Source organism: Phacochoerus africanus, chromosome 9 (assembly GCF_016906955.1).
Source record: "Phacochoerus africanus isolate WHEZ1 chromosome 9, ROS_Pafr_v1, whole genome shotgun sequence".
Taxonomy (NCBI): Eukaryota; Metazoa; Chordata; class Mammalia; order Artiodactyla; family Suidae; genus Phacochoerus; species Phacochoerus africanus.
The window spans coordinates 34,372,238-34,514,367 of NC_062552.1; the positions used below are offsets into that span (position 1 = coordinate 34,372,238).

The 142,130-nt window shown below is 51.5% G+C and overlaps 1 protein-coding gene across 1 annotated transcript; it reads right to left on the reverse strand.

Annotated features, from left to right (window-relative positions):
- Window positions 1–59,099: 59,099 nt before the first annotated feature.
- MDGA1 (MAM domain containing glycosylphosphatidylinositol anchor 1) lies at window positions 59,100–119,458 on the reverse strand. The gene is made up of 17 exons (XM_047796118.1): window positions 118,210–119,458; window positions 85,470–85,609; window positions 80,294–80,468; window positions 78,298–78,494; window positions 77,448–77,580; window positions 76,944–77,213; window positions 74,738–75,067; window positions 71,124–71,420; window positions 70,022–70,306; window positions 68,275–68,426; window positions 67,255–67,432; window positions 67,000–67,023; window positions 65,818–65,970; window positions 65,287–65,421; window positions 60,454–60,584; window positions 60,159–60,267; window positions 59,100–59,453 (listed from the first exon to the last, which is right to left on the reverse strand). The coding sequence occupies exons 1-17, from the start codon at window positions 118,274–118,276 to the stop codon at window positions 59,362–59,364; spliced, it is 2,868 nt and encodes a 955-aa protein (XP_047652074.1). The 5' UTR covers window positions 118,277–119,458; the 3' UTR covers window positions 59,100–59,361.
- Between the last annotated feature and the right edge of the window lie 22,672 nt (window positions 119,459–142,130).

Sequence of the window (142,130 nt, forward strand, 5' to 3'; positions counted from 1 at the left end):
GTAAGGTGTCCATCCCTTGCTGGATGTCTTTTCTCTAGTCCCCTCTGTTCAGGAAGCCTTTCTCTATGTATATCTCTCTGCCTTGTCTCACTAGGTACTGGTCCTGCCTCTTATTTCCCTGGCTTTCTAGGGTCAAGGCATCTACCACAGATCCTGGAAAGGTTCCCTGGCTGCCCCCTTGTCTTTTGTCTCTGAAACTGTCTCTATCAATCTATGTGTATCTACACATCTATTACTCGGGCATCCGCCTATACATCATGCAGACCCCATTATCCATCTGCATACGTATCATTCATGCTTCCAGCCATCTATTATCCATCACCTCTCTTGCCGCCTCTTTGATGTCGTACATTCCACCATCAGGGGTTAACCTTGTCAGACCTGCTTTCTCCAGCCCCAGAGAACAAAGGGATGTGGGGGAAACAGAGAGGCCACTGGGGGCTGGTTAAGAGAGCTGGGGGCTCAGAGTTTAGAGGGGAGCGGAAAGAAGGGGAGATGCAGCAGATGAGGCTGTTCTGTTGGGAATTCCATTCATTGTCTCAATGTCCCTCTCTCCTACCTCCTGAAAGATCAAGGGGACATGGGTCTGATTTGCAGCAGGAGAGCCCTAGGCTAGACACAGGTGCACTTGCTACAGAAAGGGTGGAGCTGCCTGGAGGAAAGAAAGGCTTAGTGGAGATGATCCAGTCTTGGCAAGTCATGGGGTCAGGTGGAGATGGAACTATGGCGCAGGTGCACAGGATCCCCACCAACACACACACGTGCACATGTGTGCACACACACTTCTGGGATCACAAGATTTTTCAGTCAGAGATGCCGGAAAATCCTTTGGCTGGCGAATTCTTACTTAACCACGGCAGCACAAATCCCTGAGGGGCCAACATCTCACATTGGTTTTATAAGCATCACTCCTTATGTCGCTGCTAATACTGCATGTTTTCCCCAAGCCTGGTTTCCTAGAGGAACTGGTATAGACTGTGGCTCCTTTGTGCCTCTGGTTTTCACACATCCTCAGTGTAAACCTCTCTCCTGCGACCCTGGCCTCCCTGTGTCCTCTCACGCACACCCAGAAACTGCAGAAAGGGAAGTGGGAGGGCCCTGTGGACATCCATGCAGGGCTCTGTCACATCCATTTCTATATCTTCAGTTCCTAGCTCAAGTCTGGCAAGGAAGCTCACGCAAGGCCAGTTACAGCACTGAAACATCCCTCAAAGTTTTCCAGCAGCTGGCTTACCCTCAAGGCACTTCTCCAGGCTCTGGACGTCCTGAGATGGTCAGGAACACCCTGTGAGTGAAGAATGGGTGATGCTGTTACTTTTGCCATCTTGTTCAGGGTTCCTGACAGGGAGATACCCTGGGCCGGGTTTCCAGGGGAGGCTGGTGCAAGAGCCAGATTGTCTGGGAACAGCTTCTCAGCCTACCACCTGCACACAGGAGCATCCCTGTTCTTTTTACCCAGCAGGGAACCGAACACCTCAGCTTCCCGAGTTGCTTTAGTTGATGGGGTCATTGGCACGCAAGTTTGTCAGGTGTGGAGCGCCTGGGGCCCAGAGGCATGGGGGAGGCCTCCCTCCTCACAGCTCCAAGGGTTAAAAAGTACTTAGCAGCAGCACATAATAAAAGCAAATGTAAGAGAAAGAATATCCTAAGGATTTAATAAACTGCAAACAAAATTATCACAATTCTTTTCCTAGCCAGTTGAGTTTTCAGTGATTAAGAAAATACAATTTCCTGTAATTAAATCTTAACAAGAAATGTTATTAAAAACACTCTGTCCCAGCTCCTGTAATAATTGCATGCTCCCCTAGAACAGTAAACAGAATTAGACTTTGCAGCGTACATGCTAATCCATGTGTCATTTTGATCAAATTTGTACTAATAACCTGTCTTCTTATTCAGAGACAAGGAAAGGAAGCAAGAGGGAGCCAGGCCCGGAGGGCAAGGTGAACCCCGGGCAGGGAGTGGGAAGCCAGGAGCACCGTGATGAGAAGTGTTAAATTTATCGAGCGCATACTATGTGCCACGCTCTGTGCTAAGCATGTCACGTGTATCATTTCACTCACCCCTCACACGCCCTACGGCCATAGTTGCCCTCATTTGTGGACAAGGAGACTGAGGCTCAGAGAGGTTTAGCCACTCACCCAAGATCGCTCAGAAGTGGTTTAGACCCCTTGGACCCCAGACCCCAAACCCCTCCCTTTTTTGTGCAACATGGCCCTGGAGTGTGGCTCAGGCCCTCCTGCAACCTGAACTGTGCCACCAGGTGACAACATTCTCGGTCCCCAGGAACTGGACTGGCTTGATTCTGCAGACAACTGATGCTCCCTGGGAGGAGGAACTTCCTCGCACTGGGACAGGCAGGACATGGAGGCTGCAAAGCTGCAAGCAAGGGAGACTGTGGCACCTGCTTTAAGTTTCTTTTCCTTTCAGAAAAGCTACAGGGAAGAGCAGCTCATGGAGGGCCTGGGTGTGAGTGCAGAGGGCTGGTGTTTGCAGGGTGCCAGCCCTGGGGCACAGCTGTGGACCTTCCCACAGGGTTAAGAGTTGAGTGTGGAGAAGTTCCCATTGTGGCTCAGTGGAAACAAATCGACTAGGATCCATGAGGATGTGGGTTTGATCCCTGACCTCGCTCAGTGGGTTAAGGATCCTGTGTTGCTGTGAGCTCCAATGTAGGTGGCAGATGCAGCTAAGATCCCGAGCTGCCGTGGCTCAGGCATAGGCTGATAACTGTAGTAGCTCTGATTTCCTGGAAACGTCCATATGCTGCAGGTGTAGTCCTAAAAGCCAAAAAAAAAAAAAAAAAAAGCGTGGTGCCTTGGAGGTCAAAACTGCTCCTCTGTGTGTGTGTAAATGAGCACATGCGAATTTGTGTGGAAAAGTGTGTGATGTGTGAGTATATGAATGGGTAAGTGTGTGAGGTGTATGTGAGTGTGTGTTGGTGTTTGCATGCATGCCCACGCTCCCGGGGGGGCTGTCCCTGGCGGAGGGGGATGGAGCCAGCCCTGCGCAGGACCCTGGCTCTTGTCCGACCACAGCAGCTTTGTTCCCTGTGGGCTTCATTCCCCGCAGAAGACAAGCCTGAAATTATCCTCCGCACGCACGACCATGCACACACGCAGGGGCCAGTGCCTCCCTCTCCCACTCCGGGTCCACTAATTAGTTCTCCTAATTAAATTCCTGCTGGGATGGAAGGGGAGGGCTTTCCCTCATTCTCTGGGGACCAGGTTATGTTGACCTAAAAGGGTCCACCTGCTACTGCCAGCCCCCATTCCCACCCCACAGGTCTTGCAGGAAGCCGGGAGGGAGGGGGGAGGGGGAAGAGGGAGGGGACCCAGTTCAGTGGGCACTTAACAGCCTCCCTGTGCCCAGCAGGTGCTAGGCATTGTAGGGAGGAAATGGGCATGGCAATGACCACGACAAGTAGCCTCCTCTTCCCATCACCCCAGCTCTGAAGTTTGGTCACATTCTCCATCCTGCCCCTCCTGCCCCCCTCCTCACCCCGCCCGGCCAGGCAGCTGCTTGCTTGTTTTCCTGCAGAGATTTCCACTTTGCCAGAGGGCCTATGCCTTGGACCACCTGAACCCACTTATTCCTCCGGTCTCGTTCCTGCTTCTGGATGTTTTCATCAGACCGGCGTCTCCTCCAGGGACCCCTTCCTGAAGGCAACGCACTCTCCCTTCCCTGCACACATGCTGGACTCTTGTCTGCCTGGCCAACCATCGGGCGTGGGCATGTGCTGGTCACTCTGGCTGTTTCCCTTTTTACAGGCATTTCCTGCCTCACTCATTAGAATTTAAACCCTTTGAAACCAGAGGCCCTGTCTTGTGCCTCTTAACTTCTTACAGAGCCCAGCAGCGTGCACAGCGCATTCTGGGTGCTCCAAGCATTTCTGTACAGTGACTGGAGGAGGGGAGGATGGAGGAGACGGGGTTCCTAGGGACCCTGGGCAACCCCTGGCCCCTGAATCTCAGAGTGAGTGGGCCTTAGACCCGTCTTGTTTCGGGTCTCCCTACCAACACAGCCCAGATAGGAATTCTTTGCAGGGACTTACTGTGGGAGTAAGAGAGCAGAGGCAGTTTCGGCCAGGAGAAAAAGCCAGGTCAGGGTGAGCGCTGACCCCCAGGAGACTCTGGAGCATGAACAGCAAGGCAAATCTGGGCCTGGGGCAAAGAGTCAGCTTTTTATTACCTCGTCCCCGCCCCGCCCTGACCCCCAACGTCATTGGCCTCCAGGAAACGGGGCTGGGGGAGGGGAGTCAACACCAGCCGTCCATTGGCTGAGAGTGATTTTCCCGAAGAGAGGGCAGCTGTGTTAGCAACCGCGGCCGGATGCACTTGACCTGATAAAGGGGCTCTGGGTGCACCCACAGCATCCACTCCATCCCCCAGAATGCCCTTCATACGAGGTAGCCACGGTTTGAGTCTGTCCCAGAGGGACGCAGAAGGGAGGACAGAGGACACGGCCCAAGGTGTCAGCCTCTGGAGGCGCCTTCAAGGCACCAGTCAGGAAAGTTTCAATGTCAGTTTTGCACCGAATTACCCTCTTGCAGATGCATGAATGCACTCTAGTTTCATTATGCGTTTGCTCACGTCTAAGTAAAATTCTACCCTGTTACTTTGTCCAAGCTTCATTTGTCCTCACCTGACCTCTGCACCGACGCCTGCAAGGGCCACTGTCCCTGCCCTCAGCCCCTGCTGCCCTTGTGCTGCCTGGACCCACGATCCCACCCCCCAGCTTTAGCTGCAATAGGACTTTGCCCTCAAACAGAAGGAGCTGGAGAAGCTAAATTTTCGGGGAGGGAAGTCATGAACAGGCAGAGGAATCTGGCTAAGAGGAGACCTTGCAGGGAGGAGAGGTTGGCTGGGAGGCGCTGTGGCCCATCCAGAACCTCAGCTGATTCAGACAAACAAAAACCAAGAAAGCCTGTGGCCCACATGCCTGGCACCACCACCCTCTTCCTCCTTAGACTCTAAACCCTGATTTTGTTGCAGGAGGGAAAACATGCTCAAGGAAGTGGTCTCACTTCCCACGGCATGGAACATGGTTGGTCTAATCCATCCAAGCTAATCCTGTACACTTTAAGGGTGAGCGTGTGACCAAGTTCTAGCCAATGAGATGCAGGGGGAAGACTGCTGGGGTCAGGGAGCCTTTTGGGAATGATCCTACTCCTTGATCAGAGGAGATGCCCTTTCTTCCTGTCTTGAATATGGTTGAGTAAAGATGTGATGCCCGGAGCTACGGAAGCCATTTCGTGACCATGAGGCAATAGCCCTAAGGCTTAAAAAATCAACCAACCTGAGGATGTGAGGTGAAGAGATGTAAAAAGCCTGGTCCTCAATGAACTCACTGAACCACTTGATGACACTGGTTGTGTCTGGCCAATAGTGAGCCTGGCAAAAGAAAGAGGGAGAAGGGTATAGTGACCCTGAGGTTGTTTATCCCCTTGGCTCTTTACCTGTAAGGTCAACTTGGGCTGGCTAGAGGTCACTGTTCCTCTGAAGATGGCCTGTTCTTCGTGACTTTCACTTCTCTGAGTTCCAGTAACCCTCATCCCTTTGAGTTTTGGGGTGGTGAAAACTCCATGGCTGCTAACCCTGGGTTTCTTGACCTTCCTAAAAAATTGTTCTCCCTAAATCCCACCCATACCTTTGTAAATAAGCCCTCCTGGAGTTATCCTCACCTGAGTGAGTTACCCACTCCTATTGAGATCTTCACCAACACGCAGTTCTTATAGCCGCAAGAATTCTTAACTGACACAGGTGCTGTAGGGAGAGCACCACTTTGGAGCTAGACAGACTTGGACATGAATCCCATCCTTTTCTGAGTTTGAGTTGCGGGACTCTTGGCAAGTCATGTATTCTCTCTGGACCCCATATTCATCATTGGTATGATAGTTACAAAACACAGACCTTGCAGAATTGCTGTATGGTTTGGAGACACTGTTTATGAAAATCCTATCTAGAAAAAGAGGAATTTTTCAAAATATCAATATATATATATATATCAATATCTATCTATATCTATATATGGTGAGTTCCTTTCGTGGCTCAGTGGTTAATGAACCCAACTAGGATCCACAAGGATGCAGGTTCGATCCCTGGCCTTTCTTGGTGGGTTGGGGATCTGGTGTTACCACAAGCTGTGGTGTAGATCGTAAGCATGGCTCAGATCCCAAGTTGCTGTGGCTGTGGTGTAGGCCAGCAGCTGTAGCTCCGATTCTATGCCTAGCCTGGGAACTTCCATGTGCCACAGGTGTGGCCTTAAAAAGAAAAGAAAAAAAATCTATGTCTATATATACATCAATGGAAAGATCTTCAGGATATACTGTGAAGTTTTAACATCATAACGTCTGGCATTCAGTAAAAATTAGTAGGCATATGCCAAGAGACCTACACACACACACACATACACACACACACACATTTTCTTTATCCATTCATCCTTTGATGGTGTTGTGATAAGAACATGTTTTTATTTGCATAGGTAGCCTTGGAAGTATAAAAATCTATATGCATGATAGGAGTTGGAGAGGATAACTTGAGATAAGAATAAACCTTTTCGCTATACCTTTCCGGCTGGGTTTGCCTTTTGAGCCATGTGAATATATTATTTGTTCAAAATAAGCATAAAAATAAATGCCTTCATTTATTTTTCAATAAAGCATAGCTAGCAGAATTTCTTTTTGAGCCAGTCTATTTTGATACCTAGTTTGGTTCCTTATGTTAAACCCAAACCTACCTTTCTATAAGTTACATGCATGATCCTTCCTCATCACTAAAGAATGGCAGAGTGCAGGAGTTCTCATTGTGGCTCGGCAGATTAAGAACCCGGCATCGTGTTGTTGAGGATGTGGGTTTGATCCCTGGCCTCGCTCAGTGGGTTAAGGATCTGGCATTGCCACAAGATACAGCATAGGTCTCAGATGCGGCTCAGATTCAGGGTTGCTCTGGCTGTGGTCTAGGCTGGCAGCTGCAGCTCCAATTCAACCCGTAGCCTGGGAACTTCCCCATGCTGCAGGTGCAGCCTTAACAAGGGAAAAAAAAAAAAAAAGAATAGCAGAGTGCAAGTCCACTCAACCTTCCATGTGACAGTTACATGGCTCCCAGCTATACCTTCTGTGTGTTCTGGTTAAATACTTTCAGATATTTTTGGTGTTCTCACCTGACATGGTTTTCAGGTGCTTACATTTCTGGCCACTTTCTTCGGAACTGGTTAACCGGTTTGCCCAGAGCTGAACACAGCAGGTGAGCTGGGTTCTCACCACGTTGGGACTATCACCTCCTTTGACCCAGTGGTTTTATTTCTTTTAATATATTCCAAGATAGAGCAAGCTTTTATTAAATGGCTAGCAGCTGTTAAACTTACAGTCAACTAAAACCAGGTCTTTTGCACACAAACTTCATGGGGTTTTGTTTGTTTGTTTGTTTGTTTTTGGTCTTTTTGCCTTTTCTAGGGCCGTTCCCGAGGCATATGGAGGTTCCCAGGCTAGGGGTCTAATCAAAGCTGTAGCTACCAGTCTACGCCAGAGCCACAGCAACGCAGGATCCGAGCCGCGTCTGCAACCTACACCACAGCTCACGGCAAAGCCGGATCGTTAACCCACTGAGCAAGGGCAGGGACCGAACCCGCAACCTCATGGTTCCTAGTAGGATTTGTTAACCACTGCGCCACGATGGGAACTCCACACACTAACTTCTATTAACACCCTAACCCTCTTTTGAATTTATGCAGATATTAAATACCAGATCACTTTCCCCCCAGTCTTTTTCATCTTTTACATTTCAGCCTGTCAGGGTCTTTTCAAAACTGGAATCTGGCAGCTCTCAGTCCTGAGCAGGTTGGACAAGCACCTTAAACAAGAGAGGATGTATTTAAGTATGTAATGAACAAATACTGCAACTTTTAAAAAATGTATCCCAGCGTCTCTTTCTTTCTCTCTCTTCCTTCCTTCCTTCCTTCCTTCCCTTCCTTCCTTCCTTCCTTCCTTCTTTCCTTCCTTCCTTCCTTCCTTCCTTCCTTCCCTCCCTCCTTTCTTTCTCTCTCTCTCTCTCTCTCCCTTCCTTCCTTTCTTCCTATCTTTCTTTCTTAATGGCTGCATCCGTAGCATGTGGAGGTTCCTGGGCCAGGAATTGAATCTGAGCCACAGTAAAGCTACAGCAACACCAGATCCTTTAACCTATTTTGCCAGGCCGGGGATCGAACCCACACCTCTACAGTGACTTGAGCCACTGCAGTCAGATTCTTCTTCTTCTTCTTTTTTTTTATTATTATTATTATTATTTTTTTTAGGGCTACACCTACAGCATATGGAAGTTCCCAGGCTAGGGGGTCAAATTGGAGCTGCAGCTGCCAGCCTACATCACAGACACAGCAATGATGAATCCAAGCAGTGTCTGTGAGCTACACCATAGCTCACGGCAACGCCAGATCCTTAGCCCACTGAGCGAGGCCAGGAATAGAACCCTCATCCTCATGGATACTATTTGAGTTTGTTACCGCTGAGCCATGATGGGAATTCCTGCAGTCGGATTCTTAATCCACTGTGCCACAGCAGGAACTCCCCAGAATCTCTTTCAAATTTATTCAGTAGGGGCTATCTTTCCTTGATACAAATGAAAACACCAGTAGGCCCTTGATTTTTTTTCTACTCTCTTAGATAAGTGATGGTTCTGCAGTCACTTTTTTTGACAGCTTTATTGAAATATAATTCACACATCATAAAATTCATCCTTTTAGAGTGTGCAATTCAACGGTTTTTCGTATATTCAAAGGATTGTGCAACCATCGCCACAATCAATTTTAGAACACTTTCATCACCCTGAAAAGAAACCCTGTGCCCATTAGCAGTCACTTCCCATCCCCCTTGTCCCACCCCATCTCCTGCCCTAGGCGACTTTCTGCCTTTAATTAATCTACTTTCTATCTTTATGGATTTGCCTACTCTGGACATGCCATATAAATGGACTCGTACAGTAGGTTGACTTTCGTGGCTGTCTTCTTTCACTTAGCCTAATATTTCAAGGTTCATCCACGGTGTGGCATGATCAATATTTCATTTTTCTGGCTGGATAATATTCCATTGTAAGAATATACCACATTCTTTGTCCATTCATCAGTGATGGACATCTGGGCTGTTTCCACTTTTTGGGCTATTATAAATAAAAACACTATGAACATTCATGTACAAATATTTGCATGTACATGTTTTCATTTCTCTTGGGAATACCTAGGAATAGAATTGTTGGGTCAAGTGGTAACTACCTTTCTGAGGAAATTCCAGACTGTTTTACAAGGCATTTAAACCATTTTATATAGGCATTAGCAGTGTATGAGGGTTCAATTTCTCTACATCCTCACCAACACTTGTTATTACTTCCTTTTTTGTTTGTTTAAATTAAAGTCATCATGGAGTTCCCATCATTGCTCAGTAGAAGTGAATATGACTAGCATCCACAAGGATGCAGGTTCAATCCCTGGCCTCACTCAGTGGGTTAAGGAGCCGGCATTACGGTAAGCTGTGGCATAGGTCGCAGAGGAGTCTTGGATCTTGTGTTGCTGTGGCTGTGGCATAGGCCGGCAGCTGTAGCCCTGATTTGACTCCTAGCCTGGGAACCTCCATAGGCTGTGAGTGCAGCCCTAAAAAAAAAAAAGGTATCTATAGCATGGCAAGAGCTCACTTCAAAGTAATCCCTTCACCAAATCCTCTCTTTCCTACTCTCTGTCCTCTTTACATGTCCTTAACTTGGCCAAGGGTACTACAAATTATGGAACCAATTCTTAAACATTTCCTTGGTAAATTATGTATATAAGATCTGACTTTGGCATTTCACCTTTAATGTATGTTGGTGACTCCACTGAAAATGGAGTTTTAATATTTTGGTGTGTGTGCAGTGTCCAATGCATGGCAGACACTTTGTAAAGGTCTCTTACTGTGGGAACGTGACACGCCACCAGGCCGAGTGAGCGCTCAACACGAGAGGCGTGCAGGGCGACTTCTTCGCCCGAGATAGTGAGTCCTCGCCCAGTGACTTCTCTGTGTCTCTCAAAGCATCAGAGAACATAAACATTAAGACAAAAAAAAACCACAACAAGGAGTTCCCGTCGTGGCGCAGTGGTTAACGAATCCGACTAGGAACCATGAGGTTGCGGGTTCGGTCCCTGCCCTTGCTCAGTGGGTTAACGATCCGGCTTTGCCGTGAGCTGTGGTGTAGGTTGCAGACGCGGCTCGGATCCCGCGTTGCTGTGGCTCTGGCGTAGGCCAGTGGCTACAGCTCCGATTCAACCCCTAGCCTGGGAACCTCCATATGCCGCGGGAGCGGCCGAAGAAATAGCAACAACAACAACAACAACAACAAAAAAAAACACAACAAAAAAACCCCAACTCTTTCTTCCTGTTTTCCTCCAGCCCAGGGAAAAACTGTAAGCAGATGGAGAGTGGTCCACACTCCCACTCATCTCAGTAGATGGGACCTCATGACAGGCGGTGTTAGAGTCCTTGCCACTGGCAGGATGAGTGTGTCTCTCGCATTGCCCTCATCTATCCTTGTGGTGACAAAATCAGATAGAATGGGGACCTCCCTGGTGGCTCAGTGAGTTAAGGAGCCGGCATTGCCACTGCTGTGGTGCAGGTCAATTCCTGGCCTGGGAACTTTGGCATGCGGCAGGTGTGGCCAAAAAGAAAATAAATAAAATAAAATGGAATGGCATCAGGCACTCAGCTCTAGCTCCATGGCACAGGGTCCTTCTCTTATTCACTCATTTAATCCTCACAGGAGCTCCATGAATAGATATAATTCATGTCATTTATCCAGGGGAGGAAGGAGAGCTCAGGAATTTCCCCAAGGTCTTGTATTTGGTTAGGGGCTGATCTTGGATTTGCAGTAGGGTCTCTAAATCTTGTGGTCTTTCTCCTACATCTGACTGGTTCTCAAGTCTATCCCAGATTAGCACAGAAGGCCTTATCTTAGGTTGGGCTCTTCCGAAAGCTGACCCTGCAGAGAAGATTCCCACCCAGGGGATATATTAGGGGAATGCTCAATGAAAAATCTGGGAAGAGGAGTTCCTATTGTTGCTCAGCAGGTTTAGAACCTGACTAGTATCCGTGAGGTTGTGGGTTCAATCCCTGGCCTTGTTCAGTGGGTTAAAGATCCCAAGCTGTGGTGTAGGTCACAAATGTGACTGTGATCTGGCTGCGGATCCGATTCAACCCCTAGCCCAGGAACTTCCATATGCCGCAGGTACAGCCATAAAAAACAAACAAACAAAAATGATTTGGCAAGAGAAGGGAAAAAGCAAGGTAGGAAAGGAAGAAGACAAGCACAGGGTGATTTCTAGGAAGGTTCTAACCGGTTCTAACCGCAGGCTGCTCCAGTGGGTAACTCTGGACTGTAAACCCCACCCAGGGTGGGTCCTGCTTCAAGGTGATGTTCCTGATCTTTTTATTCGCTCACCAGTCACTGTCTGCAGCTGGCTGTGTGGGGAGGAGAAGGAAAGCAAGCCCCCTACACTTCCAGCTCTCCTTGCAGATGAAGTGGTGCCAACAGTCAGGGGGGTGGTGAGACTTCTTGGGTAGGTCATGGTGCCAGGCATTAGCTGCACACCGAACTGGAAGGTGAACACAGACCAGTTAAAGGCATCCCAGGAGATCACGACGGGGGCCCCCACTTGAGTGTCTGTCACATTCAGCTGTTCCCTGCCTGGAGGGGCCGAAGGCTCCCTGGACTGTGAGTCTGGAGGTGTTTGGTCTGCTCCTGGGTCCTGCCATTGATTTCCTTCGTGTGACTCAGGGACACTGCCTGCCTCTCTGGGCCTTTGTCTCCTCATTTGTGAAATGAGAGCTGGACTAGATTCATTCATTCACCTACTATATCCTGTGTCCCTGCTGTGTGCCAGGTTTCATCCTGGCAGGTGGGATTACTATTTTATTGTTTTTAAATAATTGCCTTATTTGAATGTTTAGCAGTATCTCCTTTCTACTCATATAGTGTGTGATACAATTTTGCTTGCTTATAAGAGTTTAAACAAATTTCCACGTGAAACACTCTGACATAAACCATGTAACTTACATCACTGTTAAGAATAATACCCTGATTTAGTAAGTACTTCATTTTCAAGGTTAAAAAAAAAATTTTTTTTGTCTTTTTTTGCCTTTTCTAGGGCTGCTCCCAAGGCATATGGAGATTCCCAGGCTAGGGGTCTAATCGAAGCCGTAGCCACCGGCCTATGCCAGACCCACAGCAACTTGGGACCCAAGCTGCGTCTGCAACCTACACCACAGCTCACGGCAACGCCAGATCCTTAACCCACTGAGCAAGGCCAGGGATCGAACCCGCAACCTCATGGTTCCTAGTCGGATTCGTTAACCACTGCGCCAAGATGGGAACTCCTAAAAATTTTTTTTCTAATAAACAATTAATTGAAAAAAATCAGTGAACAGAATGGACAACTATCCCTGCCATCATGGAGCTCACACTTTAGTGGAGGAAAGTTGAGAGGGACAAAAGGAATAACTGTGACAGCACACATTAATGGGTGTGAGTGCTATAGAAATAAAGCAGGGTCAGAGGCATAAGAAATTCTGGAATTGGGTGAAGTTACAATTTAATTTAATTTAATTTATTTATTTATTTTCATTGGGATACCTAAAACTCCAGGGTTTATTATTTATTTTATTTTTTAAATTTAAAAAATTATTTTAATTTTTATTTATTTTTTTGCCACACCCTATTATTTTTCTAATTGTAGCTAATTTACACTGTTTCTTCAGTTTCTGTTGTACAGCCAAATGACCCAATCACACACAGTTCCCTGTGCTGTACATTAGGGCCTGGTGACCCATCCATTCCAATGTAAGTCTGCATCCAAAAGAGTTACAGTTTTAAATAGGGTCATAGTGGGTGCCATGGAGCAAAGATGGGAAGGAGGTAAGGGAGCAAAGTCTGTAGATATATGGGGGGGAAAGCTTTCTAGGCACAAGGGAATAGTCGATGCAAAGGCCCTGTGGTAGAAGGGTGTCTGTGTGTTTGAGGAACCATCAGGGGGGCTGGGGAAGCTGGAGTGGCATGAACAAGGGGAAAAGTATTAGAACATAAAATCAGAGAAGTGGTGAGCGCCCAGATTGTATATAGTTTGTAGTCCATTGTGAGGGCTTGTACTTTTTATATTATTATTATGAGTATAGTTGATTAACAGTATTGTGTCAATTGCTGCTGTACAGCATAGTGACCCAGTCATATATATACATATTCTTTTTCTCATGCTATCTTACTTTTACTCAGTGAAATGAGCAGCCCTGCTGAGTCTAGAGGGAGGACATGACCTGATATGTGTTTTGAAGGAATATCTCTGGCTGCTGTATGGAGAGTAGACCTTAGGTGGTCAAGAGCACAGGCTGGGGGACCAGGGAGGAGGCTTCTGGAGTCCTTTAGGGCAGAGGTGGAGGGGCTGGGCCAGGAGCAGGGGCAGCAGGGGAGGCGTGAGAAGTGGGTGGACTGTGGATCGGTGTTGAGGGGAGCGCCTGTAGGATTAGCTGATGGATTGAAGCCGGTGTAAGAGTCAGAGTCAAGGATGATTCCACAGTCTTTGCAATGAGCGACAGAAGGACATGTTGCTAGTTACTGGGTGGGGAAAGGCTCTGTGTGCAAGAGGTTCGCGGAGAAAAGACCAGGGGCTCAGTTTCTGACACACTGAGTTTGAGATGCCTGCTAAGCATCCTTTGGAGATGTTGAGGAGACAGACACACATATGAGTAGAGGTCTGAGTAGTGGCTTCAGACCACTACTGAAATAAGTTTAAGAGCCTGTGGCAAACATTTGTTGCAGGAGATGGCTGGGGCCACCCAGGGAGTGGGTGCAGGCAGAGCAGGGAAGGACTGACCTCAGCCCTGGAATGTTCTGAGGGCCAGGAGGTGGGGCCATGTGCCAAAGGAGGCTCAGAAGGGGCACTCAGGGAGGTGGGAGGAGAAGCCAAGGGATGGGATTGAGACCCGCTGGCCCCTTGCCGTTCTGACCCTGGGTTCCTAATTGGCTATGGGCTTCACCCCCTCTCTGGTCAGATGTCCAGGAGTCCACAGGTCAGAACTGTCTCCCTTCATTTTTATTAAATTAATTTTAAAATTGTAATTAAAGTATAGTTGATTTACAATGTTCTGTCAATTTCTACTATACAGCAAGCATAGTGATGCAGTCATATATAAATATATATATATATATTCTTTTTTTCGTATTATCTTCCATCACAGTCTCTCCCAAGAGACTGAATATAGTTCCCCGTGTTGTACAGTAGGACCTCATTGCTTATCCATTCGAAATGAAATAGATTGAGGAGTTCCCATTGTGGCTCAGTTGAAACGAATCCAACTAGTATCCATGAAGACGCAGGTTTGATCCCTGGCCTCTCTCAGTAGGTCAGGGATCCAGCATCACTGTGAGCTGTGGTGTAGGTTGCAGATGTGGCTCAGATCCCGCATTGCTGTGGCTGTGGTGTAGGCCAGCAGCTACAGCTCCGCTTGGACCCCTAGGCTGGGAACTTCTGCAGGCCCCCAAAAGCATGAATAAACAAATAAATACATGTAATCACCTGCACCTACTAACCCCAAACTCCCAGTCCATCCCACTTCCTCCCTGTCCCCCTTGGCAACCACAGGTCTGCTCTCCATGTCTGTGAGTCTGTTTCTGTTCTGAGGATAGGTTTGTTTGTGTTACATTTTAGATTCCACATATATAATGGTATCATATGGTATTTGTCTTTCTCTTTCAGACTTACTTCACTTAATGTGATAATCTCCATGTTGCTGCAATTGGCATTATTTTGTTTTTGTGATTGAGTAGTATGTCACTGTATATATGAACCACATCTTAATCTTTTAAAAAAAATTTTTCCCTTTTTTGGCCACCCCAAGGCATATGGAGTTCCCGGGCCAGGGATCAGATCCAAGCCCCAGTGCGACCTATGCTGCCGCCGGATCCTTTAACCCACTGTGCCAGGCCAGGGATCGAACCTGTGTCCTGGTGCTTCAGAGACATCAAAGATCCTGGAGCGCCACAGTGGGAACCCCAGAACGGCTGCCCTTTAAATCCCACCTGGTATCTGAGACCCTTTGGGTGGGGATTAGCTCTGCTGAAGCCCCTTCCCTTCCTCTCACTCCCCCCTTAAATGGCACCCATCCCTGACCCTCAGCTGAAGACCTCAAGTCCAGAGTTCCCATTGTGGTTCAGCGGGTTACCAACCTGACTGGACAAGAGGCCTTCAGCTCACCCCCAGCCTCCAGGGACAGGCCTGTCTGTGCCTCCCTTCCTAGCTCAGATTCCACCCCCTCCCCTGCCAACCTCCCTGAACGAGGGAAAGAGCCACAGTGCTGCATCCACACCTGCGAAGAGCCGCAGTGCTGCATCCACACCTGCGAGTCCAAAATCGACTTGTGCATGTTCACCCTCAGCTCATATTCAAGATAAAGAAAACGCAGTGACAGTTCAGTGCTCACAGAGCAGAGATCAGACCCCCTCCAGCCTGCCCCTCTCTAAAGGACCCCCACCTTCCCCTCGCCCCCAGGAGTCAGCGCTCCTCCCTCCCCCACCCCATCCCACCTTCCTAAACTGCCCATGTATTTCTTATTGCATTTTCCATCAGAGCTGGGAGGAGCCTTCGAGGGGGTCTCTTCCACTCTGCCTATGGGGAAACTGGGCCCCATAGAGAGCAAGCCGCTTGCACAAAGTCAGGGGGTCGGTCAGGCCAAACCACATGTAGGGAGGCCCACAATTCCCCCTGTGGTGGTTTCATCCAGCATCTGTTGCATTCCTGCTTTATTATTTAAATGGGTACAAATCCTTATTGTGGCTCAGCAGGGTAAGGCTGGATAGAGTGTCCATGAGGATGCAGGTCAATCCCTGGCCTTGCTCAGTGGGGTAAGGATCTGGTGTTGCCACAAGCTGTGGCACAGCATAGATCCCAGACACAGCTCGGATCAGGTGTTGCTGTGGCTGTGGTGTAGGCCCACAGTGGCAGCTCTGATTTGACCCCTAGCCTGGAAACTTCCATGTGCGAGAGGTATAGTACATAAAAAAAAAAGAAAGAAAGAAATGGGTCCAATTTATAGGAGCACTGGGCTGGGAATCAGAACCAGGGTCCTGTCCTGGCTCTGTCATAACTGGTGTGCAGCTTCAGCCCCAGGGCCTCAGTGTTCTCAGCTCTAAAATGGGCTTTTAGGAGATTCCCCTGTGGTGCAGCAGGTTAAGGATCTGGCTCTGGTGCAGGTTGCAACTGTGATGCAGTTTCGATCCCTGGCCCAGGAACTTCCATACGCTGTGGTTGCAGCCCAAAACAAAAACAAAACAAAACAACACAACAAAAATTAAAGTGGGCTTTTAAGTTTCCCTTGCAGTTGGTAAACAAACAAAAAAACCCACTTGCTATTTAAGAAAATATGGATGGTAAATCAGCCCAGGCCCAAACCTCAGCTGGCTTGCTAATGAATGACATGAAAAGGAAGACGTCCTTAAACAACACACCTATTAAATCAGTAAAAATAAACATGCAGAAGCTGACTATTGCGCTGGGAGGAAACAGGAACGTTGGCTCATAAATTCCCCCACGGCTCTATTGTCTGGGCTGTTGTTCGGGAGCCTAGTCCAGCAAAATGTAACGGCAGCTGCTGCCACAGAGAACAAGTTTCACCCTCCAGCCTGGCAGGTTATCGCACATTTGGAAATAAGTCTCAAGGAAATAACACAAACGGAGAAAAGCAATTTGCACTAATATGGTTATCTGGAATGTGAAAAAATTAGAAAAGGTCCAAAGTGGTCTTTAAACCATGGAATTTATTTGTGACGGAATACCACCCTTTACTGTGGCAGTGACAGCTAGCTGCCTCCCTGAACCATCTCTCTTTCTACTTTAGAAAAAAAAAATTTAGCAAGGTACGTGGGTACTTAGAATAAGCATTTCATTTCCCAACCTCCCTTGCAACCAGAGAGGACCTTATGACCAAGTTCTAGCCAACGGGATATCATCAGAACAATCATATGTGCTATCATTACAAAGAGGGAGCATCTCCCCTCCCTTGACCCCATGCCTTTCTCTCTCCCTCTAGCTGGGATGCAGATGTGACAGTTTGAGTCTCAGCAGCCGTTTTAAGCCATTTGGGAGACAATTTGAGTCTCAGCAGCCGTTTTAGGCCATTTGGGAGACAGTTTGAGTCTCAGCAGCCGTTTTAAGCCATTTGGGAGCCATTCTCATCTGATGAGAATGGTAGAGTATCAAGAAAAGAGCCTGGATTTCTCCTTATCATGGGGATGCTATAACAGCTCTGGTCTGCCTACCTCTAGGGTTTTGACTAGAGTAGAGAGATTGAAGTAACCTTGGGTATTTAAGTCATTCTTAATTTGGATTTTCTGTTATTAGTAGCCAAACTGAATGCCCACCAGTGCGTATATGTAGGGAATATGAATATTCCCATGAATATGAAGTGGAAACGTAGGACGTAAGAGTGAATGCTCTGGAGTTCCTGCTGTGGTGCAATGTGGTCAGCGGAGTCTCTGGAGCACAGCAATGCAGGTTCCATCCCCAGCCTGGCACAGTAGGTTAAGGATCTGGTGTTGCTGTGGCTGCGGCAAAGGTTGCAACGTCGGCTTGGATCTGATCTCTGGCCGGGGAAATCCATACGCTGTGGGGTGGGGGGAAGAAAAAGAAAAAGGGTGGATGCTCTTGGTGGATCCCAACTGTGTAGGCTGTGTGTTAGCACAGAAATCATGATTGAGTCAGGGAGCATCAATGATAGTGCGGTGGTGCTGACTGGATTTTTTTTTTTCTGTACACCAGTTTAGTTACTGAATCGGTCAGGAGAGGCTGGGTTACATTGAGATGACAGTACCTCTTAAATTACAAGGGCTTAAAACAACCAAGTTGAATTTTCACTTGCTCTTCGTGTTCATCAGGAGACTGTTCATTGCAGTCACTGGGGGAGTTAGGCTGACTCTGGAGGGTCTTACACCAGTAATTGCATGCTCAAGCCTAGAAATGACACTTTTTCCTTTTTATTTTTTATTTTTTTGGCTCTGCCCATGGCATGTGGAAGTTCCTGGGCCAGGGATTGAATCCATGCCATAGCAATAGCCTGAGCTGCTGCAGTGACAACATTAGATCCTTAACCCACTGCACCACAGGTAAACTCCCGGAAGTAATGCTTCTATCCCCAGCACATCGGCCAGAACCAGTCCCAGAACCTCGCCCACCCACCCGCCCACAATGAAGCCTCCAAGTGCAATTCAACCACATATCCAGAAGGCAGAGAACTGGAAAAACTTGGCAAACTGCACTAAGGACTATCACAGATGCATCATGAAGAAACTTTAACAGCAGAAACAATTGTGAAATAATTTTTGGAAGCTGTCCTTCCAGAAAAAAAAAAAAAGTTCTATGTTCCTGTAAGCTTTTGTGTTCCTGATTTGATCATAAATTCTTTGAGAACAAGCAGTTTTCCTTCTTCATTAGCTCCCTCCTGCCTATCCCGGGCCGGAGCCCATCGGAGGCACGATGATAGGAATTACACGCATGAGGATGGCAGCTGACATGCTCGCCGTGTGCCTGCTCTGTACGCTCTGATCCTAGCACTTACTAATACACCAGGCAAGCTTCTCTGCACTTTATATGGATTAAGACATCGAATGCTAACACACGCACACACAAACAAGACCTTTTGAGGTTGGTACCGCTACTATTCCCATTTTACAGATGGAGACACTGAGCACAGAGAGGTTAAGTTGTCTTGCCCCAGATCACTGCTAGGAAGAGGCAGAGCCAGGAATGAATCCAGGTGGCTCCAGAGCCCAGGCCCTGTGATCCTCCACAAACTGGAGGGCAGGAACAGAAGTGACAAAACATAGGCTTCCCGCCTCAGCGACCTCATAGTCCAGAGGCTGCAGCAGAACAGCCTCTGTGGAGCCCCTCTGGTCAGTGGAATGAAGGCACCCAAAGGCACCTCATTGTCTCTTCTGAGCCACCAGGGGACGCAGAGGGTGTGCAAGCTGGGGGACAGAGTTGCAGGGAGACCTATAGGAGACCGGCCCAAGAGGTGGGCAGAGGCAAGGAGCCGGGGAGATGGGAACAGGGTGAGGGCAGAGACTGGGAGAGTCAGGATCAGGAGGAGGGGCTGGGGAGGCTGGGGGCACACAGCGAGCTCGGCTATTTCCTTCATCAGAACAGACACGGCAGCTTCTGCAGGCAGAGAGAAAGTGCACAGCTGGTTTCCTAATTCCTGGACACTCTGCTGTGACAAGTGTGCCACATCACAGCGTAAAACCCATGCTTTTTTTTTTTTTTTTGCCTTTTCTAGAGCTGCTCCTGCGGCATATGGAGGTTCCCAGGCTAGGGGTCTAATCAGAGCTACAGCTGCCAGCCTACGCCAGAGCCACAGCAACGCGGGATCTGAGCCTCGTCTGTGACTTACACCACAGCTCACGGCAACGCCAGATCCTTAACCCACTGAGCAAGGCCAGGGATCGAACCTGCGACCTCATGGTTCATAGTCGGATTCATTAACCACTGAGCCACGACAGGAACTCCAAACCCATGCTTCTTTATGTCACCTGCAAAGCCTGACTTGCTTGGGACCCTAGCTTTGTTTTCCGTCCCCACATCATCACCCCCCACGGTGCTCCAGCCACTCTGGTCTCAGAGAGAAGGCCCCAGTGCATTGCCTTCCAGCCCTCTGCTATCAGACCCTTCCCCTGGGACACATGGCGGTCCGCCCCCCGCCCCCCGCAGCCCCTTTCACTCAGGTCTCTGCACAGGTCACCTCCTTAGAGGGGCCTTCTCAGACCACATTTCTAGAACAGTGGCCCACTCCATCACCCTGCAATTTGATTTTTCTCTAGAACGTCAATCAGAACCTAGACCGCACAGGTATTCTTTTAACACTGGTCTCTCCAACTGAAACACAAAGTCACAGGTATTTCCCAGTGTCTCCATACTGCACTATCCAGTCCAGTAGCCAGGGGGGCCAGGTGCCTATTCACATTTACATTTAAATTACATTAAAACGAAATGGAGGGAGTTCCCATTGTGGCGCAGTGGAAACAAATCTGACTAGGAACCATGAGGTTGCGGGTTCGAGCCCTGGCCTCGCTCAGTGGGTTAAGGATCTGGCGTTGCCCTAAGCTGTGAGGTAGGTGGCAGATGTGGCTCGGACTTGGTGTTGCTGTGGCTGTGGTGTAGGCTGGCAGCTGTAGTTCCGATTGGACCCCCAGCCTGGATACCTCCATATGCCACAGGCGCAGCCCTAAAAAGTGAAGAAAAAGAAAAAGAAAATGAAATGGAGGATCAAGATCAGCGCAGGAGGAGGTGGAGCCTTTGACTCTAGGAGCTGACCCAGCTCTGGTGTACCTAGGCCAAAAGCCTTCAGGTGAGGGGACTTCACAGTAAATACGGCTTACACTCTCCGGGTGTGGCTGTAAGTCGGGTTGCTCTGGTCTGCTCCATCTCCTTCTCCTAAAGATGCATCCAGACTCATTTGAACACTTGAATACTAAAAAACTGCAGCATCTTGATTAACTTAAGGAATGGCACAAAAACCACGGCATTCAGAAGTTTTTGGTCATTGCAATGATTGTGATCAGGAGATGAAAAAATGATTGAAGAATGAGTATATGGAGGAGAGGAACAAGAGCAGGGAGCACAGCAATTCCCAATCCTCCAGAGGAATCTGAAAAGTAGATTGTATTTCCACTGGATGCCTTGACTGAGAGAATTTGTAAGGACTCGGTTGGCAGCTGAAGGAATCCTATCTCACTGGGTCTCCAGAATCCTTTGACCAGAAAGTGGCCTATGAGAAGCCCAGAAACCCTGGATCTGGAACGTTCATTGGGTGGAAATGTTAGCCATCCCGCCCCTTTACCCACACACCTGACTTCTGACATGTTTCTTCTCTTTGCCTGCAGACCCTTAATATTCGAGTAATTCATCTTCCTCAATAAAACAACTGACAGAAAGAAAGAAAAAAGGGAAGGATGGAAGGAAGGAAGGAAGGAAGGAAGGAAGGAAGGAAGGAAGGATGGATGGAAGGAAGGAAGAAGGAAGGAAGAATGGAAAAGAGAGAGAGAGAGAGAAAGAAGAAAAGAAAGAAAGATAAGAAAGAAAGAAAGAAAAGGAAAGAAAGAAAGAAAAGAAAAAGAAAGAAAGAAAGAAAGAGAGAAAGAAGAAAGAAAGAAAGAAAGAAAGAAAGAAGAAAGAAAGAAAGAAAGAAAGAAAGAAAAAGAAAGGAATGGAATTCAACACGCAGCTCTTCAGCCACACCAGTCACATCACCACGGCTCCAGAGCCGCATGTGGTTAGTGGCTACCAGACCAAGAGGGGCAGATCTAGGACGTTCTATCATTCTTTGTGTCAAGATGCAGCTAATGCAAAGCAGGTGGAAGCACTGCAGAGATGCACGTGCAAGGCTGGCACAAGCCTAATTCTGAGGACTTCCCGTGCCCAGCCTCCCAGGGGCCTGCCTCCCTGACTTCCCTAGTTTGGCTCCTGCCCTCCTGGATGCTCCCCTCCTGGATGCTCCCATATCCCGAGCTCATCCTCCGAACGGCATTTACTGGATTTGAATTGCTTCTTTGGGTGCCTTCCCACAAGCCAGGAACATCCCAAGGAACTGGGGTGTACTTTTTATCTCCATCACTGAGAGGCCGCAAGGAGCTCAGTAAATGCTGATTCCCAGTGGCGTTTTAACCCTTGTCCCCTCTCCGTTCCCCTGGCATCCACAGATTCAAACTCCTCAGCTTCACTGCCCTGCCAGAGGACACCCACCACTTCCTCAAGCTGGTGGAGCTAGGAGGCTGTGCCCTGTGGCAGCTGGGGAGCAGGCCAGAAAAAGGTGCTGCCTTTGACAGCTTTGTGTCTCTTGGTCTTACTGTCTGTCACGGGGCTTTCCAGGCAGTCTTAACAGTACAAGTTAACAGGTGGCCTTTAAAATAGTGGAAAAGCAAATAACAGATGCTGAGAGGGTGTGGAGAAAAGGGAACCCTCCTGCACTGTTTGTGGGAATGTAAATTGGTACAACCACTATGGAAAACAGTATGGAGGTGCCTTAGAAAACTATACATAGAACTACCATATGATCCAGCAATCCCACTCTTGGGCATATATCCAGACAAAACGTTCCTTGAAAAAGACACATGCACCTGTATGTTCACTGTAGCACTATTCACAATAGCCAGGACATGGAAACAACCCAAATGTCCATCAACAGATGAATGGATTAAGAAGATGTGGTACATATACATGATGGAATACTACTCAGCCATAAAAAAGAACAAAATAAGGTCATTTGCAGCAACATGGATGGAACTAGAGACTCTCATACTAAGTGAAGTAAGTCAGAAAGAGAAAGACAAATACTGTATGATATCACATCTCTCTGGAATCTGATATACGGCACAAAGGAAACTTTCCACAGAAAAGAAAATCATGGACATGGAGAACAGACTTGTGATTGTCAAGGTGGGGGAGGGAGTGGAATGGGCTGGGAATTTGGGGTTAATATACGCAAATCATTGCCTTTGGAATGCACAAGCAATGAGATCCTGCTGTGTAGCACTGGGAGCTATATCTAGTCCCACTTATGATGGAGCATGATAATGTGAGAAAAAAGAATGTATACATGTATGTGTAACTGGTCACCTTGCTAAATAGTAGAAAATTGACAGAATGCTGTAAACCAGCTATAAAGGAAAAAATATAAATCACTACAAAGGAAAATAAAATAAAATTGTGGAAAAGACTGTGTTTGTGCACATGCTCCTGGGAAGCCCTGCGCTGCTCCGTGGCACCTCCCCTCACCTCCACCCCTCCTGCCCTAGAGGACAGGGTGCCTTGGAGAGCCCTGCTGCCTTCACTGCCCACCTCCCTCTCTGGGGTCCTGGCTCAGGTAGCAGGACTCCAGGTGGGGGCACAGGGGCAGGGAGAGAGCAGGACCCTATGAAGGATGGATGGAGGGCACTACACGGACTATGTGCCTCCCACCCCTCCATCCCCTCATCCCATCCCCACCCCCACCCAAACCTGCTCCATCAGGTTTCTGGGCCATCTGGTCCAGTGTCTCGGACTCTCTACTTTGTAGCTGTTGCCCTGGATTTCAACTTCCCCAGACACTTCCACCTACAGCCCTTGGTTGTTGGGGGAAGCGGGGAGAGGGCTCCATGTGATGTCAGGAGGGGGAGCAAGTCCCATGGACAGCTGAGGGCTGAGCAGATGGGGGACCCCCCCTCTCTGTGCTGCTACATGTGTGAACTTAAAAAGAGTCAGGAATTACATTTTTCCAGGGATGGCACAGTCTGCAAGCCCTCAGGAAGCTCCGGATTAGAAAGCAGAATATGCTCCCGCCCCAGACACAGGTAGAACTGGTGGAGGTTACTGTGGGCCAGGGGAGCACTACTGGGGGAGGATTGGAGTGGGGAGGCTTCCCTCCCTGAGTCTCTGAGATACTGAGAGTTGGAGTGTGTGAGACCCACTGTTGGGCTGTCCTGAGTTCCCTCTTTTTTTTTTTTTTTTTTTGGCCATCCCTGGGCAAATGGAGCTCAGGGCCACGGATCAGATTCGAGCCGCAGTTGTGACCTACGCAGCAGCTGATGCAACACTGGATCCTTAACCCACTGTGCTGGGCCAGGGATCAGATCTGCCTCCCAGCGCTCCAGAGACGCCATCGATCCCATTGTGCCACAGTGGGAACTCCTGTTCTAAGCTCCGCTACCCTTGAGGACTGGGTCTCAGGGGACACAGCCTCCCTTGAGCCCAGCCTGGGGAAAGCACTGTGCCTGCCCCTCCCACCCAGGTGCCTAGAGAGGCTGCAGTGCACCGGATCCTGGGACAGGATTCCTATTAGCTACAGCAGAAGGGTCCTCCCTCTCACCAGAGCCTCCTCCTTTGACCCCAGAGTGCTCCTTCTCAGGGGGTCTCTCTGTGACATGAGGTCATTCTCCCCATCCCCCTGTAGTCCAGGACAATAGCAGAACAGACACCCCAGAAGCCCGGGCTTCCTTGGTGCAGCTCCATTCGTCCTCTGGCCTCCTGGCTGAACACATCAGAGCTGGCTGGCAGCTTGCAGAAGCCCCCGTTCCACAGAAGAGTTGGCTTAGCCCACAGGGGAGAGTGACTTATCCAAGATGATGCAGTAAGTTAGGGCCCGAGACTTCTGCTGATCAAGCTAGTAATAGGGGCTTTAAAGCATGTCTTGGAGCCTGAGTGTGTGAACTTTCTCTGGCATTTGCACTCAGGGTGGGCGGATTCCTTGTTCAAATGGGTGACGGGGTTGTCTTGTGTCCACTGAGTCAGAAACCTGCTCTCCATTCCTTCGGGAGCTGCTGGTCTGACTGCAGTGGGGCTTTGAGGAAGCCCCCAGGTGCCCATTGCTTCTCCAGGGAAGTGGAGGGCTCCCATCTGCTGACTGCCCGGAACCCAAACTCCCTCCCACTTCATGGAACCTCCCAGTGTGCGAGTCCGGCTGGGAGGCAGAGCCCCCACCCATTTTGGAAGCCAGAGGGGTGCAGCCTGGCCTCCTCCCTGTCCCAGAAAGCTGGGTGGTGGGCACACAAGCCATCTTGGCCAGAGGGCTTCTCTGCCCAGGATTTTCTTTTTGACATTAACATGCAGGAAAGTTGATTTAACTCTTTTGGGGTATGATTCTAGGAATTTTAACACAGGTATAGAGTCCGTACTCCAGTCAGGAGAAGTGGGGACCATTACAAATGGTTCACATCATGCGGGTGTCCAGAGGAGCTGGGGTCCACAGGAGGCCACATTCCCTGCCTGAGCTGGGCTGCATCTGGCAGGGACTCTGGCTGCCTCTCCTTCACCAGCCTCTCCAGCCTTCTCATCAATTCGAGGAGCTATGATGTATCTTCCCAATAAATTCCTTCCTTACTTGAGGTGGGCAGTTTTTGGTTGGTTGGCTGGGGGTTTTGTTTGTTCGTTCATTTTTTACAGTTTGCAGTGTGATCCCTGATGGGTTTAGTATGATGGGTCTGGGGTGGGAAACTCCCAGGAGATGTAGGGGCCAGAGAGAAGGGGACCTTTGGGGATTTTCTGGGAGGAGAGATCCTATTCCCGGCTGCGTTTCAGGGAGCGGGGAGGCTGGGAGGTTGAACTTGCCTTAGAAGCTCGTACCCCCCCCCATTCCTCTCTTGCTTAGGTCTTAGTATCCCCCACCTAGTCCCCAACCTAGAGACAAAACCACCTGCCTTCCCCTCAGCCAAGAAGCGGAGCCCCTGCTGGGAGAATCTGGGGGAGAGGGATTATTTTCAGCTTGGGGCCCCCCTGCGGGCTGGAGCAGGGGAGGTGTGGGGGCGGTGGCGGCAGGGGCGGCTGCCCAGCTCCACCTTCTCTAGGTTGGCGGGGAAAGGTTTCCATGGAAACAGCAGCTCCGGCATCTCCAGAGATTTGGGGGGAAACTGGCTTTAAAAAAAAAAATCACCATTTTCGTTTCAGGCGGGGAGGGCAGCATAGCTCCGCGGAAAGGAGAGGAGCTTCAGGACAACAGGGTCCTGGAAGAAGAGCTGGTGCCCCCTCGGGTCCGCCGCTACTCCCGTGGGTTTCCCAAGCCGGGTGGCAGGTGCTGGCTTGCTTTTTGCGTCTCCTTCTGCCCCAAAGGGAGGCCTGCCTCCTTTCTTAGCTACTGGGCTGCCTCCTTATACAGCCTCAAATTATCTCTGCACCCACTCCCCCCGCATCTCTTCCCGGTGGGGCAGAGCCCTATCCCCCGCCCCACTTTGCTCCTCAGGGATCCCCTTCCATGAGGGCCCCAGCTCCTCCTTCTCACACACTGTGAAGATGCGCCCCCCGCTCCCCCGCAGCTCCCAGCCTCAGCGCACTGCCCCCCATGACAGCCTTGGGGACTCTTGCTGGGGAGTTAATCAAAGTGTCCGAAGCTTCTCATGTTCCTGTCCCCTCCCTGGGGAGAATTGGGAGGGGGAGTTGGGGACCAATCTGTGTGTGACTGATGGAGGGGCAGCATCAAACATGCCAGCCCTGAGGCGTGCGCAGACATGAAATCAACTGGAACACTTGCTTTTAAAATGACTTTTCCAGCAGGGTTCCCCCTCTCTGCCAAGAACCTCCCTAAATTCCTGGTATGGCAGTGGACCTTGATAGCCTATACACAGAAAAGGAAGTGACCCCCATTCTTCCCACATCCAGACTCCATCCCACACAAATACTCATTCATTCATTCATTCATTCAACAGTGACTAACCTGGCTTATTTTTGTGCCAGGCAGTGTTCCAGTGCTGCAGACCCAGGCAGGATATTGGCGGGTGGGGTGGGGACCGGGAGGAGGCAGGCAAAAATCCCAGCCCTTGCGGTACTTATACTTGGGAGAGACAGAGAATAAACAAATAAATAAGTAAAACACATCATGAGTCAAATGTGATGAAACATTCTGGAAAAAAAAAATAAAGCAGAGAGAGAGACAAAGAATGTGTCAGGGTGGCTGGTTGGTGGGTGGGTGGGTTGCATTTTCAAATAAGGTGCTCGGGGGAGTCTTACTGAAGAGTGATGCTTGCTAACATCTGCAGAAGGTGAGTGAGCCGTACAGATTTCCGAGTAAAGAGGACTCTGACTGACCAGAAGGCATAGTCCCCGGGGTGGGGGTGTGCCTGGCATTTGCAAGGAGACCAGTGTGGCTGGAGTGGAGTGATCAAAGGAGGGAGGAGTCAGAAATGAGGTGAGAGGTAACAAGGTGGGATGGGTGAGACAGATGCTCTGGGGCCTTGCAATCCATTGTAAGGGCTTTTTGCTAGACTATCAAAACCCCTCTACCACGCAACCATATTTTGTGCATGCTCTGAGGCTCCTCGGCAGAGATGGGAAGGGCCATAAGGATCATCCCAGATGAAGAAGCTTGGACCTGCATCTTTGGTTACAACTCTGCTTCGTTTCCTGTATCCTCTGCCCCATTTGGAATGGGACTCTGAAAACTCAACATGGCTATGTCTGTTGAGCACCATCCCGAGAGGCCCAGTGTCTGTCCCAAGGCCACCCAGCCAGGCCTCCTGCCGACCCATGGGCCTCTGGCCCTTTATTCTCTCCCTGCCTCCACTGGCACCTGTGGCGTGGTGATACTGGGCGCTGCAGCAGCGTCTGTATAATTACGGTGATGAGTTCACAACATGTGGCTCTCCCTTCTCTTATCACCTCCCAGTGCGAAATAAACCGTTCAATAATTAATTGACAAAGATGAACTTGTTGTCCTCAGCCGGGCTGGGAAGTTGGGGGGGGGGGGCCACAGTCTCCACAGACAAATGATGTGAGAAGTAATTGTCCTGGGAGAGGAGGCGAGAGGTATTAAGATCAGATTTGCAAGGTCCCTTCCAAGAGCTTGTGGGCACCAGGCGACAGCAACTGCTGGGATTTACGTTGCTAATTCATCACTAATTAATGTTCCAAATTGGGCCTGACAGGAGGAGAAATAAACGTGGAGGCATCTGCAGAGATAGGGAGACAGAGGCTGGAAACCGAAAGAGACCAGGAAGGAAGGAGACACACACACTCAAGAGGTGGAGAGAGATGTTAGGGCAAGAGCATGGGCGCAGGGCTGTTTTTCCCAACAGTGTGTGCGTGCGTGTCCCAGGTGAATCCCTTCCCTCTCTGGGCCTCAGCTCTACAGTCTATAAAATGGGGGCTGAGAAATGATCTCTGAAGTTCCTTCTAGATCTGATGATGCTGTCAGCCCGAATTTCAAAACAGATCTAGAATGACGTGTGTGTGTGTGTGTGTGTGTGTGTGTGTGTGTGTGTCTATACATGCTCCTTTGCTATCACCCTGGTCCAGGCTTCTGCTCCTCTTGTCTGGATCACTGCATCTGCTTCCACCGCATCCCCTCTATAATCTACTCTCCACACAGCACCTAGAAGGAGGGGATCTTTTGGAACGAGCCAGTTCAAGCCTGGGTCTGCGCAAACCCTTTCATCTCGCCCAGCGTAAGAGCCGAAGCTGTGAGGGAGGGCTGGAAGCCCTACCCCAGGTGGCTGCTCTTGCTCACCTACTCGAGCCATACCAGCCCCCTTTTGCTGTTTCTGGAATATGCCAGCCTCTCCCACCATGCTGTTCTCTCGACTGCTCTTCCTTCAAGTGTCCACATGATCACTCCTTCTCTTTGTTCAAGTCTTGCTCCTCTCAGAGAGGCCTTCCATTAAAATACTCAGCCTCTCTCCCCTTGCTACCACCACCTGACTGTCATTTCTCCCTCTGGTTGGTGTCCATCTCTCTACTCTGGAATGTCAGCTTTGTGAGCAGGGATGTCGTCTCTTTTGTTCCCAGCGACATTCCTGGCACCTGGATCAGCACTGGGCACCAAGTAGGTGCTCAGTGAAAATTACTGAAAGGGAGTTCCCGTGTGGCTCAGCAGGTTAAGAACCTGACTAGTCTCCATGAGGATGTGGGTTGGATCCCTGGCCTCACTCAGTGGGCTAAGGATCTGGCATTACCACAAGCTGTGGTGTAGGTCTCAGATGTGGCTCAGACCTGGCATTGCTGTGGCTGTGGTGTAGGCTGGCAGCTGCAGCTCCAATTCAACCTCTAGCCCGGGAACCTCCATATGCTGTGGGTGTGGCCTTAAGAAGAAAAGTTACTGAAAGAATTCCAGGATTCTGTTTCAGAGAAGGATTGAAAGATATAAGACACAGAGAAGACAAGAAAGTGGGGGTCAGAGTAGGTCACGTGGGAGTTCTGTCCTTCGTTCCCTTGAAGGGGTCAGCAAAAGTGAGCTGGGATGGAGGACAGAACTCGACCTGTCCCCAAGCCTCTCCAGCTGGCTGCTGCTGCCAGGGGCACAGAAACGTTCTTCCTAGGCCAGCTCCTTCAGAAGCCACAGCCAGCCCAGCGCGGGCATCCCTGACGCCTCCCCCTAGTTTAGGAGAGGATGAGAAACCATCCAATTGCTACACAATAGGGGCCAGTTAAGTAAAATGGAGCCTGTCAATAGAGTGGAAAATTAGGCAGGCATTTAGCAGGCTAAGATGAGAATTCTGTCAATACTTGGAGCAGCGTATGAAATGTTATGAGACCCAAAGAGGCTGCCGAGTTGGAGACACATGTAGGTCACTCTTCCCACCGCATTTATGGAGCGCCTGCTGTGTGCTCAGCACCCTGCCAGGTGCCCGCAACCGGGCCAGTAGGCTGATGTGCACGTGGGCCTGGAGCTGTGGTGCGTCTCCAGGAGACAGAAGGCCCTACATCAAATCCTGGGCCCTCTCACCGACAAGGGGTCTGGCGAGCCCCTGAGGCCACTGGCAGATCTCTTCCCCCTCATCATGTGCTGTGGGAGGCATCAGCCCTGAGTCCAGAGCCGTGAGTAATACCGTCCCTCTCCCTTCGATACTACTGCTAATAATGACAACGACAAGACGCGCAGGCTAGTGGTTAAAGATCCAGGCTCTGGAGGTCCTGTTGTGGCTCAGCGGGTTAAGGACCTGACATAGTGTCCATGAGGATGGCGGGTTTGGTCCTTGGCCTCGCTCAGTGGGTTAAGGATCTGGTGTTACCACAAGCTGTGGTGTAGCCTGGCAGCTGCAGGTCTGATGTGAGCTCAAGCCTGGGAACTTCCACATGCTGCAGGCACGCTGTAAAAAAGAAGAAGAAAAAAAAAATACAGGATCCGAGTCCACATCTTGGCTCTGCCACTTCCCCAGCTTTAAGCCTCAGTTTCCCAAAGTGTCAGTGAGGCTGCCAGCACCCCAGGAATGCGCTCACTCATGCTCTCGAGGGGCTCAGTGAGGGCATCCGTGACCTGGGGCTGCCTGACGAGGTGGCTTAAACAGCAGAAATTTATCCTCTCTCCCTTCTGGAGGCTGAATGTCTGAAATCAGTGTCACCAGGGTGGGCGCCTTCTGGGGCCTGCGAAGGAGGAGCTGTCTGTCACCAGGATGACCTGCCTCTGCCGTGCCAGCTGCCCCATCTTGGACAAGCAGCCCCTTCTCCCCAGCCTCCCAGCTGCAAAGTGTCAGATTGCCTGTCCTGTGTGCCACAGAGGGATGCTGGAAAACCCTCCGTGACCGTCTGCACAGGAGCACCTGCTAACCTGGGTCAGGTGGAAGGGCTCCATTCAGGACAGTTACGGATTCCAGTTGCATTCACAGTTGTTTGTTTGGTCCTTTGAAATGATGTTGAAATCTACCCAAATTACCAGCACATTGGTCTTCTCATTTCTTAACTAGGAATTTACCCTACCAACAGATTTTCTGTCTTTAGTTGGGTTCCCTGGAAACAGTTTCTGAGGCAGAGATTTTCACGCAGGAGGTTTTCTGGGGGAACATTCTTGGAGGCAACACCAGTAGGAGGGTGGGGGAGGGAGGCTGGATGGGCAGAGGGTGGAGCTGAACTGCCATGCAGATCCCATGGGAGCTCCTGGCTGCGGTGGCCCTACAGGGATAAGACTGAGGCAAAGGGGCCCTTATGAGCCAGTGAGTGGATGTTCATGTCGCAGGCAGGGGCATCGCTCTGGGTGAGGGTCAGAAGAGGGCAGTACCTGAGGAGGTTTGCAGCTGTGAGCTGTTAGCAATCCACGCTCCCAGGGTTGGGGGAATGAGGGCCTAGTCCTGATCCTAAAGGAGTCTGAGCAGTGTATTGTGATGTCTACGCCACCTGCCTGCATAAGAAGCAACACCTGCTTGGCAATGTTTATTGCAGCAATCAATTTAGCCAAAGATTAAACAATGTCCCTCAATAAGGACTTAGCCAGAAAGATGATGGTACATCCCCACAATGGAATACTATGCAGCCAGAAAGAAAGCAGCAGCTATTAGAATACTGATGTGGAACCACCCCCAAGATACAGGCTGAAGTGACAAAAGTAATGTAGAACAGTGCAAAGAGCATGCTAACATGTGCATGAAATAGAGGTATGGGAACACCATGTAAACCTCTTTCTGCATCAGGCTAAAATACCTCTGCTAAGACTAATAAATCATGCTAAGAGTGGGTGTTTCCAGCTTGTGGAACTCGGAGACTGGGGTCAGCAGAGAGCAAAACTTCATTCTGTACCATTTTATATCTTTTGAATATTGAAACATGTGCTTTTATCACCGATTTAAATAAATTAAGTTTTATTACCTAATTAAGTAAGTTCAATTAAATACTGTAAAAGAAAGTCCCTGAAGAGGTTTAGAAGGGATGGGCCTTCCAGAACCCAGGCACCAGGGTAAGTGGGGAATTTTGGAGGCTAGTGGAGGTCCGGCCAAGGACTTTCTCCTTGCAGGGAACAGAGAGGTCAGTGGACCCTGTGAGAGGAGCCAACGAGCATCTCTCTCTGAATCTGCGAACCGAGGCCATGTGTGACCATGGGCAAGGCTGCCTAGGCTCTCTGAGCCTTGATGACCTCCCCTGGGAGGTGTGGACCCCATGGGATTCTAGGATGGGATGAAAAACAACATGCTGGATGTATAGACAGGCACAGGGATAGATGGTAAACATCAAATGTTGAGTAGGGGGAAAAGACACAGAATTTAAAGTCCATAGCACAATATCATTCATGGAAATTGGAAACACGTTCTCAGGCAAAGCACCACTACGTATATAACAAGGATAGATCCATCCATATTCAAGGACACATACCAAGAGCATCAGAATGCATGCTGGTTTCAGGGAGGGATGGAGAGTTGGGGTTGGGGACAAAGGAGAAGAAAGCGAAGATGGGGGCCCTTTGCTTGCACAGACCGAAGTACACCCGGAGCTGAGGGGGTGATTGTCTTGTGCCTTGGCCCTGGAGGTCCCATCCCTGGGGGACAACCACCTTATAGGGTTGTGGCAAAGGCTCGCCACAAGAATGTTCAAGGAATGTCTGAGCACAGAGTAGGTACTTAAGTAAAATTTTCAAAAAATAGGGATCCTTACATGGGCATTGTGTTCTCTCCCTCTTCATTCTTTTCAACTTCAGCAGCAACACACAAGCCAATGACTTATATGTGAGCATCAGCCTCAGGAAATTAAAGTCTCTTTCTGATAATCCAACACCTGTGTTGTCTTGGGGTTGGCATTTGTTGCTTTTCTTTTCCCTTGTGAGCTGAGATGTGCCTCATGCTTCACATGCCAAGCCATTTTCAATTTTATCCTAGATATTTTGGGTCTTGTTTAAATCCTGAGAAGTGGGTGGGGTTTTGTTGTTGTTGTTGTTGTTGGCAGATAATCAACCCAGTTAGGTTTAGGCTGCAAGTTCTGCCCTGCTTTCTATGAGCCAGGATTCCCGTTTAGCTCTCAAAGTGTTTGCAGTGCTTTGAGGGACCGTGACATGCGTGTGCCACGCAGTACCTAGCGTTGTCTCTGTCACACATGCCCTTCTCTTCTTAGCTCTGATCCTTTGCAGATTGTCTTCCTCCTAACTTGGAATGCTTCACTCTAGTTCCTGCCAAATCCTCCCCATTCCTGGAGGCCATACTTCATCTCTTCCTGGAAGCTCTCCCTGATTGCTCTCTCCCCTGAATGAGTAAACCATGGAATTGCCTGAAACATTTGGCACATTTGGCATAAGCCTTGGCCTCTGTTTATTTTATGTGTGAAGGTCTGGACCGCAGCTAAGGGACACTGAGACGTCAAAGACCATGATTTATATACCTACGTTCCAAAGATATTTCTTAGACGTGAACATCATGAGAAATGGTAAATATTGAAATCTGATAGGATGCAAGAAGAACCTAGAATCATTTCTTTGATTTTTTTTTTTTTTTTTGCCAAAGATGCATAACTTGAAAACTATTATAAGGAGGACTTCCTGTTGTGGCTCAGCAGGTTAAGAAACGGACGTAGTGTCTGAGGATCAGGGTTCCATCACTGGCCTCACTCATGGGTTAAGGATCTGGTGCTGCCACAAGCTGTAGTGTACACTGCAGATGTGGCTCAGATCTGGTGTTGCTGTGGGTGTGGTGTAAGCTGGCAGCTGCAGCTCCGATTTGACCCCTAGCCCGGGAATTTTCCTATACCACGGGTATAGCCTTAAAAAGGAGAAAGAAAAGAAAAGAAAGAAAGAAAATTATTATGAGGAAATGAACTGAAATTGAGGGACATTGTACAAAATAACTGGCCTGTAAACTTTAAACATGTTGAAGTTATAAAAGTCAAGAAAAAAAAATCAAAGAATTGTTTCAAAATGAAGGAAGCCTCGCATGAGAGAGACGTCAATTAAATGCAATGCGTGATTCTGGACTGCATCTTTTTGCTAGAAAAGATACTATAGGGAGGAGTTCCCGTCGTGGCGCAGTGGTTAACGAATCCGACTAGGAACCATGAGGTTGCAGGTTCGATCCCTGGCCTTGCTCAGTGGGTTAAGGATCCAGTGTTGCTGTGAGCTGTGGTGTAGGTTGCAGATGCGGCTCAGATCCCGCGTTGCTGTGGCTCTGGAGTAGGCCGGTGGCCACAGCTCCGATTCGACCCCTAGCCTGGGAACCTCCATATGCTGTGGGTGCAGCCCTAGAAAAGGCAGAAAGACAAAATAATAATAATAAGATATTATAGGGAGAGTAGTCAAAACTTGCGTGGAGTCTGAGGCTCAGCTGGTAGTAAATGTATCAGTTTTAATTTCTTGGTTTTGATGGTTGTGTTGCAACGATGCAGGAGGATGCCCTGGTGGGTAGGAAATACTAAAGTATTTGGAAGTGATTGCACATCAGGTCTGCAACTTATTCTCTAATGGTTCCGAAAATAAATAGTTCTTTGTGCCATACTTCTAACTCTTTTGTGATTCTGTCACTGTCTCAAAATAAAAAACAAAATACGTTTGGAGGAAAATATCAATAAATCTCAAAGTATGGGCCAAAAGGCACATTTCACAGTAATGCCTCCTCAGTTTTCCCCTGAGCCCTGCCCCTGGGATTTCAGCAATAATTATCACTGCTGTGGAAGCTCAAATTGCAGCAACTCTCCCTTTTCCTTCTCTAAGAGAACCCCAGTTTTGTCGAGGCTCAGCAGTGGGCCCAGCCTCGGGGGATGAGTCACTGGTTTAAGCCAAGCGTGACAGCCCACTCCTCTTTGTCAGACACTGCCGTTCCCGTTCCCGGGGCCAAGTAATGACTCACTAGGTCTTTGAGATCAACCCTCCTTCTGAAAACAAACAAGCAAACAAACAAACCACTGGGGAAAAACATATTTTAAGAAGCAAACTTAAAGTCTTCAAAAAAAGATAAAAAGACAACTATCAAGATAGTTTGGGGATAAAATCTTATAGCAGAGAGCAGTACCAACACTGCTTATCCTGAGCTTCTTTGCAGACACCGCTCACTTAGGCTTTAGTTTAGAGGATGCTCCAGATGAGGGGCACAGAAGTCAAGGTCCGAAAAGGCCTAGGTCAGGGTGTTCTTCCAGCAGACACTCCCCACATCAAGCTGGGGCCCTGCCCCGAAGGATGTGCCCTTGAGGTAAGCCAGAGACTGGTTTTCCATATTCCCTTGGGGCAACTGTATGTACGACTCAGTTCTAGCTGATGAGACATAGGGGAAATCTGTGGGACAATTTCTGGGAATGACTTTTCTCCTCAATGACAGGAGAGAGGGTGTGAGGGGAGCCCCCTTCTCTCTCCTTCCTTCCTGCAGCTCTGGATGCTGTCTTGGGAAGCTGTGGCAGAGTGCTCTAGCAACCATCTTGTGACCATGAGGTGGATACTAAGAACGTGCTGAAGGTGAGAGCAGAGGAATCTGCGAAGAGTTGGGTCCTTGCCCACCTATTTCCAGACATTTTGCTCTTTGAGAAAAACCGTTTGAAGCCATTTTGTGTCTAATATTCTATTTCTTCTAGTGGAAGGCATCTTTCTTAACTGAGAAATCCAATTATACACCACAATTGCATGGCTGGGGGCTTGCTTCCTCTCCCCTCCATCACTCACCCACCCTCAAAGTCTCAGGGGCAGCCCCTCTGTGGGCTCTCGGGAAGAACAAGGAAGGTGGGGGAAGAGTGAAAATCCAAACCCTTCACCCTCATAGGCTCAGAAGGTTCACAGCTGTTTCTACTGGACTCTCATCTCCTCTGCCACAGGGTTGATGAATTCAAGGTTAAGAGGGGGATCTTAGTCCCAGTCACTGCTCCGCCTTCCGGCAGGATTTGAATACATCTCTGTGGCTCATCTATTTGCTCTGTCAAGTGGGGAGACTGATCCCTGCTATCTATACCTGTGTCTCAGGATTGACATTAGGATTGGCTGAGAAAATACCTCATCCTGCCTCTTTTTTTTTTTTTTGTCTTTTTGTTGTTGTTGTTGCTATTTCTTGGGCCGCTCCCGCGGCATATGGAGGTTCCCAGGCTAGGGGTTGAATCGGAGCTGTAGCCACTGGCCTACACCAGAGCCACAGCAACGCGGGATCCGAGCCTCGTCTGCAACCTGCACCACAGCTCACGGCAACGCCGGATCGTTAACCCACTGAGCAAGGGCAGGGACCGAACCCGCAACCTCATGGCTCCTAGTCGGATTCGTTAACCACTGCGCCACGACGGGAACTCCTCATCCTGCCTCTTAATCCTTGCTGGTACTTTTGTCTCCTTTACTTTAATCCATCCACATCCTGGGGAGGTGGGTGTTAATATTCTGTTTACAGTCAAGGAATCAGCTTCACTGAGCTTAAGCGACTTGCCCAAATCACACAGCTCTTAAGTGACTTAATTCACTTGATTCACATCTGTCCAGATCATTGCTTTTCCCACCCCACCCCCACATACATACTTGATGGGTGGCTCAGGGCTGGGGGCAGTATAGGAGGGCAGGGGCAATCAGGGAAGACTTCCTGGAAGAGATAGGAAAGAGCAGGCTTTAAAGGCTGGGGAGAAACAAGAGACAGGTGGAAAGTCAAACAAACACCCTTGAGGGAATGGAGTCAGAGCCTCAGAGCTTGGGTGGGAGGGAGTGTCAGGGAGGTGGGGCTGGGAGGGCTCAGTGGGTTTAACTGTGGGAGAGGAAGTATAGCCTGAAGCTTAGAACCTAAACTCCAAGGCGCGGGGGGGGGGGTGGGGGGGGGGGTGTAGCAGGATTGCCTTCCAGCTCTGCTACTTCTCAGGTGAAAAACTCTTGGCAAGTTTTTTTTTTTTTTTTTTTTTCTTTTTAGGGCCACTCCTGTAACATATGGAACTTCCCAGGCTAGGGATTGAACGTGAGCTGCAGCTGCAACTTCCCAGGCTAGGGATTGAACGTGAGCTGCAGCTGCTGGCCTATACCACAGTCCCAGCAGCTCAGGATCTGAGCTGTGACTGCGACCTACACCACAGGTCATGGCAATACTGCATCCTTAACTCACTGAGTGAGGCCAAGGATCAAACCTGCATCCTCATGGATACTAGTTGGCTTCTTAACCCACTGAGCCACCATAGGAACTCCTCCTGGCAAGTCTTTTTTAATGTCTCTGCGCCTTCATTTCCCATCTATAAAGTGAATATGATAATAATAACTTCTTGGTTTTAGCCATAGCAACGTCCAGTTGGTACGTGTTACTGTTGTAGCTTCCCTTCCTTGGAGCTCTCCTGTTCCCCCTTGCAAATTTGTTTGGCTGCTCCGGGGAGCCCCACCCCTCAAGGCCCTGGTCCTGTGGTCGAAGATGCCCAGGACTCACAGAACCCCACCAACCTGGGCTTCCTCTAACCCCAGCCATCCTCCTCCCTCCCTCTTCCATGTGGGGGAATGACAGAGATAAGAACCAGCAGCTTCAATTAAAACTGAGTCGCTTGAACAATAATGGAAAAGTAATTGAGCTAAATTGAAATGTAATTGAAAAAAAAAAAAAAAACAATCATAGCTTAACATGGATTTAGAAACCAGGCTGGGGGCAGGAGCCTCTCCACTCTCTAGCCTCCAAATCCTCTAATCTCTTCCCCATCCCTCGATGGACCCCATCACCTCTCAGGCCAAAAGTCCCCAAGCCCCGCCCTAGCTTCACCCAGCTCCTCTGCACCCCCCGCCCCCCCCAGTATCCTAGACAGTGCTATTCCATCAGGGGCAACTTTGCACACATATGCACGCTGAGGGACATTTGCCAAGGTCTGGAGACAGTTTGGGTTGTCACAGTGGGTTGGGGGCAGTGCTGCTGGCACCTAGTAGGTAGAGATCAGGGACACTGGGCACAGGACCACCACCACCCCCCCCAGCCACCAGCCAAGAATGATCCCACCCCAAAAGTGAACAGTGCTGCGGTTGAGAAAGCCCACCTGCTCCAGCTCTCCACCCTGCCTCTGCCCAGCCCTCAACCAAAGGGCCTTAGGTTTCCCTGACCCTCTCCAGCACCAAGGAGGTGCCCCCTCTTTTATGTGCCCCCCACAAATTCTAAGACCTTCACCCTCAGCAGACAGAAAAGCAGATGTCCTTATATTAGGGGACTGCTCATCTCTCCCTAGGGAAGTCACCCTGACCCCTTCCTCTTTTCCCATCACTTTCCCCCTCTCCCCACTCCCTTCCACGGGCCCATCTGGAGGCCAAAAGTGTCCTTTCAAAGCTCCCCGCCATCCCCATTGCTCAAAAAGCCGTCCAAGGCCAGTCCTTGGAGAGCCCCATCACCGCATGTTAGGATGTGGAAGCCAGAAGGGTCCTTGGAGATCATCGTAGGGGGAAGCAGGTCCAGGAAGGGGAGGGCAGCCTCGTGGCTGGACTCCCGCCTCAGCTGCACACTGGGCTACCCAGGGAATCAGGAGGGAGGTGCCCCACATCCTCAGGCCCCCTTCCCCTCTGTCCACATCTAAATGGGGACCTGCCGCCCACAGAAGCAAGGCCTGCTCCCCCTGCCTCTCCAAGTCCTCCATCTCTCCCCCTTCCCAGCCCTCTTCTGGGCTCGGGGGTGTGACTCAGAGGGGAGGTGGGGGCTGGGAGGTGAGCTGGAGGTGCCTGTTTGGGCTCCCGATAAACTCAGGAGTCAGCCGGCGTGAAATGAAGAAATATGGCTCCCGGTAAATATTTATTTTCTATCAGAAATTAGCAAACCAAATGTAATTAAAAACAACTCTGTGTGTATCTTCTCCACTCCCACCCCCAACCCCACGTCTAGAAAATGACATCTCGGAATAGCGAGTCATAAAGACTGTGTCCTAATTAGCAGGCTGCCTCTGCTGCTAAGGCCACCTCCCCCAGACGCCCCGGGAAGCGGCTAGTGCCCGGCCTGGGCCAGGCCACTGGGGCCTCTGCAGGACCCCTCTCTCCTCTGGCCTCCATCCAGGTCTGAGGAGCCTGAACTCGAGCGGGGTCCAACAATGTGGAGGGACAGCAAAACACACCTGTCATGGGTGAGTCAGGTGGGGGAGGCAGGAGCCCAGCTCCCAGCCTCTGCCTGGTGCCCGCCTGTCTCTGGGGAGGCAGCTGGACTTGCTCATTGAAGAGATGGCTTTGGGAACTCGGCAGAGCCTGATTCTGTCACATTCCAGCCACGTGAACTTAGACAAGAGCCTTTAATTCTCTGAGGCTCCGTTTCTCCATTTACAATACGAGGGTTGTGAGGCTGACCTTGCAGACTCACCAGATGTGTAGTGAGCCCCTACTATGTGCAAGGCACATGCAGAATCCATATAAAACACACAGACACGATCCCTGCTCTAAGGCCCTGCCTTTTGCAGAATGTGGTAAAGTGCTTAGCACAGAGTAGGTGCTCAATAGTCGAGAGTATTCTCTCTCATGGCCCCCAGTGATCATCAGGCTGACAGAGGAGTCCTGGCAATGTCATCACTGCTAGTCTGGGTAAAAGTTATCTCTCTTTATTGAGCACCTACTGTGTGCCCAGCACTGTGCTAGGTGCTGCTGGGCTCACTTCCAAGTCTAAGTCCACAGGATGAGCACCAGAACAACTTCCAATTGCCAGCACCCATACCTCTTTGCCTGCGCACTCTCTCTGGAGCAGCCCAAACCATCTTGCTATATCCACAATGGACACCTCCTCTGGGAAGCCTACCCTGACTGCTGGAGCCTGGTCCCCTCTGCCCCCTGGAATCTGGCGTCCTTCAGCTCTGTGTCAACTCTGCTTGGACACTTGGCACAAACCACCTGGTGTTAGGAGTTCTATCTCACCTACCCCAATTTAGCTCATCATATGGATGGAACCTTCCTCCCTCTCACACTCGTGCCACCCAAAGTTCTGGGTTCAAGTTGTGGCTCTCTCACTTAACAGCTACGTGACCTGGGGCAAAATGTTTAATGTCACTGAGCTTCCGTTTCCTCATTTGTATGTCATGGATGATAACAATAGACACATATTTTATGCTTGTTTTAAGAAATAAAGGAGATGAGATAGATAAACTATTAGACACGTTGCCAGGCACAGAGGAGAGAATGAGACAGCTGTGCCTCTGTAAGATAACTCTGATGTGGTCTTCCTAGCCCCTGCCATTCTCCTGGAATTGGCATGTCCCTGCTTCTGGGGGACAGACCCCACCTGTCCAGCTCTGTGGTCCTAGTAGAAAGCATTTATCACGATCCACTCCCCACCCTTGGCCGGGGATAACCGGGTGAGGAGTGAGCCTGTTCCCAGAGCTGGGCCAATCAGAATTCTTCCCTGGAGTTTTCAACTTGACGCTAGGAGAAGTTCAGTTCCTTCCTGATGGAAATGCTATGAGATATGAGGGGGAGAGCCTCCCGCAGTGCCTGCCATGTGGAGGAAGAGGGTCTGAGAGACTTCAGTCCACAGGCAGAGAGGAAGAGACCCGAGGCCAACGAGAGAAAGTTGGGGCAGAGTTTGAGTCCTGGGCTTCAGTGGTCTCCAAGGCTCTCCTGCCTGTGCGTCCCTCCCTTCCTCTGATTATGAAAGATATTCTCAATCCTTCCCTTCATCCCAGCCCCCTCCCCCTTTTCCCCCTTAGTTCAGTCCTTTAAGCAGGGTTTCTGTCATTTTCTGGCCATCCAGCTCTGGCCACACAGACTCTGAGGAAACCATCTTTCCTGAATCTGCAGGAGAACAAAAGGGCCAGGAATTCATGAATGAAGAAGTGGAAGTGAGAGGGCCTCTGAGCCTCTCGGAAGAGTGTTTCCCGTTCTCCTTCCTTACAAGATATAATGCAGCCCCGAAGAAAGCTGATCAGTGATTGAGAAAAACTTCTAGTGCCACGAGCAAGAAGCTCTCAAAAGCTGAGAGTGTTTTTTATCCATCATACGTTAAATAAGTGGGGGCAGCGTGACGGGGGGCCAGAGATGGAAATGTCTCGGAACCAGACCTCACTGGGATCTTATTGTCCCACCCTAGCCACTGGCCACATTTGAGTGGCTGAGGGGACCCCTAGGAGGTGAGGGGGTGGGCAGGGGCGACCATGGGCCCAGCCTAGGTGAGGAGGCTGCTAGTTCCTGTCTGGGTATCATTTTACTCCGTTCTCCAGACTGCTCAAGGAAAATTGCCTCTCTAATTGGCTCTTCTCTCAAACAAGCCGTAATAAGGCTAAGCCTCATTCCAAGGGAGCTTAACCACCCTCTGCCATCACTGGATGCCATCTGCAGCCGCTGACACAGTCACTGCCCAAATTAGAGGGGGTTGGGAGCAGGGCAGGGGAAGAGCCAATATTCTGCCATGCTCTGGTATCAGAACCCAGGCACACCGCTGGTCCTGAGGAAATGAAGGAAGCAGGAGACTTGCCCTCACATTTATGAAGGTTGGGTGGGAGAACGAGACACAGCCCAGCCTTAATGAAGGCACAGGCTGAGGAGAAGACTCAGTCCTTCTTCAGGGAAGCCCAGGTAGAGGGGGAGATATAGTCCCTCTGGGAGCCCCCGTCTGAGGGGGGAGACAGACCCCTGCCTCAGGAGCCCCAGTCTGAGGGGAGACAGAGCCCTGCCTCAGGGAGCCCCAGTCTCAGGGTGAAACTGACAGCACGTAGGGCCTGCATCCAGCCGAACACAAACTGGGACTTGATTCCACGTGCTGGGACTCGAACCCAGCCAAAACCCAGATTGGAGCTTAAACCCACAGTTTTAAATTTGAATTACTTACCTGTCTGGACTCACTGATGTTCGGGTTCTTCCTGCCTCCGCGCAGAAGGAATTCAGCGAGAGACAACGTGATAGGCAAGAAACAGATTCATTAGGAGAGGACGCTTGTGAGAGGTGCAAGCGGGCAGGCGCGGAAGCTCCGCCCTGAGGAGCCGAGGAGCCGGTGGGCTACAGTTTTATCATCCAAGGGGCGTGGGGGTTGGAAAGGCCTGCCTCTTCCTTTCTGGGACAGTAGCTCCTTCTTAGTATCCAGTAAGGCCTGTGTTCCAATCAGCTGAAGGGCGGTCTTCAAACTCCTGCCCTGGGTCTTAATCTGAACGCAGGCCTCACCCCACCCCCCACCCAATGACGTGAAGCAGTTCTCGCACCTCCACCAGTCAAGCCAGCCTGCCTGGTCCTGCGGGTTTTCTTGAACTTACAGTGGCCTCCCAACATCCCCCAGGTTTCCCGCTTTATCTATGATCCCTTATGGGACGTCTACAACCACCTGTGCCTACTCTACACCTATCGCCTATCGAGGGGAGACACAGCCCACCTCTGGGAGCCCCCGTCTGAGGGGAGACCCGGCCCTGCAAATGGAGCCCTTCTGAAGAGGAATCAAAGTCATGCCCTCAGGGAGTCCTTATCTGAAGAGGAGACATTAGCACTGTCCTTGGATGGGAAAATACTGCTTTTCCTTGGGTCACTTTCCCATTCAACAAATCCTTATTGGGCTTATCCGTTAACAAATACTTAGGGTGCCATGAGCTTATCTGTTACTCGGTGCCATGCTCCGGTGCCATGCTCCGTTTCCAGCCCTGGCCTGGAGACGTAAGTCTGAAGTAAAGGAATGAAGGCCCTGCCCTCATGGAGCTCACTGTCTATCAAGTTCCCATGTTTCCCCAACTTCCAGTTTCAGCCCCAATTTTTCAGGCTTTAGCCACTGTAAGCTGCCTTACCAGTGAGGCTGCTTATATGAAATGTAATAAATAGGGTAAAACTAAACTCCTAGAATACAGAATTCAAAACACAAATGAGAGAATTATAACTCCCTTGACATAGTTTGAGTGCCAGGGTGGTGAGAAGTTCTTCTCCAAAGGGAATGCAGAGATCCTGGCTCCTCCTACCCCCCAGGGGGAAAGGCAGCGCAAACGTCCTATAGGCTCAGACTGCTGCCTTCTACCGCTTCCTCCCGCATCATGGAGGACACTTAGCCTCATGGTACGTGGATGCAAGGGAGGGTAAGAACAAGGCACAGCTGGGTAGCCTCTTGCTGCTGGGTTACCATCCCTGCACCATGAGGGAGGGAGAAGGGTTTGAGTTGTCGGCTAGCAATCTCCTCCGGGGTGAGACTTCATTTTCCCACCATTCAACTAGTCAATCAGCTCCTGGACCTCCTCTCATCCTCTAGACCTGTGCCCACACCTGGTACAGGACTGGACATGCAAAATACTCTCAGCTCATATGTTGATTCAGAACTAGGAAGCCAATATTATCAGTTACCTACTGCTATGTAACAAACTCAATGACTTAAATCAAGAAATATCTGGGTGGGACTTCCTGTTGTGGCACAGCAGAAACGAATCCAACTAGGAACCATGAGGTTGTGGGTTCGATCCCTGGCCCCGCTCAGTGGGTTAAGGATCCGGCATTGCCGTGAGCTGTGGTGTAGGTTACAGATACCTCTCAGATCTGGTGTTGCTGTGGCTGTGGTGTAGGCCGGCAGCTGTAGCTTCAATTCGACCCCTAGCCTGGGAACCTCCATATGCCACAGGTGCGGACCTAAAAGCAAAAAAAAAAAAAAGAAAAAGAAAGAAAAGAAACAAGAAACATCTGGGAGTTCCCATTGTGGCTCAGTGGGCTAAGAACCTGACTGGTATCCATGGGGATATGGGTTCTGTCTCTGGCCTTGCTAAGTGGGTTAAGGATCCAGTGTTGCCACAAGCTGCAGTGTAGGTCAAACATGCAGCCCAGATTTGGTGTTGCTGTGCCTGTGGTGTAGGTCGGCAGCTGCAGCTCTGATTGGACCCGCAGCCTGGGAACCTCCATATGCCTCAGGTGCAGCCCTAAATAGGAAAAAAGGAAAAAGAACAGTCTTATTTACTCTCAATTCTGGGGTTGGCCATTTGGGCTGCGTTCTTGCCAGGGACCCCTCATTGGCTACTGTCAGTGGCTTGACGGGGGTAGGCTTTTTCCAGATGAATTCGCTCGCACCTGTCTGGAGGTTGATGCTGGCTGTCGGCTGGGCCTCGTGTCTCTAGCATCTAACAGGATAGCTCAGCTCCTTTGTGGCAGATTTGGGCAGCAAGAAAGTGAGCAAAGAAGTTTCAAGGCCCTTGAGGCCTAGGCTTCGTCACTGCACGTGACCTCTGTATTCCGTGGGCAAAGCCTGTCCAGATCCAAGGGCTAGAGAAGTAATGTCCACCTCTTGATGGAAGGAGCTGCAAAGAATTTTTGGCCCTTTAAAATCTGGTTACCCATTGCTGCATAACAAACCAGTCCACAACTTAATGCCTTAAAGCAATGACAGTATTTCTTTTGCTCACGAATCTTCACTTTGAACAGGGTTTGTGGGACCACATCATCTCTATTCTACCCAGCACCTCAAGCTGAGGTGGCTTGAAGGACGTGGGTGAAATGACCTGAAAGTCACTCACTCAGGTGACCGGGCGCTGATGTTGGGTCTCATTGGAGACCTCATCTGGGCTGCCATCCCGAACATCGACAGGTGGGCTTTCCCTGCGGCCTGTGCATTCTCCCAGCATGGAGATGGGATTCTAGGGAGAGTATTGAGAAGCAGACTGACCCAGGCACTCTATTGGCCAATTTCAAGAGGAGAGAAAATAGATCCACTCTGTGTGTATATGTGTGTGTCTTTTTAGGGCCACACCCGCGGCATATTGAAGTTCCCGGGCTAGGGGTCTAATCGGAGCTGCAGCTGCCAGCCTATGCCACAGCCACAGCCACACCAGATATGAATCACATCTGCAACCTACACTGCAGCTCATGGCAACGATGGATCCTTAACCCACTGATCAAGGCCAGGGATCGAACCGGCGTCCTCATGGATACTAGTTGGGTTTGTTACCGCTGAGCCGGAGAGGAACTCCCAATAGATCCCCTTTTGATGAGGACCGGTCAGGTCCTGAAGGAAACACTGTTGAGGTCAGTTTTGGAAAATACAATCTAGCACACACTCCTGAGTCTTCATCCACTTCCCAAACTCCTGTGACACCCAGGAGTGTCAAGCCCGGAGAGAGGACCGTGAACACAGATGCTCTGCTTCCCAGAGGAAGTGAGTCACCTTGCTCCTCGGAGGACGGGAGACTGACAGCCTGTCTTCAGAGGCCTCAGAAGGGCCCAGGGGACATGCCAATGCTGATGCTCGTTACACCCAAGAACAAAGGGAGAGTGTACATTTCAGCAGGCAGGATTCTCATTAGAACCCAAGAAGGACTTTTCTGAGTGAAGATTTGTTCTGAGAGACATGCTCTGACTTGCCATTGTCACTTTTGGGCCCTTCCTTCATTCCGTATCCCTGGGCTTGGTACAGGTGAGGGCAGATGGATTAGCACATGGCCCCCAAATGCAATGTCATTGGTGCTCTTTGCTTTTCAGATTTTTGTTCTTCTTTTTTAAGGGCCACACCTGCGGCATATGGAGGTTCCCAGGCTAGGGGTCCAATCGGACTGCAGCTGCCGGCCTACACCACAGCCACAGCAATGCCAGATCCTTAACCCACTGAGCGAGGCCAGGGATTGAACCCTCATCCTCGTGGATACTAGTCGGGTTCTTAACCCAGAGAGCCACAGCAGGAACTCCTGCTTTTCAGTTTGGATGCGTGTCTGGGCAGAGCAGGTGCTCTCAAAAGTTTGCTGGATGTGAATGGCTAGACTTGCGTTATTCACCCCCTAGATCATGAGCTCCTGAAATCTGGGACTTTGGCACATAGCACAGTGCTTTGACAAAGGATGTATTTACATTTGTTTGATGAATGAATGAGTGAATGATTGAATAAGTGAGAAAATCCATAAGACTGCCAAATTGCCACCCCTCCCCCCGCATATCTGTTCTCATTTTCATTTACAGTAAAACAAAAATTATAACTTATTGCTGGACATAAAGCAACCTAGAATAAAGTGTGTGTTTCCCAGATTCCTTTGTAGCTAGGAGTGGCCAGAACTTTTTTTTTGGCTGCACCCATGGCACATGGAAATTCCCAGGCCAGGGATGGAACCTGTACTGCAGCAGAGACCCAATCTGATGCAATGACAATGCTGGATCCCTATCCTGCTGCACCACAAGGGAACTCCTAGGAGTGGCCAGAACTTTGTTCTAGTTCTGGCCAATGAGATGTGAACGAAGTATGGGGTATGTTAACTTTCAGATCACATCTTCAAAAGAGAGAACCAGGCCTTCTACGCTCTCTCCCTTCCTTTGAGCTGAGACGTGATGTGGTGGGGACATCTTAGAGCATGTGAACAAGAGAACACCCAGGGGGTGGTGAAGCAACAAGCTAGAAGGATCCTGGGTCCCTGACATCCCAGAACTGTCATCCCAGCCATTGACTGCTTACACTCAGACTTTTATGTGAGAGAGAAATAAATTCCTACTTAACTTAGCCACTGTCATGTGGAGTCTCTGTCAGAGTATCTGAACCGCTATCCTAACCAATTCAGTAAGAAGATGAATACTGAGCGAATTCATGAGAAAATAAATGGCTGATGGAATGAATGTCTAAATAGTTGCTGTTATGGTGACAGCAAAAAGAACAAAAATAAAAAATGATAATATCTTATTTCTTAAGCTTTAATGATTATGACATTTGTTTATCTAGCAAGCAGTGTGGAGGGGGTAATTTTGGGGAGGTTTCAACAACACAACAATCACTAAGGACCCAGGTTCATTCCACTTTTCTACTCCACCATTTTCAGAGTGTTGGTTTTAGTCTTGTGCTTGGTACCTCATGATCACAAGATGGCTACAACAGTTCCAGGCATCACAGCCTCTCACACAATCATGCCCTTGGGCAGGAAGCAGGGAGAGTGCCAGGGCGATGAGATAGGATTATTCTCCTGAGTTTCCTTCTTTCAACAAGGAGGAAAACCTTGCTCAAAACTCCCAGGAGACTTCGTCTTATATCTTATTGGTCATAACTGGGTCACACAGGCCAGCTCTCGTTGCAAGGGAGGCTGAGAAATGAGTGCCTCAGTTTTGCAAGCTCTATGATTGGAGGTGGGCAAAAAAGGAGAGTCTGTGGCATCGATAACTAAGAATGTCTGCTACAGTGACTACATGGGTGAATGAATGCATAAAAGAGTGAATAAATAAACGAACACTATATCATAGAAAATGCAACGCTGTTCTCCCAAGGTCAGAATCCAAGAAGGAAAAGCAGACAGTGGAGGAAAAGGGATAGAGATTCTCCTGGGTTTAGAGGCAAGAAGGAGGTCAGAGATTCTGGAGTTAGAGCGAGCGGTGAGGAAGGGAGGCTTAGAACCAACTAGATGGATCCAGGGTGGACAGGAAACCTGGAAGCTGGGTGGGGGTGACCCACATGACAACAGAGGAGAAATGCAAATCCACCCTGGCCTGAAGATGATGTAATTCCTGGAAAAGGGAACAGGGCTCAGTCAAGCCTAAGAACCTGGACAAAGCCTATGGGTCCCAGATTCAGAGAGTGGTCCTCAGATTAAATGTGTGCTGCAGGCACCCATCTTCTGCTAGCCGGGGGATACAAACAATGATTTTGGTTATTAGCAATGGGTCCTCATGCCCAGTCCTTTACCCTAATAGCAAAGAAAACACAAAGAGTGACGTCAGAGCTTTAGGACCCTAAGGAAACCATTCAATCCAAACACCTTCATTTTATTTATTTTTACTTTTTTTATTTTTTATTTTTTTGCTTTTTAGGGCCACACCCGAGGCATATGGAAGTTCCCAGGCAAAGGGGGTCTAATCGGAGCTACAGCTGCCAGCGTACATCACAGCCACAGCAATGCAGGATCCGAGCCATGTCTGCGACCTACACCACAGCTCCCGGCAACACCTAATCCTTAACCCACGAGTGAGGCCAGGGATTGAACCCGCATCCTCATGGATCCTAGTAGGGTTCATTAACCGCTGAGCCATGAAGGGAACTCCTAAATGCATTCATTTTATAGGGAAGAAGATTGAGGCCCAGAAACAGGAACAAAAGAAAGTCCAGGACCAAAACCTAGATGCTGGGACCTCAGTGTCTGCCCCTCGCATTGAGCATCACACCATTTCTCAGGGCAGAGCCATGACCTCTGTGGAGTGACTCAAGGGAGAGTGCTCAGGCTTCCCCAGGCCATTCTGGAATGCTGAGTGGAGGCAGAGCCTTCACCCCCATTCTGCCACAGCCTTCCCTCCACCCTCACGCAGGATGCAGAGGGGGTTAGGGGACAACCGCTGGCCAAGGGAGAGTGACCTGCCTTTAAAGAGATGAGCTCCTGGTCACTGGCACATCTGGAGCAAGGGTGGAGGCAACATTGCAGGGAAGACTGGCCAGTCACTGGAGGGAGTGACCAGAGGTTCTCTTAAGTGCTGAAACCCTCGGCCACATCTCCAGACCAACTCAATTCTCAGCAGCCAAGAGGGTCCTGCTCGAGTCTGGAGGCAGCCCTGCCAGCCCTGGAGGCTGTTCCCATGGTGACAGGGGGGCAGGGAAAGGCAAGAGGAGAGATGCATGGAGGCCTCTAAAGGTGTGGCCCTGTGCCAGGCAGGCCCTGACATCACAGACGTGTCAGAGGCAGGGGACCGTTAGGGTCCATGGGGGAGGGGGGGGGGGTCCATTTCCTCAGAGCCAGGCCCACTCCCTTCCCTCAGAGACGGGGGTCTGGATGGAGGGACGGAGACCAGGACTCCTGTCCCCCCACCCAGCCTCTCTGCACCACAGGTCAGAAGTTACAGGATGCCTCCTGCCAAGGTCCCCACAGCAGGCACATCCTGTAGGAGTTGGGGGGAATGGGGACTGACCCATCCAGAATCTTTTTGGCTTCTCACATTTTAGCCAAAGAAAAGGACCTCAAATTCCCATCTTAGGGGAAGGGGAAGTGGGGGATTTCCACCTTCCTTACACCCCATCGTGTCCCCATCTCTGGAACCGGGTAAAGATGTGAACCCACGTCTCTGAGACCCAGGGCCAGCCCTACAATCCAGCCACAACCCAGCCACATCCACCTTCGCTCCAACAGAGGATGTCCAGGGCTGGCCACTGACCTCCTTGGAAATCCCTGGATTTACTCAGCTGCTCCCACCTCCAGGGTAGAAAGGCCTGGCTGAAGAAGTCTTGTCTGATGCCTCTAGGGAGCCATGGAGGGAGGACTTCCTCCCCTCATCGTAGTAACGGTCATCCCCAACCCCTCAGGTCCACCTGCAGCCACCTGCCCCTCGGTAGCCACCTCCCTGAGGACCGCCCCTCTTCCCTCCTCTGTCCTTGGCTCAGCCCTGTAGCGAGCCCTCTGCTCACCCCCACTCCCACCTGATAAGACCCCTCTGCTTCAGGACAGATCCCTGCAGGGCTTGCTCATCTCTTGCCACCGCTGCACCGCAGGCTGCCCACACCTGGGCACTGAGCCTGGAGCCCTGCCACCCACCTCGCCCTGTGCAGCCGTTGCATCCGCTCCACCCACACCCATGAGCACCCCACAGGACTCCTGCCTGCATCTTGGCAGGAGTGGGGCTTGATTCAGGGATTGGGGGTGGGCCTGGGAAATGGGGCTCCCCGGTGTTGGGGAGGGTGACAGAGACAGATGCTAGTGCCACAGAGAGAAACGGGGCTATGTCGCTGGAGTTGCCATAATTTGGGGGAGCCCTCTTTCTCTGCGTGGCTCAAGAGCACCCCACCCCCTCATCTCATTCCATCCCAGCGCTGGAAGACCCTTCAAGTTCAAACCTCCCCACCCCTCCTCCAAACTACAGGGAAACAGAGGCCCATATGGGGCTGGCTTATTTGAGGTGGCAAGTCAGAATTGGGGTCCACCTGGAGGCCTGTCCCTCATCACAGTGCTCTTTCCATCCCGGCTCTCACTCTGCCTCTCCTCAGCCCCTCTCTCTCCGTCTCTCCCGTGGAGCCAGAGCCCCTTGGCTGAGCCTAGTCTTGAGGCAGAGATCAGCAGAGGCCCGGATGCTTCCAGTCAAGGGTCTGAGACTTTCTGAGGGGTCTTCTGCCTTCTGGTTGGGGAAGGGGTCTGGGAAGTTCTTGTCTGTCCCCTCCAGGCCCTGCCCAGGCCACACAGGCCAACGCTCCCACTCCTCTCCCCATGGGGGTCTTTGCCCTCGGGCTCACCTTAGCTGGAGGGAGGCCTCAGTAAATGGCCCTTCCTTCCTGAAGGGGAGGGAGAAGCCAGCACTGCACAGGGCTGCCAATGCCAACGTCCAAAAGAGGGCACGCACGTGCGCTCACCCCGGGCCAGCACCCACACACACACTCACAGGCACGGGGCTTGTTTGTTTCTGGAAGTAGCATCTTCTTTCTCCGTGGGATTTTTCTTAGTCAAGACGTGGCTTAACACCCCACCTCCTCATCCCCCATTAACGCAATCCAATTCTTCTCCCTTTCTTCCCGCTTGTCTGAGTGTTTTTATTTGAATAAATCAGCAGGAAGATTTCAAGGCCTAAGTTCAAAGTCCTTTCCCAATCTCTGTGATATATAGCTATAAAAATAATGCTAAGAACAGAAAGTGACCTTTATTTCTAATCTATAGTCCTTGATGACTTCTGGCTTTTCTTTTCTTGAGAAGATAGATTTTCCTCCCCTGGTTATTAAAAATAATACGTGTTCATGTAAAAGTATTCAGACAATACAGAAAGAAAGTCCAAAGATGGGAGTCAGAAGCATCTGAAATTCCACCACTGAGATAAGGACAGATAACTCAGTGAATATTCTTCTGGACTTAAAAAGAAATGCACACACATGCACAAATACGCACAGATATTTTTATATTAAAAAATGCCAGAGTAATAGGCATGCTCTTTTCTAATCTGTCTTTCTCTCTCAGCAATATATTATAGACACCTCTAAATGGCAGCAGCGACTCCCACTATGTGGATGTTTGGCACTCTCAGCCGCTCTGACTCATGTTTTACTCTACTTCTCACCCCCTCAAAGTTGGGTGTCCTGCGGGGAGGGGGGCACTGAGAGTGGGGCTCTTCTTCTTCTTTTTTTTTGGCTTTTTTTTTTTTTTGGCCATTTCTAGGGCTGCTCTCACGGCATATGGAGGTTCCCAGGCTAGGGGTCAAATAGGAGCTGTAGCCACTGGCCTACATCAGAGCCACAGCCACGCCAGATCCGAGCCGCTGCTGCGACCTACACCACAGTTCACGGCAACGCCAGATCGTTAACCCACTGAGCAAGGCAAGGGACCGAACCCGCAACCTCATGGTTCCTAGTCAGATTCGTTAACCACTGAGCCATGCCTGGATCTCCTGCTTCTTCTTTTTTTTTTAAACACAACTTTTTAAAATTTATTTTCCCTTTTGGAGTTCCCGAGCCAGGGATCAGATCTAAGCCACAGTTGTGACCAACACTGCAGCTGAGGCAACGCCAGATCTTTTAACCCACTGTGCCAGGCTGGGGATCAAACCTGTGGCCGGGTGCTCCAGAGATGCTGCCGATCCCCTTGCGATGCAGTGGGGACTCCCAGCGAGGCTCTTCTTAGGGCAGCACATGTTGATGGAATGAGGCCTTGCAGAGTGCTGGGTCCATTTGGCTGAGCTTTGACTGGCCTCAAGAGGCCTGAGAGAAATGGGGAACTCAAAACATTTGTAAAGGAGTTTCTGTTGTGGTTCAGTGGAAATGAACCTGACTAGTATCCATGAGGACGAAGGTTCGATCCCTGCTCCCACTCAGGGGGTCAAGGATCCTGTGTTGCTGTGAGCTGCGGTGTAGATTGCAGAGGCGGCTCCTAGCTGGCATTGCTGTGGCTGTGGTGTAGGCCGGCAGCAGTAGCTCTAATTCAACCCCTAGCCTGGGAACTTCCATATGCCACAGGTGCGGCCCTAAAAAGCTAACAAAACAAAACATTTTTAAAGACGAAAACTCCTAGAGAGACAGGGTGATGGAGTGAGGAGTAGGATTTGCATTGTTGCGGGGGGAGGTGAGGGGTGCCTGCCATGTTGACCTGGGAGCAGGGAGACAGGCTGGCTGCTGATGGGGCTGCATGCCCAGGAAAGATGAATTGGGGAGCAGGGAGTGCAAGAAGCAGTGTGGAGCTGCAGGTGCAGCCCTAAAAAGCAAAAAAAAAAAAACAGCAGCAGTATTGGGGGAGGCCTCCACCTGGAGTCGGGCTGAATTCAAGGAGAAGAGTTTCGACTTTTTTCTTGGCTTTATTTATACCCAACCTCTTTCCAGAAAGGTGTTCTAGTTGCTTTCCACAAAGGACATATGCAAAAAGGTCAGGCAGCTAGAAATAGGAAATCAGGACCAGGAACAGTTTCCATCTGATGTAGAGGGCCCCACGGGAAGGGTCCTGCTTCTCCCAGCTCCGGGGATGGGCTGGTGAGGAAAGCAGAAGAATCCCAAAGCGGGGAGGAGGAGGAGAGGACCTGGCTGACAGGAGCACACCCTCCCCAAAGTCAAAAATCTAGCTTCATCTGCAAGTTCTTCCCCTTGTATGAGCTTGGGTACCCACGGCACCGTTCCTCATCTGTCAACATGAAAATCTCTAAGTCACGATACGCGCCTAACACAAGACTCTGTTCCTGGAAGTTACCTGACCTACCTGTGTAATTTGAGACCTGCCCTTAGTTGGGGTCACCTTCACAGTGCACACACTGCACGACGGTGCCCCTGGAAATAGATCGTCATTAAAGGAGTGAAAGAGGGAAGAACTAAGGAAGTAGCTGTACAGAGCCTCTCAGCCCCCTGCCCCTCTGAGGTGGGTCCACCCCTAGTCTCTCTAGAAGGGTTGGCCTCCAGGCTGCCATGTTTTCTTTTTTCTTTTCTTTTCTTTTTTTTTTTTTTTGTTGTTGTTGTTGCTATTTCTTGGGCCGCTCCCACGGCATATGGAGGTTCCCAGGCTAGGGGTTGAATCGGAGCTGTAGCCACCGGCCTACGCCAGAACCACAGCAACGCGGGATCCGAGCCGCGTCTGCAACCTACACCACAGCTCACGGCAACGCCGGATCGTTAACCCACTGAGCAAGGGCAGGGACCGAACCCGCAACCTCATGGTTCCTAGTCAGATTCGTTAACCACTGCGCCACAACGGGAACTCCTGCCATGTTTTCTATTCATGACCTCTTCTTCCAACCCAGCTGACTGGATCAGGGGTGGCCCTTAACCCAAGGGGCAACCAATCCACAAGTTGCCCAGGGATGTACGTATGACAGGGCACAAAATGGTGGGCCCGTCCAGTGGGCTCTTCCTTTAAAGAAGCTAAGTCAGTGAATGCTGGGAGTTGTCTCTGGAAGGTGGTGAGGGAGACTTAAAACTAGCCTGGGGAAGTGGAAGTCATGAAGGAGCAGACACTATGAGTCAGGACAGAACTGTGTGGGCACGAAGCAGATGCCAGGAAGTGGCTGAATCATGCCAGAGTGGTTATCGATTGCTGTTGTAATAAACTACCCCTAACCTCAGGGACTTAAAACAGCAATTATTTTATTATACCCCATGACTTCATGGGTTAGGAATTTGGACAAGCTGGGCTGAGCAAAATTTCTGTGTCCTGCGGGATCTGCAGAGGTGTTCAGCTGGTGGATGGGCTGGTCTAGAGAGTCCAAGGCAGCTTCACTCTCATGTCTGGTGCTTTATGGGGGATGCCTGGAAGTCTGGGCTCAGTGGGATGGGCAATGGGAGCCCCTCACATGGCCTCTCCAGCATGTCAGTCTCAGGAGAGTTGAACATCCTACATGGAGGTTCAGGGTTCCTAGAGAGAACATTCCAAGAGAACTGAGCTAAATCTGCAAGGTGTTTTCAACTCAGAAGGTCACATTCTGTTGGCCAGACAAGTCACTAGGACCAATCCAGATTCCACGGGTAGGGAATTAGAGTCCCTCTCTCTATCGGTAGGATAACAAAGGCTTGGCCACCGTCTTTACTCTGCCAGATGAGGAGGCGCAGAGCCATAAACCCCTAAAACTACCATGAATCCAGAAGACCATCTGGTTCAAGAAATCCACCCCCGTTTGGCTTTCTGGTCTCTTCCCCCTTCCCTACGTAGAGCCTCAAATAGTGCTTGTGAGCTTGTGTGAGCTTGAGTGAGTCTCTCTTCCTTGTACCCAATGGGCCAACCTACAGCAGCGGTGGATTCCAAGCACTAGAAGAGAAATTGAAGTGTGCCAGCAAGAAGTTACCCAAGATGTGAACTGATAAAAGTGGGGTATGGAGCCTCCAGTTTCATCACCTTTCGGAGCCTCAGTTCCCCTATCTGAAGCATTGAAAGGAAACTCTATGCTCTACCTACCTATTACTCCAGAGTAACACAAAGAACCCTCCTCCCGTCATTTGCCTGCCCTCCTGTAGTTCATATCATGACACACGTGCCCTTGATTTGGGGTCACTTCACAAGCCTTGATGGGAGAGTGAATTTTCCCCATCACTGCCTGTCCCCATGATCTTGGCAAGCCTATTTCTCCCAAGGAAGCATAGGAGTAGATGATTGCAATAAGTGACTTTCGGGACATCCCAGCTTTGAAATTCTAGGATTCTGAGAGGTCTGGAAAAGGGGAAAGGTTGGCACAAAATGATTTCGGGGTGACTGGGCAGCTAACTGGTGGTGAATAAGAGGTGCAGCCCCAAGCAGGGCTCAGAGTGGGGTTTACAGGCCAAGATAGGAACACGGAGATTAGGGGAGTGGAGTAGGAGTGTGTAGGAGGGATGGTGAGGCTGGGTGCCGGGGGGAAACGGCAGAGCTGGCACAGGCATCGGATCAACTTTATTCCTCCTTTGTCTTCCTTCTTCTTCTTGAGATTTCTAAGTTTTTGTTTGTTTTGTTTCTGTTTTGTTTTTTACTGCTGTTGTTTTGGGCCATGACCATGGCATGAGGAAGTTCCCAGGCCAGGGACTGAATCTGCACCACAGTGGCAACCCAGCTACAGCAATGAAAATGCCAGATCCTTGACCTGCTGAGCCACCAGGGACCTCTCAAACCTAAGTTTTTTCACCCTTCTTAGGCCGTGCATACTCTTTCCTCTGCTTGGAAGGCTCCCTCAGCCCCCAAATGCTAATCCCAATCATACCTTATTTTTTAGAGCTGCACCCATGGCATATGAAGGTTTCCAGGCTAGGGCGTCTAATCAGAGGTGCAGCTGCCAGCCCACACCATAGTTACAGCAACTGTGACTTACACACCACAGCTCATGGCAACGCCGGATACTTAACCCACTGAGTGAGGCCAGGGATCGAACCCACAACCTCATGGTTCCTAGTTGGATTCGTTTCCGCTTCGCCACAACGGGAACTCCTTGTCTTACCTTTTCTACAGCCAGTTTCCTTCCCAGCACTAACTATGTTCATAAGAATACTTTCCAGGGTAATCATGACCTTAGAGTCCGTCTCCCCCACTGAATAGGAGTTTCCACGGAGGCGGTATTCAGCTGGCATTTGTCGAGAAACAAATGAACAAGGGCACCTGGGTGCGCTGGGTCGGAGCCCAGGCTGCAGGTCCTCACTGTCCAGGCCACAGAGCAGGATCCATGATATCAAGTCCAAAGGGAAAAAGGGGCTCCCTCCAGGGACCTCGGGGACCCCCCAGATTCTCACCCACACCCACTCCAGGCCTGGCCTGCCCGCCCTCCGACACACGCAGCCTGACCCAGGGCTCTAGAACACTGCAGCTTTATTGATTGAAACAACCGCGTCCGCAACTAGAGGTTACATCTGGGGGGTGTGGGGATGAAAGGGGAACAGAGTGGAGACAGAGAGCAAGGCAAAGGGGTGAGGATGGGGTCGTGTGACCAAAACAACCCCAATCCATTTCACCCATTAGTGAGGGTCTCCTGTTGTGCTTTTACCTTGGTGGTGGGGTGAGTCTGGGCACGGAGGGGTTGGCTTTCTCCCAAGTCTTTGAGGCCTCAGGGCTAGACCGGTCCCCTCCTTCCCCTGCCCCTTGTCCAGGATGGGGATAAAGGCCTTGGTGAACTGGCTACCCTGGGGCAGGAAGGATGCTTGGGGACATGGGGCAGAGGGGCCAGCAGAGTTGGGCTGAGATGCTGATTATGTAAGTGGCTGGTGGGGAGGGGCACCAGGAGGGAGGGCATTCCCAGTGGGGCCCTGGGAGATGTATGCAGGTGACATGAGGAGAGGGGGCAGTGGTGGGCAAGTGCCAGCTCTCAGGACCTCAGCTTTCTCACCTGTGCAGTGGGGGCGCTGGATTAGATGGTCTCCAAGGTCCCTGCCAGCTCTAAGGGTTAAGGGGTCCCCAGGAAAGAGTGGTCCTTCTGCCCAAACACACACCCTCACATATACACACACCCTCACACAACTCTCTCTCTCACACACACATACACCCTCTCTTTCACACACACACTCTCATATGTACACACACGACAGCCTCTCAAATGCACAGACTCAACAGAGGGGGGTGCTGCTATCCTCCCTTTGGAATTGGGAAGAACCAGTGCCCCTCCAGGGACTCTCCAGAGCACACTCACCCATCTCATTCCTGCCCCCTTCCCCCCCCCCAACCCCCTTGCGCTGTCCAGAGAGAGGAAAACACAAGGATTAGCCCCTGCTCCCCTGGCCCTTAGCGGGAGGTCAACAGGATGAGGACACCAGGACACCCCGACCTGCATTCCCAGGCCAGGTGCCAGTGAGGACAGAGAGGAGGGGACCCAGAGCCCTTTCCTGGGGCACCTGGGGAGGGGCAGCAGCTACAGCCAGTGTGGGTGAAGGGTGGCAGCCTTCAGCTCTGTGACCTGGGGCAGGAGGGGCTGTGCCTGGGATGTGAGGCCAGAAGTGGAGGCAGGGAGATAGTACCTTCGGGGGGGACAGGTGCAGCAACATCTGTAACATCCATACCAGGACCGAGGATGGTGCGGTTTGACCAAGCTCCTCCTTGCTTCCTGGAAGGAGACCCCAGGGCCAGGGGCCAGGGCTGTGATAGCTGGCTGCCAGGGCTTGGCCCCACCTTCACTGGCTACATGACTGACCTGGCCAGTCGCCCCCACCCCCCTCGCCCCTCTGCTTCACTCTCGTTGGCACCATGAGACGTTCTGACCTCTGAGGCCCATCCAAGCACCGGCAGCCTGAGTCAGGGCTTTCGCGGAGCATGGGAAAGGGTAGTGAATGAGAATGAGCAGTCAGCACCCCCCAATCCAGAGGGCAGAGGTGGAAGGGGCTGCCTGTGGTCCCGGGGGCAGGACAGCCAAGCTGAGCCTCCTCATCTATTTACACAGAACCTGGCCCTAGGCATCTCTTTGTCCCCCAGACACCAACCTGGAGGCGACAGGAGTGGAGGACCTGAGGGCTAACCCTGGGCTCCCTGTTTTAAGGCCACAAAATGCCTCAGCCACCCTGACCCAGAGGGCGAGACTGCCCTTGGGGAGAAGCACTGGATCCAGCCAGTATGGTCTCCCCTGGGTTGGGGGTCCTCATGGGCCACCTACCGACACAAAGACACACACGGCACAGGTGACAGTGACTCCCAGGCACACACACACACACAGACACTGACTCACAAATCACCCACGGGCACCCAAAAACTCATTCCTTGCAGGCCTCCACCCCCCTCCACACACACACACACCCACTCACAGAGGATAGCACACCCCTCGGCGCTCACACCACACACTGCTGTCAGCACACAATGACACCCACACCCCTGCAGGCCTGCCGGCACGCACAGACACAACTGAGGACAAGGACCTCAGTGGCTCACTCAGACACCTCGTCAGCCCAGGTCAAGCCACCCTCAAGTCGGTTCACCTCAACCTCTCTCTGGCAATGTTCCCTGTTGCTCCCCTGCCCGGCACTCTCTGTGACCATGTCGCCTCTCTCCAAACAGACCAGGAGCTCAGGGGCTGAGAGTGCTTGGCTCGGTTCAGCTGACATCCAAGTCCCTTTTCTGTATCCAGCTCTGCAGATGTGGAGGTGAACAAGGGAGACAGGGTCCCCATCACGGAGCAGCCAAAGCAGGGGACAGGATGTACTCCAAGGCCATCTCAGGGCAGTAGGCACGGGGCACTCGGAGACCCCGGATCCCCAGCGCCCGCCCCAGCGAGGGCACGGAGGACAAACCTGGCAGGTGATAGGCTGGTGGTTCCTGCTCTCCAGTTCTCCTGAGGAGCTTTAAACACCTCTGACGCCAGACTGCGCTCCAGCGCAATTAAACTGGAACTCCTAGGGAGGGCCCCAAGCCTTGGTGCTCTTGAAAAGACTCTCTAGTAGTTCTATTCTGCAGCCTGGCTGGGAACCGCGGACCCACATCATCCATTCTGCTGGGTGAGGCCTGCTGAGTGATTTCCCTAACAGGCCCACTGGCGCTGGGTGCGAGGTTGGGAAGGGGTGAGGGAGAGGGCTGGAAGGCTCAGAGGAGGAGCTCACAGTCTAGTTGGGGCAAACAGACGCTGCACAGATGGGGCAGTTAAGGAACAGGACCTGCAGATGGAAGCCCATACTGGGAACCTGGAGCCGCTCATTACAGACAGAGGCCTTGGCTGGGCCGGGACAGCAGCGGCACTGGTCGGGTATGAAGCGGCCCCCTCCAGCCCTGGCCTGGTCACCCACCAGCTGTTGGTGATGATGATAACACAGGCCTGGCAGAGCCGAGATGGGCAGCGTTTGCTTTGGTTTCCTGCCGGCCTCCTGGCATTGCAGTGCTGGCTCTTCTCTGCAGCTGTCCCCATCAGATGCTCCAGGAGGAGCCTTGTGACACTCCCACCAAAGGTGCTGGCCTTTCCACAGGGTCCTCTGTAAGCTCACCCATAAGGGTGAAATTCAGGTGGTGGAGGGTGGCTTGAGACTAGAGAACCAGGCTGAAGCGGTAAACTTGCTGGCACTGCACAGTCATTCATGTCACTTGGGAGGACGGGCACACACGCTGACCACAGGCACTCACAGAGTGCCCCACGTATGTATAACTGCACACGCAGAGGCATATTTGCACACACTCCTGCCAGAGATGTACGCAGGCAATAGTTGGGCCACACATATGCTCACACATACACACACGCACAGACACATGGCCACCTGCACACACATGTGACGACTCATCCTGGAAGGGGCTGGGCCCCCTCTCCCCTGTGGACAGCGGGGAAGGAGCTCAGGGGTGATGGCGAGGAGGAGGTCTAGGTCCTGTCATGCCTGTCGCGGGCTCCCAATCCAGGACCCAAGGGCACAGAGCCCCTTCTCTCCCTGCTTGGGCCACATGGCTCAGCTCCCAGGGAGCATGGTGACCAGCCACTGCCCCCCACGCCACCCTCAGCTCTACACACCCATCCTCGTTCCATGAGCCTTGGTGTGGGCGGGAAGAGCCAACTAGTTAGCACTTTGCGGTGGAGGACAGGGCAGCCCCCGAAGCCCCACGCAGAACGCCCTGTCACGGCGAGGCTCTGCTCTACTCCTAAAGTCAAAGACCAACAGGGGGGCAGGAAATCACAAAAGCAGCACTTCTCTGCTCCTCTCCAAGTCAAGCCTCACCCCAGAAAATGGCCTGGCCACCCCCCTTGGCCCCTTGGCTCCTCAGAGATGCAGCTGGGGGCTGAGGTTGGGCCAGCCAGGGTGGGGACTGTGCTCTCAGGAATCCAGCAGCTTGTAGGGTGGGGCACAGTGGGATGGGCAGGGGGGGACGGGGTCAGTCTTCACACTGCCCAGGCGCAAGACCCTGCACCGGGTCCCTTTGAAGGGGGCACAGTGAGGGGGGAATATGACATCCCAGGGATGGTTCAAGGGATCTGAGTGAAGCTGGGCCCTCCAGCTTCTGGCTTCACTCTGGGCACAGAGTTGCGTGCAGCTGGTGCCTCATCTCCCTTGTCCCCTGCGGGGGACAGCCACAGAGTTCACAGAGTCAGGCGCCCTCTGACCCTGGCCTCCCCCATCCCAGGGAGTCCCAGAGTCCAGCCAAGGGCAGGGCTCCCGTGTCTGCTCCCCTTCTGGCTCTTCCTGGTAAAGCCGCTGGGCTGAGCTCAGGCTTGAGTCAGGGACAGAGGAGGGTCAGAAACACACCACCGGTGCAGCCAGGACAAGGCCTACATGGCGCCGAGGTCCCTGGGGTGGCAGATGCCATTCAGGCGAGTCCCCTGTCTCTGCAGTAAAGAAGGTGCTGGCAGGTCGGATAGAAACTTGTGCTTTAATATATCTCTGTGTGTGAGTGTGGGTGTGTGAGTGTGTGCGCATGTGTCGAACGACCGCCTCCGGGGCCTCGGTGCGGGGCCTCTGTCCTTGTGATCTGCACGTCCTCGCAGCCAATTCAGGCCCCCTCCCTGGCAGGCAACCCTGCCCCTTGGCACCCCGGCTGGCGGGGGGTCAGTCTTTGGTACGATGCGGACACTTTGGTGTGCCGGGGGCGGGGCGGGGAGCCAGGAAGCTCTCATCATCTTTGCCACACCAAGAGGAAGATGGCCATGGACCCCCAGAGTTGCGGGCAGGGCTGGCAGGGGGCTCCACTGCCCGGCATCACCACCACTGTGACAGGAGAGAGAAGGGAGTCGGGCCGGGGCTTCCGTCAGCTGGGCGGGGCCAGGGAGGTGCAGGCAGGCAGACATGGGAGGGTCGTTCCCCTGCCCCCTCTCCCTGGGGGGCCTGGAGATGGCCACCACCCTCGGTGGCCACAGTCACACCGGTTTACTCCACCTGCTCGGCCCCAATCCCGGCCCCACGGGTCACTCAGACACAGAACAATTGGCTCAGTGCCTCAGCTTCCTCATTTGTAAGATGAGTCTAATAGTAAAGGCCATCCCAGAGGGCTGTCACGAGGAACAAAGGGGACGGTGCACACACAGCGGCTTGAACCTGGCCTGGTACGTGAGCACACGGGCACCACAAGCTGCTCCTATGAGAATCACCCGGCCCCCAGTGGGGGAGGGGAAGGGTTCACGTTCATACCTTGACCCCCACCCACCACACACACACAGACCTATCCAGACACAGACGCTGCCACTGTGAACAACTTATTGTCCCCCTCACTGTGCTCCATGTGGCCCAGAGCCTGAGCCAGGGTGTGGGTACCAAGCACACCGGCGTCTGTCCCCACAGTCACCGACATAGGACCCCACCAGCACCCAGCCACTCTGAAACCCCATTCGGACACCAGCACCTCCCCTGACACAGGTGCCCACCCACCCAGCTCCTCCCCGACTCAGTGCCCCCAACTCTCTTCCCATCCTGCACCTTTATTGGGATCCATCTGCTTCCTGGGACACTCTCCCTTCTTCAGTGTGACGTCATCTATGGCGATGTCCCCCAAGTAGCCCGAGCCTCGAACCCCCTCAAAAATAATCTGGGGTGGGGTCAGAGAGGAAGGAGCAGGGATGAGGGAGGTTCTGCACTGGAGGCCCCTATCTCCTAGTCCCTGTCTGCCCGGAGGGCCCTCCACCCCTGCATGCTCTCCTCCTCAGCTCCCAGGAGCAAGTACCGGGCCCAGCACTGGCAGAGCTGGGAGGGGCACTGGACTTGGTAGACTCACCTGGAAGGGCCCGCTGGGGTTAATGGGCACATGCGCCTGCTGCCACACGTTGCCCTTATTGCCACTGAGGGACCAAGCATGTGTGTCCAGGGCCCCTTTGTTCCGGGACCGCACCAGGAGGTTGAGGGAGCCTGTGGTGGGTGCAAGGAGAGGGGGCAGTGAGAGGGCGCCCTCACCGTTCCCCCTTCACCAGGCCTGACTCCCTACTGCTGCCCACAGCGCTGTCCCCGGTGGACGGGGCCTTCTCCCCATCGCAGACGGGTTCAGTGTCCTGTTATGCCTGAGGGGACCACAGCATGGGAAAGAGAGGGGACAGCAGCAGGGCTTCTATTCATCAGAACAATTTGCAAATTTTCTTTTATCTCTTCCCATCCTTCTTAATCAGCTAATCTCCCTACCCCAACACACACACACACACACACGCGCGCGCGCGCACGGCAGTGGGGCCCATGTCTGGACACATAATGGGACTCCCAAAGCATGCAATGCACACACTTGGTGATGAGGGATGGCTTTTGGAGGCACAGGAAGGGACGTTACAATTTTAGAACTTGGAGGGTGGCAGATGGGCAAAATGAGTGATGAGAGGCAAAAGGTACAAACATCCAGTTATAAAATAAATAAGTCCTGAGGATGGATGTCATGTGCAGCACGGTGACCATAGTTAGTAATACCACGCTGCATAGTTGAAAGCTGCTAAGAGAATAAACCAAAAAATTCTCATAAACATCCATTCTGGTGATGGATGCTAGCTAGTTTTTTGCTTTTTTTTTTTTTTTTTTTTTTTTTGCTTTTTAGGGCTACACCCACAGCATATGGAGATTCCCAGGCTAGTGGTCCAACTGGAGCTGCAGCTGTTGGCCTATACTGGCATGGTTCCTAGTTGGTTCATTTCTGCTGCACCATGACCGGAATTCCAGCTAGATTTATTATGGTGATCATTTTGCCACATATACAAAGGTCGAATCATTATGTTGAACATATGAAACTAATATAATTTAAATTATATCTCAGTAAAAAGTTAATACTTTATTTTTTTAACAACCACACCTGCTGCATTTGGAAATTCCCAAGATGCATCTGCAACCTATGACGCAGCATGCAGCAACACTGGATCCTTGACCTACCGAGTGAGGCCAGGGATCAAACCTGATTCCTCACAGACACTATGTCAGGTTATTTATTTTTTTTTAGGGCTACACCTGCAGCATATGGAAGCTTCTGGGTCAGGGGTCAAATCAGAGCTGCAGCTGCTGGCCTACACCACAGCCACAGCAATGCAGGATCCTTAATCCACTGACCGAAGACAGGGATCAAACCTGTATCTTCATGGATACTAGTAAGGTTCTTAACTCACTGAGCCACAACAGGAACTCCAATACTTATGTTTTAAGAATAAAGGTATGCACACCCATGATTTCTATAATACTGATGCTTAAGACAAAGCTAAGAAAAAAAGAGAAAGTTGATTTTTTAAAAGATACTAGGGGAGTTCCCATTGTGTGTGGTGCAGCAGAATCAAATCCAACTAGGAACCATGAGATTCCAGGTTTGATCCCTGGCCTTGCTCAGTGGGTTAAGAATTCGGCATTGCCGTGAACTGTAGGTTATAGACACAGCTCAGGATCTGGCATTGCTGTGGTTCTGGCATAGGCCGGCAGCTATAGATCCGATTAGACCCCTAGCTTGGGAACCTCCATATGCCATGGGTGTGGCCCTAGAAAAGGACAAAAGACAAAAAAAAAAAAAAAAAGATACTAGGGAGTTCCTCTTGTGGCTCAGTGGTTAGGGAACCCAACGAGCATCCATGAGGTTGTGGGTTTGACCCCTGGCCTCTCTCAGTGGGTTAGGCATCTGGCGTTGCTGTGAGCTGTGGTGTCGGTTGCAGACGAGGCTCAGATCCCACGTTGCTGTGGCTGTGGTGTAGGCAAGTGCCTATAGCTCCAATTTGACTCCTAGCCTGGGAATCTCCATATGCCAGGGGTGTGGCCCTGAAAAGCAAAAAAAAAAAAAAAAAAAGAAAGATATTAGTATATGGGACCTTCCCATTGTCCTCAGTGGAAATGAACTTGACTAGTATACATGAGGATGCAGGTTCAATCCCTGGCCCTGCTCGGTGGGTTAAGGATTGCCCTGAGCTGTGGTGTAGGCTGGCAGCTGCAGGTCCGATTTGACCCCTGGGCTGGGAACCTCCATATGCTGCACCTGTGGCCCTAAAAAGAAAAAAAAGGTATTAGCGTATGTACTACATAGCTGTGGTAAAATGTGAAATTTTGAAGGTATTAGCCTAGAGATGCTGAGACCCTTTGCCCACAGACCCAGGGGCCTAGAATTGCAGAGGTCCTGAGGGGCAATGGAAGAGAAGGAGGGGAACAAGCCGCAACTAAGGGCACCCAGGCAATCTCATGCCTCCTCGTCTGTTCTTCCAGCCCACCTCGAGCCCCCTGTGACAGGAAAAACCTGGCTCGGACGGAAGGGGAATCAATCTTAGATGGCACCTGGTGGCTGGCATTTCCATGGAGCTGCCCCAGACAAAGCCACACCATCTGTGACACCAGATAGACAGACCCCTGCTTGGGGAGAGCAACCAAATGTTACCTGCCTGAGATAAAAGGAGTTGGCCTGGACCAGGGAGAGCCAGTGAATCACAAGGTCTGGGGACAGCTGGTGCCCAGAGCTGCCAGGGAGGGGAGGGGAGGGGAGAGAAGGGACCAGGGCAACAAGAAACACCCAGCCCCCCCAGCAGCAGACCCAGGCCCAGGGGAGAAGCACACCAAAGACTCAAGGCATGTGGGGGACCCTTCCCAGCAGATGGGGCCCGGAGCAGACTGCAACTGGCACCCAGTGGGCAGGGAGTCGCCACACTGGCTTAGGCAGGGCCCAAGCTCCATTGCCTTTTGGGCTTGCCCCCAGCCCCGAGGTGCCCTCCCTCTCTTCCCCTTCCTGGAGCTCTTACCCCTGTTCCTATCCCCCCACTTTTTGCATCAATCCCTGAAACTTTACCTTTGCCTCCACCGCCCTGCTCCATGGACCCTAACGGGGAAACCCCCACCTTTCCACTGCTCAAACAAAAATTATATCTCTGCCCCTTCCCTGATCACCCCTCCATCTCTAAGGTCTCCCTGCTTCCTGACAGCCTGTCGCAGGGCCAGCCAGGGCCTTAAGGGTGCCTGCTCATGACCTTCTCCCCTATCTTCCTTGTCACCTCCGAAGACACACCGAGCTACATGCTGCAGCCTAGATGTAGTCCAGCTTCCCAGACTCTGGGGGCCCTGGGCCACTTTGACTGCTTGTGATGCTCTCCCGACTATGTTCCCTGGGTCAAATGCTTCTCATGCTTCAAGGCCTCTCTGAAAAGTCACCTCCTCCAGGAAGTCTTCCCAGGCTTGAGTTGGGGCCCCTCCATGCTTCCTGTGAACTCTGAGTCCTTAAGCTACAGTTCCCCACTCCCAGACCACTCCCTGTTCTATGTGGCCGTTACTGGAATTCACATCTTCTCTCCTATTTGACTCCTGAGGGAAAGTCTCCATCAATTCCTATCTATTCTCAACTTTCGAGTGCCCGATGAAGAACCTTCTGTGACAGTCATCAGGACTGAACAAGGGCTTTCCCAGAGTGTTGGGGTTAGAGGTTATCTCAGGGTAAATGCAAAATGCATTGCATGGCGTTCCCGTCGTGGCTCAATGGTTAACGAATCCGACTAGGAACCATGAGGTTGCGGGTTCGATCCCTGCCCTTGCTCAGTGGGTTAAGGATCTGGCGTTGCCATGAGCTGTGGTGTAGGTTGCAGATGAGGCTCGGATCCCGCGGTGCTGTGGCTCTGGCATAGGCCGGTGACCACAGCTTCAATTAGACCCCTAGCCTGGGAACCTCCATATGCCATGGGTGCGGCCCTAGAAAAGAAAAAAAAAAAAAGGCAAAATACATTGCCTTTCCCATAAATATGTAAACAAACTAACAAACAAAGAAATAATAAAATTAAAAATGTCACTTCCTCAGTAGAGTCTTTCATAACCTGGTCCCCAAAGTCAGTCAAGTCTCCCTGTCGGCAGCTGTCTTGGGCACTGTCCTTCTGCTGCAGACACACATCACAGGGGCCACTAAACCCTTTCTGGTGCAATTCGTTATTTAATGTCTGTCTCTCCTACTTGATGGTCGGTGCCAGGAGGATGAGGCATTTGTCCATCCTGTTCACTGCAACACCTGATGCCGGGCACAGAGCAGGAGCTCTAGAAGCAATGGCTGAACTGATGAGTTCACAGACTAATGTGACACTCCTGCCAGTGCCCTCTCTCCCCAGAAGGTACTCCTCAGGTTCAAGGTCATGCTTAGGAAGTTGTACTTCCTCTCACTCTCACAAAGCAGTGCCCTTCCAACCCTGTGTTTAGGGCTTGAGAGAATCAGACAGACTTGGGTTGCTGTGAGGTCTTGAGCAAATGCTTAACCTCTCTGGTCTATAAGGTAATGCCTCCCTCACGTGGTGACTGCGAGGGCTGATGAGACCCCAGATGCAGAGCTCCTAGGACGTCACCTGGCAGGCACCATACATGTAACCTCTTAGCTTATTTTTCCAACCCCACAACGACTTCCACCTCATCCTGTTGGAGCCATTTTCTTTGCAGGCTCAGGAAGACTCCATCATCTCAGAACCTCAGTCAAGCTGGCTCTGGACTGCCCCCTTGACCAGATTCTGCTCACGCTCCCTTCAAGGATCTGTGATTCAGCCAAGCTGGGAAGCCCAGGCCTTATGGGGGCCAGTGCCCGTGTCCTATGGGCCCCTCCCCGCCCAGACCCAGCACACGCTTGGGCAGATTACCTGGTCCCTCAACTCACCAATGTGTTTCCCGTACATGTGGTAAAAGAAGGAGACGCAGTAGAACTTGGCACTGGCGTTGTACAGGGGACTCACCAACCTCGCACGGTCCCCCAACTCCCGAGGCCTTGATGTCTCAATGAACATGTAGTAGCCTGCAACGAAGGTGAAGAGGTGCCAACAGCCTCCTCCTCACCCCTCCCAGGCCTCTTTCCACCTAATTCCTTTTCTGCCTCAGTATCAGCTGTCTGAATCCCACATGGCTCATAGTATCCCACCCTGTCATCCCTGCTCACAGCAGAGCACAGGAGCCGGGGCCAGCATTCATGGATTCTTAGCTCTGCTACAGTTTTTCTTTTTCCTAATCCTCTATCAGGACAGAGCAGTCGCTCTCCCCTCAGATGGAGCTCCCTTAGGACAGGGCTGTGTCTCCTCCTCAGATTGGGGTTCCCTCAGGGCGGGGCTGTGTCTCCCCCACAAATTGGGGCTCCCCACAACTAGACCCCTCCATGAAGCTGTTCTTTATTCCTAGAGGCGGGCTATGTCCTCACCCTCAGGGGTGCCACTTATGTCAGTGGGGGGACCCGTGTTGGGGGAGCGCTTGGGGTTCTGGGTGAGGGCGTTCTGCCGGGTCCAGTCAAAGTTGTCTGTCAGGTCCTGGGTGTAGCCACAGATCTTCTCATCCTCAAAGTGGCAAGTGTTGTCTGCATTCAGGGCAGGGTAGAAAGGGAGGGAGACAAAGAGGGTCAGCCTCCTCGGGTCCCCTAGTCCAACATTCCCTCCCGGCCACCCCTCAACCAGCTCCCAAGCATACAGGCAGTGGGCCCAGGATTCCAGGGCTTCAGAAACTAGGCAATGGGACCCCTGGGAAACTTGTTCCTGGAATAGAACTGCTTAACCTTTTTTGTGCCACAAACCCTTCTGGCGTCTAGTGAAATTAAGGACCCCATTTCATAAAAATTATTTACATGTATAAGATGAAAAGAGGATTACAAAGGAAATCAATTATAGAGAAACAACACAGATGTCAAAATATTTAAAAAACAAATTTGTGATATAATGGGCTCCTTTATTATCTAATTAAATTACAAGATCTAGGGTTAAGTCTAACTATTGTAGTTTTGAAGTACTAATAAATGGAAATGATATTTAGAGACAGCAGCACAACTTTAGGTGATGGGACAACATCGGATTTCCACTGATGACAAAGTCACAGGTAGTGATTACGCCTCAGGCCTACACTCATCTTTGAAGGACATGCGGTTTGTTGCCTACGTTCATCATTGAAAGAAATGGTAAATTTCTGCTAGAAGTTAGGGGGATAAAGAATTAACTGTGTGCCCTTCCAGGTTCCAGTTTCATGGACTCCCCACCCTCGATCCTTTGGGGGTGGTCCACGGATCCCAGATTATGGACCCCTGTTCCAGGGAACAGAGAATGTGGATTAGCCTGGTCTTTCCATTCTTCTTCTGGGGACAGTGAATGGTGCCGAGTGCGGACAAAAGGCCCTGGGTGAGAAGTGTCCCCCACCTCTACCTTCTCTTCAAGCCTGTGGGCCCCAGAAGAAATCCCAGATGCAAAAGTCTCCAAGACCAGCCCTACTCATTTCTGCTTCTCCTGCAAATTGCCAGCCTCCACTCTCTTTTCTCTCTGAGTATCTCTGGGTCTGTTCCTCCCACCAGGGGGACCGGTGTGTCCTTAAAAGGAAAGGGAAGTGGGCAGGGGTGTCTCACCTGACAGGTTGGGAGAGTTGACGGCTGAAAAGGCAAAAGCAGGAAAACCAAGTCAGAATCAAGGTGCCGAGGGTGCCTGGGCTTAGGACCAGGGGACAGGTGGACTGGGGGCCAGAGGTGTCTGGCGTGCAATGATAGAGCAGGACACTGCACGTTGGGGAACCCCAAGCTCAGGAACTATGCGGGGAGTGGGGAGGGGTCCCCTGGGTATGAGATGGGCCCACCCTCCCCAACACCACCGCCACCACCACCTACGCTCCGTGTAGTGGATGATACGGGAGGCCATATCTCCGGCCCCAAAAGTGGTGTAGGGCGTGAGGCGGACCTCGTAGCTGTGGGGCACACGGAGGTCGGTCAGGATGTACTCCAGCAGCTGCCCCTTCTCCACACGCCGCACCGGGATGGCCTTCACCATGGCGTTGTGCTGATTCAACTGTAGAAACAGGGAGTTCCCAGATGCCCAGCAGGCCACGCCCTCCACCCAAGCACCAGATGGGCCCTCGTGTGATGCTGGGGGGCAGCAATGGAGAGCAGAAACAGCAAAGGACAAGGCACCATGCCCTCAGTTTCCTCATCTATAAGAAAGTGCAATCTCCCTGCTCCATGCCTACCGCCCAGGACTGTCTTAATAAGTGACAGCAACATATCCTGAAACACGAATGTGTGCCAGGCACTGTCATAACTGCTTTGCATTTACTGATTCATTTAATCTTTAAAATAAGGATCCTAACAGGGGGAATATTGTAATTACCTCCATTTTACAGATGAGGAAACTGAGGCCAAAGAGATGTAGCTTGCCCAAGATGATACAGAACTGAATTTCAGCTCAGGCAGTCTGCCCCAGAGTCACATTCTTACCCTCCACCCAACAACCCCTTGGGCTGGGCAGAACCACATGGAATTAGACTGGACATGAGACCAGCACAGTGGCTCTGGCCTTGCACTCGAGAGACCCTGTGCATGAGACTTAAGCTCATGCTTTAAGCTGCTGATGTAAGAACAGATCCTGTGTTTTGTGAGAATTGGCTCTGCCCCGCTTCCCCTACATGAACCCAGCAGACCCTTGCCCAGTTCTCAGGGCCGTGCCTGGAGCATGGGTCCAGAAGGGACAGGTCCCTAGAGCCTCCCAGCTCCTGCTGCTCTGTCCAGAACACTTTCTCTCTGGCTCTGAAGAGGAATCCACAGGAGGGTCAATGCATCTCCAACCCCTTCCCCTGGCTTGATGAGCATTCCCAGGGCCAGCCTGCACCAGGGCCCCTGTCCCCCTTGGCCCACCTGGCGGACACTGAGTCTGTAGTTGAGCACAGGATCAACAGCATCGGGCTCCCTCTGGGTCCACTGCAGCACGTACGAGTAATTCTTAGACAGCTTGTGGCTGCGGGTGGGGTTGGGGGTGTCGAAGTAAAACTCCGGGCTGTAGGCTTTGGCTGAGAGGGCGGGGAGGGGGGCATGGGGCCGTGAAGCGTGGGGGATGGGGAGAGACATAGAGAGAGGAGGCAAGGGACAGGGAGACAGAAGGGGATGGGTGGAACAGTGGGAGGGTGGGGGAGACAAAAAGAAGGAATATCGTGAGGAGAGGAGATGGTGGGAGAGGAGATTGGGGGGAATGAGGGTGGGACAGGAGGGAAGGTGGGAGGTGGAGGAAAGGGAGATTGGGAATTCCAGAGGTGGTTTGGTGAGAATGAGCAGAAAGGCCAAGGAAAAGACAGAAAAGAGAAATTTGGGAGGACACGGAGAAGGGATATTAGAAAAGACGCAGGGAAGGAGCATTGGGGTGAGGAGACCAAGAAGAGTCAAGGATATTGAGGCAGAAAGAAGAGGAGAGAGAGGGGGGCCAGAAGTGGGGATACAGGGAAAGTGTGGGAGAACAGGGGAGAGGGGAAGGAGGTGGGAAATGTCACAGGGGCCTCTGGCTGGCAGGGCTGGGTGGGGTGCGGAGGGGCTGGGGAGGTGGCCAGGGGCCTGTGGTCCCAGCCCCGCACTGTTGAGTGAGGAGATCCAAACAAGAGCTAAAGAGGCACCCAGTCAGCTGGGGCCGCTGGGGTGTGGTGAAATGGGGGACAGGCACACCTGGAGCTCCCCTCTGGAGTGCTGCCACTAGCTGACAGGGAACCGGCTCTCCCCAAGGAAGGAAGAGAGGGGGGTACGTTGGTAACCCCATCAGCCCCCTTCCGTCCCCCTCCGCCCTCACCACGACCTCCACTCCCTTCTGACCCACCCACACCCGTCTCCAGCCCTAAAGAGCCCATTGAAATGACTTGAAGAGATGGGGTTGAAAGGGATTTCTGGGCATGGAGAGGCCTGAATCTCTAGTGCAACAACTCAGGAAATGTGTGCTGGCTTGACCGATGTCACCCACGCTGATCCAAAGAAGCTGTTGAGGGGGCCTTCCCTCCTCTAAACTACAGCTCAGGCCCCTCAAACTGGCCTGCAGGGAAAAGAGAAGATTCCCTATCTGCAGCCTCAAAGGCCAAGGATGAAAGAGGAGAGGCTTGAATGTGACGGCTGAGCTAGAGCTCGAGGTGGCGGGTCAAACCTGATGTGGACCCAGCTGCAGGGAAAGCCCGACTCTGGAGCAGGTGGAAACAGAGAGCTGGGATTGGATATGGCTGGAAGGGGTGGAGCCTATGCCCCCTGTAGGCGGGGCGTAAGTGTGGTGCTCCTAGGGCTAGAGCCGGTAAAGCCTAGGCCTTGGGAAGGCTTGACCCAGGCGGGGCTGTCAGAGGCCGGGAATTAGGCTGAGCTAAAACAGGTGAAGCTTAGGTCAGATCTAGGCGGGCCTTGAAAAGCGAGAACCTAGACCTAGAGTGGGCGGGGGGGGGGGGGGGTCAGGGCTGTAAGAGGAGGTCCTGGTTAGATCCCAGAGGCATGGGCGGGGTTCAGAACTGGCATGGGCGGGTTCAGGAAAGGCAGGGGCCTAACCTTGGCGCAGGTGGGCCGGAAAGGGGCAGGGCTGGAGTTGGGGCGGAGCCTGGCCCCGGGTGGGCGGGGCTAGATGGGTCAGGACCGACGCGACGCTCACCCGAGACCTGGAACAGGCAGACAGCAGAGCCCACGTCGTTGGAGACGCTGCACTCGTAGCTGCCACTGCTGTCGCGGGTGACCGCGTCGAGGCGCAGCTCGGAGTGGTCGGGGGCCTCGGCGGCGATGGGAATGGCAGGCGGCGGAGGCAACAGCTGCCCTTTGAAGCGCCATACAGCCGAGGCGATGCGCTGAGGGCTGCCTCGAAGCAGCGAGCAGCGCAGGAGCACTGGCCGGCCCAGCGCCTGGCGCACATCCTGGGAACCGGGCTCCACCTCTGGCGGGACTAGGGGGCGGGGGCGGCGGTCAGCGGGGCCTCTCCCCATCGAGTGGTGTTTGAGGAGCGGCCCCATGGGAAACCGATGCAGTGGGCCTTACTCCCGCGCCGCCCTTTCTCCCCCCAGCCCGGAAGGGTCTCTGGGCGGATACACATTGGCAACATACTCACACAATAGCCATGCTCATACCTCTCCAATCTGCAGATACCTACTCCTTCCCTGCCATAACCTCCTGCCCTGGCCTCAAAATGGTCCCCTCAGCATCCAGATAATGAAAAGCAGCATAATGTCGGGATTTAGAGCAAGAACCCCCAAAGCTACATGGCTTAGGTTCAGATCCCAGCTCTACCTCCAACTAGCTGTGATCTTAAGCAAGTTACTTAACATCTGTGTGACTCAGCCTCCCTATTTGTAAAAAACGTAGTAGTAACAGAATCTACCCACAGGGCTGTGGAGGGCTAGATGAGTTGGTGCGTTAACACGCTCTTAGACTAGTGCTTGGCGCGTGGTGAATTAACTCCCGTCATTATGCTATCAGATCGTTCCCTTGAGGGTCCTTCCACCTTCCAACTCCCATTTCCATTTGTTAAAATCAGTTATTTCTTTGCTCACTGGGTCCTTGGGAACGAAGACGGGGTACAAGTGCAGCAAGGGTCATGGACCTCCACGTCTTAGAGCGCGGGGGTCAAGGAGGGTTTAGGGGTATCAGCAGTAAGCAGAGGGGTTTGGTTGGACGGGGTGGGTGAAGGGCGGAAGAGGCGGCAGGCCAGACTGGAATCCGGAGGGACAGCTCGGGGGGTGGTCGGCTGGGGCGGTGGGACTCACACTGCACGTTCAGCTGCACCTGGGCCTCGCGGGGGCGCACGTTGAAACCATTATAGCGAGCTGTCTGGCAGCGGTAGGTCCCACTCATGTCTCGGCTCACGCGCTCCAGCCGCAGCTTCCCGTCCGAGGTCTCCTCCAGGGGCAGCCCGGAGGGCAGCAATGCAGCCTCCTTGTCCACGCGGGACCACAGCACGGGCGGCCGCGGCTTGCCTCGAACCTCGCACTGCAGCTCGGCCGGCGAGCCCTCGCGCACAGTCACCACCGCTCTGCCCTTGGGCACGCTGATGGTGGGTGGCACTACGGGGCAGGGGAGAGGTAGGAGCCAGGTTAGAGCTACCCACCCCTCGCCACGACCCGCCTCTGCTCTGGGGCTTCTGATCCCTCCCTCTCCCCCCAGGAGCCTCCCTTCCTCGTCTCAGAGAGTCCACAGATCCCCAAGTGTCTCCAAAGCAAAACTCCCCTCCCCAAATCCTCAACCCTTCCTGAGTCTACACCTCGAGGTCTCCCAACTCAGAAAGAGTGAAGTCCACCAGGGCAAATTTTCTATCCCCTTATCCCAACATTACTAAGTTTGGGGGACTCCCATCTTTATTTGTGGGGGGTTCCACTTTTTAAATAGTTCTAAATATCTTCTCCTCTAGTCCTCCCTCTTCTGCCCACTGGCCCTACTCTAGTTAAAGCCTACATCTTCTCTTTCTGGAGTGTTTTTTTTTGTTTTGTTTTTTTGTTTTTGTCTTTTTTCCATTTTCTAGGGCCGCTCCCGGGTCATGTGGAGGTTCCCAGGCTAGGGGTCAAATCGGAGCTATAGCCAATGGCCTACACCAGAGCCACAGCAACTTGGGATCTGAGCCACGTCTGCGACCCACACCACAGCTCACAGCAACGCAGGATCCTCAACCCACTGAGCAATGCCAGGGATCAAACCTGCAACCTCGTGGTTCCTCGTTGGATTTGTTAACCACTGAGCCACGACGGGAACTCCTCTTTCTGGAATATTATCACACCTTGATAGCCTTTCCCTCAACATCGTTGACCTTTCTTCCCAGGTGATAGAATATCTGGGCTTTAGCAGGGCACACAGCCAGAATAAAGACTGTATTTCCAGACTGCTTTATGGCTAGCCGTGGCCATGTGACTATATTCTGGCCAAAGAGGTATGGGTCTTTAAAGGGAGAGGCGGTGCCTCTCTTCTTTTCCACCTTCCTGCAGGCTGGAATGCAGATTGATGGCTGCAGCTGGCAGTGCCATGGTGGACCAGGTGGCACATGCTAAGGATAACAATTGGGAGCCTAGAGCTCTGAGGACTTGGTGGAGCAGAGTCACTATTCCAGCCTGGACTTTTATTTACATGAAGAATAAATACACATCTATCTCATTCAAAGCCACTATTATTTAGGGTTTTTCTGTTATCCACAGCCAAACGTAGTCCAACCCAACACATCGTCCAAATGGGGGTCTTTTAAAGACTTCTATGGGTCTCATCCCATATACACCAAACAAATTAAAATGTCTATATTAAATCAGATTGTAAGTAAGTCTACAAGGCAAGCTGAGGTTCAGTTATCTAGTTAGCATAATTTTTTTTTTTCTTTTTAGGGCCGCACCCACGGCACCAGGAGGTTCCCAGGCTAGGGGTTGAATCAGAGCTACAGCTGCCAGCCTCCACAGCCACAGCAACACAGGATCCCCGACCCACTGAGCGAGGCCAGAAATCGAACCCACATCCTCATGGATACTAGTCGGATTTGTTTCCACTATGCCACAATAGGAACTCCTGGTTAGGGTAATTTATACTCTGTAAACATTTATACATTTATTGGCTTTAATTCTTCAGCTTTCTCTTTGTATTTGGGAGCCAATTAATTTATTTTTCCAAGTCTGAACCATTTCCACAGGTACTTTAAAAGCTTTCACACCCCAGGCATCAGGCTTATGAGCAGAAGAAAGAAATGGCCCTGTACCCCATCGATTTCCCTGTTTCTAAAACATCCTGGCTCCCAGCCCTTCTGTGCCTCCACAGGCTAAAGGTCTGTCCCCCCATTTTGATGCCGACTGCCCTCAGGTGAAAGCTCAAACTCCACGGCCCTCATGCTCTGGCCTCTGCCAACTCCCAGTCTCATCTTCCCTCCCCCATCCTGTGTTCAAGCCGTGGGATCCACTTGTAATGAACATACTTCCTGGACACAGCAAGTCTCATACACCTTGCCCTTCTTCTCCTGGGCTTGTCCCCCCAGCCGACAGATGCTCACATGGAACGTGGCTCCTCTGAGAAGCCCTTCCTGACGACCCCAGGTGGTCTGGTACACCTCTCATGCCTCCACGATGCTCTGCAGACCCCACCTTTAGCTTTTGAGTCATATCTGAGATTTGTCCTTCCTTTTCCTGCACCTTACCTGACACTTAAGAGCAGGTCTATCTCCCTGGCCAGACAGTGAGCTCCGAGGATGGGGCTGTGGTGTTCATGGCTGGGTCCCCAGCTCCTCATCCAGGACATGACAAAGAGATTTGCAAAATGGATTTGAGGAATCTGTGGAGGCCTAGTCCGCTCCCAAAGCCAGCTCAGGGCCATCTCCTACTGGAAGCCTTTCCTGATGCTTCCAGCTTCACCGACCTCCTCCTTTTAGATGTCAGGATAGGAAGGGCCTCCAAGGCTACCTGGTTCAAGGCCTCACAGAGGAGAGACTGAGGCCCAGACAGGTGAAGAGGTTTAGCCAAAAGTCAGCCAGCAACCCAGTACAAGGGAGGTCCTAGGGGCTGGAGATGAAATTCTAGAAACCCTTCCCAAAATCATTCCTTCCCAATGCTTATCTTTTTCAAAGGGTAAACCCTTCAGGGGAAGCTGAGAGCAGACTCTAAAGTCAGACTGCCTGGCTTCCAATCCCAGCTCCACCACTTATTGAAGTGTTACCTTAGGTAAGAGTCTTCAACTTCTGAGCCTAAGTTTCCTCATCTCTAAAAACTGAAGATGAACCATCTATCCCATAAGGTAAGTCATGAAGGCGAATGAGATAAATATAAAATCATCAGAACACATAGTAAACACTCAGTAAACATTGTGTTTACTGCATTATCATTATTTATTATTAATGGAAGAAAGACTTCAATCCTCTGCAAAATCTGGCCCCCACCAACCTCTCCATTCTCAGCTCACTGCATTCTCCCAGCCACACTCTCCTTTCAGTGCTCAAAATGGTTTGTGTACTTTCCTGCCCCAATGCCTTTGCACATGCTAATTCCTTGGCCTGCCTTTCTCTTCCACCCTCCCTTGCCCTTCTTTGCCTATTAAAATCCTGCCCCTCCCTCAGATCTCAGCTCAAACCTGCTATCTTAGGAAACTCTTTCCTGACTCTCATGCATCACAGTTTGCAGTTATTTGTGGGATGATCTGAAAAATATTTGCCACCAAGTTCAAGGAGAGCAGAGCTTATTTTGCCCACCACTTTACTCCAGAGCCGAGCACAGTGCCTGGCATATAACAGGTGTTTGGTAAATGCAATGAACAACCGGTATCCTCCTCACTGTGGCCTCCCTTTCCCAAGCTGCTGCCCCCACCTCCCCTGGTGGGCCTCTCCAGGCCCCTCACTCCTCCCTGTTGCCACCCTCCAGTTGCTCACCTGTCTCAGAGGAGATGTTGACCTCGACGCTCAGGTCAGGCACAGGTGCCCCCGGGAAGGAAGCCACACAAAGGTAGGTGCCGTAGTCACTGAAGTGCAGGTCAATGAGCTCCAGGCTGCTGGTGACGGCGGGCAACTCGGGGTCATTGCGGGTCACCAGCAGCCTCTTGGACATGCGTGCTGGCTTGCCATTCTTGAACCATTGGTAGGTCACCTTCTCCTGGGGCACTGCATCCACATGGCATGACAGCTTCAGGTCCTGGCCCAGCTGTATGTTCTCGCTCTCTTTGATCACATCTGGAGTGATCTGGAATGTGGCGTTCTTCATTGCTGTGGGTGGATGGGGATGGAAGGGTGGCTGAGGCTAACTCAAAGCCAAGCTTCTATATCCCACCCCCCCGTTCAGACACAGCTTCTCTCCTCCAAGTGGCAAGGACTATATCCCACCCCTCAATTCCCAGGAGAAAGCTACACTTTTCTCTGCCTAGAAATTGTTGTGCTTGCTCAATGTGTTTCAAAAAGTTCAAAAAAAGCTCTCTGTAGGAGAGTGGGTTGAGTAATCGATATAGCCACTGTCGACAGAACACACACTCTGAGAGGCCCTGTTCTAAGCCCTTTATGTGGGTTTCCTCATTTAGCTCATCCCACAATCTTTGATGGAGGCACTTTAGTGTTGCTGTTTTACAGCGGGGACTGAGACTCAGAGAGTTTAATTCACTTGCCCAAAGAAGTAAATAGCCAACTTTGAATTCACACTCAGAGCCTGTACTCTTAACTATGATGCCGCTTTATTTTTTTATTGTTGTTTTAAGCCCAGAATATAAAAAACACAAATTTTGGAAGGAAGCACCAGAATGTGACAGTGGTTCTGTCTAGAGAGTGGGACTGAGGGGACATTTTTAACTTCCCTTTCTTGCTGTTTAGCTCTTGGCAACAAGTCTGTGTTATTTAAAAAATAAAAAAGACCAACACAATCATTTTACATGCAATTACATAAAAATACAAAGTTGAGAAAGAAAATGATTTGGCCTCTTTAAAAAATCTGAATATTGTTTGATGTATGCCAAGCATTAGAACATTAGGTGCTCATTAGACAAGACTCTGGTACAACAGCCATAAATCAGACCTGGTCTGAGCAAAGCAGGCTGTGTATCACCCTGAAAGGTGACCACAAGTATTTGATGCAAATCACAATCTTACCAACCCAAGTTTTAAATGCCAAATGAAATCGGGAGGAGAAAAACAATCTTCTCATGGAAAAAGTACCATCAAAGGAAAAAGCAGTCATTAGATAACCACAGTTTGACTATTATCTTTCTCGCTATTTAATCAGAATTAAGTAAAAAGTCATAGAGAGCTAGCTTCTTTTTGTGAGGAGAGTTAGGGAGAAGGCTGGTCAGTGAGAAATGAACAAAGAAGAGTATTTATTTCATCAGAAGATTCTCAGTTGAATTTAACAGAAGCTATACTTTACTTTCAAGTGCTAAAGTGCTGGAAACAAGCCTGGATCTTCAAAAACACTTTAAAAAAATAAATTTAAAAACAACAACCTAAAGCTGCACAAGCAGACTAATTTAGAGTTTTCTCCTTAAAGCAGAGTAGCAAAATCAAGATCTTATCAAGCAGCTAATGATAATTACTGAGGCTGAAGTGTAGTAAGGAAAGCATTTGAGCTTCTTTAGATTGTGCTCCAAGTTTTAATCATTTTTACATTTAGTAATTATCTTCATTCTCACTAAAATGCTTTGCTAATAAATATTTACATATGAGGCATGTGGAAATGTGTGTCATTTTCACTTTAATTCTATTAATCACATAGAAACCACAGTACAGGGGAAAAGACTGAAAATTTCCCTTAGAGAATGGAATGTTTGCAATTAGCTTTTTGTAGCCTCAGTTTCCCAATCTTAAAAAAAAAAAAAATGTAGAAAATCAACACCAACCCTTCCTACTTCTTGGCTTGGTGAGGTTATATTTGAAAATGTAAATTGCTAAACTGTAAATAAAACTTGATACAAATTTTAGTCCTTCCATCTGCTGGCAGATACCTGAATTGCAGGGAAATCAAAGTGCCTGGAATCATCCTCCTCTGCCCTATCTTCCCTACGGAGGAAAAGCAGACAGGCCCCTTTCCCATGTCAGTTTCTGAGGGACAGGAACCCTGTCTGCTTCCCGAGTCCCCTTCCACCCTTCCGGAGCCACGTACATCGCACCAGGAGGTTGACAGTCTTCTTGGCCGGGTTGCCCACATTGTTGGTGGCTGTGCAATTGTAGTAGCCAGAGTCGCGGGCCTGCACTGAAGGGATGCTGAGGGTGCCACCCTGGGCCAGGGCACCCAGAGGCAGCGGGCCTGGTCCATGAGACCACTGCAGCTGGGGCAGGGGGTCACCGCCTGTCAGCAGACACTGTACGGTCACATTCTCCCCGGGGTTCACCACCAGAGTTTCATTCACAGACAGCTTCAGGGCTGGTGGTGCTAGGAGGACAAGAAGGGGTCTTAGGGGACCGTGAGGCAGGATTTGGAGGAGAAGTGGGAGGGAAACTGTGGGGCCAGGAACAGGCCTTCAAGGAAGAAGAGAGGAGGGCAGGAGGAAGGAAGGCAGGCACTCATGGTGATGTCCCCAGAGTCCTGTGTGGGCTGGGCACCATCTCCCGGTTGGGGGCTCAGCCTAGGTGGGCAAGAGGATGGGGGTGAGGGGAGTGCCTGTACCCGTGGTGTTGGTGAGCCGGAAGGTGACAGCCTTGTCCGGGATGCCGCACACGTTGCGTACAGACACCTGGCAGGTGTAGCTGGCATAGTCCTGGGGCCGCAGGTTCTTCAGCTTCAGGACCTTGGTCTCCCCCTGGGCAGCAGTGGACCAGTGGGGTGAGGGGCCGGCTTCGGTCTCCAGGGGTCTCACACACATTCAACAAGCACCCGAGGCTAAAGCAAATTCCCACTCTAGTTCCTATCTTTCCCAACCTTCACGCCATTGATCCCCAAGGAGACAGCCTGGGGTGGGTGCCACACTCCCCACACCTGGGCTGCCATGAGTCCGAGGGTGCCCTTTTACCAACCCCCCCAGGCCAGGGCCAGGACCAGGCCTCAGTTTCCCCATTCTGGGAAATGGAAGATTGAGGGAATCCTGCTCTGTCTTCCAATCCACAAAAACAGAGGGCTGGCCCCACAGGCCACGGCCACAGGCGGAGTTCTGACAGTCACCGAGGGAAGCCGCCTCTGAAGGCCCTCCTGGTAAGATGGCTCCATCGCCATCTCCTGGGGCTGTAGGAGACCCGAAGGAAGTGGGTCACTCTCTACCCCAATTCTTGTTGGGCCTGCCCGTGGGTTCCCAAGACCCGGCCTGCCTGCCCCTAGGGGGTGCCTTTCCTAATCGATAATGTTGTCAGAGGACGTGTAGCTTTGAGGACTCTCCCGCCCTCCGCGTCGCTCCCTGACCTCCGGTCCCCACTGGGCCTGCCAATCAGAATGCACGCTTCTGCCGTCAGAAGTCGTCAGGGTCAGGCAGCCCCCGCCCCCTCCTCCCCGGGTGAGCCGCGAGGAGACTGCCGCCCGCCCTGACCTGGGTGTAGAGGGGCTCATAGATGTCCACCCCGTTGTCCTGGCTGTGAGACAGGGTGTCGGAGCCCCGCTTCCAGATGAAGCGGGCAGGTGGGTTGGAGTTGACAGTGCAGCGCAGGAACACCGTCTTCTCCTGGTAGAAGTTGCCTCGAACATCGCTCACGGTCTGGTGCACCGTCAGCACGGGCTCGTCCAGGTCTGCGAGGGCACCGCCCCAGTGGAGTCAGAGCTGGGGGACCCCCTCCAAGGTGGGGGGGCTTGGGCCCCTGACAGCCCTCAGGGAAAGTTAAGCCACCCTCATGGGATGCTTCTAGAGAGCCTGCTGCTCTCCCAGTCCTGCAACTTTGAGCGTCCTGTCAGAAGCAGGGGACTGGACCTGTTGGCTTCTCAGCTATCCCTCCCCAGGGACCTGCATGGGAGGGATTGTCTAGTGTCACCCTCCTGTCTTGGGATGGAGGAAGCAGCTGCAGACTGGAAATCAGGAAACCCTGGTTCAAATCCCAGGTTAGCTGTTAAATTTGTAGAGTGACCTGCCCAAGTCCCTTCTCTCTCTGGACCCACTTCCTCACCGGTTGACTGGACTAGATTGGTGGTTCTCACTCCTCTTTGCACCACAGATTCACGGAGATTTTCTTTTAATCGGATGCCTGGCAGAGCTCACTGATGGAGCAGAAGTCAGAAGAGTGACCGCCTCTAAGGAGATTATTGATTGGGAGGGCGCATGAAGGAACTTTCTAGGGCCCTTTCTGGGGAACCCTCATCACCTGGATGGTGTTTACACATGTACATATATATGTAAGTATTCATTGAAATGTACATGGAAGTAGTGTACTCTATTGGGTGTAGTTTAATTCTCAATTTAAAAAAAAAAGTTTAAGAAAAAAATTCTGATGTCAGGGCTCTACTTCCAATCGATTAAATCAGAATCTCTGGAAGTAAGATTCAGACATTAATATATGTTTTTAAAAGATCCCCTAGAGATTCTAGTGTGCAGCCAGGGTTGTAAATCAAAGGTACCAACATTCCACATTCTAACTTCTGATCAGTCTGTCCTTCTCCTGCAGCTCACAAGGACAGTAGTCATAGCCAAGGCCATGGGTAGAGGCAGGGCAGTGGTGAGGCCCCAGTCATGCCTGCCAGCCCCTTCCAGCCACAATAACTTGAGAAACGACCCTCAGCCCCAGGTTGGGCAGCCCCTTGGGTGGCTGATGGGGGACAGAAGAGAGGGCCTGTGGTTCAACAGCTCACCACTTTATCGGGTCCCAATTAGCAGGCAGGGGAGGGGAATTTAATGGGTAAGTTCACTGTTGATATTAAGTGGCAGTGGTGGCCTCAGGAACTAAGGCAAACAGCCTCTTGGGCATGGGCACTGGAGGTGGGACCTCTTAGTGAGGAGCCTGGGGAAACTGGACTCAGATGGAGGCTGTTGGGCCTGGCCCTACAGCTTCTGGATACTTAGGTCAGCCTGGATGGGCACAGAGGTGGGTGGCAAACAGAGATGTAGCCTCTCAGAGGTCAAGGGGATATCCATGGAGGGCAGGCAGGGGCTGAGGGGCTTCCCATTCACCCAACAGCAAGGACTGAGGAGATATTGGGGGAGGGAAGTCTCAGAGCCACCCTGGGACAAAAGCAGAGACATGAGGAGCTAAAGAAAGAGCACTGGACCACAGTCAAGAGAGCTATGCAGTGAGCACATCAGAAGCCTTTAGTCTCAGTTTCTGCATCTGTGGAATGGGTACACGCCACCCTCTCCTGCCTCCCCTGACCACTTTACAGGGATGCTGCAAGGTCCATATGGGATTACAGATGGGACTGTGTGAGTGGTATGGGGTTGAACCACAGAGAGGCCTTTCTCTGACCCGGAAGAGAAAAAGTCTCTACAGTTGTTTTCCACTGAGGTGCCACTTCTCCACCCTCCTCCCCATGCCTCCCTCCCAGCCTGAGCCCCTAGGAGCAGGCCCCTGGCCCTGGGGTGAAGAAGGGGTCCCGCGACTCACACTGCACGTCCACCCGGATGGACTTGATGGCGGGCACACCCACGCCGTTCTCAGCCTTGCAGTAGTAGCGGCCGCCCTGCGTGCGCGCGATGCGCTCAATGCGCAGCGTCTCGTTGAACACCGACGTCTCCTGGAACTTGTCCGATGCACTGCCCGCAGTCTTGGTCCAACGCACCTGGGCCAGCCCGGGCAGGGCAGAGTCAGACCAGGCAGTGAGGGAGGGGGCTCCGCGCCCACCCCATCCTTTGCCACGAGCACATGTGGGGCATACACAGGCCTCCAGAACAAAGGCAAACAGCCTCCTGGGAACGCACACTGGAAGTGGGACCTCTCAGAAAGAAGCCTGGGGAAACTGGGATCAGATGGAGGAGGCTTTTTAAAAAGATAGTATGTGCAGCTGTTAGCGTGGGTTTGTGGGCAAGTGACCCAACCTCTCCTGCCTGCCTTTCCTCATCTGTGAAATGGGACTATTACTCATTTCCTAGGCTTACTGGGAAGATTAAGAGACCATATAATTAGTGTCTGGGAGACTAAGAACTTGATTAATTTTGTTATTGGTGTTATTCCACTTATTAGCTTAATGGCCTTGGGTAGGTTATGCATCAAGCTTCAGATTTCTCATCTGTGAAAGAGGTCTGTGTGGCAGCCAGCCTCCTCCACCACTGCCCCCCGTGGTCCCTGCCTCCTGGTATTCACACCTTTCTGTAGCTCCCTCTCATTTTGTAGCAGGGATGGTGTGGGTGACCAACAGAATTTGGAAAGAGTGATAATGTGTCACTTCCAAGATCAGGTTCTAAAAGACTTTGATTTCCATCTAGCTCACTCTCCTGGATCACTTGCTCTGGAGAAAGCCAGCTGTCATGTCATGAACAGCCCTGTGGAGAGACCCACCAGGGCAGAAAAGAAGCCTCAAGCCAACAGCCATGGAAGTTAGCTCGGAAGTGGACCCTTGGGCTCCAGAGAGTCCTCCAATTTCTGCAGCCTCCTGAGAGACCCCGAGCCAGAGCAGCCCTTAAGCTGCTCCAGGATTCCTGTCCTACAGGAACTGTGAGACAATAAGTGTTTGGTGTTTTAAGCCCCTAAATTTTGGAGCAATTGTTATGCAGCCATAGATAACTACAATTACATAGGAGTTCCCATCATGGCTCAGCGATAATGAACCCGACTAGTATCCATGAGGATACAGGTTCAATCCCTGGCCTCACTCAGTGGGTTAAGTCTCTGGCATTGCCATGAGCTGTGGTGTAGGTTGCAGAGGCATCTTGGATCCTGTGTTGCTGTGGCTGTGTTGTAGGCCAACAGCTGCAGCTCCAGTTTGACCCTTAGCCTGGGAACTTCCATATGCCACACATGTGGCTCTAAAAATAAATAAATAAATAAATAAATAAATAAATAAAACAATAATATAGCATAAAACCCACTTTTCAGAGTCATTGTGAAGCTTAGAAAGAAGGTATGCAAAACACTCAAGTGTGGTACCCGATACATATTATTCACTTAACACATTTCTGTTATTATTAACGATACCTTCGAATATGGGAAGATATCAAGGATCAAATAAGAAACTTGAGCTACTACTCAAAGTACTAGAGGTTTCAGAAAAACTGATCAGTTCCAGATTATTAACTCTTAAGAACTGAGGAATAAAGTAGGGAAGCTTCCATTTTGAAAATTGGGGAGGACTGCCCATTACCGAGATAGGGCAAGGCCCCTGATCCTGGTGAATATGTCAGGCCACAGGTCATAAAAACAGCAAAGATGAGAGAACTGGGTGAAAGGGAAATCTTCTCCTGCAGGGAGAGGCCACTGCAGGTCTTAGTATTATCCTTATCCCCTCACCACCCCCAACCCAAGCCTCATGGGCCCAGGGGTTATAAAATGTGGGAAAATCTACATGCAGTTTCAGGCGATTCAGATGTAAGTTGGGGGTGCTTTGGAGAAAGAACAAGACCATGAAAACATTTTTTCTTTTCATATTTGACATTTTACAGTTTCACTATGATAGGATTTGTTTACAAACTGCTTAGGACTTGGTTCATTTTTATCCATCTGAGGGTTTGTATCATTCTTTAATGCTACAAAATTCTCAGCCTTTATCTCTTTAAATCTTGCCTCCTCTCAGTTTTCTCTATGCCTTCTAGAATGCCTTATTTTATGTTGTAGCTTCTCTTTCTATCCTACATGTTTCCCAATTTCCTTTTCACATTTTCCACCCTTTTGTCTTCTCCAGACTACACTGTAGCTGATTTCCTCAGATCTATTATCCGATTCACCAATTTTCTCTTTAGCTATTTCTACGGTATTGAGGTCAAACTTTTCTAAAATCTATATTATTTTTATTTCTAGGATTTATATTTGCTTTTTTCATATATTAACTGATCAGATTTTATAATCTCCTATCCTGTGGATTCTACTCCTATTCTCTCTTTAAACATTTTAAATATATTTATTTTAAAGATCTTTTCAGATTGATCTATTACCTGTTACCTCAGATGTGAAGTGTTTAATTGTTTGGGTCTATGGACTGGTTCTCCTGACACTGTATTTTTAGATATGTTTTAAAATTCCACTCCAGGAGTTCCCACTGTGGTGCAATGGGATCAGTGGAATCTTGGGACTACTGGGACACAGGTTTGATCCCCAGCCCCACATAGTGGGTTAAGGATCCAACATTGCTGCAGTTGTAGCTTAGGTTGCAACTAAGGCTCAGATCTGATCCCTGGTCAGGGAATTCCATGTGCTGCCGGGTCATACAAAAAAATGATAAAGAAAGAAATGAATAAATAAAGTTTCACTCCATGGGCTTGTACTCAGTAGGAATCATCTTCCACAAAAGTCTCACTTGGGCCATGACAGGCCTGTCTGTGGTGTAGCTTTATGGTTGCCTATGCCCAAGATATATGGAGTCACAGGTTCCAACCAGTTTTTATATTAGTTTCTGAGCTTCAGGCTTCCTCACCATTTGGACAGTGCAAGACACAGACTGGACTAGAGTTATTCTCTCATAGGTGACTCTGTTTGCACCCACACCCTGAAGCAGAAAGTCTGCTTCCTGCTATGACTCGGGGTTGTGGGACAGAGATCTTCTGGACCCTATTCATAGGTGTCACTCTTCCAGATTTAGGTAGAAAATCCAGTTCCAGTTCCAGCCATAGATGGGTGTCATACCCCCCCCCAATATGTATTAATACTACTAGGTGAGTAGTATTACTACCCAGAGGTGAGTATGCAGTTAAGTCCCTCCAACCATGTCTTCAGCTTCTGCTCACTGCCATTACTACAGATTCCTCCTTCATCTTGGCCTCAGAGATTTCTTCTTTCTTGCCATTAATTTGAAGTAGGGAATTCCATGCCCACTCATTCCCTCATCTGCCCACAAAGTGGGCTATGACATGATACTTGCTCCACCCTAGACTCCATTACAGCAGGAACTGCAGCTATATCCTCAGGACTCATCACAGCGCTTGGCACATAGCAGGTGCTCAATAGATACTTATTGTAATGAAATGAGCAAAGAAGGCACTAGAAGGCATTTCAGGAGAGGTAAACAGCAGTGGCTAAAGCAAGAAGGACTAGGGTGTATTTGGAGAGGTTCAACTGAAGATAGGATGTGAGGAGAATGGCAGTGAGAGATCAGATGGGAAAGCTGGACAGAGGGAGGTCTTCAGTTCCACCCCCAGGAGGCTTCACTTGGGTCTGGCAGGTAATGTGGAGCCTTCATAGGTTTCTGAGCAGGGGAGTGACATGATGTAGCAGGTCTGAGGAGGAGGATTCTGGGAGCAGGGTGCAGGAATGAATTGGAGGGGGCGACATAGGAGAATGGGAGGCCAGTTAGAGGCTGCTGCAGTGGTCCAAGGACAGGACTGAAGGATAGAAGGAGATGCATGCAAGAGACATAAAAAGAAAGGCCTCAGAGGCTGGCTAGATGTGGGGAATATGTGGTGCCAAGTCAATTAAGAGCCCAAGGGTTTGAGCCTAGGTAGCAGGAAGAACAATGAAACTACAAATAGAAATAGAAAATGGGTGCATAGCCACACAGCCACAGCCACAAAGGACTCTTATATGCAATGCACTGGCGGACACACAGGGGGCCAGGGCAGCCTTAGGGAGAGGTGACTCGGCTGCCTCCCTGGCTGTAGGAGGACCATCCCTAAATTTATACCTATGCAAACACCAGCCTGAAGACTGGAGGCATTGTTTTCCCTTCTAAACACAACTTTAAGAAGGAGCGGGTGATGATGATAGTTTCAGATTGAAAGTCTTTAGGGGTTTCCTTGTCCATCTGCTTGTCTCAAGGCCAAACCTACTAAAACTGTCCCTGTTGCCAAAGATATCTTCCCCAAAGGATTTTTCTATCACTGTGCTTCCTAGGATCCAATCAAAACCCTTTCTGCTGCTTTTAAAGGTCACAGCAGCTCAAGCAAGTTCCCCCCATCCTTCCAGCCCATCCTCCCGCCTCTTCCCGTCAGCTCTCAGTGATAACCAGCCACTTGCCTGAACCTCCCACTTAGTCTGGGATAAAATGCACCTGGCTTTTCCAGATACCCCTCTTCTGTTACTTTCTAATAGTTTTGAGCCCCTAAAAGTACGGGGCTTGCCTACTAGAAGCCTCCTGAGGCAGAGACTGTGGTTAGTAACTCCTGGGGTCCCCAACCCAAAGATGGATACACTGCAAAGCTACTGAGAACACGGGTTCTGGATTCAAAATTCTGCTACTGCCCTCACAAGAGTTTCGCTAACCTCACTGAGCCTCGATTTCCTCCACTTCAAATGGGGGCCCTAATGCCTCCCTCACAGCAAGAGAAAACACTGGAGAAAGGACCTAGCACAGTGCTGGGCACACGGCTGAAGGCACACCTGAGGGGACGTCTGCTCAGCCGATACAGGGACAGAGTGGAGGTGAACAAGCGACATTTAGTCTTTCCCCTCATCTGTCAGTGCTTTCAGGTGGATACGCCCACAGCCTCGAGCCCTTCCCTGCAGAGTTTATTTTCCAGCTCCCCCCTCCCCACCGCCCCCCCCGCCCCCAGCCCCAGGCTCCTGTCTTCTGCTGACTTGACCCCGTTCACCTCCACACCCTGGCTCTCGCTGCCTCTTCCGATCCCAGAAGAGGGGATGGTGGGGGAGAGACGAGGTGAGGGTGGGAGGGGGCCATCAGGCCAGGGTGGGGGCTTACCTGGGGCCGAGGGTGCCCGGTGACCAGGCACTGCAGCACCAGGGTGTCCCCCTCCCGGATGGTGTAGACACGCTCGCTGATGTTGTCCTCTTTCACCACGCACGCCTGGCCTGCGTGTATGATTTGAGCCTGGGCTGGAGCTGGCGGGAGAGGGGGAGGTTTAGAGAAGAGGCACCAAGGCCAGAGGGGTCTAGGGCTCCCTCCTGAGTGGGTCAGGGGGAGGGGTCAGCCCAGAGCTCCCAGGCCCGTCAGAGGTCTGATCCCATTGAGCCCAGGGCCCCAGGCCAGACCCAGAAGGGCCAGGGACTTGGGAAAGGATCAATTCCTCCCCACCCGACCAGCCTGGCAAGAGACCAGTGCTCTTGGAAGAGCCGAGGATGGTGAGGGGTTTGTACTCTGTACAGCCTGCTTATCCCTCAGTGAGCACCACTGTCCTAGCAGCCCCCGTCGCAGAGGCTTCTGGTGCTCCAGCCTGCTCCCGTGCCGGCAGTCTCTGTTCCCAGCTGCTCTGGCAGCTGCTAGGTGCACAGAGCTCACCTACCTCAGGGATGGCTGGGCCAGCTCCATACCTAGGAGGTTACCCCTTCCCTGGTACTACTCCCCCACCCCCAGTGACTGATGGACACAGTGCAAAAGCCCAGTCCCCTTGCCTCAAGGAGGAGTGACCGTTATGCTGTTTGTGCTCCAGAGCTCCCCACCGCCACCCTGGGGAAGGGACAGGATCTAAGGCATTTTCACCTGGCTGTTTCCTTGTCCGCTCACAGTCGGTCCTGAGAGCACTGTCTCAGCAAATCACTTGCCTGAGCTCACCCTCATAAATCAACCCAGGCTGTGCTTTTAGAGAACCTGCGATATCCCGCAGCCCCACAGAACGCACACTCCCCTCACCCAAAGGCAGGTTACGTTCCCCTCGTTGCTCCCTGGACCTATGCCAACCTCCTCTCCAAAGGCCGGAAGTTCTCACCGAGGGCCTGGAAGCTCTTGCCAAACTTTGGCTCCTCCCGGGCCTCTTTCACAGTGCCCAGGGCTGGGGGACCAGAGTGAGGAGGTGGGCAGGGGACCCAAAAGGAAAACGATTGAACCAAAACAATTCAGAGCCCTCCTTCAGTGTCTAGCCTCATTGTCCTAAAGGCGAACCAGCCTCCAGCCCACAAGTATGTGGGCTCTGGGAAGGAGAGGGCAAGGCCCCCCAAGTTCAAATCTGTCTGCTCACAGTTGAGGGTGAAGGGAGTAGAAGTGGAAGAGCTAATCCAGCAGTGAGATAAAACCTGTGCATAAAATGTGTGACTTCCTCCAGGAAGCACTCCATGACTGACCTACATCATCTCTTCTTCTATATCCATCATCCCCACCCCAGAACCACAACGAATCATCAGCATATGTGTCTACCAAATTCAGGAGTCTAGTCTTGTCCTTCTACCCATCTGACCATGAACTTCACCTTGGTATCCCCAACATAAGACCCTGAATATAGCGAGTACCCAGTGAATGTTCAATGGATGAATGAATTGATAGGAATATCCCATAGTGAAATTGCTAAGCATCTTAAGAAAGATATAGAGGTCAGAGGAGAGGTCAGAGGAGAGACTTGTAACTATCTTTTGGAGGAAGAATCACAGAAGGCTCATTGGAAGATACAGCCTCGGTGAACAGGGGAAGAACCTGGAAGAACTATGCCTCAATGAATAGGGGGCTTCCTGCAGGGTGACAGGGCAGTCTTATATTCTATATGGCCCAGGGTAAACCACTATATCTTTGGCTCTTCATTTTCTCATCTCTAAGATGGAGAGAATGCTACCAAGCCTGAGTACACATAAGGGTGGATGTGATGATAACACAGGACAAATGAGACGTGCTTAGTAGAATTCTGTTGTGTTCCACTGTTGCCAGAAGTAGCACCTCAGCAGAGTCTCTCCAACCAGCGCCGATGGGACAGTCATGGACTAATTACAGGGGTGGGTCCACAGAGCAGCCTGGCTGCAGGTCAAGCAGCTTGTGAGGCAGCCTCTGGGAGTGATGTAGGCCATGTTTAACCATGAGACTCTGCAAACAGCAGCAAGTTCCACGAAGAGTGGCAGGTGCCGTCAACCCAAAGTCTAGTGTCCAGTCTGGCTGCAAATGAACCTAGGCTAGTTATCAGGAGACAATCCGTGTGACCTTGGGCAAGTCAGACCTCATGGGCCTCAGTGTCCCTACCTGTATAAGGGGAGTAGATTGGATAATTGCTAAGGGCTTTTTCAACTCAGACTTCCTATGAATCTTATAATCTTACAACAAGGGAAAAATGAACTACTGATAGTCCTTGTATCAGATGCACCCTAGAATCTGGGGAATGGGTCTGAACCTGTCAATCCCTGCAATGAAAATGTATTGGAAGAGATAGCCATCCATGGCCAAGGTCCCCGGGAAATCTCATCAGGAAACAACCTGCCAATGCATGATGCGCATGCCAGCTGCTGATAAGAGCGGGAGGTTGCATGCATGTCTGCAAGAGGCCTGGGGTGCCTCTCAACAAGGAAGACATTGATTTAACAGGTTCTACTGGAAGATAAGCTGTAATCTTGGACACTGTGGCTTGCCTGTAGCCAGACAGTGTTGTAATGACAGGCGCTCTGGTGACTGATAAGGAATATTGAAAGAGAGCTGGAGAGCTGGACTTTCTCAGGGCCTGGCCAGCACAAACCAGAAAAGACAGGGCCCGGCCAGCATACGCCAGGCCTCTGGCCACCTGACAGGTGTGCTTCCTCATTAGAGATGCTAAACTGACATCATGGATGATGACATCTTTAAGATTATCCAACTCCCGGAGTTCCCGTCGTGGCGCAGTGGTTAACGAATCCGACTAGGAACCATGAGGTTGCGGGCTCAGTCCCTGCCCTTGCTCAGTGGGTTAACGATCCGGCGTTGCCGTGAGCTGTGGTGTAGGTTGCAGACACGGCTCGGATCCCGCGTTGCCGTGGCTCTGGCATAGGCCGGTGGCTACAGCTCTGATTCGACCCCTAGCCTGGGAATCTCCATATGCCGTGGGAGCGGCCCAAGAAATAGCAACAACAACAACAACAACAGAAAAAAAAAAAAAAAGATTATCCAACTCCCTTTAATAATATTAACTATTAAGACAATCCAACTCTAAAATGGTAGAACCACTCTGAAAGAGATTTTGTCTTTTTGCCATTTCTTGGGCTGCTCCCACGGCATATGGAGGTTCCCAGGCTAGGGGTCTAATTGAAGCTGTGGTCACCGGCCTATGCCAGAGCCACAGCACCGTGGGATCCGAGCCACATCTGCAACCTACACCACAGCTCACGGCAACGCCAGATCCTTAACCCACTGAGCGAGGCCAGGGATCAAACCCGCAGCCTCATGGTTCCTAGTCAGATTTGTTAACCACTGCACCACGACAGAAACTCCCTGAAAGAGATTTTTGACAGCACCTACTTAGGTTAAACAATTGTATGTATGATGCAGGAATTCCACTCCTAGGTAGGTGCCCAAGCACTAGAGTTAGTGTTTATGATAACCAAACAATGGGGCCAAGAGTATCTGTAGTAGCTTTTACTCATCACATCTAAAACCAAGAAAAAACCCACATGTCCATCAAGAGCAGCAAGGGTAATTAAATTCTGATATAATCATACAATGGAATATCACACAACAACGGGAAAAGGAACTACTGATAGACAAAACCACACTGTTGAATCTTTTTTTTTTCTTCTTTTTACGGCCGTACCAGTAGCATACGGAAGTCCCTGGGCTAGGGGTTGGTCGGAGCTGCAGCTGCAAGTCTACACCACAGCCACAGGAACACCAGATCCGAGCCATATCTGTGAGCTCCATCGCAACTCAAGGCAATGCCAGATCCTTAACCCACTGAGTGAGGCCAGGGATTGAACCTGCATCCTCATGGACACTATGTCAGGTTCTTAACCCCCTGAGCCACAATGGGAACTTCCACACTGTTGAATCTCGAAGCACAATTTGACTGAACAGACTCAGACATACAAGAGTAAATAGTGTATAATTTCATATATCTGAAATTCAGAACTGATTGAAAAACCCATCTGATAGTAACAAAGCTCAAAAGAGTGGTTATCCGTGGGTGGAAGTGAAGGATTACTTACTGGAAAGAGCACAAGTTTCCAGGGAGGGGGTGGGATCCCATCTAGCGGGATGGAAATGTTCCCACGTCTTAATCTGAGCGGTGGTTATAGAGCCGGTGGAATGTGTCAAAATGCATCAAGTTATTTGCTTAAAATTTTACCGTATCGAAGTTATACTTCAATTAGATAAAAAAAGAGCATCCACGACGCTTTGAGGCCATTGTTCGTGGAGGTTATCCAGGTTCCCCTGTTGACGCTGAACATAACAATGACCCGCTCCCTTCATGCTGAGTCCTTCCGAAGCTGCTTCCGAAGAATGGCTGACTTCTTCCCAGTGGAGATTTGCCTTCTGGAGCAAGTACAGGCTAGTTGCAAAGCACCCAGGCCCCCACGGTCTCGGCACTCCAATTTCCTGTCACCCACCGAGGTGCATTAACGTGCATCAGCGTCCCTCACTCTGCTCATCCCTGGAATGGCTACAACTGCGTTTCTCTGACCCTAAGCCCACAGAGAGCCCATGGAGTCACAGGCCCCCGAGGGGCTTCTGTCCCACGGAACCTCAGCTTCTTGCTCCACACACCCCAGGAAGGCACTGCCAGCAACAGCATCTTCTGATTTCAAAGGCAACCAGACCAGGGCCTGAGTCAAGAGGCACCCATAATCCCTTCATTCAGTCTATCAAACAAATGCTTCAGGCCGGCCGCTGTGCTGGATGCTAGGGAGGCTGTCACTAAAGCAAACAAGGACCAGCTCTGAAAGAGCACTGTTGGGGAGAGGGATGGTTGCAGAGCATGGTAAGTGCTAAGACGACCCTAAAGCAGGGGGATGTGACAAAAGGAACAGTGGGCAGAGGAGGGCTCTGCTGGAGACAGATGGAAAGAACAGACAATCTGGGCCTAATTTCTGGCTGTGCTCCCCGCTAGCTGAGTGACACTGGGCAAGTGACTTAACCTCTCTGAGCCTCAGCATCTTCATTGATAAAATAGGAACAATAATGCCTTCTGCCAGGGCCAATGCGGTGTGAGGGTTGAGTGCCATACATGTCAAACAGCCAGCCAAGCAGTATGTGGTGTGACAGTAAATTACAAGTTCCTGAAATGATTAAATAGGAGGAAGAGATGGGGACAGGAGATCACCCTCTGTGGCCCTCGTGACACCCCCGAGGGGAGACACTCAAAGCAGACGGGAAACCGTTAGGGATGTTTCATGAACTTGTACAAAATTCACACTGAGGGCTGTGCAGGGCTTCAGGGGAATAGGAAAACCAGAGGGGAAGGATGGAGTCTCTTCTGAGCTCAAGTATCTTATACTTGACTTTCAGAAAGTTCCTTTGTGACTTTCAGCAAGTTATTTAAGCCATAGTGTTCTCATTTGTAGGATGGGGTTGTGAAGAGGAATAAATAAGTAAACTCAAGTAAAGTGTTGAAAGCTGTCTGGTACATGGCAGGCCACCTAAGCCAGTGTTATTATTCTATATGTGGTCCCGTGCATCTCCCAAAACCCACCTTCCCAGGGGCTGCAAGGCCTTCACATGAAAGGATGCTGCCTTATCAACCAGAGATGGTGAGGCCTGACCATCCTGGGGTCCACTGTATACTTCCCAGGCCCTTGCCTCAGTTCTGGGAGGCAGAAAGGGGATGTCCGAGTTAGCCTCCTTTGGCAGAGAAGGAAACCAGGCTGGAGAAGGACACACCCTGTCTAAGTCACTTATGGACACAGGACAGCGGCAGAGCAGGGGCTGAAACCCAGGCCTCTGCCCACTGGCCTGGAACTCAGCTCACTGTCCTCCAAGGACTTGTGTCTCCAGAGGAGCCTGTTTAAATGCAGATTCCCAGGCCCATGCAGCATCTCCCAGCCCTGACTCCTCAGGTCGTCTTTGTAACAAGCTCCCCGGGAATTTCAGAGGCACGGCTGGATTTGTCCATCTCTGCTTGACCCCACATGATGGATAGAAAATGGGACAGGATTTGGGAACCCAGCATGTTTCCCCGTTTCTGGTCCCTGAGACCTTTGCAATTTCACTCTCCAGAGCTCTATCAACAGATGGAAAAGGAAAACACGTCTCCCAACCTGTGCCACGAAGTGCTCACAGACAGTCTACCACTAAAAGGATGCTAAATCTTCTCTCCTTCTCAGAGTCTCAGCACACAAGTCTGTATAATTAAAGGCTCTGATGGAGTTCCCATTGTGGCTCAGCAGGTTAAGAACCTGACTAGTATCCATGAGGATGTGGGTTTGATCCCTGGCCTCGCTCAGTGGGTTAAGGATCCGGTGATGCCATGAGCTGTGGTGTAGGTCACAGATGGCTAGGATCTGGCCTGGTAGTGGCTGTGGTGTAGGCTGGCAGCTGTAGCTCTGACTCGACCCCTAGCCTGGGAACTTCCATATGCCGCAAATGGGGCCCTAAAATGGAAAAAAAAAAAAAAAATTAAAAAATAAAGGTCCTGAAAAGTTCTGCCATAAACACACCCATGTAACTTGGTTTATTCTAGTGCTTTCCAAATACATTTGACATAAAGCCCTTTCTTCACAGAGTACGAGGGCTGTGGAGTCGAGTAACCAGCCCCCCATCCAACCCCTTGGCTGACAAGAGCCAAGCGGCATGAGTGATGTCGCCCACGGGGCAGCATGCTAAGGAGGATGGCTTGGCGGAGGTGGCCAGTCCCTGGCAGAATGCTTCTAGCCTATCAGCTCACTCCTTTTTTCCTTGAAAAGTGTGTATCCCTAAAATTGTAGGTGGGGGTGGGGACAGCCAGCACCCAGGAGGCCCAGTGAGGAAGCCGCAAACTCTCAAGGACTCATGTTCAGGCAAATTCCAACTTGCCTCCCCCTCACCCCCGGTTTCTGAAGCGAATTCTCACGGGAACCTCGAAGGGGAATTTCCTCAAGGATCCCCATCCCCATCTGAGGATTTTCTCCCCACCTGCCAGCGGGGGGTGGCTGGGGGAGGGGCTGGCTAAGGGCACAAGGATGCGGCAGTAGGACTTGGGGCCGAAAAAGGCAGGCAGAGGGCAAGGGAATGGAAAGCCTGGATTAAAAGCCCCAGAAACTTTCCTCCCCTCCCATTTTAAAAGGTTAATCACGGCCAAGCAGGAGCTGGTATCCTGCTTCTGGCTCCTGATTCTTTCTGAGGAAGTGTGTCTGCAGGCTGAGGAAATTTCCAAACAGAGCAGGATGAGGGGTGGGCAAGGAGAGAAAAGAAGAGGGAGGAGCGGCAGAGTTTCTCTCTCTCTCTCTTTTTTTTTTTTTTTTTTTTTTGCTTTTCAGGGCCGTACCCACAGCATAGGGAGGTTCCCAGGCTAGGGATCGAAGCAGAGCTACAGCAGCCAGCCTACACCACAGCCACAGCAACGCAGGATCTGAGCCACGCCTGCAACCTGCACTACAGCTCACAGCAATGCCAGATCCTTAACCCACTGAACGAGGTCAGGGATCGAACCTGCCACCTCATGGTTCCTAGTCAAAAATCGTTTCCACTGCACCACAACAGGAACTCCAAGTTTCTCTCCTAAAGTCAGTTCTATCTTCCCAGTTACCAGCTAGCAGGGCAAGTGCCACAACCCCAACCACTTCCCGAAAGCATCGCTAAGTGCTCTGGGCTGGGCAGTATGGAAACAGAATCTGTGTCCTGGTCCTGACTTCCATCAGATAGCCATTCAACAAATCCTTGTGAGTGTGAGGTGCTGAGCTTGGTGCTGGGGGTATAAAGAGCTATGGTCCCCAGGCTCCACACTAGGAAAGGGTGTAGTTTTAGAAGAGCAGGGATAAGAATAATGCCTGTAGGAGTTTCTGCTGTTGTGAAATGGGACTGGTGGGGTCTCTGCAGCACTGGGACACAGGATCAATCCCTGGTCCAGCACAGTGGGTTAAGGATCCAGCATTGCCACAGCTTCTGCGTAGGTCGCAACAGCAGCTTGGATCTGATCCCTGGCCCAGGAACCCCAAGCCATGGGGTGGCCAAAAAAGAAAAAAAAAAAAAAGGAATGATGCCTATAAAGACCTTCCGAGAGGCAGAAAGGAGGCAATGAGGGATTACTGTGAGCTGGAGTTGTATCTCGGGTCTCCCCCTTATCACCATAATATAACGATAACATAATTTTAACACAATATAATAATAAAAATTTACTCTGTGCCAGCATTGTATTGAGTATTGTTTTATCTATTATTTATTACTCATAACAAACCTATTTCTGTTCCCATTCATCAGATGAGGAAGCTGAGACTCAGCAAGTTTAAGTAACTTGCCCAATGACGCCTTGTCGGTTTGAGTCCTGACCCCCTGACTTTTGTGCAAAGTCCCCATGCATTCCCGGTTTCCAAGTACCTGGCACAGAGCTGAGGACACGGGGCTCAGGGTGCAGGACACAGTCTCTGAGTGGCTGGTTGGGTCTGTCCCGTGCAACATCCTTAGAAATCATCCCTCCCCCATTCTCACAGCTCTTGGTACCCACATGTTTATCGATCCTTTTTTGTATGTAATGCAAATGGACACTTAATAATTTAGCAGAGTTAACAGTGCTGAAATATTAACAGCCTTTTCTCTTTTAATTAGCTGCTCAGAGAATGGCGGCCGGGGTCTGAAAGGAGGCTCTGGGGGCAGGTGCGTGGCTGGCTCCGCCTGAGCCTCCGTCTGCCAGGGGTGGTGCTACCGCCTCTCTTACAGACCATCGGCCATAGAACATGGGCCTCTGGGGAAAATTAACCCTGTGCTCTGTGCTCTCCAAGGTGGAGGTTCACTCTGCCCCCCTGCCCCCGCCACTGCTCCCCCACAGAGAGCAGAGCTGGCTGAAACCAGTCCTCTGTTCAGGTCGCTGGCCAGGGGCAGGAGGGAGGGGGCAGGGGAGTACGTGGCTTCTCAGGAGAGCTGGAATGGGGCGGGGAGACTCCAACTCCATGCTGGGGAACCGGTTTGAAACAGTGTCCCCAACCCTGTGCCATCTCCCCTGGCCCCACTGTAATGCCAGTCACCTGGCGGGGCGGGGGGCGGGGGTGTGGGGTGGGGAGGGCGGGGGGTGCTGGCGGGAAGGACCAGCACATCCTGCCATGTCTGCCTCTGGTCACCTTCTCAGGGGCATTAGACCTTGACCTCAGTCCAGGATGATCCCCCCTGCATCTTCCCTCTTGCTCCCTGGCCTCCCCGCCCTTCAAAGGGCACACACACCATCACCAGAAAACTTGCCGGTGATCCAGGAATCCCTTCTGTGACTGTGTGAACCGTCCGGCCCCCTGCTCTGGGACGCAGAGCCAGATCAGGCACAGCCCTAAAGAACCCTCCCCTGCCGCCCTCTGCACACTGTGTGAAAGTCTGCTCTCAGCATTAGCCTTTTTTGCTCATCAAAACCAAGTCCACATTCAGCCAACCACCCCTTTGGCTGCAAAAATCTTTCCCCAACCCGAGTATATGTATCTCTGACCTCTGGGTCCAAGAGTCCTGTTACTGACTGCGGAGAGCAGCCGCAGTTGAAAGGCCAGGGCACAGGCTGCCAGCCCATCACCACAATGAGCATGAAAACAAGCTCTGCTCCCGTAGTCAGGGGCAAGCCTGGGACTGCTCGAAGTCTGTTACTGTGGGTAAAGCCTGGGTCCACGTTCAGGAGCTGATACTGTTTGCTGAGCCTGATGCTGCTGGAAGAACCTGGCACTCCTCTGATGAAAGTGGTGGCCAGTCCATCTGTGCCCCTGTCTCTGGGAATATTTGGCTTGGCATCACTGCATCTATATCCGGGCCCCACCAGAAGGCACACAGGTGTTGAGAGTGCCCAGTTATGCTCATAGTACCATCACTGCGTATCAGTGGAAGTCTAATCTGCACATGATTGATGAACTCTGGGAGATCAAGACAGGCTACTGGGAGAGCCCTCTAAATGGGGACTCTGAGGTCCCCAGGGAAACTATAAAGGGACTTTCTCCTCGGTGGGCCCCAGAACACAGGGATCAAAACTCTCAACACATGACGTGACCTGGGGCAGCTCTAAACAGTGCAGGCAGGACCCTCAGGGAAGAGAGAGCAAAAAAGCACATGCCCCAAGCTGGGCACTCCTGAGCCACGGCTGTAAACGCCAGTCTGAGGGGTTGCCCAGAGGGAGTGCTATGAGGGGCAGGAGAGAGGGCTCTGTCTCTCCTTCAATGACTGTGTGACCTTGGACAAATTACTTAACTTCTCGAAGCCTCAGTCTCTCATCTGCAAAATGGGGACATCTCAGCTCTTGTGGAAATAACTTCTGGGTTGTGGGGATTCAATGAGATAATGCGCATCGGGTACGTGGCCTGATGACTAGTATCTAGTAAGTGCTCAAGACGTCTCAGTCCCCTTTTCATTGGACCATATAGACCAGGAACCTGGGAACCTTGTTTCCTTTGGGAACCTGTTTCAACCTGCAAGAAGAAAGCATACACCTGAATGAAGAGGTCTACTTTGGGGGGATGCCAAGAACCGTAAACCTGAGAGAGCAGAACCTCCGTGAGGACTGAAAGAGGCCGTGACTAGGAGGAAAGGTCTCCCCAGGAGAACATCCTGGACCATGGCAGGAGACAGAGGCTATGATCTATCGGGGCAGAGAACAGTTTCTGGAACCCGGGATCTGAGCCTTCCTGGACCAGGGATGTGGGGCCCATGGACGTGGGGTTTCTCATGTAAAAATATTCTGTCTGGGTCCTGCTACCCGCCCACCAAACTCTGTCAGTCCTGAAGACCTCACTTGGCCCTGGGCCTGGCAGTGGGCCAAATGCCAGACATGACCAAGCTTCCGCCTGACAAAGCACACCTATTAAGTGGAGCCCACGGGAGGAGCAGGGGTTCTCATTCAGGCTGTTGTGAAAATGTGGGGCAAATCATTTACCTCTCTTAGTCTACAGCCTCAGTTTCCCACCAGTAAGATGGGCATAAGAATGTTCCCTACTGGGCATGTTAAATACAAAAAGAATGGAATCCACCAAGCACAGCACATGCTGCCCAGTAGAAGCTCTAGAAGGATAGTTAGAAGGGAAGAGAATAAAACCAAACTCATATCTCAGGGTGTGTCCACCGTGAGGAGGTCCCCCTAGTCTGAGAGTTACAGCTTCCAGTGTGGAGCCTGACTGGCTCCTGAGTGACCCTGTTCATTGGAGCTTGAGGCTTAGTCACCAGGGCTCCAGTGTGCCCGTGACCAACACCAACAGTGGAGTGCATCCTGGGTGGGACCTGAGACACAGTGCCAGGGCCGGGCCCCCGACCCAGAATGCAGAGCCTGGGCCTTCCCTGGGCCAGGAAATAGAGGGAGCAGTGGCTTTGCTAAAGCAAAGAACTCCCAAATCCCCCTCTGACCCAAAAGCCCAGTGACTTCCTCCCACTCCCAGGAGCTGAGACCCAAGCCTGACGCACAGGGCACAGTTTGTGACTTGTACAGACCTGGCTGCAGGAGCCAAAAGGGACAAGGGAGGCTGAGGCACTGGGTCAGGGCTGACATGTCCCTCTGGGGACCCCAGGTGCTCAGAGAAGAGTAGGATGGTGGCAGCTGGGTGGGAGTTCTTTCCAACCCAACCTGCAAGAACTGACCAGAGGCTCTGCTCCGGCACTTAACTAAACCCCCATTTCACCATTTAAAACAGAGGCCAATAATATTAGGCTCATCTTATTAAGTGAGATGATATATCAGAAAGCACCATGTAAACTGCAAAGGTCTGGATAGATGAGGTCTAGTTATTAGGTGTGGAAAGATCCCAACATGGCTTCAGGAAGTGAAAACTAGAAGTTAAGAAGCAGGCCATAATGCACCTATTAAACCAGTGAAAATAAATTAAAATGATAAAATCCATTGTGGCTGGGCTGGACACAAGTCGAGCTCAAACTTTTTGTAGCACAGCCTGGCAGTGCAAAATGAGAACCATAAAACTGTTCCTATCCTATGACCTATGAGGCAATCTCACTTTGGGGAATAGGCCCCAAGGAAATAATTTAAAAGGAAAAAGTAATTCACATAAGGATATTCACAGCAGAGCTATTCAGAAGAAAAAGAAATTGGCATCGGCCCAAAAGCCCAGCACTGAAGAAATGGTGACCAAACTCCAGTGCGTCGATGCAGGGGGTGCCCTACGGCCATTAAACTGACAGGTCTGAGGGCTCAGTCAATACCTGGAGACGTGTGTAGGAGATAAAGTCGGCCGAGAAAGCAGAACGGACCACTGTTTACCACTATGTAAAAATATATTGACAAGTATGGGCTGAGAATTTAGAATGAATGGTGAATGTTTGATGGTCACTGCGTTCCTTTTTTTTTCCTATGAAGTTGTTTAAGTGGATAATAATAACAATAACAACCCTGAAAGCAAAATCAATCTTGTGGCTTGAGAGCAGGTGGGGCCTCAGACCCCAGGACAGAAGGGCAGGGGAGGGGAGGATGGTGTTCCTGCAGAGCCAACTGTCACCAGTCTGGTGAGGCAACATCTGGTCCCTCAGCCCAGGCCACTCTGGGATCCTGGGCATCCTTCCGCCCAGCCATGAGGTGGAATTATAGGTGTCATAATCTGACTGCTTGAAATCTCTTTTTTTTCCCCTTTTTTGGTGGCCCCACAGCATATGGAGTTCCCAGGCTAGGGATGAGATCTGAGCTGCAGTTGTAGCCTATGCCTACCAGCTGCGGCAATGCTGGATCCTTAACCCACAGTGCTAGGCCGGGGACTGAATCTGTGTCTGAGTGCTCTGGAGATGCTGCTGATTCTGATGCACCATAGCGGGAACTCTTTGACTGCTTGAAACCTCTTTTTTTTTTTTTTTGGTCTTTTTTGCCTTTTCTAGGGCCACTCCTGCGGCATATGGAGGTTCCCAGCCTAGGGGTCTAATCAGAGCTGTAGCGGCCAGCCCATGCCAGAGCCACAGCAACGCGGGATCCAAGCCACATCTGAAACCTACACCACAGCTCACGGTAACACCAGATCCTTAACCCACTGAGCAAGGCCAGGGATCGAACCCAGAACCTCATGGTTCCTAGTCAGATTCATTAACCACTGTGCCACAACGGGAACTCCTGCTTGAAAGCTCTTAAAGCAGCCCTCGCCTAGTTCTTCCAGGCTGGACCTTCACCCCAGCTCAGAAGGTGGGAGGAGAATGAACTCTGAAGGGTTAAAAACCAGGGAGCAAGAGTTCCCTGGCAGCCAAGAGGGTTAAGGATCAGGTGTTGTCCCTGCCACGGCCGGGTTACTGTTATGGTGCAGGTTTGATCCCTGGCCTGGGAACTTCCACATGCCTCAGGTGAAGCCAAAAGAAAACCCAAACAAACCAGGGAGCAGAGATGCAAGGGGCATTAGCGTTCTGCCTCTCTCCACAACCCCTGACCTCGGGAGGGTGACACGTAGTGCCCCTCAACGTCCCCAGTGCCTGAGAGCCATTCCTCACCCACCATCAGCGAAAACACACCATCAGCCAGAAACCGGGGATTCACCTCTGACCTCTCTCCTCCACACCCCATGCCCAATCCACCAGCTCGACCTTCGGAACTGATTCCTAATCTGACTCCTGCAACACCAACCTGGTCCTAGCCACCACCACCGTCTCCAGCCTGGATCTTTACCGCAGCCTCCATCCGGAGGTCTACCCTGCTTCCTCCCTTGTTTGGTACAGTCTGTTCTCCACAAGCAGCCAGAGGGATCCCTACAACAATAAGTCAGCTCTCAATCCTCCTCCACTCAAAATCTTATTGTGGCTCCCATCCCACTTCAAGTCAAAGGCATAGCTTTTCTCAACTGCCTGCCATGCCTTGCATCTGCTGCCATCCCCACCTCCCGTTGGGCTGTAGCCGTGCTGCTTTCCTGTGGCCCTTCAAGCAGGCCAAGCCTACTTCCACCTCAGGACCTTTGCACTTGCAGCTCCCTATGCTGGACTGCTCTTCCCCAGACGTCCAGAGCTCACACCGTTGTCGCTTCCTTCAGCTCTCTTCTGACCACCCTATTTAAGGTGGCGTTCCTGCCCCCTCCAGCACCACTCTCAATCCGTTCCCTGCTTTGTCTGCTCTTCATCACATTCATCAACACTGGCATATTAAATAGTCACTTGTTCATTCTCCTTCTTTTTTGCCTTTTCTTGAGCTGCTCCCGCAGCATATGGAGGTTCCCAGGCTAGGGGTCGAATCGGAACTGTAGCTGCTGGCCTACACCAGAGCCATAGCAATGCGGGATCCAAGCCACATGTGCGACCTACACCACAGCTCACGGCACCGCGGGATCCTTAACCCACTGAGCAAGGCCAGGGATCGAACCCGCAACCTCATGGTTCCCAGTCAGATTCGTTAACCACTGCACCACGACAGGAACTCCTGTTCATTCTCCTTCTGTGTCCCTTCTGAAAGGAGAACACCCCTGGGAGGGAAAGCATGTTAAATTCCTGAAAGGGATGAACAATCCTTTTTTTTTTTTCAAGAGTCAATTCTGGAGGCATAAAGTTGGAGAACATATTTTCTTTACCATCCAGTATATTTATAAACCAGGAAATGGAAATGTAATACCTGCCCCCCCCCACCTTAAGTATTCTCATTATTTTTTTTTCTCCATCATTGAAGGATTTCTCACCTTTTTTGGCTAAAATTTTAGAAACCACATAAGTGGCATGCACCGTAGGATCTGATTATAACGCTGAGCCTCTGCACAACCTGTAAATGACTTGAAACCCAGTAGGCTGGGGGAGAAAAAGTGAAGGACCTGTAGATGGGGGAGGCCAATTGGCCCAGAGTTCAATCACAGCAAGGGACAGAAAAATCATTGCCATTAGGAGGCTCCTAGGGGCTGAGGACAGAGGAGGGGGAGTTGCCTCTTAGGAGGACCGTGAGTTCTGGAACGGGCAGCGACGGGGAGAGAAGTAAACGGCTGGGTGCAAAACACACCTATCTCCCAACTGGTAAAATAGCTCAAAGGAAACTTTTTTTTTTTAGGGCTGCACCCTAGGCATATGAAAGTTCCCAGGCCAGGAGTCAAACCATAACTTCAGCTGCCAGCCTACACCACAGCTACAGCAATACCAGAACCAAGCCGTTTGCAATGTACACTGACGCTCAGGGCAACATCAGATCCTTAACCCACTGAGTGGTGCCTTGCCACAGCCCCCTGAGGAAGGCGCTGGGGTTTTTTTTTTCTTTTTAGGGCCATACCTGTAGCATATGGAAGTTCCCAGGCTAGGGGTCAAATTGGAGCTGCAGCTGCCGGCCTACACCACAGCCACAGCAATGTGGGATCTGAGCCTCGTGTGCGACCTATATCACAACTCACGGCAACGCTAGATCCTTAACCTCCTGAGCAAATTGGAGCTCACGCTTGTCCTAAGCAGGAAGTCTCTCTTGAGCGCCTATGATAACAAGGGCCCTGGCTGACATGTATTAAGTACCGGCTACTCGCTAGGCAGTGTGCTAAGGCCGCCAAGCCCCCCGCTTTTGCAGGGCCCAGGCTTCTTCCTGCACCTCACTAAGGATCCGGTGTTGATGGAATCAGCATCCTCATGGATACTAGTCAGGTTTGTTACCGCTGAGCCACCATGGGAACTCCAAAGAAGGTGCTATTATTATCACCGTCTTGTGCCTGGGGAAACTGAGGCACAGAGTACAACCTGCCCAGATTACACAACCAAAGAGCCGCTGAGGCAGGACTCGAACCCTGATCTATTTCAGAAGCCTCTGATCCGAGCCTTCAGGCCACGCTGCCTCCCTACACTCCCGCCTGAGTGAGAGAGACGACTATTCATGGACTCTGATATATTTAGTTGCGTGCTTCTGAAATTAGACCTTGGCGGTGTCATGGAGCCTGGCAGTCATGTGCGACAGCTGACCTCAGAGCTGCTAGTCATTGACACCTCAGTGTGAAGAACTTCTCCAGTTACTCTGCTCCTTGGGGGCGCTGAGGCAGGAGGGAATGGAAACGGTGGAGGGCAGGGGCCTGGGGTGGGGGAGCTGAAGGACCACTTGGCTGACCCTTCCCAGAATCCTCCTCTTTGGTTGCCATGGAGCCACTTCTGCAGAGGCTGGGGCCCTTGGCGGGGCGGGGAAGGCGAGGTGGGGCGGAGAGGAGTGACCCAGAAGAAAGGCAGCTAGCCTGTTTGTGAAGTCCCTCTGGAAAAGGGGGGCTGCAGAGGCACCCATCCTGAGCCCCTCGATCACTAGGGCCACCCTCAAGTGGGAAGAGAGAAGGGACTCCCAGGAGAAACTGAGAAACACTGAGCAGAGGTGGGTGCAGGAGGTGACGGAAGCATGCAGAAGATGCGGGAAAATGAGGTGCAGGAAGAAGCCTGGGCCCTGCAAAAGCTGGGGGCTTGGCGGCGTTAGCACAGTGCCCAGCAAGTGGCTGGTACTTAATACATGTCAGCCAGGGCCCTTGTTATCACAGGTGCTCGAGAGACTTCCTGGTTAGGACAAGCGTGAACTCCAGTTTGCTCAGACCTGGAGTGAGGCATGAACACCGCAGATGTGCTCAGGGCTCCCTCTGAGGGCCCCTCTGCCCTGCAAGGGGCCTTTCCAAGGTGCCAGAGCCCCTCCAAGCCTGAGCAGCTCTGTTCCTCCGAGGCTGGCTGGGCAGGACTTCGGGAGAAGAAGCATCCCAGCCACTCAGCCCAGCTGGGGCCACTGTGTCTGTGCGCCCAGCCCAGCCCCCACCCTGGCACGGGCACAGCGGGTGAGCGCACGCCTGGCACAGGCCCCAGTGCCTGGGAAGAGAGGCTCCAAGCGGGCGGCTTTGTATTTTGTAAAAACCAAACCCACAACTGAGCTCTCCAGCCAAGCGGGGCCTGCTGGGAAGGCTGGCGGGTCTCTCTTCCCGTCCCCCGGCTGGGGCCCACCCTCCCCTCCTCACCCCCACCCCAGGAACCATGGAGAGCACCAGCTGCCACCCGGGCTGGCATGGGGGGCAGAGGGGGTGGCCTGGGCCCAGCTCTGGCCGTGCCAGGGCTCATCCCCCCACCCTGACCCCTTTCCTGCCTGGAATAAATTGGAATACAAATCAGAGGGAAACGCTTTCCTCTGTTTGAACAAATTGCTATGGATTCCTCCCTGTCTCAGGTCAGGGCTTGCGATGGGGGATATTTTCACTCGCCGACTGCTAATAGACTCAGGAGAAGCTGCTGGATCGATGGAGGCCGGGAAAATTAGCCAGGAGCTTCAGGCCAGCCTCGGCCTGTCCCTGCCCCCACTTCAGGTCTCCTAGAGGAGGCGGGGGCAGCTATAACCCAGGCTGGACAGGTTATAGTGATGGTCCTAAGTGCTGGATGCCCGTTCCTGCCCCCAGCTGGGAAACAAGGCAAGGACGATCAGGGGCTTCCCGGAGGAGCAGTGGGATAAAGGTGGACCCGAGAAGTCCCCAAGGAGGTCTGCAGTCCCCCGCCACATACACACATGACTCCCTGCACGTAAACACACGGTCTGTGTGCATTGTCACACGCACCCACACCTTCAGCACACACACGCCCACGTGTATCTATGAGTGAACGAAAAGTACTGATGAAGCGTCTGTGCCCAGGGCAGGGAGGGCTTGGGCAATGTATTCAGCTCCTGTTGAGGAGCCTGGTGAGAGCAGTTTATCTCATGTCACTGGTTCTGCGCGCGTGCGCGCGCGCACACACACACACACACACACACACACACACACACACACACACAGTGATCTCCACCAGCAGCCAGGGCTCCCCACCAATCACTCCTTTCACCCCTCAGCCTGGTTCTATAATCCTGCAGGGGGGCCTGGAGGAGCTACAGCCTTCACTGGCCTCAGCTCCAAGGGAATGAGGGAGAGGAGACTGGCCATGGGGGGAAGCAGCCCACACTCAGCCTGGGCAGCCTCAGAGCCCCCTGCTCCCTCAGCTCCTGCGAAAGCGAGGGAGTGAGCCAGGCCGGTGTCGGTGTCAAGCTGCTTCAGGCACATAAGGGCATCCCTTGGTGTGGAGCTCTCCCGCTGTGCCAGTGGGCAATGCCTGGGGCCATGGCTGCAGGGGAGCCGGGGAGAAGCAGGAGGGATGGGGAGAACTCGCTGCAGCCTCTGAATGCCCCAGAAGGTGGGGTGGTTTGATCTGGAGAAACCCTCTCATGTCTCCTGCCTGCTGGCCTTGGCACGTGAAGCCATATGTATGCACACGTGCATAAACACACACACACACACACACACACACTCCCTTCAGTAACCTAAAGCCCAGATCTGACTTGGAAGATAGATGTGAGGGAGAAGGTGTGTTCACTGGCAGGTAGAGGTTGGTGTGGTCCTTGGTTGTGCCCACAGCATATAGAAGTTCCCAGGCCAGGAACCAAACCCATGTCACAGCAGCGACCTAAGCCACTGCAGTGACGATGCTGGATCCTCAACCCACTGTGCCTCAAGGGAACTCCCATCTGACCACTGGTTTCTGCCTCTTTATTTTTTATTTATTTATTTATTTATTTATTTATTGTCTTTTTGCTATTTCTTTGGGCCGCTCCCGCGGCATATGGAGGTTCCCAGGCTAGGGGTTGAATCGGAGCTGTAGCCACCGGCCTACGCCAGAGCCACAGCAATGCGGGATCCGAGCCGCGTCTGCGACCTACACCACAGGTCACGGCAACGCCGGATCGTTAACCCACTGAGCAAGGGCAGGGACCGAACCCGCCACCTCATGGTTTCTAGTCGATTCGTTAACCACTGCGCCACAATGTGAACTCCCCTGGCTGCTCAGTTTTAAGAGGCAGAAACCAGGAGTTCCCGTCATGGTACAGTGGTTAACGAATCCGATTAGGAACCATGAGGTTGCGGGTTCCGTCCCTGCCCTTGCTCAGTGGGTTAACGATCCGGCGTTGCCGTGACCTGTGGTGTAGGTCGCAGACGCGGCTCGGATCCCGCATTGCTGTGGCTCTGGCGTAGGCCGGTGGCTACAGCTCCGATTCAACCCCTAGCCTGGGAACCTCCATATGCGGCGGGAGCGGCCCAAAGAAATAGCTAAAAAGACCAAAAAAAAAAAAAAAACTGAGCAGCCAGGGGCCAGGGGACCCCTAGGCCTGTTACCTCTGACCTTCCAGGATTCCAAGCTGGGCTCCTTCTTTGCTGTGTGGCCTCTCTCTACCTCAGATTTCTCTTCTGTCAAATGATTCATTTTGCCCTAAGATCCCTCCAGGCTCTGATTCCACAAGCCTATGATTCTAGACCATCTCTTTGTCTTGCTCTAGGCTGACTCCTTAGGAACTAGAACAGTGTTGGGAGCATAGGAGGTGCTCAGTAAATATTTACTTAATTAATTAATCCCAGGTCCCAGTTGGTAGTGAAAAGACAGAAATTCACAACAGGAGGGAGGTGCTGTTCTGATCCTGACCCAGAAGGCACAGGGATCTTCAGGGAGGCAGGCTGGCCTGGTCATGGCCCACTGGAGAAGGAAGGGACAGAATGCAACAGACCTCGTTACCCACAGAGAATCCTGCCTGCAGAGAGAAGGGGCGATCTTCTGCTCTCAGAGCTTGTCCCCATCTCTTTCTTAGTTTTGAATTCAGCAGGTAGGGAGCTAATGTTCGTGCCTCTCCTGCAATGTCCAAAGGACCTGGAGACTCGGAGTTGTCCTCAGTGACCCCCAACTCTGCCCTTCCCAGCTGTGAGGCCTCCCTGGATCCTCTCAGGAAGGTCTTAGGGAAATGGATGTGCTGGGGCTCCGGTCCCAGAATCCAAGGAGGCAAATGAGCAGCTCACAGGGCTGGTGGCTGCAGGGGAGAGTTTTCAGCCTGGAATCAGGGCTGATTCATACACACATTTCAGAAGACAAGACCTAAGAACAAAGAGTCCAGCAGAGCAGGCTGGATCTGAAAAAGCAAGACCGATGGCTCAGGCAGGAGGTAGTACAGGCTGGCGATGCCCCCTACTCCCTCCCTACCCCCCCAACCACTTCAGAGCATACCTGCCAGCACCTTCCTCTCTCTGCCTGAAGCTGGCTCTGGCCCCTAGAGCTCGCGCTGCCTGTGTGTGCTCCTGTGTGTGCTGCCTGTGTGTGCGGAGGGCTGAATACCAGGAAATTAACACCCCCTGGGGCAGCCCTCAACCAGTGACAGATGAGACATAGTGTATACATGCCCCAACCCCCACATCCCCATGGCGGGGTAACTCTGAAGTGTGCTTTACAATGTCCCAGAGGTCCCCAGGGAACATGGTGGTGACTGGCTTAAAAAGGAACCTTCTATTGGTTCTTTTGCTTCCCTGTCTCTTCACCCTATTCCCCTCCCAGAGCTTCCTGGGTTCACGTTCCAAATAAACTGCCCACCCTTGGCTCCTTATCTCAGGATCTGCTTCTGGGAAACTCAAGCCAAGATTGTGAGTCCAAGCCAATTTTGATCATCAAGGTGTCCATCATTAAAAATCTTACTTGGCCACAGCCCAGGGCCCTCATATTGTCTAACAACCTTCACACACACACACACACACACACACACACACACACACACACACACAGGCTCGAATATCTTACCATGATCCCTTACCTCCACCCTTCACTTCCTTGGCAACCTCCTTGCCTGAATCCCAGCACCTCAAGATCCAATTCATCTGATCAACCAACCCCAGGAAAATGGCTTCAGGGATGGTAGATAGTCCCAGAGCCAACTTCTGGAAACCGTGCCCATGTTTCTGTCAGCTCACCTGAATAATAACTTTAAGCTGGAACTTAATCCATGTGACAGAGATGTAGGACCTGGAGGAGACTGGACGCAAGCTCTCCTTCGTACTGCCAAGCTGGCTGCCTCCTCCACCCACAGGGAGGCCTCCCAGGGCCTCCCTGACATTGCACGGAAGGATTCTGACATCTAACCACGAGTCCTGGATCCAGAGTGAACCTCAGATCCTGCAGTCCCAATGCAATGGGAATAAGAAATAGAGTTCACGGGGAGGAGGGGAGCATTATAGAGATGTGGGCATGAAATGAGCTTATAAATGCCATGCAGACAGAGCCTGGCTTCTCCTGAGCCTACCGGGTCATAGAGGAGAATGAGAAGGCTCCATCTGGAATGTCCCTTAACATGTCCTCTTAACTTCAGCCTTGGCACCTAATTGCTGTGTGACCTTGACAAGCCACTTACTTTCTCTGGTCTCAGTCTCTTCCTGCCCGGAATCTCAAAGATCTGCCTCTGGGCCACTTAAGGCCAATGGCCAGCAACTAAGCTTACTTCTTGCCACAGCCTCAACCTCTATTCTCCTGGCCTTCTCTGTGTCTAGCATGTGGCTTTATTCCAGAGAGGAGAGTAAAGCCAAGTCTGACAGCACAGACCTTCAGCTTGCCTTGTGGGCTTGTGTATTTTGCTGGAGATAAACTGCCTCCTCAAGGGTCCCCTGATTTTGCTGGAACACTGAAACTAAACCCAGAGAGATGAGGCCACCAGACTCCAGCTCCCTCCCCACTTGTAGCCTCCCAGTGTCCCTCTCAGAGACGGGGAAAGTGCCTTCACGAAGAGTTTCCTAAGAATCACCTAAGGAAAGTCTCAGGGTCAAGGAGGTATTCAAGTTCAACTCAGAGACCTCAGCTCCTAAATCTTCCTGGTAAGAGGTAATGTTATAGCAACTTGAAATAAGGTCAGACAATGAGAAGAACTTCCCAATGAAGGACCAGACACTGAGCAAACAGCAGTGGGGTTGCCTGGGCTCACATGGGTATGGGCCTGCTGCAAGGCAGAAAGATGAGGTCAATCACTCTCTGGCCCGTGGCTCCTAGCAGAGTAGCTCAGTTTCTGTTCCCCCAAATCAGGAGCATCCACAGAGCTCTCCTGAGGCTGGAACTGAGAGGAGCTACCTGTTAGTGGAGAGAGGTACCAACCAGTGGAAATGAACAAGCTCATGGCAGTGGGAATGGACAGCGTGTTGGGGTGGGGAAGAGGCAACAGGGGACCCAGCAGGTGGGAAGCTGGAGACTCACATAAATGTCTGGGGGGGCCCAAGCAAGCCTCTCCCATGCTCTGGGCCTCAGTCTTCTCTGAGGTCCTCCCCTGGCATCCTCAGAGCAGCCACAGCCTCCCCTCACCTGAGCGAGGCTGGCAGGGTAGGGAGAGCTTGGGAGAAGAGCAACTGCTGACATCCCTCTAAATCCTCTCATTTCAAGAAACGCCAGCTGATCCTGAGGTGGGGATTTGCGGGAAAGACTGCTCGCTACCGACCCAACATCCATCCTCCCCTTCTTTCTAAATGAACCCTGATATTCTCTTGGGTGAGAATGTGTCCATAGAAAAGGCTATTATTTCTCAGCCAATCTACATCTAAGGATGGCCAATATGATGTACACAGACACACTGGGAAGGAGCTTCTGGAAAAACTGACTCAACTGGTAAATGACTCAGTCTTTCAATGTTCCTCCCTTCTTTCTGCCTGGAATGTGCCATGATGGCTGAGCCCCTGCAGCCCTTTGGTGATTTTGAGGCAAAATGCCTTAAGGAAGGGTTCCTGAGTTTTGCTGCACCTGGGGATTTCTTAATCACCTGGGGATTTTTTTCTTTTTTTTTTTTTTTTTGTCTTTTCTAGGGCCGCTGCTGCAGCATATGAAGGTTCCCAGGCTAGGGGTCTAATTGGAGCTGTTGCCGCTGGCCTATGCCAGAGCCACAGCAACGCAGGATCTGAGCTGCGTCTGCGACCTGCACCATAGCTCATGGCAATGCCGGATCCTTAACCCACTGAGCAAGGCCAGGGATCGAACCTGCAACCTCGTGGTTCCTAGTCAGATTCGTTAACCACTGTGCCATGATGGGTACTCTGGGATTTTTTTTTTTTTTTTTAATGTTGATGTCTGGTTCTCACTCCCAGACATTCTGATTGAGTTGGTATGAGGTATGACCTAGGCACTTGAGATTTTTTTGGCCATGGCATGCAGTGGTTTGAAGTAGAGTCTCAGCATTGAGATTTTTAAACACTCCCAGGTAATTCTAACATGCCAAAAGATTTGAGAAGCACCAATGTAAGGAGATCAGAACAAGATGAGAGAGGTCTGGATCTCTAATGACCAAGAAGTCACCATAGCAGCCCTGGATTACCTGCATCTAGACTTAAAAAAGTCACTTGAATTTGTTTGAGATGCTATAGTCAGGTCTTGGGTTCTGGCAACAGAATGTGATTCCTAACTGATATAGGACTGAGGGGCCTCATGCTGCTTCCATCAGCAACCCATCCTCCACAGCACAGTCTGGAGAACAACAACAATAACAACAACAACAAAACAAACACTGCCCTCGGGAACTCCCAACCTGGGGCAGTAGGTAGACACCAGATATGGCATTGGGTGGGCTTGAGTTCACGTCCGAACTCCACCACCTGCTCATGGCAGGACCTTGACCAAGTCATTCAAGCTGAGCCTCAGCTTCTTCATCTAGAAAATGAGGATGCTGGAAAAAAACTACATTCCGCCACTCCACTGCGAGCCCCTGGGGGGCAGGTGTCCTTCACCTCTGCAGCCACATCACCCACCACCCTTCCAGACCATCAGCAGCTACTCACTACATATTGGCTTGGTTAACACTGAATTGCTACCATGTGGTCCAGCTTTGAAATTTTCATTTTTCTCCAAACCAAAAAAAGAGAAGAGAGTAAACAAAAGGACCACATTTCAAAAAGGTAACAGAATTTATGTATTGAAAATCAATGAAAACAACATTTCTGGAGCAGTTTCTTTTGGCCTCTCTAGGTTCAGGACTAGAAATTCTCTGGCTAGAAGCAGAGTGAGAGAGGCCACTCTCTCAAACTTGTAACCCTTCCCAGTTAGAACTACTACACTAAGAAGTCCCCTTGCTCATAACTGAAAAAAAATAATAAGCAGTGTTTTTCAAGACCCCAGGGTCCAGATGAGCACGGTTGAAACAAAGCTTGGGCAGTGACCTGGAAAACCCAGAAGTGGCCTCAGAAAGACCCTGGGGAAAGGCTTCTGTCTGGGCTTAATGCATTCAGATGCAGTGTCTACATCAGTTGTGCCTGAGAATCAACTGGAAAGCTCTTCTGACCACAGTTGCCTTGGTGCCACCTGCAGAGCATCTGGTTCAGGAGGTTGGGGGGCGGAGCCAGGCAGCTGCTATCGAGAAATCTCTCCAGGTGGTTCTGACATGCAGCCCGGGGTGAGAACCACTTCTCTGCATGGCTTCCAACCCTCCAGATAATCATATCTCACGGGGAAAGAACCGAGAGCCCGGGGCAGACTCTCCAAAGCTGGCCAAACAGCACCCTCCTGCCCCCCACATCACCCCCCACCCCAGAGGTCACCCGCCCCTGCGGCCCCAGCTTCCCACAGCCAGTCGGGTTCCCAGCCATTTGCCTGCCACCCCTCAGTGAAACAGAGTCCCCATAGTCTGCCTTAGAGGGACAAAGAGCTATCGCCCTGGCTCCTCTGTCACCTGAGAGGTGGGTGTGCCTGAAGCAACCTTCCCAGCAAGGAAACTGAGGCTCAGAGAGGTGAGGCTCCTGGGTCAGAGTCCTTCAGAGGCAGCCAGTGGCCCGCCGGCCCCGCAGCCCTAGGCTTCCCATTCGAGGCCTAGCCTCTTTCCTGTCTGCCCTTGCTGTTCGAAGCGCCATCCACGGGCCAGCAGCATCGGCATCACCCAGGAGTCTGCTAGAAACGCTGAAGCTCTGCTCAGCCCCAGACCTGCTGAATCAGTGTTTTCCCAAAATCCCTCGAGGACCCCACTGGGTCTGGAGGAGCCCCGCTCTGTGCCGCAGCTGCCTCCCCAGGGGCCCCCAGGCCCCACATGGCCCTTCCTCCACCTCCTCCCCCACCTCAGATGGCCCTTTGTCCCATGGACTCCGTCCCTCCCCTGGTTCTCTGGTCCCTGTCCTCTCTAGGGTGTCCCACTACCCCCATGCAGACACCTGCCCTGTCTCCTCTTTCTCCTGCTACCCCCAGGGCACTGGTCTCAGCCTGGTCTCCTCTCTCGCTCTCCTTTTTCTTCCCTGGACATTCTATTCCACCTCGTGGCCTCAACCCACATCGTTCTGGGCACATAAATCCCGATGTGCAAATCTATCTCTAAGACCAGTCTCTCTCCCGAGCACCCTTCATGTACATCTGCTCCGTCAGCATCTCTCCCGGACATCCCACCACACCAACTTCAAAACCGCACGGGCATTGCCTTTATTTTTCTTCTTTGTAGGGCCGCACCCTCAGCATATGGATGTTTCCAGGCTAGGAGTCAAATTGGAGCTGCAGCTGCTGGTCTACACCACAGCCACGGCAACGCTGGGTCCACGCTGAGTCTGACCTACACCACAGCTCATGGCAAGGCCGGATACCTAACCCACTGATGGAGGCCAGGGATCGAACCTGCATCCTCATGGATACTAGTTGGCTTCGATACCTCTGAACCACAACTGGAATGCCACATTATCATTTGAATAAAACTATGCTTCGAGGCTTTGCTGAGGGCCAGGCACAGGGCTCAGGGCCTCCCAGGCAAGTAGTTAACTCCTCAGGCTCCCACAGCAGGTGCAGGGCAGAGCTAGAGTTCAGACCTGGTTTCTTACCGGGAAGGCTAGGCATTTAACTACTTCACTCCCCTGCCCAGACCTGCCGGACTTCCCAAGACCTTTGCTTCACCTCATGGCCTTTGTGTGCCAAGCCTCCCAACACCAAACTTCAGAGCCATTGTCAGTGTCTATCCCTCCCCTGAGCCCTGAAACAGGGACCTAGTGATTGCACAGTCTCACTTCTTGCCTTTTGTAACAGTGTCTGCCTGGATCCTCCCCACCCCCGCCCCCAGATCCAACCTCCCACAGTCTATTCTCTACATGGCAGCCAGAGGGATTCTATTAAAAAGGTGTCAGTTCATGTCCCTCCCCTGTTCAAAACCCTTCCAGGGCCCCCACCTCTCAGAATAAAATCCAGAGTCCTTACATAGCCTTCAAGGCAGAAAACAATCTTCCCCCATTAACTCTCAAATCCGGCCTCCTACTCTGGTTCCCATGGCTCACTCTGCTCCAGCCACACTGGAGTCCTCATTGTTACGAAAGAATCCAGGCTTGTTCCTACCCCAGGGCCTTTGCACTGGCTATTCTCCTGCCAGGAGCACACTTTCTGCCAATATCCACAGGGCTTCCTCCTTCCTCCCTTGGGCATCTTCAGGTCTCTGCTCTGGGGGCACCAACTCAAGGACCATCCCTACCCCCAACTATATATACATGAATTTGAATCACAGTCTCCCACACTTTGTCCCCTTAGCCGATTTGCCCTTTTTTTTTTTTTAAATAGAACTCATCACCATAGAATGCATTATATACTTATTCACTGACTTGTTTGCTGCCTGCCTCCCCTCAGTTTGCAAAAGAGCATGTCATTCTCACCAAATATCTCAAGTGCCCCATACAGACCCTTCATTCATATGTTTGTCGATTGGCTGCAGTGCTCATACCCACTCCCTCCTCTCTGTTCCCACAGCCGCCCCCCTCCCCAACCGCCTCCACTCAAGCTCTCACTACAGCTTCTCCAGTGGAATCTCCCGACCAGTCTCCCTCCTCCTGACCACAACCTCCTCAAATACAAAGCTGCATGGCTGCCCGGGGCTAATATGAACTACCTGGGCTCACATCACCCCATCTCCGTGCTTGGGACCCTCTCAACATCATCTCCCAACCCAAGATTCCAGCCTACCCACCCCCAAGCATGAGCTTTATAGTCAGCAAATCTGGGTTCAAGCCCAGCTCTGCCACTTGTTCAAGTAACTGTGTCCTTCTGAGCCCTCAGTTTACTCACCCGTAAAATGGGCTGCCCAGTGACTGGCTCTTAAGGGATTGTGGGAAGGATTAAAAAGGCATGATATCAGTCTGGCCGGTAAAGATTAGCAATGTTTATTATTATTTCTTTACTGTTCCAACTCTAACGGCCCCCATTCCCTTTGAACTCACGCTCAAGCCCCAATGAACGACTCATCACTCCCCCTACATACCTGAGTTCTATATCCTCCGTGCCTTTACCAGAACGAGCCCCCCACCTGGGATGCTCTTCTCAGTCCTTACTTGCACTTGTCAAGGCTGATTCAATCCCCCCTCCCAAGGCCTTGGGAGTCACTTCCTCACCTCTGAATTCCCACAGTCCTTTATCTGCCCTTGTCACATGGCATTTATCAAGATCTTCGGAACCACCATCTTGTATCCGATTCCCTCCCTCTCCTTCTCCTTGAGGGCACAGCCTCCGTCTTATTTATCTCAGGAGCCCTGTCAATGCTCAGAACAGGGCCTTGCTCAGCGGAGCTACTCAGTAAACACTCAATGAATCAGGAGAGGGACACCATATTGTTTTCCTACCCCCCCATCCAAAGATCCACTGGGATCGAGGCTCCCAGCCACTTCTTACCAGCTGTGTAACCCTGAGCAAGTCGCTTAACTCTGAGAAACTTGGTTTCCTTATCTGTTAAATAGGGACAATAGGACCTGACGTCCTGACGTTCTGACCTCTCAGAATGTGACGGAATCGCAAGAGGTAGAGGCATGAAAATGCCTGGCAAGGCACATGGCATTTACACACCTGTAAGATGCTGTTGATTTAACCCACGAGCCTCCCTAAAAAGTTCGTTCCTCTTTGCACAAAAAGATGCCTGAAGACTCACCACTGAACGCACAGTGAGATGTCAAGTGAGTTTTACCTTCTTCCTTATACATATATGTTTTCTCTGATTGTCTTTGCAAAGAACACGTGTTGCTCATAGACTTGTGGAAAAGGGAGATTTCATTGCTTACGGAAAAAAGATTCATTCCTTTGAATTAAGCATCACTCTTGCCTTCCATACCAGCATTTACATGCAATAGGGGCCCCTTAATACCTAGTGCCAGCCACCGCAGATGGGTGCCTGCAGAACAGGGCCTTCTGACTGTGGGGAGGAAGATGCAGATGAGGAGCCACACCAGGTTCACAGCTCTGCCAAGGCACCAGCCCCTGCTCTGCACTCAGTGCCACCGGGCCAGGGGCCAACCCTCCTGGGCCCCACCAAAGAGCTCTCCTCCAGCCTGGGGTGCAGGAAGAGGGGCTTTGGCCACAGGTCAAAACCACTGGGGACCCTTGGGGTGGGGACACAGGAGCTGAAGGGAGACCTGGAGCTTCAGAAGGCCCTAAGGCTAAGAAGTTAGAATAACTCTCATCCTACTGAGACGCTTGAGGCCAAGGGAGCCCAGGAAAGGCAAGAAGCAATGTGGTGGCCAAGCCCTCCCCCTGCTGGCCACATCTGGAGTGGCAGTGCCAGCCGCACAGGGCAGGGGCCCCAGGCACAGCCCAGCACCTGAGGCCTGGTCAGGCTCAGGTGTCCAGAGGCAGGTCAGACGGGGAGGGCTCTTCCAGGACTGAGAATCCCAAGGCTCTACCTGTTTTTGCCAGGTGGGGCATCTCCTGGCCCAACCTGCCTGAGCCCACCCACAAGGCGATGAAAGGTAAGAGCCAGGGAGAGCAAGGCAGATGAAGGGGAGGGGGGCGGTGGGGGAGAGGAGGTCCTCACACTCCCGCCTCTGTCTCACTTCTCCCAGGCCCGCCTGGGCCTCCTGGGCAGCCAGAGAAGCCGTGGCTGCTACCACTGCCCGGATTTCCACTCCCGCCCCCAGGTATTGATTTCCTGCATCATTCATTTGCCGGGCCTTGGCGGCTGTGATTAGCTCCCTCCATTCTCCCTATGGAGCCCCCCCGCCCATCCCTCCATGTTCCAGCAAAGCAGAGCTAACACCAGGCTCTAGATGAGGCTTTGCCACCCTGGCCCCAGTAGCTCACAACCAGGCCTGGCCAATTACAATTAGGCCCCTTGGCGTGTCCCCAGCCTGCCCCTCAAAGGTGCTTTCCTGGCTAGTAAAATTCTCCCGAGCACCCCACCCCCACCCCGCAGAGTCCCCTCGAAAGCAGGAAGCACAGATTTCCAGCCTGCAGGACAGGATCCTGACCATCATATGGATCTTGACATCCAGCCTGGGGAGACCTCAGACTGGCTCCGGGGCCAACTTCAACTTGGAGGGGTGGGAGTGCAGAGAAAAAGGAAACAAAACAGCCTGGATTTGCGGACATGAGGCCCTCTCTCTCCCTCGGGCAGCGAAGAGAGAGAGGCATGGACCTTCTTGAGGGCATTTAGAAAACCCCAAGCCTCTGTTTGCCCTGGGGGACCAGAGCTTTCTGATGGCATGACTTCCTTTTCCAGGGGACAGCCAGTTTCAAGGCATGGGATGGAAACTGTAGTGAAAAACCCTGAGGGCCCATACCTAGATCAGCACCCAGAAAATGGCATTGGGAGACACACTTCCTGAAATTCCCTCTCCGAACCCCTCAGAGGAGGGGAAGAAAAAAAAAAAAAAACCTGACTTGGTGATAATTCTGTAAGCTATGTTGCTCTTGTCAAATTATTCAACATCTGTCTTCATGTTCCCACAAAAATTAGCATAGGATAGTAGTTTCTGATGACACCTTTGGTGAAATATTTTGACTTCCACCAGTAAGTTGCAAACAACCTGTCTTAAGGATAATGTCAATTCCCACTCCTGCATATTAAATAATCCAGGGGTTTATTGTGTTTTTGTAAGGGAGAGGAGTCCCACTGATCTACCCCTGGCTGGAAGTTCAGCAGCTATGGGAGGAGGCGAGGAAGCCAGGATGGAGTAGCGGGTGCTCTCTGATGCAATTCACACACAGGATACTCCTCCTCCATCAACTGGCTACCGCCTTTGTCAAAGAACTAGGCTTCTGGGGCCAGCCCACCACTCCCTAACCCCTGATTTGCCAGAAAGCAGATTACAGGATCCACCCCGGAGCACAACAAACCGGGTAAGGAGATTGGGAGGCGGGAGCGAAGAGGGGACCGGTTCCAAATGGACCATCTGGTCCAGTACTCAGCTGCTGTAGCATCTGTGTCCCAAAGAAGAGCAAAGCCACCTGACCAGACTGAGAGTACCTCCCTAGCTCTATTGTCAACAACGGACCTCAGAGACGACACAAGAGGACACGCAGGGAAGCCGGGCATAAGGCTCCAGGCACCTGCCTCCTACCAGCCTCAGCAGAGACCCACAGCCCAGGCCTGATCTTCCTCCCTCTCCTCAATTCAGCTTTCATGTTCATCTGCCCCTCCCTCAGCCACACAGGATGGGAAGATGCTGGGGTCCCCTTCCCCGGACACACTTTTTCTCTTCTGTGCCTTGATTATAACATTCTGCCTCCTTCCTCACCACCAGGGCAGCTGAGGTCCCCTACAGCTGCCAGCCTAGGGCACCATGACTCTCCCTAAGCAGAGGCTCTCAAAGAGACCTGGCTACCCTGCTGAAAACCATCCTAGACAGACTTCTTGGGGAGAAAGAATTTCAAGAAGCACTTCAACTTCCCCCCAGCAATGGCCCTGTATTCACGCAACAAATATTTGCCCAGCTTCCACTGTGTGCCAGGCACCATGCTGGCTGATGACACACAGTGACAGACATGAGTGACCACCCCTCACCCCTACACTCTACTCTCCCAAGCTGCTTCATCTGCTTTGGGGGGTAGGGAGCAAAAGATCTAGCTCTCCATACTATTTCTTAACCCAGACCCAAGGATGCAGGGGTTCTCCTCTCTGCAATTCCTGGCCAAAGCTTCTAGGATCACAAAGAACTCAGCAGCCTCTGGCCATCCTCCTCCTCATCCTTAATGTTCCACTCTCTCCATCCACCTCGATTAAGACTTTTCACCAAGCAATTCTCCTGAGGCTCCATGCTCTCAAAGGGCAAGTGGGAAGAATGTCACCTAAGCAGCCCAGGTTGGCCTGGGAGCACCCAGCCCACCTTGATTTGTCCTGAGTGAGAGCAGCTGGGTCCCAGGCACATGAGGCCATGGAGAAAACACAGAGAAAGAGGGACACAGAAGCCAGTGGCTCAATCCTGGCCCCAAAGCACTCTGATTCAGGGTCCACAGAGACCACTGTCCCACCTCCTGCCCTCTTTGCTGGGGTTTCCAGGCCAGGCTCAGGGGAGCTTCTTCAAGATGGGTCCCAAGCTGCCCTGGAGAAGGTTGAAGACGCTGGAGGAGAGAGCTGGACAGGAGATGGGCCTGCCAGATCTGCCCAAGGGCACTCGGAGGGAGGAGCGGGCTGGAAGACGGCAGCAAACAGAGAGGGCTCCCATCACTCTCCAGAGCCCCAGGGTGTGGTGAGAAGGCAAAGGGTCCCTCCTTAGGCCACCTCTTAAGGAGGCAGTGAAGCTGCTGGGAAACCTTGAGGAGAAAGGAGAAAGAGAACCCTCCCAGGGCGCTCAGACATCTTCCCCTGCCCCGGGGACTGGGACCGGCTCAGTGGCCTCCATGCCACAACCTGGCCTCTCTCAGTCCCTGATGCTTTCTTCCTCCTTTCAGCCCTTTCTGGTCTATGTAAAAGACCAGGCAGGAAGAAACACACAAACTAATTAAGAAGCAGAGTTTGGCCAGAAGCCTGGGCCAGCCTCCCCAGGGAATTAAGCCCCAGCCAGCAAGCTGAGTAGGACCAGGAGGAGGTCACTTCCAAGACACCCCCCAGGGTACCCCCTCCCTCTTTCCAAGCTCAAAGAAACAGAACAAGCACCCCGAGAAAGAAGCATTTAGCATCTGCACTTGAGGCTGGCAGCTGAGCAGGCAGCGCCTGTGCCTTTGCCCCCCAACACAATAGGTCAAACCCTCTCCTGATCTAAAGGCAAATGATTAGGCCCTCGACCTAGAGAAAGAGGGAAAGAGATTCTTCCCCCACTTGAGCCACTCATCACCAAAAAAGTGACCTACACAGACCATGCTGCAGTGAGGAGAAAGTAAAGTAAGGGCCACTAAGCCCCAAGACTTCGCGCTGTGGGTCAGGGCATTGCTGGCTGCCAGAATTCAGAGGGAGGGTCCCTGAGAGGGTTGAGGCCACATGATCCTGAGGGGATGATGCCGACTTGCAGGATCTTTCCTCGGCAAAAGCCACGAGAGAGAAGGGAGAAGGGGTAACCAGAGTCCTCTTGGCGCCTGAGAGCGAGGTGTGGGGACGCGGGAGCAAAGCTGCGTGGTAGGAGGCAGAGTTTGGACACGTAGCCGGATGAGTGCGTGCAGTGTTTGCTTTTCCTGGGGACCGTGGCTGAATGCCTGCGTGCGCGCAGCAAGAATGAAGGTGGGGCTGGGGTTTTGTGGCCGCGAACCGGCAACAGAAAGACCTAACTAACTGGCTCAGGAGTGGTCCGAAAAGGGATTCTGGGGTCTTAGGAGCCCAATCTAGGGAATGCCTGCATCCGCTCGGGCTGTCTGGAACCGAGTGAAAGAAGCGAAGCCCAGAGGAAGCGGGGAAGGCGAGCCCGCCGCTCGGCCGCGGTGCTGGCAGCCAGCTCGCCTGCAAGCCGCGCGCAACTCTGGATCGTGCCTCGCTCGGCTTCCACACCAGAGGCCGAGCCAGGGGAGGATGAGGTTTTAGTGCAAGTCCCTTCCCCAGCCGCCGGTGTGCGGTCCGTCAGGGTCTCCCGAGCCAGCTGGGTGCACTCAAGGGTTCCGAGTCATTCCTGCCATTGGCAGGGTTTGGAAAGTGGGTACCACCTCCCCTGGCATCCCCGGCTTCACGCCAGACCATACGACCTGTCTCGGTGCTCTGGAGCAGCTAGCTCGATCTCCTCGAGCTCTGGAAAAGGGCGGAGACCTGGGCATCCACTCCAGAGTCTGAGCCGGGGTACCCACCAAACCCCGGCGGCGCGCGCTTTGCGCCTCTTGCAAAGTTTCCGCGCGGTGCTAAGCCGGCCTGGAGCGGCACGCGGGCTCTTACCGTAGACTCCTTGTCCCCGGCAGTGAAAGGGGATTAGCGCCAGAAGTAGAAGGCAGGTCACCTCCATCTTCACGGCCGGTGCTTCATCCCCGCGAGGCGGCGCAGCCCGAGAGGCGGCGGGGGGCGCATCCGCCGGGGCCCCGCGATGCCCCTTGCGTCTCCCGTTCCCGGAGAGGCGACGGAGTAGGCGGCCCCAGCGATGGAGACCGGGAGACTAAGGAGGCGGCGGTGGCGGCGAGCCGGGTTTCTCCTCTGGCGGGGCCGCTGCCCGCGTGGGGACGCAGGGGGCGCTGGCCCGGCCCCGGGTGCCTCCGCGCTCCCGGCGCAGCAGCCAGCGCCCCAGCCCACGGAGCCCGGCTGCCGAGCCTCCCCGGGTTCCAGGAGTGTCTGCTCGGTGTTCTGGGCGCCAGGGACCCCTCTGCAGGGGCGGAGGCTCTTGGATCCAACAGGCCACCGACGACTGACAAACTTGTCGTTTCCCCGCCCAGGGGACGCCCCTCAGCGGAGCGGGGGCGGGGAGGCCCGGGCTCCTCTCGGGTTAATCCGCTGTCTCCAGTCCTGCGGCTGGTGCTGGGGGCTCAACGGCCTGGCCCAAGGGGGCCGGGTTGGGCGTCCTCTCGGAGGCAAAAAGCCCCGGCTTTGGCCCTCCTGAGCACGGGAGAAGGGCTGGGCTCCGCCGAGGGGCTAGAGCCACGGGTCCCGAGTCCGCGAAGTTAGCCCAGCCACCGAGGAACCTCGGGGAGCGATCGCGCCCTGGCGCCCCGCGGGACTCAGGAGAGCAATTCCATTCAAGAGAGACCCCAGAACGCGGGGAAAGAAGGAAAGTTTGAGTCGTTTGAAAAATATTCGCGCTCTTGCCGAGGCCGGGGCTGCGGCGCGGGAGCCGCTCGCCTCCTCCGCTCGTCGCGCTCCGCTCCCGCCGTCTGGACGCGGCCCGAGGCTCTCCCGGGCTCGGCGCTCTCGGGAAAACCGGACTGCGCCGCGCCCCAAGTTGATCGTCCCCGCCCCCGCCCGGCGGCCTCCGCCAGCGGGGGCCCAGAGCAGGCGGGGCCGGGCCGGGCTCCCGGGCGCGGCGGCCGCTGGGCTCCGGGCCGCGGGAGCACTCCGCTCGCTCGGCAACTTGGGCTCCGCTGTGCTGCTTTCCCCCTCCTCCGAGCTTTTCATTCCGCGCTCTCCCCCCACCCCGCCCCACACGCCTCCCTCTCTCCTCCCTCCTCCTCGCGTCTCCTCGTTCGGTCTCTCGCTCTCCCACCCTTTGTCGCTCGCTCTCCTGTTTGATTCCCCTCCAGTTAAAAAAAGGAGCCAATTAAAGGCAGCCCAGCTCGCCCGGCCCAGCCTCTGTCCAATTTCCTCGCCTCCCCCAGGACCAATTAGAGAAAACAAAACAGGGCTGGGGGAAGCAGACTGCCTTTCTCTCTCTCTCTCTCTCTCTCTCTCTCTCTCTCTCTCTCTCTCTCTCTCTCTCTCTCATTCTCTCCCTCTCCTCCCCCCTTCTCTCTCTCCGCCCCCACCCCACCCCCAGCAGGAAAATGTCAGAAAGCAGAAATGGATCCATCTATCCAGAGGACAGTGGCGAAGGGACAAGGGTTTTGGCGCGGGCTCTGCAGCGCGCTCACACACTCGCTCTTCGCCCGCCCTTGCTCACCCAGACCGGGTGCACTGATCCCAGTACGCTAGCTAGGCAAACACGGACGTTCGCCCCGGGGACTCTAGCCTAGCCTGAGGGGCACTGCACACTTTGTAAATGTTTCGCACTTTGCCGCGGGGGGTGGGGGAGGGGAACTGAAGCGAGGGTCGAAGGGAAAGGCCGGGGCGCCAGCAGTGCTCGGGGTCCTGCAGGCGCGCGAGCTGGTCGCCTGCTGTGGGTCTGCAGGGCTGTCTGCTCCGCCCGGGAGTCCCTCCGCCCCCGGCCGAGCCCCGCCCCTTTCCAGACATGCCGAGGCCTCTCCCCGCGTCCGGCGTGGGGGCCCTCGCCGGAGCAGCTGGAGTAGCCGGGGGCGGAGAGGGCGAGATCAGAGCTCCTCCTGCCCATGCCTCTGCCCACAGGTTGCCAACAGGTTTGTCGGCAGGACCCCGTAGCCAGAGCTCCCCAGGCCACCACTCCATTCTCCCCAGCTCGTCCCTCTCCCCATCCTGCCTCCCCTCAGGACCTCAAGCGCGCCCAAGCGCCCCAGAGGCGCCCTCTCTTTCAGCAGCCAAGCCAGGGGCCGGCTCCAGCCGCCAGGTCTCGCGCTCCCGGACTCCGCTACCTCCACCCGGCCCTCTGGGAGCTGGGGTGGGAAGAGCGCTGTTCCCGAACGCCGGCGGGGAGAGGCAAAGGCTAGGAAGCAGAGCGGGCGGCCTCCCCCGCACCTCCGACCGCTTCCCCCTACCCCGGTCTGGCTAATCTCACCTGCTCCACCTGTCGCCGTTATTTATCTCGGCGTGTGCGCCAGGATTGTATTAGGGCGGCCCGTGGGAGCGCGGAAAACCGCAGCAGCTAACAAGCCGGGAGATTACCAACCCTCCCCCCACCCCCGGAACTGTTTAATCTCTGGGGTGTGATGGTGGTCTATGACTCTACGCATCTGTCAAAACTCAAAAGAATGGACACCAAAAAGACAATGTTTCAGTTTGTAAATCAAAACAAAAATTCAAATAATAAAAATAAGCCATCCGTTTCCTAGGCCCATTTCCTGCTGGGTCCCTCTTCTCCTGTCCTTCCAGGGGCTGCCCCTCACAGGAGCACGTGCCCCCAACTTCTCGGGTGGGGCAGCAGGAGTGTGAGGTGTCAGGAGGAATTCCAGGCGGGGGTGGGTGCGTGGGGGGGACGTGCCTCCAGGTGACACCTCCTCACCTCCCTTTCTGTCTCAGGAAGTCCGAGATCATTTGAAGAATCTTGTTCTCCAGCCAACTTCTACTTGATTGCACCTCCTCCATCCCCTCCTTTTTATTCGCTCCTTCCTTTCCTGTAGGTCCAAAGGGAACCAAAAACAATTTAGTGCTGGGCACCCAGCAGATGCCAGCCAAAGATTTGTTAAAATGATCGAATGATCCCCATCATACCACGGACCTAGGATACCTTCAATGTGCTTCCTGGTAAAAAGCCTTGGTGTCTCGTTTCTCTGTACATAAGCCTGCAACACTGTCTACGCCCCACTACCCGCCCCCCAAAGAGACAAATCCACTTTCTGCCCTGCAGAGATACAGAGCCTCCCCTTCCCAGTCTGAGAAGGAAATGACAGCAATCGAGGGTGTGTCATCTTCTGCCCAGTATTTGAAAACCATCACCTCCTCCAGGAAGCTCTTGGGGAGTGATCACAGCAATTTCCACTCTCCTCGGCTTTGCTCATGTTGAGTTGAATGAGCACATATCCATGTCTGTTTTTCAGTTAGCTTGTCCAACCCCAAACAGCAGTTAATTGCTCCTCTTTTGCTTTGAGGGTGCATCACTAGTAGACAAGGAACCCAACTGACTCAGCTGCAGTCTCTGAACACCTACTCTAGCCTGGAGGAGAGAGAAGACTCCTGATGAGGGAGTAATAGAGGGGAGGGAGGAGCAGAGGACCAAATTCTAGCCAAGATGGGGTTGAACATTTGCTGCAGCTAATCCACTTGTGAATACTCTGCAGCTAATTGTATACAGTGTAAATACCTTGACAGCCTGTTTGCCTGCGCCTGTAAATTGTCATCTCCTCCCTCCCCTAGGTGTGCCCTGCCTGCTGTCTCTGAGAGAGCCCTAGGTCTGACAAAGGGAGGCAACCAGGAGAAGGAAAAGAGCGCTAGGCTTGGGAGCCCTGAGCTCCAGTCCTAACCTCTCTAGGCTTCAGTGTCTCCAGCTGTAAAGTGAATATAATCCCTATTTCACAGGCTGATCAAGAGAAGCGAGTAATAATAGTAATAGCTGACACCACATGCCAGGCACTGTTCTAAGCCCTTCACATGTATTGACTATTTCATTCTCATAACAACTATGGGTGATGGACTGTTATTCTCATAGAATAACAGAAAGATTTAGTGTTTCATGCAGCTTCCAAGTGGCCGAAGTGGGCTCTAAGGACTTGCTCTTTCCCACTGTTGCATACAGAAGAGCTGTAAGGGCCAAGGCATTTAGTAAATGTTTTCATAAGAGGTGTTCCTAGTCTCTTCTGGCATAGAGAACAATTCTCTGGGCCCCAAACTGGGCTCTTGGGGGGCAGGGCACGAGAACTAGGCCACTGGACCTGAGGCTTCCATGAAATGGGCCACTGGGCACAGGGTCAGACTGAGGCTGGACTGCCTGGAGACTCAGTGGTCAGCCCCTAACTGCCACCTCTTGGGTTCCACCCATGATGTTCTAAGAAAGACCTCATTATTTTTCCCTAGAGAAAGCCCAGCCTATGGGCTCCAGGAGGACTAAGTAGCTAGCTACTAACTAGGGGTGTATAAGAGGCCAGGGAACCAGGAGCCCCAGACCCTGGCCAAGCAGCGCAGCTTCGGGCTTTGGTTGTGAGCATGTGTTACCAGAAATCTCCCCCATCACCTTCTGCCTCTTCCTCCATTCACTGGCCTCCAGCAAGTCGGAGCCTGGAAGAGGAAAGAGGGAGAGAGAGGAAGAGTCTTTGCGAGGATAGCATCAGCGCCCGGCAAGGGGAATTGTGTGTGAAATCATGCAGCAGGAGGAATCGATTCAGTCTAGGGGCAGGACACCTCCTGGTCAGGTAGGGAAGGCTGGCTGGGAGGGGTGAGGAACAGGGAGACTTATGACCCCACTAAAAGACCAGTTTATTAATTCCGGCTCTAACAAATAGCCAATTAATGGTTCCAGCTGCTAATTAGTAAGCAGTTAACTCCCGTTATAAATCGTGCTGCTGGAGACTAGTAATATTGCCATCCCACAATGACACCCTTGGAAAGGAGGGGCTGTAGCCCCCTTCCACTCCCCCCCTCATCCCATACCCCTGGCAGGCTCTCTGCTCGTAGAATGCAGAATTCAGAGCAGGAACTCTGTCCATATGTTCACCATTTATTCATTAAGAAATATTTAATGAGCTCCTGCCATGTGCCAGGCACTACCCTAGGCACTGCAGATTCAACGTGAACGAAACAGACGGGAACCCTTGCTCTTGTGGAGGTAACATTCTAGTGAAGAGACAGCCAATACAGTCTACACATAGTATTTGGATAGTAAGGAAAATATTAAAACTCAGAGGAGGAGTAGGAAATCTGAGGGCGGAAATGTTAGAGAGGGTGTCCAGAGAAGATCTCATTGCCATTTGAGTCATGACCTTAAAGAGGAGAGGGATCAAACCCAATATCTGGGGGAAGAGCACCGAAGGGAGACGGAGGAGCATGCGCAAAGGCCCTGCGGCTGCGGCTGAGTAGGTGAGGAGGGCGTAGTAGGAGCTGAGATCGGAGGGGTTAAGGGAGCAGGTCATTTGGGTTATGCGTTCATTGCAGAATGTTGGGTTTTAGTCTGAGTAAGTGGGAGCTCTGGCAGGGTTATGAACAAAGGAGGGACAGGATCTGACTTTCTTTTAGTGAGCCTACTTTGGCCCTGTGTGAGGAGTTGATTGAAGGGGGTGCCACAGCATCCCCTGCGCCTGGCACAGGGCCTGGCACTTAGTGGGTCATATAAATGGTTGTCATATAAGCTGACCAATGAAAATTATGGGGCTAGATTGTGAGACCAGAAACCACAATCACTTTTGAAAAGCCAATTTATTTGGATTCTCTTATCAATTATTTTGTAACCCTCTCCAAGGATGCACTCACACTTGCATTTTCCAAGGAATTCCACATCCACTATCCTGTTCGGTCCTTAAAATGTGAGATAAGTTACGACACGTGGCCCTGTCCTGTTTTACGGATGTGAAAATGGAGGCAAAGAGACAGGCACTGACTGGCTTAACAATTACCGAACACACCAGTCCTAGAACGAAAGGATTGGGGGACACAAAAGAGACAGGAGTCCCTCCCCCCTTTCTGGCCACTGTGTCACCACCGGCCCTGCCTTGCTGTGAGGTCTTCCCTCTCTGTGGTCGAGATTCTAGTTTCCACAATGAGCAGATGTGCCCAGACCCCAAAGCCTTGTGAGCTGTGTCAGAGACCTGGATGCTACCATTTCCCAAGTGAGGGTCACCTGGGCTGTCCTGAGCAGCCTTTGTCCACACCAATGTTAGAACAGGGGAGGTTTTGTTTACCTTTTTTGAGCTGACAGTTCAGTGAATCAAAAGTAATTTGGTTTTAACACCTGCTTGAAATCATATGGTCTTTCCATTCTGAAGAGGTGTAAGGAGCACTGATTTACCCAGCTCTGCTTCCCCACTGGGGGGGTCTGGGGAGGGTGTAAATGGCCTGGAGAAGAAAGGGTCTCTTGACTATTTATTTGCTAATTTTATGGATATTTATTGGAGTTCCTGTAGTGGCTCAGCGGGTTAAGAACCCAACTAGTATCCATAAGGATGTGTGTTCCATCACTGGCCTTGCTCATTGGGTCAAGGATCCGGAGTTGCCACAAGCTGCAGTGTTTTAAGTCACAGGTACAGCTCAGATCTGGCACTGCTGTGGCTGTGGCATAGGCTGGAAGCTATGGCTCTGATTCAACCCCTAGCCAGGGCACGACCCTAAAAAAAATTTTTTTTTTCTTGTCGTTTTAGGGCTGCACCTGTGGCACATGGAAGTTCCAAGGCTAGGGGTCGAATCAGAGCTGTAGCTGCCAGCCTATGCCACAGCCACAGCAATGCAGGATCTGAGCTGCGTCTGTGACCTACATACACCACAGCTCACGGCAATGCCGGATCCTTAACCCAATGAGCGAGGCCAGGGATTGAACCCCCAACCTCATGGTTCCTGGTCAGGTTTGTTAACCACTGAGCCACGACAAACTCCTAAAATTTTTTTTTAATTAAAAAATTTTTTTTTTTAATATTTATTAAGCCAGGCATTGTGCCTACAAAATACTGAGCATCCTGCTGGAGACATCCAACAAGTAAAGATGCTCAGGGAGCCCCTGGTCTAAAGGGGAGACAGAGACCTCTCCTCAGGGAGCCCCAGGCTGAGGAAAGACACAGCCCTGCCCTCAGGGAGCCCCCACCTGTGAGGAGACACAGTGCAGCCCTCACCCTCGGGGAGCCACCCCACCCCCACCCCCCACCCCCGTCTGAGGGGAGACACAGTCCTGCCCTCAGGCTCCTCACCTGGAGTTGGGAGACTGCTACTACAAGTTCATAGATCATGGTGTGCAAAAGGAGCCAGAGAGTTCCGGTTGTGGCTCAGTGGTAAGGACTCCGACCAGTATACATGAGGATGTGGGATCCATCCCTGGCTTCCCTCAGTGGCTTATGGAGCCAGTGTTGGAGTGAGCTGTGGTGTAGGTTGCAGAAGAGGCTTGGATCCCCTGTTGCTGTGGCTGTGGTGTGGGCTGGCAGCTGCAGCTCTGAAAAGAAGATAAAGGAGCCAGGATATAGACACAGGAACAGACACTTTTAACTGCAATAAAGTATCCATGGCCAGGGTACATGCCAATGGGACCAGGAACAAGGACAGCAGGGGGTGGTCACTCTGACTTCTTGGCTCTTCCAGCAAGTTTGTTTCATCCCCTCAGCCTGGTTGTCTTGCACCCTTCCAAGTTTTATCCAAGCCCAAGGGCAGCATTTGGCTATTTCTCCCAGTGCAGCTGTCTCTCTGGGCCTGGGAACCCAGTTTGAATGTGAGTCTGTGAAGCTGGCCTGCCGTCAACACGCACTAGGAGGAGAACCCACTCTCTCTGGGGCCAGGCCCCACCCGGTCAGAAGCCCCATCCCAGCCTCACTGCATTGGCCTCCCTGGGGTGACACACCTGGCTAAGGGGGCGGCAGAGTAGCTGGAGGTCAGTTCCTCTCTGGAGGCACCACCTGTTCCTCAAGTCTCGTGAATGTCGCCTCCTACCCCAGCCTGTGAGTGGCATCTATGAGGTATGCTGTTTCCACCTGTGCTGTGAGCTCAAGGGCAGTTTTCGGCTCACTCCCAGCCCCCAGTGCAGGACTGAGTATGTGGTAGCTGTGCCCTATCAGCTCCTTAAAATGAACCGAGTTGGTTCCCCTGGCTGACTCTGGGCAAGGGCCGAATTATCAGGATAAGGGAGGCCCAAATTACCCAGACATTGTGCAGACTGGCAACAGGCAGAAATAGTGAATGTAGAGGAAGAATGTTTGAGTCGTACCCAGGCCACCCGGAAGGAAATTCTAGGGGAAGTAGGCAAGCGAGGGGCAAAACATCCTGGGAACGTCATCCTGTCCACAAATGGCAGGGGACGTGACCCTCCGCTGCTGCCGAAATCTGGGATGCTTTCGAGGAGGGGAGGTGTGAGTCAGGTGAGCTTGGGGGCTCACCAGGCTGAGGGTGGCTCTGTCCTCTGGCATCTGCCACCAGGACGCCAGGGAAAGGCATCAAGTTTCGCTGAGCTGGTCTCTCTCACCTTCTCCAGGACAGCTCTTCGGAAGCGGGATCAAATGTTCTCAAGCTTGAAAAGACAGGCAGGGATGTGAGGAGAAAGAGGGAGGGGAGGAGGGGAGTGAAGCTGAGGCTATGGGAGTGGAGAGGGCCCCCCCACCCCCAGCCAGGCCAGAGGACAGGGCCCGTGATTCTTCCAGATCCTTTTCAATGTAAGTTCCCCAGCAATTTTTTTCCCTTTAGTGATCACTTCTTTTTGATCCTTGTAAACTGGAAGAGGGGGAGCTAGGAGGGCCAGGAAATGTGGAGTGGGATAATCACAGGCATGCACGGACAGGACGCTGCGCGGCATAAACTCCAGGGGGCGCCATTCCCACAGAATACGACAGGAATGGCGCTCACCTCCCACCCCGGGTGTGCGGTGTGGCGGCCAAGCTTCAGCTCCCTCTGCTCTGACCCGACCCCAGGACAACATGACGTCATCCTACTCTGTACCTCCCCTCGACCCGCCCCGTCTCTCCCCCGCCTACCCCGGCCCCTCTGGCCCCCAGCACGCCGGGTTTAGCCACGCACACCCATCCCTGTGCCCTCGGGGATGGGAGGGGTCCCAAGCCCCGTCCCAAGCCCCGTCCCAGACGCACCTCAACCCTGAGGACTCTCTGCCTTTTTGATTAACTCGTCTCTAGATCTGGTTCTTCCAGCTCTCCTCCGAGAACCCCTACGCCCACCTTTCTGGGGGCGCTCAGGAGCCACAACTGGCCCAGAGTGTGGAAAGGGGACACTGAGGGACCCTCCCACTCAGCCCTTTGAGGACAGTCTAGCCCCCATCTCTCACAGTTTCCATCTCCTAACCCAGGGCTTATCCGAAGGTAAGTAGACAATCACATAACCATAAAATGCCCAGCCGAAAGGCCACTTTCCCTCACCACTACCTAGGAAGCAGGTGGTGTTTTCATCGTTTTTCATCTGTGTTTCAGTGTTTTCATCCGTGGGGCATTAAGGAACAGAGAGGTTCATTCGCTCTCCCAAGGTCGCACAGCTAGTAAGTGGCAGAGCTGATTTTACAATCAGAGAATCTGACTCCAGAAACTATAGAGCCTATATACTTCACCACTGCTTGGTGCTGCTTGTCACAGAGAAAGGGGACCAAAAGCTGACGTTCTAGAACTGTGCTGGCCAAACACATAGCCACTGGCTACTGATATTTAAGTTTAAATAAAGTGAAATTAAAAATTCAATTTCTTGGAGTTCCTGTCGTGGCTCAGCGGTAATGAATCTGACTAGCATCCATGAAGATGCAGTTCCATCCCTGGCCTCACTCGGTGGGTTAAGGACCCAACATTGCCATGAACTGTGGTGTAGGTTGCAGATGCCGCTGGGAACTGGTGTTGCTATGGCTGCGGCATAGGCCGCTGGCTACAGCTCTGATTTGACCCCTGACCTGGGAACCTCCGCATGCCTTGGGTGCGGTCATAAAATGTCAAAAAATAAAATAAAATATAACATAAAATGAAGTTCAGTTTCTCAGTCACATTAGTCACACCTCGAGTGCTCAGCAGTCACGCATAGCCAGGGACTACCGTTCTGGACAGTGCAGATAGAGAGCACTTCAGTCATCATAGGAGTTTTGTTGACAGCAGTCTCAAGAATCTTTAACTCTGCTTCAGTTCCACGGCTTAGTAGCTGAGCAACCATGGGCAAGTTATCTAACCTCTCTTGTGTCTCAGTTTCCACATCTGAAAAATGGCAATAAGAATAGTACCAACCTCGTAAGGCTGTTGGGATTAAAAACATATGAAGTGCTCCATACCATGCCTAACACATGGTAAGCACCCTAAAGATTTCTAGTTTTATTATTACAAATCCTAGTCTAGGCCTTCATTTAACTAAGTAGGTAGCTAAAGGCTACAGAACCTAAGGAATTGCTTCAAAGCCACACAGCAAAAAAAATGCCCAAACTAGGGCTCCTGGTTCTATTTATCATGGCCTAATGATACTAATACAGTTGATAAAGGACTTCCACATTTGACCCTCTCCAAAATGCTGGAAGGCTTGTAAATGAGGTTTCATTAACCCCATTTTACAGAATAAGAAACTGAGGCACAGAGAGGGTGAAGCAAACTTTTCAGGGTCAGGATGCTATTTACCAGGGTGGGGACATATTACTATCCAATGTTCTGCCCCCTGCTCTGTTCTCCATTGCCTGTGCAAATTAACGTGTAAGTGTGTGTGTTTGTGTGACAGTGTGTTCATTTGTTTACCATGCAGAGCTCAGGGAACTTTGTCCCCTATAGACCAAATATAAATTATGTAAATCATATTCATATGATCTCAATTATGTAAAAGCTGTATATAGAATAAAGACCAGAAGGACAAATACCCTTTTAATGATTATTATGGGTGATTTGCATTTCTGTCTTTATGTTTCTATTTCTGCACCCCCCCCTTGGGGGGGGCATATCCATAGCATTTGGAAGCTTCCAGGCTAAGGATTGAATCTGAGCCACAGCTGTGACCTATGCCACAGCTGTGGCAACACCAGATTCTTTTTTTTTTTTTTTGTATTTTCTAGGGCCGCACCCATGGCATATGGAGGTTCCCAGGCTAGGGGTCTAATCGGAGCTGTAGCCACGGGCCTACGCCGGAGCCACAGCAACGCAGGATCCGAGCCGCATCTGCAACCTACATCACAGCTCACGGGAACGCCAGATCCTTAACCCAGTGAGCGAGGCCGAAATCTCATGGTTCCTGGTCGGGTTCGTTAACCACTGCACTACGACGGGAACTCCGGGAACACCAGATTCTTAACCTCCTGTGCCACAGCAGGAATGCCTATTTTCCTCCATTTTTTGTAAACAGTATGTATTATTTTTATAATCATAAATAAACAAATGTGATTTTCAAATACATTTTTAAAATTAATTTCCTCTAATGTTTTCCCATGGTCTCCTGGGCCCTCTGAACAGTCAGGAGTCCTGAACTGGGGGTGGGTTTTGCCTGGCCAGATCCACCAGCAGACAGGAAGTTGGTGTTGTGTCTCTCAGCTCAGTCCCCTTCATCCAGAGGCCCTCAGGTCCCTCTGCACTAGAGTAGATTTGAATTTACTCAGCAGCATCCACATGCAATAAATGTCATACTGTTTTATTTTTTCAAGTCAAGTAAACTCTGATCCCAAGCCTCCAATTGCCAGCATGCTGGGAAATCAGCCTTAGTTATGTTTTGGGGGGAGTCTCCAGGGTCATAGAAGAATCTGGGACTCAGGAAAGAGGCCTCAGGCCTGTGGTTGCCATGGTGATTGACTCCTGTTGCCTTGGCTCCTGAACCCTGGGCCAGGCCCTAGTTGGCGGGCTGCTCTGGACAGGCTCTGAGAGGTCTCCACAGCAGCTCTCTCAGTGACCACAAGTGGGCCCTGGAGACCCTCAGGGCCTTAGCACTTACTATTCAGCCTCCACAAATATCCCCATCCGGCACTGCAGGCCAGGGGGACACAAGGCCCCCCACGCAAGCACCCAAATCTCTGTCCCTTCCTGGCCTGAAGAGGCCCTTCTCCCTGCTGGTCAGTCGTGTTTTTTCTCATCCCTTATCTAGTCCATTTTCTCTTCGCTCCCCCTCCAGAGACCTCCGCCCCCAAACCTAACTGGGCGGGGCATCCCTGCTGTGTTGATAACAAAACCCAGAGCTCCTGGAGGCCAGAAAGCCCGGACTCAGACACTGATCTTGGTGCCTTTCTTGGGATATAAGAAGGGGAAATGTCAGTCATTATTCCAAGAGAAATGGGAAAACACAAAATCACATTTCAGTGTAGATCCTGACTGCACAACTCAAGCATGAACCTCATGTGAGGGCTTCTCAGATCTCTCCTTGCCAGGTCAAAGGAGCATTTATGTACTGGGGGTAAGGAAGAGAGTCCCGGAAGTCCCCGCCCCCGCCATCCTGGGACTCAGGCTGGGAGAGGGCTTGACCTTGGAAACGTAGGCATTGGAGTTAGAGACACTAAAGTGCTGGACCAAGTAGGTGCTCAGTAAATACTGCCATCGTGGATGAGTCTAATCTGGGCACAGTCCTTCACGGCTCTGAGCCTCGCCACCTTTATCTGTCAAATGGGCATCCATTCATTCGACAACTACGTCACGTTTACCAGACACTGTTCCAGGCACAAGGGTTGTACCAGTGAACACGACAAAGGCCCTCCCTTCCATGTTGGTGGGTGAGGCAAACATAACGTTGTTATGTCATAGCAGGTCTAGAAGATCCTGCGGGTGTTCAGCCTACATCCTCTCTTACTAGCTTCACTGCCCCTGGGGCTGACTGCTAATTGCTGGCATCCAGATACTTTTGCCCAAGGCCTTCTTTGCCTGCCCACATAGTAGCCAGAAGAGCCAGGAACCCCCAGCTCCCTGGGAGCAACCCTCAGCCAATGACTTACAGGTCTGGTGCATCAACACCCTGGCTCCCTCACCCCTCAGGCAGGATGTGTGTCCCACGCTAGGCTCCAGATTGCCCAGCAGGGTTGGCCTCCAGTCCCCCACTGTGGTAACTGGATAAATAATGCACACTTGATTGGCTGCCTTCCCCCTCTCCTGTATCACTTCCCCTTTTGCCCATGGGTGTTTCCTGGAGTCACTGACTACTACGTGCCCTTGAATCCTTGTCTTGGGGTCTGCTTCTGGGAAATCCAGCCCAAGACATCAGAGTATGATGAGTGCTATAAAAACAAAATTAGGAGTTCCTGTTGTGGTTCAGCGGGATAAAAACCCAACATAGTGTCCATGAGGATGCAGTTCAATCCCTGGCCTCACTCAGTGGGTTAAGGCTCTGGAGTTGCCATAAACTGCATCCAAGCACTGATGCAGCTCAGATCCAGTGTTGCTGTGGCCGTGCCTGCAGCTCCGATTCGATCTCTAGCCTGGGAACTTCCCCATGCAGCAGGCATGGCCATAAAAAAGAGAATGAAAAAATGAAAGTAGGACATAGGAGTGGAGAACAAGGGGAGGTGTCGCTTTAGACAGGGTAGTCAAGGAAGGCCCCTCTGAGGAGGTGGCTTTCAGTTTGATCAAGGACCTGAGTGAAGGGAGGGAGGCAGGGAGATGGATATCTGGTGGCAAGTGCATTCTAGGCAGAGGGAACAGCACGTACAAAGGCCCTGGGGTGGAACCTCCTGGGAGTAGCAGGATGTCAATGACACCTTCCCGTGGCTTGCAGAGAGGATTCCTTCAGAAGGTCTATGTGGACTGGAAAGCCCTGGACACACTAAGCCTTTTTAAATTCCCTCTCAAGCTGGTGAGCTCTCTTCAGGGCATCACTTAGTCTCCTGCCCCACCCAGGCTGCTGAGCTCTGCCCCTCCCGCTCTGTGCTCACCCAGCCTCTCTGGCCTGGAGCAGGGCTGGGTTTTTCCAATAACTCATTGTGCAGCTTTTGTCATGATTAAAGAAACAAAAGCCCCAACAAGTAAACCGCATTCGGTGGCATTACGAGTTATTTATGAGAGGAAGAAAAGCAGCTTCAGAACTGGGGGAAGCCTGGGGAGGCAGGAAGTCCCTCTGGATGGGGGACTGAGATCCTTGGATCTGTCCAGTGCTGGCTGCCCATGCCCCTGCCCAGCAAAGAACAGCCTCTCTCCCTCCTCCCCCACTGCCAAAGCCCGGAGTCACCACCGCCCTTGCTACTAGATTAACTTCCACCCACTCATCCAGCTCTCAGCCATTCAATCAATTCATTCTGTACTCATTCATTCATTCAAACATGTATCGAGGGCCTACTGTGTGCCAGGCACTAACTGATGTCAGTATTTCTGGAGCGTAGATATAAGGCAGCAATTGTGTGCAGAAAGCAGCTCAGACAAGCTCAGAGCTGACTGTACACATCTCAGCTTCTTCAGTGGCTTCGCATCGGTAGCTTTCATTGGTTATGGTGGGAGTATTTTTTTTGTGTGTGTGTGTCTTTTTAGAGCTGCACCCTCGGCATATGGAGGTTCCCAGACTAGGGGTCGAATCAGAGCTGCAGCTGCCGGCCTACACCACAGCCACAGCCACAGCCACAGCAACGCGGGATCTGCGCTGCATCTTCGGCCTATACCACAGCTCACGGCAACACCAGATCCTTAACCCACTAAGCAAGGCCAGGGATCAAACCCGTGTCCTCGTGGATATTAGTTGGGTTTGTTAACCACTGAGCCATGACGGGAACTCCAAGGCAGCAGTATTTATATCATAGAAAGGTACAAATCAGGGCCTTTCCCCCAGAGAGCTGGTTGTTAAACATTTACTAACAGGCCACTGAACCAGGCCTCAGTATCCTGGGCCACGCAAAGCTGAACCCCCAAAATCCACCATCCAAACCGGAGAAGGGCATTGGCCCAATATACAGTGTCACTTTGGCGCCCCAGATTTGTTGGCCACAGAGCCAGGCTGGACTCCTACACAGTTGTCTTTGCAACCTAGGAGCACCAAGAACAGAGAATTTAATTCTGTCATGCTCGGCATAAGAAGGCATGATGAAGGAGGTGCTTTTGAGCTGAGCCTTTAGGGAGAGGTGAGATGTCAGCTTGAAAGGAGGGTGTTCTGAATGGTGGGAGCAGTTTCTAGTCCAGGTGTGAGGGAGGGTCAGGCAGAGCGTCTTCACGCCACTTAAAGAAAAATGCCATAGCAGGGAGGTTTCCCCACCTATTACCTCCCAAGCACACAGCAAAAATGAACTGCTTTCTGAAAGAAAAAAATTGATATTGCAAGAGCTGGATTGTCAGGGAGAGGCTGCTGGTTGAACACTGGGTACTGAGACGTGAGGCTGCCCCCTCCCCGCCGCCTCCATCCTTTCTTAAGGAAGAGCCTGACCTATGGGGAAGATGTCTACTGTGCATGACAGGGGCAGCCAAGAGGCCACCATCAACCCACCCTCAACACCACCGCCATTGTTGTCACCAGGGGTCGCCGTGGCATGTAACCATCTGGCTGGCCTCACCATTCCCACTGGCCCCGACATTATTTCAAGCAGGGCTCGTTGGTACTGTTTAGCAGCTCAGACAGACATATGCACACGTGCAGGGCTTACAGACAGCAGGACACCCAAGCAAATCCGAATGCTTCAAGTACTCCAACTCTCTCCACGGCGCCTAAGAGGAGGCTTCTCCCAGCTGTAATATTTGCCACCTCCTCACTCTGGGAGACAGCTGAGCCTCCCTTGGACACATACACACGGGTGTGCAGAGGCGAACATACAGGATGCAGCACCACTGAGCACCAAACCAGCCAGGCGTGGGGGAGGCCAAAGTCCATTCGCCTTAACAATCCCGCCTGGAGCTGGCGAGCCCGTGGCGGCCCACGCCTGGCCCTCGTCCTCCCAGTGATCCCAGCCTCGCCCCGCTTGTCTGACAAGATGCTGAGCTTCCCTCCAGTTCAAGGCAGCCTCCCTTTCACTGTCCCTGGTCGGCTGCCAATGCAGCCGCCTTCAGGGAAGCCACGCAGAGCCTGAGCGTGCACTGGCTTTGTAGAACACACCACGCAGTCCTCAAAATCAGATTCCTGTTCTTTCATTTAATCCTAGGAACCCTGGGAGGTAGGAGTTAGTGTCTCCAGTCTGCAGGTGAGACCAAGGCTCTGAGTGACTCATCCAAGGGGAAAGTGGGACGAGAACCAAGGTGTGCTGATCTCAGGTGTTTAAGTCCTAGACGCTGTGCTAAACCTTGGAGATTCAAACATGAGCACCCATGACAGTAACGATAATGGCCAATAATAACAATGATGACTAAGCTAAAGGAGCACCTGTATGCCATCATCTCAACCTTTGCCACGACCCTTTCAGAGGCACCACATTCCCCGTCACCTTTCAGGGAAGGACACTCAGCATTGTTCCTGTGCTGAAGGAATTCACTGTCAGCTCTGGGGTCTCTCAAGGTCAGCCCAAGACCTTGACTCTTCTAGAATGACTGAAGTAGAGGTTCTTGGATGGGAGGCAGGAATGTGCTGGGAACCCTCTAGGGGGGAGCAATATGTAATTAAAGTGTGGGCACTGGGGACTGATGTGTCAGGGTTCCCTGGGCCACGGCTCTGGGCTCCTACCTTTATTCCTTTCATGATCCCCCCATGTGAGCTCATCCACCCCCCAGCTCTGATCATCACCTACCCTCTGCAGCCTGCAGGCAGCGTGGTGTAAGGTCAAGGACACTGCCCTGGAGTCAAGCTGCAGCTGCTTGTCTGTGTGACTTGGACCAGCTGCCTCACCTCCTTAAGCCCCAGTTTCCCTGCCTATAAAACAAAGCTAGTAATAGTAATAATAATAGCAGTTTCTTCCAGAGTGCTTCCTCGGTGAGAGGCACTATTCTGAACCATGAACTCATGTAATCTCCCGGAGACCCCGTGAGGCTGGCTCTCAGCACAGGGCCCAGTGTGCTGGATGCGCTTAGTAATCATTAGCTGTTATTAGCTGCATCTTCTTCCCCTGGGCTTCCTAAGGCTGCCCACCTCTCTGCGTAACACAACCTCATTCTTCCTCCTGCGTTTCTTCTCTCAGTGAATGGCTCACCGTTTTCTCATCACCCATGCAGACACCTGGGACCAAATCCTGAGCTCCTCCTCCCCGCTCTAAATCCACATTCAAGTCCTGCAGTCCACCTCCTCCACATCTCTCATTTCCATCCCCTGCATCCGCTTCCTCTTCCCATCACCCCATCGCCACTGCTTCTGCAGTGTGACCCTGCTCATTTCTCACCTGAATTATGCAAAGGGCTCCTGGTAGCTGCCTGCATCTGGCCTACACACCCTGCAAACCATCCTCCCGCTCTGCCGGAGATTTCCGAATTGCAAATCCACTGAAAATCCCTCTGTGGCTCACCACAGACTCCAGGATCAAGTGCAAACTCTTCAGCTTAGCACACTTAGTGCTCTGCTAGATCTGGGCCGGGCCTTCCTCCCCCCACTCTCCCCACCCACACTGCAGTATGGCTAGTTCAGTCATGCCAGTTCATTCCTCTGGCCCTTTGCACATGCAGTTTCCACAGTCTGGAGTGTCCTGCCCAGCTTCCTTTGTCTAACCAGTTCCCCCACCTGCCTCACGACTCAGCTCAGGCAACATCTCCTCCCAGAAGTCTCCCTGGATCTCACTAAGTTCTCCTCTGTCAAGCTCCTAGTGTGATATCTTTGCTACATAGAGATAATAATGACATTATCCGTGTGTTCTCCCATCAAACACAGATGTCACCTGGAGGCTGATGGTTAAAATTAGCACAGTTGGGAGCTCCCGTTGTGGAGCAGCAGAAACGAATCTGACTAGTATCCAAAAGGATGTGAGTTCAATCCCTGGCCTCACTCATTTGGTCGGGGATCCGGTGTTGCTGTGAGCTGTGGGGTAGGTCGCAAATGCAGCTTGGATCCCGAGCTGCTGTAGCTGTGGCCAGTAGCTATAGCTCTGATTCGAACCCTAGCCTGGGAACTTCCATATGCCACAGGTGCGGCCCTAAAAAGGCAAAAAACGAACAAACATAATAAATTAGCACAGTCACTGCAGTCCAGGTCCACCACTTACTGATTAATTTCAGCTCCACCATTTATTAGCTGTGTGATCTTGGACAAGTTACTTAACTTCTCTGAGTCCCAGTTTCTTTGTCTTCACTATGAGGCTAATGAAAGTACCTAGCACATAAAGTGGTTGTCAGAATTGAGACATAGAAGGAAAAATGCTTAGCACAGTGTCTGGCGCAACCCAAGCACTCAATAAACGTTAGCTAATAAGTTACATACCTGGTGCAAGGCATCCTGGGAAAATGAGTTCTGGCTTCTACTTAGGGGAAAGGGAGATACATAAGCTATGGAAGGCCCAAATAAAGGAAGAAGGTTTTTTTTTTGTCTTTTTTTTTTTTTGCTATTTCTTGGGCCGCTGCCTCGGCATGTGGAGATTCCCAGGCTAGGGGTTAAATCGGAGCTGTAGCCACCAGCCTACACCAGAGCCACAGCAACTCGGGATCCGAGCCGCATCTGCAACCTACACCACAGCTCACGGCAACGCCGGATCGTTAACCCACTGAGCAAGGGCAGGGACCGAACCTGCAACCTCATGGTTCCTAGTTGGATTCGTTAACCACTGCGCCACGACGGGAACTCCAGGAAGAAGTTTTAAAGGTCCTAGGCACCCAAGAAGGACAACAAATGTCCAATCTAATCCACCTCTTGGCTGCCTAAGATCAACATACACACTTCCTCCACTCTTTTTCCTTTTTTTTTTTTAAATAGCCATATACGCAGCATATGGAAGTTCCCAGGCCAGGGATTGAATCCAAGCTGCAGCTGTGAACCACACCTCAGCTGTGGCAATGCCGGATCCCTTCATCCACTGTGTCAGGCCAGGATCAACTCCGGGATTCCACAGCGATCTGAGCTGCTGCAGAAGAATTCATCCACTGTGCCACAGCAGGAACTCTACACTTCTTCCATTCTTAAACTTACCCACCACCACCACCACCAAAACCTGCTTCCACCTAACATAATGTAATCATTCCTCACTAATGAAAACTTACCTTTTTGCTCAAAGGGGTTCCAACCCAAATTCACACAGTAATAACACTGGCATAATTGGGATATTCATCCTTCTTCTAAATCCATCATGATCCCATGTTGATATTCTATAATCCATGCAACAAATTGCAAATATAATCATCAAAAACATCCTGTAACAATAATAAGGAATGGGAATGGGGAAGAAAAAATGGAATTTTTATTAAAATAGATCAATGTATTCATCACAAAGCAAAGTTTACAATATAAGTAGATACTATAGTTCTATGTTTCTGTGTCTAATCACAAGCCCAGTATTTGTCATTTCATCCCATCTCCCATTTGCCCTTCATAAGAGCCTCAGTTGATCAGGGTTCTTTATGTGGTGGGACAGCCTTAATCTTCTGTCTGGAGAAGGCTGAGCCTTTGATGATGCTGCCTGTGTGGACTTGCTGTGGTTTTCTGTTAACTTTTACCACTCGACCTAGAATAACTAGGAGATGCTGCATACACCTCCCTGCCCCATTGTCTCCCGCTGGTTGTTAAGGTCGGTCACCCCAGTCAGCACTATCCCCCTTAAGCATGAGAAACCTAAAGGGCCTGGCAACTCACCTTCCAGTTCACTGGAACTATTTTGCCCCCTGCTAGAAGTATTCTTATGGTGGATATTCAGACTTCTAAGATAGCGAAGTCTGGAGCCATGCAGCTAGCAAACCAAAAACTTACAAAGGGGTCTTTAGGTAAAAGAGTGCGAGAGATCTGGGTTGGAGATGTGAATTGCAGTTTCATCAGTTTCATTGAAAGCAGCATCATAGATGGCGTGCCCCAAAAGAGCATGAAAACAAGAAAAGGGCTAAAAACACGTCCTGGGGAACATTGCCTTGTAAAAGCTCAGCAGAGGAGGAGGAGAACTGGGGAGCCCGTGAGGTTGGGTGTTCTTTTTACTGAAAAGAACCAGTCCAGCGCCATCTACAATGAACCTCTGGGCAGCGGAGTCCCACCCAAGGGCAGACATGTCAACTGTTCATGCTCAGAGTTCCCGTTGTGGCACAGTAGAAACAAATCCAACTAGGAACCATGAGGTTTTGGGTTTGATCCATGGCCTGGCTCAGTGGGTTAAGGATCCGGCATTGCCGAGAGCTGTGGTGTAGGTTGAAGAGGGAGCTCAGATCTGGTGTTGCTGTGGCTGTGATGTAGGCCAGCAGCTATAACTCGGACTAGACTCCTAGCTTTTGAACCTCCATATGCCGCAAAGAGTTCATGCTCTTCATGTGTTCCCGCTGTGGCTCAGGGGTAACAAACGCAGCTTGTATCCATGAGGATGTGGGTTTGATCCCTGGCCTCACTCAGTGATTAAGGATCCAGCGTTGCCATGAGCTGTGGTGTAGGTTGCAGACACATCTTGGATCTGGCGTTGCTATGGCTGTGCTGCAGGCTGGCAGCTACAGCTGCAATTCAACCCCTAGCCTAGGAACTTCCATATGCCACATGCGCAGCCCTAAAATGACCAAAAAAAAAAAAAAAAGATAGAATTCATGTTCCTTGGATAAAAGCTTGGGTCCCTCAAGCCATGCTGTAGACATTACAACACAGCCATGTCATTCCTTCATTTCTAGAAATTTTCTTTCTCAAATCCCAAATCAAGAAGTCAGTCAAGAAAAACTGAAAAATGGGAAAAATATTAACATTCCCCCACTTGCATTAAAGCTTCATAATCAACATAGAGATCCTACTGGTTTGAAGGAATGGTGTCAAATTGAAAGCAAAAGCTGAAAACCCGATTCTTGGAGTTGAAGGTTAATGTCGGGGTCTCTGGGAACTGGGACAGGAGCTCACTGGGGGAATTTTACCATCTAATCAGTCAATCCTGCTTGTACTGTTGCTATTATATCAGTGTATGCTGGTAGCCCTGAATGTTGCCAAAGGTGAGTCATTCTCACAAACAGAATAAATATTAATAAGTTTATATGCATAGCATACTTTACACAAATCCTGAGTGATATTCCAAGAAATAAGCTCTGAAAGCAAAATAAGCCCTTAAATTGGCAATGTGGTACGTGCCATCCTGTTAACTTTGGGATATGAATGTCACATTCTTCAGGTACCCCCAGTCATGATCACTGGCTTTTTCCAGCGCTTGAACATTCACCATGGAAGAAATGCAAAGAGAAGAAAATAGGAATGTGTGGAATTCTCAGACAAAAAATCGGAGACTGATCTAAAATCTGAAAGAGTAAAGGCAGTATCAATTTCAGTGGCAAAAGAAAATCAGGGAGAGATTGCTGAAAAAATGAGCTTATATGAAGCAACATGTGTCCCAACACTCAAACTGAGGGCACTTTTGGACATTTTCCTGACAATTCAAACAATGTCAACACGACAGTTTTGGGTTTTTTTTTTTTCTATGTCTGGAATGTTTTTGCAAAACCAAGATCAAAACCCTCAGGTCAATTAATGCTTCATGGGTTTTAACTTTTTCATTTTAAGAATAATTTTTTTTTTGGTCTTTTTGTCTTTTTAGGGCCGCACCCGTGGCATATGGAAGTTCCCAGGCTAGGAGTCCAATTGGAGATGCAGCCACGAGCCTATGCCACAGCCACAGCAACGTGGAATCCGAGCCGTGTGTGTGACCGACACCACAGCTCATGACAACACCAGATCCTTAACCCACTGAGCAAGGCCGGAGATCAAGCCTGCCACCTCCTGGTTCCTAGTCGGATTCGTTAACCACTGAGCCATGATCGGAACTCCGAGAATAAAATTTTTAATATTAAATATTCATATCTTTCCATTTTAATGACTTTTGGCATTAAATTTTGTGTTAATGTTCCTTTATTTATTTATTTTTAATGTTCCTTTATTGTAATGTTTTATCTTTCAAATACCCATATCAGGAAGGTATCAGATTTCCGTATTATTGAAATATGTAGTTGTGTCAAAATATATTGATTCACGGTATAGTGTGCTTCAGAGATATTAAAGGTTTGGTTCCAGACCATGGTAATAAAGTAAATATTGTAATAAAGCAAAAGTCACATGAATTTTTTGTTTCCCAATGCATGTGAAAGCCATATTTATAATATTTTGTAGTCTATTAAATGTGCAATAGCATTATGTCTAAAAATATATATATACCTTAACTTTAAAATACTTTATTGCTAAAAAATGCTGACCATCATCTGAGCCATCAGCAAGTTATAACAGTAACATCAAAGATCACTGATCACGGATCCCCATAACAAGCATAATAATGATAGGAGTTCCCATTGTGGCTCAGTAGGTTAAGAACCCAACATAATGTCTGTGAGGATGTGGGTTCAATCCCTGGACTCAATCAGTGGGTTAAGGATCCCTCGTTGCCACAAGCTGTGGCATAGGTGGCAGAAGCAGCTCAGATCTGGCATTGCTATGGCTGTGGCCTAAGGCGGCAGCTGCAGCTCCAGTTCGACCTGAGGACTTCCATATGCTGCAGGTGCAGCTGTAAAAAGAAAAATATATATATAATAATGACAAAAAAGCTTGAACTATTGTGAGAGTTACCAAAAATGTGACAAAGAGAAACAAAGCTAGCAAATGCTATTGGAAAAACAGGGCTGATAGACTTGGTCGACACAGGGTTGCCACAAAACTTCCTTCAATTTGTAAAAATACAATATCTGCGAAGCACAGTAAAGCAAAGCACAATAAAATGAGGCATGCCTGTGATAATGGATCATGCATTTCACAATCTTTTCTTTTTTTTTTAAACAAAAGACCTCTGAAAGTTTTAGCATAATCCTATTGGAAAGGAAATATTTCCTGCTCTTTATTATTGATGGGCACTCTTTTTTTTTTTTTTTTTTGCCACACCCACAGCATGAGGAAATTCCTGGGGGCAGAGATTGAATCCAAGCCACAGCCGTGACCTATTCACAGCTGGGGCAACACAGGATCCTAAACCCACTGCGCTGGGCCAGAAGTTGAACTCGCACCTCCAAAAAGACAATGCCAGATCTTAACCTGCTGCACCACAGCAGAAACTCCAGGGGTACTCATTTTTTTAAAAAAACACACAAATACAGTGTTATGGAAAGTACAAAATACAGAATGATTTCAGGAATTTCCAAGAATTCTCAGGATTCCAATTTCCCATTCCCAAACCCATCTAGTTGGTGGCTGTCAGGAATCTCGGATTGCAGATCTGCACCCTTGACTGGGAAAACTGGATGGGCCCAGTATTTGCAGGTTGCCAGGCTCACCAGCAGCCACCCCCCCTCAGCCCTCAGTGACCTCATGCCCAGCACTCCAGATCTGCACAGACTTGGAACCATCAGAACCGTGGGTCAGCCTCTCTCTTCCCTGGTCCCCAGGAGAAGAGGAGAGTAACATTTACCTTCCTCCTAATTTTGTCCTTTCCAAATGTCAACAGGGAAGGGAGGGAACTCTTGCTCTGTCAGCTCCACACCAGCCTCCCCCGTACTTGTTTATAGGGGGTGGGGGAGGGGTGTGTCTGGGATCCCTGGGAGATCAGGGTGGCTCTGGGCAAATAAGGCCACTTCCGTTGGGGTGTGGAAACCTGGGCACCTCTCCTCCAGACTTCCTGGAACCCAGGAAATGTGGAAGCGGGTACAAAGCCCCCTAACGAAGAGAGCGTCTGTCCCGGACGAAGGACAGCAGTTCTATCTATGGATGTGTGCTGAAGTAGCCCAAGACTTTGTTTTTTTGTTTGTTTGTCTTTGTTTTTGCTTTTTAGGGCCACACCCAATGCATATGGAAGTTCCCAGGCTAGGGGTCAAATCGGAGCTACAGCTGCCGGCCTACACCACAGCCACAGCAACGCCAGATCCAAGCTGCCTCTGTGACCTACACCACAGCTCAAGGGAATGCCGGTTCCTTAACCCACTGAGCACGGCCAGGGATCGAACAGGCATCCTCATGGTTACTAGTCGGGTTCATTACCACTGAGCCACAACATGGTGTAGGTTGCAGGCTCAGCTCAGATCCCAAATTGCAGTGGCTATGGTATAAGGCCAGCAGCTACATCTCTGATTCGACCCTTAGCCTGAGAA

What these genes read in the sequence shown, in the direction of transcription:
- MDGA1 (XM_047796118.1), bottom strand. Translation starts at nt 118,276, where the DNA reads ATGGAGGTGACCTGCCTTCTACTTCTGGCGCTAATCCCCTTTCACTGC. An exon ending in CCGGGGACAAGGAGTCTACG is followed by an intron (nt 85,610 to 118,209) that starts GTAAGAGCCCGC and finishes CTCTCCCGCCAG; the next exon opens with CTCCAGCCCAGGCTCAAATC. An exon ending in TATCATCCACTACACGGAGC is followed by an intron (nt 67,024 to 67,254) that starts GTAGGTGGTGGT and finishes TTGCCTTTTCAG; the next exon opens with CCGTCAACTCTCCCAACCTG.